The 142223-nt window shown below is 42.4% G+C and overlaps 10 protein-coding genes across 17 annotated transcripts in view; 4 read left to right on the top strand and 6 right to left on the bottom strand.

The window, feature by feature from the left end:
- LOC147320295 (histone H4-like) overlaps positions 1-69 on the bottom strand; it is a 550-nt gene extending 481 nt beyond the window's left edge. The window contains exon 1 of the mRNA XM_086308188.1: positions 1-69. This exon is cut by the window's left edge and continues 481 nt beyond it. Coding sequence (XP_086164314.1) covers positions 1-69 — 69 coding nt within the window.
- A 1958-nt stretch (positions 70-2027) lies between these two features.
- Positions 2028-2603, bottom strand: LOC147320294 (histone H2B 1/2). The gene has a single exon (XM_086308191.1). It carries the CDS (start codon positions 2580-2582, stop codon positions 2208-2210), a length of 375 nt encoding a protein of 124 aa, XP_086164317.1. The 5' UTR covers positions 2583-2603; the 3' UTR covers positions 2028-2207.
- A 689-nt stretch (positions 2604-3292) lies between these two features.
- Positions 3293-4044, bottom strand: LOC147320293 (histone H4). The gene has a single exon (XM_086308197.1). The coding sequence runs from the start codon at positions 3967-3969 to the stop codon at positions 3658-3660; it is 312 nt and encodes a 103-aa protein (XP_086164323.1). The 5' UTR covers positions 3970-4044; the 3' UTR covers positions 3293-3657.
- A 10765-nt stretch (positions 4045-14809) lies between these two features.
- LOC147320292 (homeobox protein CDX-1-like) lies at positions 14810-24732 on the top strand. Of its 2 annotated transcripts, XM_086308165.1 has the most exons (4): positions 14810-15394; positions 19790-19900; positions 20439-20587; positions 21493-24732. In XM_086308165.1, exons 1-4 carry the CDS (start codon positions 14926-14928, stop codon positions 21736-21738), a joined length of 975 nt encoding a protein of 324 aa, XP_086164291.1. In that variant the 5' UTR covers positions 14810-14925; the 3' UTR covers positions 21739-24732. The 2 variants fall into 2 exon arrangements, with proteins under 2 accessions (XP_086164291.1, XP_086164292.1); XM_086308166.1 differs by lacking the exon at positions 19790-19900.
- Positions 24733-42385: 17653 nt separating this feature from the next.
- taf9 (TAF9 RNA polymerase II, TATA box binding protein (TBP)-associated factor) lies at positions 42386-45745 on the top strand. The gene is made up of 7 exons (XM_086308168.1): positions 42386-42493; positions 43131-43212; positions 43363-43499; positions 43685-43819; positions 43897-43978; positions 44071-44184; positions 44420-45745. The coding sequence occupies exons 1-7, from the start codon at positions 42458-42460 to the stop codon at positions 44575-44577; spliced, it is 744 nt and encodes a 247-aa protein (XP_086164294.1). The 5' UTR covers positions 42386-42457; the 3' UTR covers positions 44578-45745.
- A 2815-nt stretch (positions 45746-48560) lies between these two features.
- LOC147320290 (arrestin red cell) lies at positions 48561-70970 on the bottom strand. Of its 4 annotated transcripts, none has more exons than XM_086308159.1 (17): positions 70595-70970; positions 61391-61421; positions 60334-60394; positions 60145-60189; positions 59138-59235; positions 58952-59050; positions 57871-57930; positions 55605-55672; positions 55100-55235; positions 54944-55028; positions 54786-54858; positions 54438-54575; positions 54271-54354; positions 53460-53483; positions 53152-53228; positions 52987-53041; positions 48561-52484 (listed from the first exon to the last, which is right to left on the bottom strand). In XM_086308159.1, the coding sequence occupies exons 1-17, from the start codon at positions 70615-70617 to the stop codon at positions 52394-52396; spliced, it is 1248 nt and encodes a 415-aa protein (XP_086164285.1). In that variant the 5' UTR covers positions 70618-70970; the 3' UTR covers positions 48561-52393. The 4 variants fall into 4 exon arrangements, with proteins under 4 accessions (XP_086164285.1, XP_086164286.1, XP_086164287.1 ...); XM_086308160.1 differs by having other exon boundaries at positions 48561-52481; positions 70595-70965; XM_086308161.1 differs by lacking the exon at positions 53460-53483 and having other exon boundaries at positions 70595-70963.
- Positions 70971-71220: 250 nt separating this feature from the next.
- ap4m1 (adaptor related protein complex 4 subunit mu 1) lies at positions 71221-91724 on the bottom strand. Of its 4 annotated transcripts, none has more exons than XM_086308156.1 (16): positions 91409-91724; positions 90851-90912; positions 90553-90638; positions 90024-90130; positions 89804-89900; positions 88526-88636; positions 87216-87293; positions 86628-86690; positions 86351-86417; positions 85327-85380; positions 82620-82726; positions 82186-82277; positions 78772-78816; positions 78210-78260; positions 76311-76428; positions 71221-75223 (listed from the first exon to the last, which is right to left on the bottom strand). In XM_086308156.1, exons 2-16 carry the CDS (start codon positions 90906-90908, stop codon positions 75032-75034), a joined length of 1326 nt encoding a protein of 441 aa, XP_086164282.1. In that variant the 5' UTR covers positions 90909-90912; positions 91409-91724; the 3' UTR covers positions 71221-75031. The 4 variants fall into 4 exon arrangements, 3 of the variants coding, with proteins under 3 accessions (XP_086164282.1, XP_086164283.1, XP_086164281.1); XM_086308157.1 differs by having other exon boundaries at positions 90851-90909; XM_086308155.1 differs by lacking the exons at positions 78772-78816; positions 91409-91724.
- A 54-nt stretch (positions 91725-91778) lies between these two features.
- rbmx2 (RNA binding motif protein X-linked 2) lies at positions 91779-96557 on the top strand. The gene is made up of 6 exons (XM_086308167.1): positions 91779-92031; positions 92865-92980; positions 93993-94044; positions 94117-94246; positions 95561-95744; positions 95832-96557. Exons 1-6 carry the CDS (start codon positions 92027-92029, stop codon positions 96239-96241), a joined length of 897 nt encoding a protein of 298 aa, XP_086164293.1. The 5' UTR covers positions 91779-92026; the 3' UTR covers positions 96242-96557.
- Positions 96558-99732: 3175 nt separating this feature from the next.
- On the bottom strand, positions 99733-125698 carry siah2l (seven in absentia homolog 2 (Drosophila)-like). Its single transcript, XM_086308163.1, has 3 exons — positions 125110-125698; positions 103586-103765; positions 99733-102995 (listed from the first exon to the last, which is right to left on the bottom strand). The coding sequence occupies exons 1-3, from the start codon at positions 125554-125556 to the stop codon at positions 102624-102626; spliced, it is 999 nt and encodes a 332-aa protein (XP_086164289.1). The 5' UTR covers positions 125557-125698; the 3' UTR covers positions 99733-102623.
- A 5538-nt stretch (positions 125699-131236) lies between these two features.
- LOC147320286 (neuronal acetylcholine receptor subunit alpha-10-like) overlaps positions 131237-142223 on the top strand; it is a 25447-nt gene continuing 14460 nt past the window's right edge. Inside the window, exon 1 of the mRNA XM_086308154.1 lies at positions 131237-131375. Within this exon, the coding sequence (XP_086164280.1) occupies positions 131318-131375 (58 nt within the window). The 5' untranslated portion in view covers positions 131237-131317. The remainder of the gene's footprint in view (positions 131376-142223) is intronic.

The following is a 142223-nucleotide window of genomic DNA, read 5'->3' as shown; positions in this document are numbered from 1 at the left end:
ATCTCTGAGTGGCGGACGTAATAGAAGACAGCTGCCTTTTTTTTCTTTTTTTGGTGAATCAAATTTCATGAGCCCCGTCCACCTTCCTGCCCCAGTGTGGACCTGAACCGATTTCAGCTTTATTTGTTTTTAATAAGATTTAATATAGTGATTAACTCATTAGTCTAACACATGATTCGAGGTCGGACACAAATCCCTGACAGGGTTCCATCAAAGATGATATCCAGTCTAAACACCTGGCCTAAATCAAATGTGGAGACCAGTGAACTATCAACACATCTATCATAAAGACTCACACCAAAGCCTCCTCATGATGTCTGAGCAAAGTCTGTTTTGTTTTCAAACAACTAGCATTTTTCATTTTATTTTGTTCTTGAAGCACTTACTGCAAATGAAAATGCATCTTTAAAACTCGTACAATATTCCTGCTGTCTTTACTGCTTTAAAACCCAAAATGTAAGTAGATATAAATATAAACAGATACACTGAAAAAATTCGCAGTACACATTCTTGCAATGTCATTCATTTACAATAACAGAAACAGAGAACATTAACTTTTTGTCAAAATGGCAGGCACTGCAGCTTCCACATTCTATGGCAATCAGGGAGGTTACGTGATAACTGTTTTCAGAGATTGTTTCTCTTAAAGATGAAATTGTTTCTTCCACATTACAATCTTCAATTTGGTTTATTAAGATGTCATAGATGTACAATAAGTTTAACCCTTTCACAATAAAACTTATTCATTGTCCTTTGTGGTGGACAGCAGGACTTAAAACCTCCATTTTTAATACTTCAAAAAGCTGAGGGCTGAAAGAGCTAGAAAGGATTTGATTCAAGTTTGTGGAAGGAGGGTTAGACTTTGAGCTTTTGGGAGATGAGGTGGAGCAGATCCAGGCATTGCAGCAGGAAGGTGACATGTTTGAGGACGAGTAAATCAGTAAACCAGCTTTCAAGGAGCCGGATTAGGGACGAAGTAACAACACCCACAATCCACTATGGATTAGAAGTAATGTGAAAGCTCGATCTTTTACACTGGGGGATTTGGTTTCTCTTGCACAGCTGAAATACATCTGCTCAATCTACACAGGCTTTCCATGATCTCAGCAGACTGATGTATATTTGCTAGAAGTGCACTAAACCACATTACTTTGCTCTATCTCAATCCAATTTCAACCCTTTTGAATCTGGGTTGAAATTATTTTTTACATGAAACAAAATCAGCTGCTCAGTTGATCTCATTATAGCCAATGAAATAACTCATGACAGATTCTTCAAGATTCATCATGTTAACAAATGAGCTCGTCTCTTGTCAGAGTGCAAGAAAGCTTCAGTCTGCTGAGACCTGTGTAGATGAGCAGATTATTCCTTTCCCAGGTCGAGTTTACACATTACTTTTTACACATAATGGGCGTAGTGAATGCTGCCATTTTGGCCCTACCTATGCTCAAAAGCAGACATGTCCTTTGACCTTCCTTATCTTCCGTACGGCTCTCTTCATCCATGAATCCAGCTTTAGGTGATTATTGGGCAGAATGCAGTTTTATCAAAAAGCTTGTCTTTTAAAAAGTAATTTGTTAAAACAGTGTTTTAATGTAATATTTTTTTCAGAAATTCCTAATCAGAATATGTTATTAACCCCAAAGGAAATTATGTGGTTACAGTTCCTTCTCGGGAGAACAAGAGGAATATTATGACATGGAATACTTACAACAAAATTAACAGAAATGGGCAAAACTGTCGTAGAAAGTTGGGTTTTTTTTGTTTTTGTTTTTTTTTAATGATGGCTTTGTCTTAGAATTATGGAGTATTTTCTAAAAATTCCACATAGAATATAGTAGTTTCCAACAGTGTCATATGAAAACATGTAAATGAAAGCAGCCGGTGAGAATTTTAACATTCACTCCAGTGGAGAGCCCCAAGAGCCTTGGGGAACAGTCTAAAGAAAAAACGGTGTTGACTGCTGTGGTGAGCTAGCATCATCATACCCTGCGTTCTGCAGGGTATGATGATGCTAGCTCACCACATCTGTCATTCGTAGATTCAAGACTGCATCAGTGTAGCATTTAATTATGAGGCAAACAGTGTGTAAGATTTGTCATCATCATCATCATACAACTACAATGGAAAATCTCAGGACATGTGCTCCTCGGCAGAGGTGAGTGGCTCTGAAAAGAGCCGTTGGGTGGATGCAGCAGAGCTGCAGTTTACTTGGAGCTGGTGTACTTGGTCACGGCCTTTGTGCCCTCGGACACGGCGTGCTTGGCCAGCTCACCGGGCAGCAGGAGGCGCACGGCGGTCTGGATCTCCCTGGAGGTGATGGTGGAGCGCTTGTTGTAGTGAGCCAGGCGGGAGGCCTCAGAGGCGATGCGCTCGAAGATGTCGTTGACGAACGAGTTCATGATGCTCATGGCCTTGGAGGAGATGCCGGTGTCGGGGTGCACCTGCTTCAGCACCTTGTACACGTAGATGGCGTAGCTCTCCTTCCTGGTCTTTCTCTTCTTCTTGCCGCCCTTGCCGGCGGTTTTAGTCACGGCTTTCTTGGAGCCCTTCTTGGGCGCGGACTTTGCGGGTTCAGGCATTTTCCTTCGTCGCTACTTCACAGCAGAGAATGTGCCCGTCAGCGCAGAGCGACTCTCTTTTATTTCCGCTGTATGCAAATAAGGCTGTGCAGATCCCCGCCTGTCATTGGTCGAGCTGTTGCTCCCTTTCTTTGGTGGGTAAATTGCTACTGCGCAGTCTCACAATGGAAAAAAAACATGACCTTCAGCTTTCATTCACTGGACTATATTTAACATTCACAACGCGACACGTCGGGATTGTGGCATTAGTTAAAGAAAGTAGATTGAAATGCGCACGTTAAAGTGAAACTTATGAGATATTTGGAAGAAATAAGAATTTAAAGAATCTGTGCTTCTACAGTTAGTGATGCCTCATATCATAGATGATTGTTCTCAGAAATGTATTGATGTTCTTCTTGATATCAAACTGAAAACATCATGTAATATTTCTTATTGGAGCAACCAAACTAGACATTTTTTTTTTAAATCACATGCATCGTTTTTACTATTGAAGGACTTTATAGTCCTAGCATATAAACAGGTTTTTACTTAAACATGCATTACATAATTCAACATAAATGTAAATCCTGTATTTGACAATAGTTATTCCAGTGATTGCTCTATGTAATATTTACTTAATTGTGTATTCAGCCATAATGTCTGTTAATGTGAACACATCACTATTGCCACTTCGCTTCGCCAAGTTTGTTCCACTCCAGTGTTTTGGCAAATAAAATTGAGACCATGTTACCCCTGAAATGGAAAACCTGTCCAGGATGAACGCTGCCTCACAACCAGGAATAACCTCCAGAGTCGGACACTATTAAAGAACAGTGTAGTTACCTTATTCACCTACTCAGATTTCATATTATAGCTCTGAACACCAATTAAAACAAGAGCTCTTATTTAATAGAGCCATGCGTTATCGTAACATAAAGCCTTCCACCATCTAAAATGTATGTCAGCATATATGTCCAGAGCAAAAGAACATAAACCCATATAATCAAAGGTTACAACATCTACAACCAAAGCTCTTAAAGGGAGGTGTGTGGCTCTTAAAAGAGCCGTTGAGTTCTTTCAGTTGGTGTGAATGGGTTTAACCGCCGAAGCCGTACAGAGTGCGGCCCTGTCTCTTCAGAGCGTACACCACGTCCATGGCGGTCACGGTCTTCCTCTTGGCGTGCTCGGTGTAAGTGACGGCGTCACGGATCACGTTCTCCAGGAACACCTTCAGCACACCGCGAGTCTCCTCGTAGATCAGACCCGAGATACGCTTCACTCCGCCACGACGAGCAAGACGGCGGATGGCGGGTTTGGTGATTCCCTGGATGTTATCGCGGAGAACTTTACGGTGACGCTTGGCGCCTCCCTTTCCGAGTCCTTTGCCTCCCTTGCCCCTTCCACTCATGGTTATAGTTTCTTTGACCGAACAAAGTTGAACAGTGCTTGCTTGCTTGGCAGAGGCTGTTTATTTGTGTCCCATCTCCGGACGTAACAGAGAAAAAAGGGCGAATTTTAACAAGGCCCCGCCCATGTTTTTCAAATTGCAACCGTCTTTACGGAGAGACGTAAAACCGTTCACTGACGTCACACTTTCAGGGACAGATAGTAACAGTAATGTGAATAGTTGATTTTTGTATTATATGATTTATTTATTACATTTTATATGGAGTGAATAAATAAAAGTATATTTACGGTGGCCTCTAGAGACAAAGCACGTACAAACACAACGGAGGTGCTCCACGATGCTTGGGGGCAGTGTTGAGCTTTTGTTACCTCGTGGCTACACAAGCCAAGAAGTACCAACGACCAGATTTGGTGTGTGGTAGTAACAGGTAAATGAACATTTTTTTTAAAAGTTTTGAATATATATGAGTGCTTGTGTATAAATACACAAACAATACACACATGCTTTCAATTGTGTAATTTAAGTGATCTAGGTAGCACTGTTTGGAAGTTCAGTTAACACTAGAAATGTTTTTTGGAGTTTGTACGTGCTTTGTCTCGAGGGGCCACCACATATATTTATATATAAACATATAAATAAAACCACTTTTTTTTACATTAGTAATTCCTTTTGTGCATAATTTTATATTATTGTTAATAATAAATTAATTAAAGCAACAAAACAACCTGAAGAGGGAGCCGAAAGAGCCGGTTCTCCAAAGAGAGCCGGAAATCCCATCACTACTGGTCTCCCCAACATGGGAAAATGTTTTAAAATATATGGAGGGATGGGTGAAATTTAAATTACCTAGCTCACCGAGATTGTGCCTATTGGGGGACAGAGGTGAGGTGTCACAGTTACAAAGCAGGCTTCAGAGCAGGGGCGATTCTAGGATCAGAGCTTTAGGGGTGCTGAGCACCCAGAGAGCTGCCCAGCCAGGCAAGATAAACTTTACACGTCACGATAAGACGTCTTCCCCGTCTCTGTCAGTCCCTGCGTCCTTAAATGTTGTCCCGAGTTGTCTCTGAATGTCTCCTCGGTGCATTTAAACCCCTGCTCCTCCCTGTCCTCACCGTCTGTTGTCTTCGTCTCTGTTATCAGTCATCATAATTTTACCATCTCTGTGCAAGTCTGCAAATTTCTTTATTAAATCATAAGATTCTTAAATTCATCAAGTCTCTCTGTGCCTGGGTCCTCGTCACAAAACATGACATCAAAGTCAAAGTCAAAGTCAACTTTATTTGTCAATTCTGCCACATGTACAGGACATACAGAGAATAGAAATTTCGTTACTCTCAAACCCTAGATGAAATAGCAATGAACATTTAAATATAAGAGAGTGATTAAAAAATGCAAATAAAATAATTAAAAAGTAAAAATTTAAATAAATACAATACAAATTAACAAGAAAGCTATACAATATACAATATTCAGGTAAGGGTAAATGACATTAAGTGTAAACCAGGCAGAGTAGTGCAAGTAGGCAAATAGTGCAAATGGAGATTTAGTAATGTACAGTAAGAGATAGTGTAACAACAAAGTCTTATGAGGTAGTGGCAGTCCAATGCTCCACAAAGTGACTGGTAACTGGTGCAGGCCAGTGAGTGAGTCAGAGTGTGTGTGTGTGTGTGTGTGTGTGTGTGTGTGTGTGTGTGTGTGTGACAGAGTTCAGTGAGACCATGGAGGAGAAGAGGGGAGAGGGGGCAGAATCGGGAGGGAGTTAAGCTTCCTGACAGCCTGATGGATGAAGCTGTCCTTCAGTCTGCTGGTCCTGGCCTGGAGACTCCGCAGTCTCCTCCCTGACGGCAGCAGCTTGAAGAAGCTTTGCATTGGGTGCGTGACATCACTGTTTTGTACATTTTAACACAATTTAATCCCACATTTGTGAAAGAAAAGCAAAACACTTTTTTTAAAGTCTGTAACAAAACCATCAAATCTGATCAAGGTTATTTAAATGCTGCAAAAGAAGAATGGATTGGAATAAAAATAAAAATACATATCCTAACCTTCATTACTGGGAGAATAATGAATGATGCTCACAGTGAGTGAAAAGTAAACTGAGAGCATTTTTTGGACAGAGATTCACTTTTAATGTGTGTGTGTAATATAATACAGATACATAAAAACACTCCCGAAACAGAAGAAATTATTACAAAATATTAATAAAAACTATAAAACTGGAGGCAACAGCCTGTGGTAGAATGTATACCATGCATGAAAAAATCTCAAATTCAAATTTTATTTGTCACGTACACAGTCATACACAGTACGATATGTAGTGAAATGCTTGGACAACTGCTCGTGACCTAAAGAAAACAAAAAAGGAAAAGGCTATGAATAAGATAGGAAATAAATATGAAAAATTAAAAAGGGTAAATTTAACTAGGAAGGAATAAAATATAAATTAAGGTTAAAAATGAAATAACTGTACAACAAAATACACAATATAGAACTATATAAGAATGTATGAAGAAATCTAAATATAAATAAATATATACACAATAACAGCAGCGTGATTTAAGTAATGAAGTGAAAACAATGTCCAGAATGTCCAGTGTGTGTGTAAGAACCATATGTGTGGGTCAGTACTGTGTGGTGGTGTGATTGAGAGACCGTATCGCCTGCGGGAAGAAGCTCCTCCTCAGTCTCTCTGTGTTGGTCTTCAGGGAGCGGAATCGCTTTCCTGACCTCAGCAGAGAGAACAGTCTGTTGTTGGGATGGCTGAGGTCCTTCACGATCTTCCTGGCCTTGGTCCAGCACCGCCTGCTGTAGATTGAGTGCAGGTCAGGGAGCTCGGAGCGGATGGTGCGCTCAGCTGACCGCACAACCCTCTGTAGAGCTCGTCTGTCCTGCATGGTGCTGTTCCCGAACCAGGTTAAGATGTTTCCCGCCAGGATGCTCTCTATGGTGCACGAGTAAAAGTTCCTGAGCACCTTGGCGGGCAGTTGGAAGTCTCTCAAGCGTCTGAGGTGGTAGAGACGCTGTCGGGCCTTTTTCACCACGGTGTTGATGTGACAGGACCATGACAGGTCCTGCGTGATGTGAACTCCGAGGTATTTGAAGCTGTCCACTCTCTCCACTGGGCACTCGTTGATGACGGGGGTCTGGTAGTTCCTCTCCTGCTTAGTGCTGAAGTCCACTATCAGCTCCTTTGTCTTACTGACGTTTAGAAGGAGGTTGTTCCTCTGGCACCAGTTCTCCAGATTCCTAATCTCCTTCAGGTAGGCCGTCTCGTTGTTATCAGAGATCAGGCCCACCACGACGGTGTCGTCAGCAAACTTGATGATGGTGGTGGATCTTTTATGACTTTCATGCTTTCATAGTGGTGCTTGGGAGAGCTTGACCTTTTATCAGGTGGTCCACACTGTAACAAGTGTGAGAATCACTGATAAGTGTGTGTGTGCTTTTGGAAAACATTTAAAGCTGCAGTACAGAATCTTTGAAACAAGCTTAAAACATTTGTAGAAACAGAGCATCTGCTTCTCTTTACAGCTTTACAGAGGTTTCAGTAAAGCTGTGGCTGAACCACATAAAAATATATCATTAATTTTACTCTCCCCGATCAATGATAATGTTATGTTGGGATGTTGTTAAAGAGGGTCAAAATGTTTCAGCCCAGTTTGTTTAGCAGATTCTGTTTAGCAGCTTTAATACAGGGAGGACACAACTTCCAGACTGTGAGTAAAATCAGGTTTTCCTCTTTGTCAGGTTAACAGTTTCTGCCTGTCACTGCTCCCTGTCTGTTAGCTTACCTGCTTCTTCCTCACCTCGTACTTTCTCCTCACGTTCCCTCTTTCCTCTCTCCCTCTTTGGACTGACAATCATACACAAATAGATTCAATTAGATGAAAAATTACATTAATATGAAAAAATACTATTAAGATCACTAATAAAAAGTCCTCTCAGTGTACTTTCAACCAAAAGGCAAATAACCAAACCACACGAACATCTAATAAAAGATAAACATTGAAACACTGATCCAACATTATTCCTGATTGATGGATCATTTGATTTTACACTTTTACCTGACGTGGCTCCTTTTTTGAAAAAACTTCCTCATATCCATTATGAACCTGGCTGTCTCTGTACACACACACACACACACACACACACACACACACACACACACACACACACACACACACACACACACACACACCAGGTCAGTTAGCATCCATTTCTAACAGGACGGTGGTAACAACAGCAGCTACGGACAATTATAAGTCTTAGATTTTAAACAGGCTGTAAACATTTCAATGGGAGCAACAGGACGGTCAGATGTGGCTGATTTTACAGAGCAGGACGGATTGTAGGGCAGCAAACATCGTCAGAAAACACGTTTTCAACACTGCAGGTTACCTGGTGTAATGTTTTTCCTACCAACTATATAAAGAGTAACTGAAGGTTAAATGCAGCCAACATGCCCTGTTTTAAGCCAGACACTTCCACCTCTGCTCCGCTGCGTCTCAGCCACCATCGCTCTGGCAGACAGAGCGCTAGAGCCAGAGCAGGGGGGAGCTGGAACAAACCACTTTGGGAGGGGGATTTCTATACTTTTGTTGTTAAAATGTTACGTCTCAAACAAGTAAAGTACTGTATGCTTTTTATATTTTTAGTAGTGTGTCACACAAACAGCAAATATTGTCAAAAAAAGTAAGAAATCTGTGGGGGTGCTTTGATTCACTTTGGGCTAAAATCGCCCCTGCTTCAGAGTGTTAAACACCGGGCTTGTGACGTGTGTTTGTCTTATTTTAACACTTTGGAAAGCGCCTCGGACTCCAACCCTAACATGTGGAAGGAGAAAATGCTGGGAAGACTGAGCAGCAAGACAGACTCTAACAGAACAATGTGACAGTTTTATGAGTCTACAGCATGATGACAATGTGAGATACAGTCTGAATTGAGAGGGTCTTGTGTGTACAACACTTTATTTATAATGCCCCCCGTTTTCCTCGTCTTTCTTCCTCACTCAGTCTGGTTTGTGTTGTTATGCTTGTTTAAATGTTAAAAAAAAACTTTAATTACAAAAAAGGCCATCCATTCTCCTCCACCCGCTGCTATATTCTGGATTTAATACCCAAAACCTTTATTTCGATTATTTCTTACATTACAGACTTTTGATATAAACATTCTGTGTTCTTACAGATAAATCTGCCAGCATTAAAATCACCTCCAGCTGCAACATTAAAGCAATAACCTCATTATCCAGTAACACTGTGGATATAGCCGGCCAGTCAGGAGGAAGTGGGCTTTAAACAGGCAGAGCTAGAACCACATTCTAGCTCATTTTAAGGCATTTTAGAAGCAATTTGTTTTAATAAGACATAAACCTGACGGGAAGCAGCAGCTACTTTTAGGCCGTGGGTGGGGTTCAGCCCGACCTTCATCTGCATTTCTTTCTTCCATGCAAACTGTGTCAAGGTGAGCAACAACAGCCAGCGAGGCAATAAAAGTCTTTGCTGTTTACAACCACCATCATCAAACTTTCCATAAAGTGGAGTTTTATGGCTGTTTGCTGGTTAATGGTTTACCTGGAGACAGGTGACAGTGGGAAACAGAAAGAAAATGGAAGAGAGTTCACACATACATCTTATCTTCTCGCTTGTTTCTTTCTGTAATTCTTCTTTGTTGTCTCTCATTTTGTTTTTGTCTTTAGAAGAACATAAAGCTCGTGGAGATCGTGATGATTTTTAAACTCGTCCCTCAGTTTGTTTGTTTGCTGTGTTTTTACATTATTAAAGTTTCCATCTTTGCTCAGAAAAAAGCTCTTTGACCTCACAGAGGCTTTGACCTAAAGAAAGATCACCTTCGAGTCTGGATGTGCTCATTCTGTGAGAGGTCATTAACCAACCTGTCCGTCCTGAGATTAGTCTGCAGTTTTACAGCTGTACAATAGGAGTGAAATCATACGTGGGAGATTAATACCAACCTACGAAAGGAAAACTATTATAGACACAGGATGAAGCGCTGAGGGTCACAGTTTCTTCTTATTTTAGGTACATTCAATTAAATATAAAATATTGTTGTTTGTTGCTGTTCTATATTTTTATCTTATTCATTACTACACACTGCCTCAATTAATTTGATAAAACTGGCTATAATATTACAAACACCAGTGTTTATTGCTGGTAGCTGCTTTTACAACAAACATTAGCATCGTCAGAAATGTTTGAAAATGTGCAACATGCTAATAATTCATAAGATTTTTTTATTATTCCTCTTTTTTCGAGAAAGTAAAATTTTACCCAAAGTTCTGTAAATGTGTTTATGTCATATTCCATTTAATTAATCAGGTGATTTACTGACCTTTGCTTTATGTTTATGTTCATCATTCACTGTCAGCATCTTAGCATGAAAAGGCCCCGATAATAAGTATCACAAATTAGGGAATGTTTATATTTAGATAATGAGATTTGTCTGCCTTCTATTTTACATACACATATATATATATATACACACACACATACATATATACACACACACACATATATATATATATATACACATATATACACACACACACACACACACATATATATATATATATATATATATATATATATATATGAGAGAGAGAAAACAAATATTCATGTTCTAAATACAGAAGCAGTTTAATCAGAAGCTCCTCACATGACACGATATCGATATAAGAACTATCAAACACTTGAAAACATGAATGCTGGTGTGAATTATTGTGGCTTTTATGTGATTTTTACTGCAGCAGACTAAACTAAATACTCATCAGTGTAAAACAATAAATCTCCCATAAATCCATAAAGACGCAGATAATTCCTCTTCAGGAGGGCAGCGGAGGGGCGATCGGAGGACAGGGAGGAGGGCGGCTTCTGCTGCAGGGTTGCTGGTTTAAATCCCTGCTGCACAGTTCTGATGAGCAAGGCAGGGACCAAAATCTGTTTATTTGCAGATTTGTTTAAAATGTTTAAAAGAGGTTTGAAATCAAATTTAAATAATTAAAAGGTTTGAAGAGTAATAAAAGTTCCTGATTAATACTTAAATAGATATTTACATTTTAAATCGGTAGCATATTTATATGTAAATTGTTAATAATGACAAATGCAGTTCTCTGGAAAAGGAAAAGCATTGGAGATCATAAATGATAACAAAAAATAGTAAAATGTTTAACTTTAGTTGTATTTTTCATTCAAAGTAATCTTTTCAGAGCACATTTGTACTTTTTTAGCACCCCACATGATGCTTACATAGATTTCTTTTTACATGAAACATGTCTAAGTATGTTTTCGTTCAAATGTCACACACCTTTACATACGTTTCTAGAAAATCCTCAAAATAATATTAAAAATTAATCCAGAATTCTGTTTTCTGTTCTGTAAACATCTGGATTTGGTTCACAAGACAAACAGCAGGTGGCGCTGATTCTCAGCCCAATGAAGAATAAGAAACAGAGACAGATGTGTAGCTCAAATAATAAAAATTGTGATGAAAACATCAGATTTCTGTTCACAGCTGACTGTATGCTGGTGCTAGGTGTTGGTGTAAACGGGGCCTGTCAGCTGATCAGGCCGCTCTGATCAGTTCAGCTGCTAAAAAAGTGGAGCTGCTGTTCAGCGCAGGACAGCGGGGATCTGAGCCTCATGGTGAGGTGTTCAATTATCAGCATTAATAATGGATATAAATAACTGACTTTTCCTTCTTCTTCCTTTTTTATTTTTATTTTTTTTTTACATGTAATGCCCTCACTGGATGGCCTCAGTGTTTTCTTACTGTGTTTTTTCCCTCACTCTGCTTCTTTTGATTGTCCCTGCCGGGTCAAATGCACCTGGTCACATGATCCCTGGAGTCTTTACACTTTCATAATGAGTTCATGCAATCCTCTCAAGGAATATATTAAATACAAGACACAGAAGATTTTAGAAGTTTCTAAAATATATATTTGACTTCCCAACAATCAAAACATGAATTCATAAATGATGAAAATTTAGAGTAAAACTGATCATGTGGATGGTAAAACACATCGACCGTGGGACGCCATCACATCAACACAGCCCAATTCTCGGAATTATTGAATCTGAAACATGCAGAGTTTAGGAAGCTCCTGGGAGGGGGGGGGCTAAACCGGCACCAGCAATGTGTACCTAATAAAGAGGCCTGACGAGTTTTTGGACTCACGCTGTCATTTCATGTCAGGTTGATTATAATAAGTAAAGCAAATAACTCTCAGACTCGGGAGGATTATTCAGGACATGCTAATAACTCGTAATAGTACAAAAGTATCTACACAGTGTTTACGTTTATCTCTCAGAGTGTCTGTGGGTTCATGCAGCTCTTCTTTTTTTTTTTTCTTACATGTCATGACAACTTCTATTTTTAATAATGGCCTTACATTAATTTTATTGTTATTTCTTTTAAAACAACAGATTCTAATATAATTCCAAAGAAAAGTTTTTCTTAGTATAATTTTATTTTTATGGAATAATTAAGCATCATTTTGTATGAAATAACTGTTTTATAAAGTGACAAAGTAACTATTCAGACTCTCACTCAAAGTTGTAGCATCCAAATCGATCTTAAGTACCTAAAGTAAAAATACTCATCGTGCAGAATGACGTACATGGTTTTTTTTTTTATCATAGTGACTGATTCGTTAAAATGTAGATCACTTTGATGTAGCTTTCATATTAGCAGGGATACACTCGCAGTCCACCCTCTCATCCAAATATGCTCAACCTCTAACTCCAAAAATCAAACATGGCAGCATCGAAAACAGCAACGCTGACGCCTCAAAATGTGACAGCGAGTGCTGTCACCGTGGCTACGCCCCTCTCTTTCTTTTGTATACAGGCTACAATAATTCAATAAACACATAAATCTATTTGATCAAACATCGTAACCGTCTCCAGGGTAAAATGAGCGAAGAGTTTCTCCTCCTCTCCTACACTGCAGCTCCACAAATCATCCAAACTTTAATGTTATAAGATATTTAAACCCACTGAAGCCTCGCATTAGCTTCTGTCAGCGTGCTGTGAAACGGTCGAGCCCTCTTTTTACTTTCAGATCAGGAAGGAGACTAAGCTGCTGCTGACCTCCACTCGACCTTCCTCCTTCCTTTGTCCTGGATGTGTCCTTTATCGACCCCGTTTTCCTCCACAGCTGCATTTTTTTTTTTATACATTTAAGATTCTTGTTTCTATTTTTTTATTCTCTGTTTGAGATTAAATGGAGTAAAATATATTTAATCTGCTTTTATATTATTTATATTTATAAAACCATGTTAAATTAAACTAAATTGAAAAAACAAAATGAAAAAATACTTGATTTTAATATGAAACGGTTTCTTACAAAATTTGACAGATTGGGATTCATTTTATTTTAACTTTATTTGTACTTTGAAGTAAAAAGTAACGTTTTTAAAAAACAGTAAAAAGTTTTTTAATCTTTTCCACATTTCATTTCATATTTTACATGAACTGCAACAGATAATTTCTTAAGTTCAAAGGTATAATATTAATATGAGTAATTCATTAAAATATACGGTAGATGAAAACATCTAAAAACACAAATTTGAGAATAATAAATAAATAAATAAATAAAACAAAGGAAAAATGTGTTTGACCTGTAAATATTAGTTATTTTATTTTTCGTCCAGTTATCCTCTTTTTAAACACAGTTTTATTTTAGTTATTATATTTGAATCATGCTGCACAAATAAACACTATATGAACTTTGACAGAGAAAAAAATTATTAACCTAAAGCGAAAAGCTGCTTCTGTTCATCTGCCTGTGAAATACTCAGATTTGAATCATTTATTAGAAATCATTAAATCTGGAGACTAAAATGAGGGAAATGTGTCTCACTGACAGGCATCAGAGGAACATGATCAATATTAACCTCCTAACAGATCAGCTGATTACTCAAGATAAATAGTTTAACCCTTTAAATACTTTGATGAACACAGATGATGTTTTATTTACACTCTCTTCATACGGATTAAACAAAATAGGAATCCAAAATTGAAATGCTTCGTTCATGATCTTTATACGTTTTGTCCACATGAAGAAAAAGTTTCCCCTTAAATGTAGAATTCATCAAGAAATGGATCATTTTTACAAAAACGTTTAAAGCCTGATGATTTACAAAGTCTTTTGTTTGTTAAACCTTTAATGAGTTTATTTATTTGATATTTAATATGTTTAGATTGTAATTGCATGCATTTTAATTATAAACACTTTGATATCAGATTTTTTTTCTCAGTTCGAGTTCACATTTTAAGATTTCTTCCATTTAAATTTCAGCTTTTTGAAAAAGAAATTCAAGCTCGCTAAATAAACGTGTCTGAAGAAAAGATCATATTGAAAGTGTGATGATTAAAAAATGATGGATGGCTCGGTCTGCCGTCTCTCTGAGGACATATTAGCTGTTTTCTATCATTTTGTCGGATGGTCTCCGTCCCTTTGATGGAGGCCTTTGAAGTCCAGCAGCGGACTGTCATGCAAATGGAGGCCGATAGAGAGGAGCCTGGGACGGGAGGAGGCGGAGGTGAGTGTGGGAAAAACCTGCTGTGGAGTCTCAGTTTTTATCAGGGTTTAATTCAGAAAGAGGTTTTAGTTTTAAAATAACGAGGATGATGTGAGGAGGAAGAGCAGGAGTGGGTGGAAGTGAAGAGAGGAAGAAGAGCGCGAGAGGAAGAGAGGCAGCGTGTAAGGGTGGTGAGGAGAGGTGAGGGAGGGAGATAAGAGCAATAAAAGTGAACATGTGACTGCTGCAGTTTTTAACGGGCAGCTGATGGAGACGGCACAGAGAGAGAGAGAGAGCGCGAGCAGGTGGAGGTGTGGACAGGTAGACACGCGCGCACTCAGAGATTGAAGTTTACCTGCAGACCAGGTGAGAGAGGCAGGCTGGATCCGCAGTATGCTGAGGGAGTCCCCTCACCTGGAAAGATGTACGTGAGCTACCTGCAGCTGGACAAGGACCCCGCCATGTACCCGCACCAGAACCCGGTCACGCGCCACCCGGGCCTGAGTCTCAGCCCGCAGAACTTCTCGGTGCCCGCCCCCCCGCAGTACCCGGACTTCGCCTCCTACCACCACCACCACCACGGCATCGGCAACGAGCAACACCCGGCCCAGCAAGCCCCGCCGGCGGCCGGTGGCTGGAGCCCGGCATACCCGCCTCCTCCGCCCGCGCGGGACGACTGGTCCTCGCATCCCTACGCGCCTCCCGCGGCCTCCTCCGTGACCGGTGCGGTGGGCACCACCCTCGGATTCGGGCCCACGGAGTTCCCCGGCCAGCCGCCTGCGCTGATCCCCGCCTCCCTGAACGCCTCCGCGGGGCCACTGTCCCCCGGCTCCCCGCGGAGGAGGACCCCGTACGAGTGGATCCGCACCTCCGCGCCGCCCAGCAACCCCAGTAAGACCCCCACACCTGTTCCCTCTTAATGCCGCTGATGTACCTGCTAACGAACACCCCAACAATAGCCAGGTTTTTACCTTTAACCCGCTCATGGTTTCGCCTTTAACCGCTTACTCGTCACTTTTCAGCTGCTTGTGGTTTATTTTATTCCTGAAGCAAACCGAGCTCCAACAGTCTGTTTGACATTTTAATATGAGGCTGATATGAGACGCAGTGATACTCAAATGTCTGCACATGTGTACTCAGGTTGGAGATAGCGGCCGCCCGGCACGAAACACGCTTATAATCGATTGATCGGCCTGAGATGAAGTTTGGTTAACGACAAACGAGCCCCTCCTTTTGACTCTTTAAAGTTCAGCAGCAATGATCCTGATAATGGTTTCTTTTCCTTATGACGAGATGATTTTCCTTTCATACATATTCTAAATAAGCTGCATGTAGCCACTCGTGCTCACAGTAAAAAATGATTTAAACGTTATTAATCCGCATAATTGACGTTTGTAAGGCTTAAATTTTATATTTACTTAAATTCCGTTTTCCCCTTTTACTTATGCAGATTTATTCCTGAATAATTTCCCAGATCGTTTTTTATTTTATTATCTGGATGTAATCGTCGTCACTTTGGAACTTAATTTAATTAATTTAAATTTGAACCTCATCACTGACGCTCTATTTATGTATTTATTTTAAACCGCTGTCATTATTTTAATGATTTGGTTTCCTTCAGACTTTCAGATTAAAAGCTCCATATATCACCATGTCACGCAGCTTCACCTCAGTTCGGCTTAATTTGATTTCCTGCCGCTATTTTATTTTAAATTTCTTGCCCAATATTTCCATTCGTCCCATTCAGAGTATTTTTGAAACCTTTTCTTCACGTTTCACTTCTTTGCACCGATTTTGACTGGTACTCGATGTTTATTCGTCGTGGAGGTTTGAACCTGCAGAATGAGTTGGTGCAGCTGTCAGGACATGACGGCTGAAGCGTTCCCACCGGGTCCCGGCCTGTCTCCGGATCAAACGTGTGAAGCCGGTTTGAAGCCTTGTAATGTAAATGCGCCCCGCTGGTCGTGACTCCGGGCAGGCTGAGCTCGGCCTTTGTCCTCCGCTTGTCCCTGGGCGGAGAAAACAAGAGCCGACAAGATAGTTCCCACTTTGAAGTGGGAAGTGTGAATTTGGCTCAGGCTCCGCGGTTTCTGCAGCTCTTACATGTCACAAAACATCTTATCAGCTCTAAAGAAATGATTGTTAAATAACTTCAGCCTTGCTTCATAATGCGTTTTTTAGTGATAATAATTAAAAGCAATAAAATCAGTGAATCAAACTGAACAGCAGGATTGACTGGTGCACGGGAGGAGTTTCCTTTTCTTTTTTTAATCTTACTTCCTAATATAAAATAATACAGGGTCAGTAAGATCTGCCTGAGTGTTTGGGATACACCCTGTGTTTCACACACCTGCTAAAAACTACCTTCAGCTTTATTTCCCTGAAATGACCTGAAGTTGCATTTGTGATGGACATGAAAAAGGATTTGTTAGAAACCTGCAGAGATGAGAGGTCAGTAAGAGGTTAACCACCGTCCATTTTAAGCAGGGGTGTATCCAGGAATTTTACAGCAGGGTGGCACAGAACGGGGGAGGCGGGGGCCACAGGTGATTAAAATGTTTAATAAAAAATGCATGAATCTGGTGTAGAAAACGTTCTGTAGGGAGCCCGATTCCCTATTTCATATACATGAAAAGTGGCACTGCAACAGACTTTAAACATCATTTATTACTTTATATTGGATAATTGTTTTGCAGCCTTTTAAAAACTCTTTATCGTAAAGGGTCCTGTTAATATAGAGGTTTAGAGACATCACAAAGAAAAGCCTGAACACAGCTCTCTGATTTTGATAGATTCTGGTAAAAAAAATTAATAATTATAGTCTCTATTATCTTTTAACTTAAATATGTGTTTTTCATTTTACATATAAATGAGAAATAAATAAGTAATGTTAGAGGATAAAGCATCTTTCTTTGGGGAGCTAGAGCCGGACTATCAGGTGTTTCTGAACATGAAGCCAACTCAAAGGTAACAGTCGGCCTCTGTCGACCTGCCGCCACCGCAGGAAGTCTGCAGCTGTGCAGGTCGGTAAAGAAAAATTTAGGCGAGTGAGAGTTGCAGCTGTTGGCAAGTAACTTTGGGCTTTTTTCAAAAGCTAAAAAAAGCCCAAAGAACAGTAGTTTGATGCAGATGATGCTGTTTTCAGATGTATTTAAAGCTAAAATCATCAGTGAGACTAACATCTGATTAACCGCCATCCTGCAAGAGTCAACATTTTTGTCAGTAAGAACATCCCAAAACTGGAGGTGCACATGACATACAGGAGAAACCACTAAAAATGACCTCACGCTTCGACTCTGCCAGTGACAGAGAGGGGATAACAAACAGTCAGGTGAATCTTACATTCCTCCGCTAGATCTCATTTCATTCTCTGAGTATATGAACTACTTTCCTCAGGTACTGGTTAAGTTAATTTCATCTTCTACTCTATTGTGGATGTGAATATTTAGTTTTGTACTCTTATTATTATAATTTACTGCTTCTGTTTTTATTGGGTGAGACTTGGGGAGCTGTTTTATTCCCGTACTCTTTGTATTTTCATGTTTTACGGCTGCGTGCGGCGCTTAAACGCAAGACTCTTCTGTATGCATGTTGACTTTTATGACAATAAAATAGTGGTTTACATCCACGGAGTCTCGACGGGTGTTTGGAGTGAAATCTGAGCTGTATTCAGCTGTAGTTTTATAGTAAACTGCTACATGGGAAAACACGCATTAGAGCATTTAACGATGAGGTCATCATTTGCAGGAATTTACTGTTAATAATAAGATGTAAGAATACAGTAAAGAGCTGCACATTTACTCCTGGTAATCAGCTGTAACTCTGCAATAGAAGCTGTAAAATAAAATGCAGTACTTTTCTCTTATTGGCTGTAAGTTTAGAGTGAATGTTTAGTGTTTGTGTGGATTGTCCTTCAAAAACAGACCTGGACTCGTTTGCTTTTTCCAACATTTCCATATTGTTTAGAGTCATATCAGTTTCCCTGTTGTAGATACAACGTCTCATAACTGTGAGTTAACATCCACAAGAAGCACACATGGAATCAGAACCAGGTTTCGTTAAAGCAGAAATTAGGAAATGAGCAAAAAGTCCTTATTTTTCTTGTATTTGCTCATCAGTTTTAGCTGTCGGTGCCTCTGAAAGCCCATCTTTGGCTCAGTCTGTGCCGTGAGTAAACCTCTCTGTCTTTTTGATTTACGCTCCTTCATTAGCGTCTCCGCTCTCTCGGCTCTTTATCAGCTGAAGGAGAATCAAACTGTTGGTTTTTACTTTCCAACAAATGAAGCAGAAACTCTAAAGTTCAGACAGATGTTCCCTCTCAAACTAAAATGTTTGAGTTTTAATTCGCCCCGGTGAGCGATTAGAGCACAGACGGGGGTGGCACGCTGCTTATTGAGCTGTTGTGTGTTTAGTGTTAATATTGAATCAGAGCGTGTTAAAGAGCCATGAAGGCCTTTTTAATTAACTTTAACACAACCGTCTTGCTGTTATGTGCACACATACATTCACATAGAAATGGAAAATCGCAAAGAGACAAATTCTAATCTGTCTTTGGCATGACTTTCAGTCTCTGGTTTAATCTTCAGGAGGTTTGGGGGCTTTTGTTTTTCACCCTCCGTCAGGGCCCATTCTCTCAAAATCCATCAATGAAAATGTTTGATTTGTTTTTCTTTGTTTTTCTTTCCCCCTCCACCACAGTTCCTAGATATGAATACATCATTTTTCATAACAGACAGCACGACCTTAAGATTTATGTATTTCTTGACAGTTAAAGTAACAAAGTAACAAATGTAGGTAACAGAGTATATTTGTGTTGACTAAAAGGAACCAGGCTTTACTGCCTAAACACGACTGATTACATTTCACTGTGCTTTTCTCACAGCAGGTGTCACGAGGTGTTCGAGGTCGACATACAAAACTCAAACCTTTGATCTTTTTGTCCTGATTCTGAGACACATCAACAACTATTGTGTTGTGTAATCTTTTTACATAAGAGTGAATCATTTCAGGGGTTTTTTCTTTTTCTTTTTTGAAAATAATAACATAAATAATGCATTGCATAATATGAAGTGTTTGCAAATAAATAAGCTAACTGTGTGAGTTATTCATGGGATCCATTGACTTATTGGTTAAAAGCACTCTTTAAGCTCTTGGGTGTTTTGGGAGTCCACTTGCATTGTGGGTAATGTAGGCACCTGAGTTAAGGTGGGGGAACAGTGTAGTATACAACCAATTTTCAAAGTTTAATATTTAACTGAATGTTTGAACAGCTCGTTTCATTTTCAGCGTTCACAGTAACACACGAACTCCGGGACCATAAAGGAATAAAAGCAGATAGGGCTCTGTTTTATGCAAATGCAGCCGAGGCGGGGAGTCAATTTGAATGCAGGAGTCATGGTAAGAACACGCAGCTCCATCAGGGTTACAGCAGTTTGTCTCACAGGTTTATAGCACATAATATAAAATGCTTCCACTACATACGCTTCATTCACACTTTTACACACTAATAGATGGTGTGATTTTTGTGTAGCTGAAGCAGATGATTAAACATGGAGGTGTGAGATGTCCTGTGTGCACTGAAGCCATATAAATTATGACTTCAGTGCACACTGCTTATGTAGAGGAATAGCCTCTAACAGAGTAATATGCTTTTATGGGACTTGGAGTAGTTGTAATGTGATTACTTGACAAGTAAATATATGTTGTAGCTTGGCTAATTGTAGCTAAATTATTCATCTTTCTGCTAAAACTGCTTCAGAAATTCAGCTGACATTGCACAAATCCAGCATGAGCTGAGTGATGCAGCGAGAAAAGTTAAACTGACGTGAGCCCCCTTTAACTTTGCAGTGATTACCTGCAGGGGGCGCATCCTGCAGAAGAGACTTCAGCTTTTCATATAAAAAGTTTTAAAAAATGTTTTGTTTCTGTTTTACAGATGGAAAGACACGAACTAAAGACAAATACCGAGTGGTTTACACCGACCACCAGCGGCTCGAGCTCGAGAAGGAGTTTCACTACAGCAAATACATCACCATCAGAAGGAAGGCGGAGCTTGCCACGGCACTCAGTCTGTCAGAGAGACAGGTACACAAAAGCTAAATGTTTTGTCCTGTTACTGAGAAAGACCACTGAAATATTTGATTGTCCTTTTAAACTAACACGATGATTTTTTGCACTGACATTATGTCAAAATATAGATTTTGTCAAGTATGAAGAAAACAATTGAGATTCTCCTTTGTTTTAACTGCACAACTTAAAGGTGAAGTCAATAAACCCTCGCATTTATCTCGGCACTGGGAGGATACTGGGTAGGAGGGGATTTATTAATGCACTTCTTCATTTCTTGACACTAAGGCAAACACAAGTAAGGTGTCACATCTGGATCTTTAGCCTGTAAATAATGCTTATTGTTCAGAACTGATATACACAAAACCGACTGTATCATCTGCATACATTCGGTGATTAATTAGTCAGACTGGATCCAATTTAAAAAGGAAAAAACTGCAGTTTTCAAAAGCAGTATGGATGTAGAGACACTCAGAGAGGCTTCTGACCATTGGGCAGGTTTTTTTGGGTGGGGGGTGTTTTGTTTTTTTTTTAATTCTGGCATCTCCTGTAGCTTAGACGTTAGACGAGTTCCTTTAACCCTGGAGAACCCATGGGGTCAAATTTGACCCCATGGGTTCTCCAGGGTTAAGCAAAAAGAACGAAGCCTTTAACACTGTTAAAGTCCTCAATTGCGATGCTCGTAGAGTGTCTGCAATCAGAGAACAAAGACTGAAGAACTGTTTGTTTTTTCCCAAACGTAATCTTAGGTTTCAGAGCTCAGACTGCTGTCACTAATTATAAGTTAGATCTCAAATTAGTTCAAATTCTTACTGATCGTGCAGAAACAATAATATGTTACTGAAAAAAACGTGCAGTAGTTGGAAGTGTTTGAATAATTCATGTTAATCTGTAAACAATGTCCGACCTTTTTTCTATCCCAGGTAAAGATTTGGTTTCAGAACCGGCGAGCAAAGGAGCGCAAGATCAACAAGAAGAAACTCCAACAGCCGGCTTCCTCAACCACTACGCCAACCCCTCCCACTGGCAGTAACGGCAGCGGCGGAGGAGGTGGAGGCAATGGCCTCCATGCAAACGGGAGCAGCAACGTCGCGATGGTGACAAGTAGCAGTGGGAGCAACGGGCTGGTGTCTCCTTCTCTAGCTCTGAACATCAAAGAGGAGTACTGAGGACGATGTTTTATTGGACACTGACTTCGGGATGTGGACTAAAAATCCTGAACTACAGACTGAGACATTCATCCTGCACATTGCTGTTTGCCTTCTTAAAGCTAAAGTTCACTGAAAATCAGAGAAATCTCAATGAGACATTTTGCTAACAACTTCCAGTCCATCAAATAATTCCCTGTTGTGATTGGATCTGAACAAAAAGGAATCTCTGCAGGTGATTTCCATCTGTCGAAGGATTGGTCAGTCATTAAAGGACAACCATTCGATGTCCAAGACTAACTTTGTGGTGGGTGGAGCTCTGTATTTGGGGAAAAACACATTTTTCACCTGTGACAGATGCTGTTGAGCTCATCACTGCAAATTGATATTTATAAAACAAGTTTTTTCAAACTCTTTAAACAAAAGCCCGAGTAAAATAACAGAGGTACTAAATATAATGCTGACTTTGTGTGCATTGTCTTCTCACACAGAATAGTCTCTCTCCTTTTTCTTTCTTTCTTTTTGTGAAATATTCGTGAGTATAGTGTTTTAAATATTTCATTTAGCTCTATGAAGAGCTGCAGCAGGAAGATACAGGATACAAACTGTACCGTCAGTGTGGAAAACAGTCGTTTTTTAACACTAAATATACTTTAAAGAGGGTATTTTCAAATTATATTAAGTTTGTAGAAGTTTGTTTTCAATTTAATATTGTTTCAATGTTGTTAGAGTGAAATCTTCTTATTTGATCCAAACACTAAACTATAAATGTTATGAGTGTAGCATGAACTAACAAGGTGTGGAAACAGCTGGTGTTCCTCACAGCGACAGCCCCGATGTTACTGATCATAAAACTGTCTCGGATTTCGTGCTAATTTAAATATGACAACTTTTTTGTGTGAGCTTAAAACCCTCGAGCCAGAGCTGCTGCTGAACTCGGCTTGTGAATTCAAAAACTATCTTTTTTCAAAAACTATGTTTTTGAATGCATGAATATGGCACCATGATTGCTTAAAAGGAAGTGCTCCTTTAGTTTGAGTCCATTTTTAGTGTCACCCAGTTTAATGCTGCATTTAATTGAAGCTGGAAATTGGGAATTTTCAAACACAGTGGACAAAGTCCAGATATTGAGCTCAGGGAAGTTCACGACTCACAACATGTAGAACTCAACGTGGACAACTGTAGAAAACTATTAGCTTAAGTGTTTGCATGTCTTTCTGCAGCTTTCTTCATGGTGATTTTTAGGGACCATCTACTTTCAGCCTGTTCAATTAATTTAAAGCTGGAAATTAAGTAGTTATAGAAAAGTTTTTACAAGCTGCTTGAGTAGAATCAAATGTGTTTACTTTGGACTCCAAATTCTGAGACACTTGTAGTCTTGCAGAGTTTCATATTCAGTCAGTTATACCAAGAAGTAACCATTTATTTAAATTTGCCATCCATCAATATTTCAGGAGATTTAGATGTGACACACAGGATGAAATTCTGATTTTGAGAGCAGATTCTGGATTTTCGGATGTTTCTTTTTAACATGTTAGTGGAATAACTCGTCCTGAGACATTTCTATGTCCACGTGCTTCTTAAAAAAATCAAATATTTTTTTATATTTTGAACTGATTTTTCAACCAGGAAAGTTTTGTCTTTATTTAAGACTTGAGCTTTGTACATGAGAAGGTTAAATGAGACTTCCGTAGGCATTGGTGCCCACTTCAACAGAAACCTTTGTTTCATGGGGTTTGGTTCTTAGCCTCACATCAGCTCAGATGTCATCAAACTGACCCTGATTCACTTTTTTTGCATCATGTGATCAGCTCATGTTTTACTACTCAAAACAAATCTAGCATTCATAAGTCTCTTCAGGGTCTTTGCACTGTTGTTTCACTGAAGCCTTGGATTCCTTACTCTTTACTAAATTAAGTGTGTTTTTCTTTTTAAGATATAAGAAAGTCACTGAAGTGATGCCACCCAATGTTCTAAATAGATCCTGTAATTTGTTTGTTTTTTGGTTGGGTGTGTTTTGTCTCGTTAAAGTGGATTATGTTCATTTCCAGCTCCATGTTTTATTCTCGAGCTCTGTTAGAGCTTTTCTTCATTAAGGGCTCATAACAATGATTCCCGATTGGCCTTGGTGCAGTGCCCTCCAACTTTAAAGCACACTTTCTTCTGATTGGTAGCCTGCTGACGGTGTCCATGTTTAACATGAACATCTACCACTGCAGATGAAATGGGTCCACTTTAAACTTGTACCCCAAAGTCTCTGGAAGCAAACAGAAGCATGAACTGATTGCTTTTCTTGTTGTTTTACTGGCTGGTGGCCCAAAGGGTTAAAGCAACATGTTTGTAATGTGAAACGGGTCCAGCAGATCACCTGTTAGCATATTAAAGGCCCAGTGTCTTCAGTTCACTCAGGATCTTCTTCAGGTGACAGAGATTTAGTCAGCCAGGTTACAGTAATGCTGATTGTAATGGATAAAGCTGTGAAAGTAGCAATCCTGGTTTCTGTGTATGGTAGTTAAACCTGATTTTCCTGGTCACTGCAGCACCTGGAGCTGGTTTCCAGCACTGAGTGGGTTATTTTTCTCTTTTTTAATGAAATTGTTCACTTTAGAATGATACGTGACAAAAACAAAAACTTTTAAGTCCTCACATTTCAGAAGTTGCAAGGATTTTACTTGACTTTAGACTATTAAACTGAGACACTGTGAGAAAAAGCTGTTTTTCGGTCGACTTCAACAGACAAAATACTAACATGATATCAGAACAGGAAGCTACATCCCTCCAGAATTAGGCCCAGATGGGACTACTTTCACTAATCTGGTTACTTTAGTGCTTGTAAACCTATTTAGTGGCACATGGATGAGTGAAGCAGTGGTATGAGTGAGTAAAATCAGTCAAATCTTTTTTGTTGTTCTGCTCTACATACAGTGAATGTCTTGTAAATGTTTATGATCTCACCTGTCAGACTTTATCACATGTATATTTTCAAATGTAATTTTTATTAAAAAGGAAAAGCTTTATCATAAGAGGTTGATGATCTCTTTTTTTCATTCACATAATTAGAAAAGCAGCATAATGTTAAAGAAATGTATTTTCCAGACTAAACAGAACGCCCGAGTGTTACAGTGGAGTTTGTCCTCGAGGCAGTGCTTCTTGGCAGAACTGCTGTCGTTTTTTTCCTGGATGTTGACTGGGAGGAAGGGCTGCTTTAAAGCTGAAGTCAAAGAGCAAAAGTCTTGTGCAGTCAACACCACTGATAAATAACTGGGTGTAACATGATGGGCTGCAGCTGATCACAAGAAAGTAATTTCACTTCTTTTAAACCTCACTGGTACACATCCACGCTACAGCAGTGTTTCGCCTGTGGTTTTAGTTTGTTGTTAGGTTGCTGTGATGTGGTCATAAGACATCAATATTATGAAAATAAAATCATGTAATGCTCTTCATAGGTGTTAGAAGTTTTGAAATGCACACGTGGGTCTTCTTAGCTCATTCGTAGGTTGTTACTATGCAATGCGATGATTATGTAATATCTGATATGAATAACAACCTTCAGGGGCTGAAGATCTACCTGTGTGCTAAGTTTGGTTGCTTAACTCCTGAATGTGTAGAAGTGTTTGAAGGCAACAATCAAACAAACATGTATTACAGTAAGGCTGTACCGAAAAAGACTGCAGGGTGCTTCTAGATTTATTCGGGTCTTTCAGTTCAGTTAATCAATATTAAATATTTACAACGGGACACCCTCTCTCGATGGCACCTGCAACTACAACAGATGTGAATATGAAAAATACCACAAGAAAAATATTATTTTTATAATATTTTTATAAAATAATATTTTTCACCTGCATAGAGCCTCTTTCTGACCTAAATCCCACCCAATCTAAGTGTGCGTATTAAATAAAGCAGGCCCAATGACGGAGCCCTGAGGAATTCCACATGTTGTGAAATCTAGCTTTTAAGTATTTTAGGTTCCTTGACTCTAAGGAAAGTTTGTGTAATTGTATTGTCCAGTACCAAGATCCAAACTAGAGAACAAAATCAAATTACAGGCTCCCCCTATAAAACAGAAACTGGGAGGTCTTGAGTATGTTAAAAGAACCTCCAACATGTTTGATTTCCTTCAGTTTAAAAGGATTTAAATTGCAGGTTGAGCACCAACAAAAATAAAGGAAGCTGACTCGGATAAGCAGCATTTAAAACAATTTATCACAACATTAAATAATAATTAGAGCTGATGAGTAAACATCGTCCTTGCAGACTTTGGATGAATGTTGGTGAGGCGACATTATTGAAAATCTTCCATGTGTTGATGTTCACAACCAACCTGGACACCGGGGCTTCGTTCTTCCACAATGTACAGCTTTAGTTTTGGTATCCAGCTTTTGCATTCTTATTACTGTGGAAAGGAAAACTGGATGAGGTATACTTTTCGGTTCAGAAGGACGTCCACACAATGGTCAGAGTGCACCCACTCCATCCAAATCCCTTTGTGCTTTAGGTTATCATTGTAGTTTAATAACCATCTTTCAGGGTCAAGTGGTAAACTCGGGTCTCAAAGCCAACATAGTTGCGTGCACACACACACACACGTATTTGCTAACTGATCCAGCAGTTGAGGTGTGGTGTCCAAAGGGCAGAGAGGAACACTAGGCAAACAGAGCACAGTATCCTGCTATCTGCTGTGTGTGTGTTTGTGCGTCCATACTTGGACCTTTGTCCTTCTCAGATCATTTTGCCTTCAACAACGTTCCTATCTTAGCTCTGATAGAGACTATCAGCAGTGTGTGTGTGTGTGTGTGTGTGTGTGTGTGTGTGTGTGTGTGGTGATAATGGTGACAGGTAAAGAGCTATCTTGAACTTGAGGCCACGAGTAGATGATGTTTTACACAGAATTTCATAAGTTCAGTATCCTGGGAGATTTACTAGAGCAATACTGATTGTAAGACTGTAACAAATCTGTTAGATGTCATATGTTGAACAATATAAATATGTAAAATGAAGAATGTATTAAAATAATATAGATACATGTTGTAACATCATGATACATTGATATAGAAGATTTAATATCCAAAGAGTTACGTTGTGACATGATGATGCTCACCCAAACCTTGTCCTCTTATACCAGCGTCGTTGTTTTCTGCTGTGGTTCCCTGTTTTCTAGACTTTAAGCATTTTATGGTGGCTTCTTTCAACAGCTTGATCAACAATCAGCAGCATAATAAATGCAGAATATGCACTAACTAAATGAACACAGCAACAAATACTAATTGTCAGCAAATGTGAGGTGAAGTCAGTCATGAGGTCACTATTCAGGGCTAAGTTGAACTTTCAAATGTGCAAATACATATATAGTAGTAGGAATTGTACAAAATATTTGTATATGCCAAACAGACGCTGGCACTGACAATGTCGCAAAGCTTCATTACGATTGTCTAGGAGGAGATAGGGAGCATACAAACATACATAATAACTTCTTCCCATAAAGATGTTATGAATGGAGCGACCAAAGCTGCTTTTTGTAGTGGGCTTTAAATATGTTTATTTCTGCTGTGAGGTTTGTGCGACTGTCACACTCACCAAACAAAGTGATGTTAAGTGTTCACTTCCACAGTTAATCAAGATTATTAAGTCACTGAGAGGAATTCTAAGTGGTCTAGCTGGCATCTTTGCTTGAAAAATCAACTTGAATTGCAACGTAAAGCATAAATCACAACAATGTCAACAGGAATATTAATTATGATAATCATTTTGTATTTTTCCATTGGTGTAAGAAGGTATTATAATGAGTGTAACATCAACATTTGTTTTGTGCTAATGTGCAAAAATACAGAGGCAAACAGTTTTTTTTAATCAATGTTAAAATGATTAATAACAGCAGATTTAAGGAAATGCAGATTTTGCCATCTTGCACTGAGCAAAAACACTGGATAACTTTAGTCAGCCTGACGGCATATTTTATCTTTTCTCCAATCAGCATCTCAAAATTGTTATTATGACTCTAAAAAGAATTGAAAGTCTAAGTAATGGCATGCAAAGCAATAAAGGCCAGTCATTCTGCAATGTAATAAAAATATACCTTATTACAGAGTAGTGAGCATGCCAACAGCAGTTCTTCTGAAGAAGACAGTTAAGTTTATCAGGGAAGAAATCAACAGCAAGTTCACTTATAATTCAGGAGAGATAACAGACAGTCCCAGCTCCACTTAGTTCACTCATGATAAACTGCAGTACGAAAAAATGATACGAAATGCTGCAGCCAGACTCCTAGTGCACTCTAGCAAACAATCTCATATTCAAGACATACATTGTATTATATAAAAAAAGAACAGCCCAAGTTTTATCAATCTCCTTAAAAAGTACAGTCGTTGTTGGCCCTTTTTCACTGTAGCAGTAAAATGTGGCTCAAAGCACAGAGCCTTATTGAGAACTACCCACAAATACTTAGAACTATCCACCAGTTCAATGTTTGCACCATTTACTACTGATAGTGCACGATGGGGGGAGGGGGGGATCCAGGATGGGGTCCTTAGTTTTCAGGGTGTTAATCTTTAAAAATGACTGATCACACCAGTGAAATGCCTGTTAGCCTGTGTACTGCGACACTCATTAGTGTACAAAATATATAATATGGGAGAGAGACAACATCCCTGTGGTGAACCAGTAGAAGAATTCAGCTGAAAACAGCCGTTGACTCTCACACACTGAGATCTGAGAAGATTAAAATCAAGTTTAAATGGGTTAAGAAGCTTATCAGCTAAAGATGTGGCTGGATAGTATTATGATACAGGGAATTTAATAACGTGATCTTGAATGCCACTACAAGGCCTGTATGCAAATTGCAGTGGATCAATAAGCTTTTCTGCCCGCTGCAGAATGATGATCTCTTCAAAGGACTTTAGTAGAGATTTTAAACAACACGCCTAAAATCATTCAGTCATAGTTAATTAATGAAATGTCAATTCTGATTTTACTGTCTAGCTGCCAAATCTATGTAAAATTACCCTAAATTACCTTCAAATAAGTGTTTTATTACCAGATTTTTAGAACTCGGGGTCTATCCTGTTGTTAGTGTTATGTTAGTCCATGCATCAATAGTGGGAGACCAACAGTAACACAGGTAGTCGAAAATAAAACATTTCCTTAAAATTTAGCAGACTTATATCCTGGTCATTTGCAAAGAGAAATAGACCAAAGACAACAATAGATAATCATCTGATTATCTGATTTGTCATTGCACAACAGAGGGCAGTCACTTTACTTTGTTATAATGGATATAAATAAGATGTCACAATAACATAAATAAAAAGAACCCGAGTTAATGTCTTACTGTTTTACAGTATTGGAATGAGAGTACATAGGACTGTGCCCACACATGACATGATTCACTGTGACACAGCCAACAAAAACATACAATGTCAATAATAAGTCGATGTAAGTGTGGACACCCACTACACTTTAGGTTTTACTCTTTTAACAGGCAGCTTTCACCTTCGGATGACAAAGGTAGCGGTAAATGTTAAATCACACAAAGCTATGTTGTTTCTGCCATGACAGGAATCTGACATAATAAAGACTTTTCAGAACTACAGTATCTTGTAACCACAGCCACAGAGGGTGTAGAAACGATGGATGTAGCCACCCTGATTATGTACACTCATTTGCAGCATCCAACTCTGAAGCCTCAACTAGAGCAACTGACACCATGGTGGGTTTTCAGAGCCAGAGGTGACCACATCTGGATGACAGAGTGGAGTGTTATTATCAGCTGATGCTGGCCGGCTTGGTTATCAAGCTGCATCCATAGACTGTATGCTAGCATCACACAGATCCATGCTAATTAGTGTTCAGTAACATCTAAATTAAAATCCTAAAATTTCAGCCAGCAGCAGCCACCTGTGTCATACACCTTTCAGTTAAAGAGGCCACGCCCCTAATAACGCAAACTTTAATCCTTAGTACAATTAAATTTTATTTATACAGCACCAAATCACAACAACAGTCGCCTCAAGGTAAGGTATTGTAAGGTAGACCCTACAATAATATATACAGAGAAAACCCAACAATCAAATGACCCCCTATGAGCAGCACTTTGGCGACAGCGGGAAGGAAAAACTCCCTTTTAACAGGAAGAAACCTCCAGCAGAACCAGGCTCAGGGAGGGGCGGGGCCATCTGCTGTGATTGGTTGTGGTGAGAGAAGGAAGACAGAGACAGAGATTAATAACAAGTATGATTCAATGCAGAGAGGTCTATTAACACATAGTGAGTGAGAAAGGTGACTGAAGAAGAAATACTCATTGCATCATGGGAATCCCCATGATGCAATGAGTACTGCATTGAGAATTTAAACAATGCAGTAAAAATGAACCCTTGAAAGAGGAAACCGCAGAGACCAGAGCTGCTTTTTGAAGGCGGCTGTAAAGATGCAATATATATATAATGTATAATGAGGTACAAACTGAATGATATGTAACAGCACCAGTTTGATGAAATGTGAATCCAAGCAAACCTAAGCGCTGCGTGGCAGCTCGTTTGTGTTGTGACTGTCTCTGCACTGAAAACACCTTTGTATTTGAACAGGAAAGGGGTAAATGCAACACAAACTTTCATAATTGCATGTTTTACAGGCTAATAAAAGTGATCAGATGAAAGATAAACTCAGAGGTGAATGAGCAGGCCGGCTGTATACAACAATCACACAACGATTCAAAGCTTTCTAAATCTACGGTGAAAAGATTCATCCGTGTTTACAAGTGTTTTTCTTCTGTAAAGGAAGAAAGTGAGTGGATCCGTGTTGTTAATAGCAACAGCTGTGGCGGTGTCTCATTTTTAGGTAAACAGAGGGTAATGAGAGCAGAGCTGCTCGGCCGCTGCCTCTTCACTGCCATAAAGTTTATTAGGGTGTGGACGCCATAAAAATGGCTTCACCACAGAGACACAGAAATGTTTGTTGAGGACGCACGATGAGCTCTGATATCAGTGGAGGATTCACCGCCAGAGTCTGGACATGTGGAGATGCAGACATCCAAACTGTGCCTGAAGCCTGATGAGGGCCACGTCCACTGTTTCAGCTTTAAGGGATAATAAAGATGGAAATGGGCAAATGTAAAGCAGACGTGCAGTCATGTGACTGGATCTGCTCAAAGTGAAAGAAAATAAGACAGTGGGAGGAAGAGTTAGTTCTGCTGGAGGTTTCTTCCTGTTAAAAGGGAGTTTTTCCTTCCCACTGTCACCAAAGTGCTGCTCATAGGGGGTCATATATATAGGGTCTACTTTACAAGTGTTCTGATTCTGAATAAAAAGCACATTGAGGCGCCTTTAGTGCTGTATAAATAAAACTCAGTTAAATTTAAAATGTAATTTTACTCCACATGTTGAGAACTGTCAGCTGGGAAATGTTCCAGTGTGAAGCTCGGGATCAGGACTAACCCACAGCGGCGTGCAGGAACACTTCTTCGCCCGAGCCTGCTGGTCTGTTTTTGGCAGTTTCAATCTTCCTTCTCCATCTTGCCTGTGATAGAAGGTGTTTATGTTAGCCTAACCACGCCGTTTTCACATCGCAGTGTGGACAGCAGAAACGGAGGCTTTCGAAAATGATGACACCTTTTAGTCATATGATCCAGTCATGTGACCAATTCAACTAAGATGGCGGACAGCATTGTACAGCAGTTCTTTTGTTTGTGCTCAGTTTTGACAACCCTATTAAAGATTAAAGATCAATATCAGTTTGTACAAGCTCCAGATAAAACCCGGTGCTTTTCCTCGACATTTTGCCGCGACGCTCCAAAGAGCTGGAAAGTAAATAAACGGCAGACAGAAGTGACGCAGGTCGAATCGTCTTACGTTTCATCCATGTGCAGCACAGGAACAGCATTTTCAGTGCGGATGAAAACGACTGAAAACGAGAGTGTGGACGCGGAGCATTTCTTGACTCCTGCTCAGACTAAACTTCTTTAAATAACAAAAACTAATAATAATAAAAACTGTTTGTGGCTCATATTAAAGGGTGAAAAATGCCCCTCTGTAGGCTTGTGGAAGCTGGCCAATCAGAAGAAAGCAGCTATGTTAGCTTGTTTGAGACAAGAACCAGCAGAAGATTCATTATTATTATTCTTAGCTGCACATCATGCAAAGGTAGGCGAGCCGAAGACTAAAATGACTGAGCTGAGAACGCAGCTCCACCACATGATTTTCTACCTAAAGAGTGTGAAACTATTCACTGGGGAGGAGTGTTTTTATGACGGAGGCCTGGTGGCCGACTGCTGTTTGTGAGCTCTTTTAATGAGGAACGACATCCTCGTCTGTTATCACTGAGGTCAAATGTTCACCTGGCAGCGAGTCAGAGGACTTGAAAGGCCGAGGCTGCGGACGACAGCGAGGCCTGAACTTACGTAACTTTTTTTTTCTCTCGTTTTCATTTGTTTCCAAACGAGCTTTCAGCTCTGTGGCAACACGCTATCAGCTCTGTTCTGCGCTTCCTGGTGACGGTTGGTGTGTTTGAGAAGAGACGCCTCCGATCACCAGTGACAACGTCATGATCTGAGCGGGGTGGCGGCCATTTCAGGACACGTTTTATCTCTTCTAAACAAAATGGCTGCCAGAGAGACCGCACAGTGCTGACCTTGAACAAATCCGTCAGGCGGGAGGCCGACGGCGACTTCGCACTGAAAGTCTTCAAGCGAGGCTTAACGCTGATGAAACGACTCGATGATGGCGAATTTAAACATTTGCAGCAAGTGAAAGATGTTTACTGCATCGTTCTGTCAGCAGAGGCAACAAAAGACAACAAAACAAGCAAATAACTCTCAGCCTCTCGCCAGCGTCTATAATCCTTCAGGGAGTCATCTCTCACAGCAGCTCATCCAGACTTATACAGCCGCGTGTTTATGGGCCATTTTACCATAAACTTTCATTTACAATATACTTACTGCCCCTAATACGCCCCTGTATTGGCCGCATTGATTGTGGATAAACAGTGGAGTCGTAAAGGAGCAGTGCAGGAACGGTAGTGCGCTGTAAAGGTAAGATAATACTGAAGACATGATGGGGACTACCGGTATTCCCCCGAAGCAGCTCCGTGAAACGCATCCGATGATATTCTCAACACGGAGTGTGTGTGTGTGTGTGTGTGTGTGTGTGTGTGTGCGTGCGTGTGTGTGCGTGTGTGTGTGCATGTGTGTGTGTGCATGTGTGTGTGTGTGCGTGTGTGTGTGTGCGTGTGTGTGTGCGTGTGTGTGTGTGTGTGCGTGTGTGTGCGTGTGTGTGCGTGTGTGCATGTGCGTGTGTGTGTGTGCGTGTGTGCGTGTGTGTGTGTGCGTGTGTGTGTGCGCGTGTGTGTGTGCGTGTGTGCGTGTGTGTGTGTGCGTGTGTGTGTGCGTGTGTGCGTGCGTGTGTGTGTGCGTGTGTGCGTGTGTGTGTGTGCGTGTGTGCGTGTGTGTGTGCGTGTGTGCGTGTGTGTGTGTGCGTGTGTGTGTGTGTGCGTGTGTGTGTGTGTGTTTTCACTACATTACTTTTACACATGTTTGTACAGAAACATTAACAAAAACATAAAATCACATGATAATTCAGTCTCATCTACTGAGTGTAAGACCAAAAAAACAAAATGTATGAAGAATAACTGAGAAAATGTTCCCAGTTTAATCCGTCAGCAAATAAATTTACAAAAAACATGAAGAAATGAAGATTATAGGATTAATGTAAGGGCAAATACAATTTTAAAAACTGAATAAATATACGTGAAAATTCAGGAAAACACACAAAGAATAACATAAAACAACACTTAAAAATAAAATTGATCACAAATACAAAATAGAAAAACAGAGAAAATAAATATGTTGGTTTCAAGACAAAAAAAAAATCAAAAAAAAAAATTCAATAATAATTTCTGACCCAATTTTAAAATTCAGGAAAAAACACAAATATTTAATAGAGAAAAATAAACGTCAAACTCAAAAAGGAATTTGAAATACAAACATAAAGTAAACAGCAGATTCATAGTTACACTTAGATTCACATAAAGACATACACATATATCTGCTACACATTCAATATTATTACAGAACAAACTCTTAAACTCGCTAAAAAAAGAAACAGTGGCAGATTGTTATAGTTTATATCGTTTCATTTACTGTCTGTGTTTCTGTCTTCAGGTGAAACGAGCGGTTTTATGAACAGTGATTGGAGTCTATCAGTCAGACACATTGTTGTCTCCAATTATAGCTCATCATACAGTAAACGAGCGCAGCCCCATTAGCCTACATCAGATAGACGATGCTTAAGTGTGTCCCCTTATCTGCTCAACAATTTCATTTAAGTGAAGTTTATAATATTGTTGTGTCTACATGATTCACAGCCATTTATTAGGATTTTACTGCCTTTAATGTGAGAGTCATATACACTGCAGCAGCGTGCCGGCACTGTTTTTTATAGGAGACCACAAATTATTGCTGTATAAAGTTATAAAAAATTATAGTTTATGATTTAAGACTAAACTACTACAAAACTTATAAAATAAACCTCAAAAGTCAAACAGTGAGGAGGAATATGTAGAGCAGTGTGGTCTACTCTAAGCACAATAAAGGCAATAACAGAATTACAGCAAAAATCATTTTATGTTGGAAAAAACAACATAAAAACCACAAACACTGATTCTGTGCTGCTCTGAGTCACAGACACAAACACACACCTGCGTATAAAAGATATTCCAAGAATGTATCGCAGCTGATAAACACAGAATAAAGTCGACAGTTTTTATATTTGGTTTATTTATTATTGCATGTGTGAAGATTTTTAAATGTTTCATGTCTCAGCAGCAGCTCAGAGACCAACATGGCGTCCACGTGTTTATATTTAAATGCGACGTGTGAATCGTTGACGACTGAAGCTCTCGCTCTCATTCAGAGTTCGTCTGGTGTCGGATCTGATGTTTGGGCGAAAATGTTATGTTCTCATAACTGCAGTTTTCATATTTGAGTCTTTGAAACTAACTGCTGCTCATACTTCCCATCATGCACTTCTTCCTTATTTACTTACTGTTAGCTGCTGTGGGAAAAAGGAAGAAGCTCCTGTCAGAAGGACAATGCACTGTATTCAGGCCTGAAGTCATAAATATCGAACGTAAAGCAGTCAATAAATAACACGACAACCAAAACCAAGGTCATACAGTCAGGCTCCAGCACGGCGCTTATTTGACTGTTACAGGTATCAGCCGATTAGGCCACAGGTAGGCTGAGCCTGGCATCAACTTCTCATGCTGTGTTTGGCTTATCATCTCTGAGTTTCCATTAAAATAATGGCAGCTGCAGCTGTCTGAGCACCTAGCTGTGACTAACCATGTAGATGTCTGGTTTGTATGTTTTTTGTTCTCATGAGCAGGAAGTATACAATGATATATGATTACAGTTTAAACATATATTTGATATTTCACACTTTTTGAACGTCGGTTATTGTAAATATATATATATTATATATGTATCACATGAAATGTTTACAGTGTTTCAGATTCTTCAGCAGTGTTGTTGTGTCATATTGTATCCTGTTATACTGTAACAGTGTCACAGATAAAATGGGGTAAAATAAATATGTTAGAGAGTATTCAGTGTTAGCATAGCGTGTTATATTATAAACTGTTGTGTTGTATTAAAATGCTGCATATCCAGTGTTCAATGTAACACCTTACAAATGTGTTACATTATATCTTTTATCACATCATAACACGTCTCAAGGCAGTTCTTCCTCTCCAGCCTCTCCAAGTGATGCTCATAGGAAACTGATTGTTGGTGTTCTTGCTAATGTTGTATGTGTAATATACAACATGGCTATATGAAAGAGCTAAACGGCTGTGTCTCACATTAGCAGCAAAAGCAAAGATGGACCACAATGAAAAGCACCAACTCGTAATGATAATGATGATAATTACTGTAATAGAACCACACACACACTTTACACGTTAACCCTTTTCTCTGCTGTACTGACTCTCTGAACTCTTTGAGCACCTCTCACCTGCTTTTACCTGCAGTTTATAGATCTTAGTTTAACTGCAGGTTAGCGTGAGTCCCACCCGCCTCACCTTTCCCCCTCATTAACCTTCGTCCCCTCGATAGTGTCGGAGGTTTCAACACAGCTTTGTAGAACCTTGTTCCCGTCCAAGTTCATGTTTGGTAACAGCTGAAGAAACACAGAGTCTTCTTCTTTGTCTCGTTCATTTTATTCTGAAAACTCAAACACATAATTTGACCCACTTTTTAAACATTCAGACAAAAATTTAAAAAAGGAAATATTTCATTCATTTTTAAAGCACAAATGTTAAACGCTTCCTCCAGCTTCTCTAAAGTCAGGATTCGATGGTTTTCATTGTCTAATCTGTTGTTTGAACATCTGAGCAGCAGGACCTGTACCAGTGTCCTTACATCACACAGGCAAACGCATTAACTGAGACTCATACTGGAAGTTTTCATGTTCTCTCAGGTAAAAAAAAAATCGAATAATTAGTTTTTAGATTTCATTTTGACTTTTACATTTTTTTCTCTGCACACTTGAGAATGTAAACTTTGTTACTGTCAGCAGTTTATCTCATAATTAGTTTCTCATGATTTTGACTTTTTGTAGCATAATCGAAATTTTGTCGGACTCATTTTTTAGCTCATAATCTTTAAAGACTTTGTCATACATCCAGTTTTTACCATTAACTGTAATTATCACAATTACAGTGAGTCTTTTTTGAGGCTGGCTGACTTGTGCTGCCAAGGTTTCATCCTACCAAACCATGACCTGTATTTACCCTGAAACCATTTATATGCTAACACTTTGAGCTTTAATAACAGAGACCAAACATTAGCATCAAAACCTGTGAGTTAAATAATGATGAATTATTTTGCTTTCCCTTCTCTAAGAGTTTCAGCTCTGTGTTTCTTCCTCTTCGGCCTCCAGGCTGTTAAACACAGTCAATAGTTAACCAGCAAAAAAAGTAAAAGGAAGTCATGGGGCGTTTGGAGTTCATCGCTCCTTGTATAATTTTATATGACACTCGTGTTCGGATTATATCCTCAATCATCTTAATGTTTTATATGTACGGGGAGCTGCAATCACAGAGATCATCACATTGTGTTGTTGCTCTGCCTGCAGGTTTCAGTTTTCTGTGAATCATTTCTTTGAGTGTTTGCAGAGCTCATGCTTCCCAGACTTTACTCCTGCACAGACTTTACACTCACATCAGCAAAAAGAGAAAGACAGACGAGCAAACAGAAAAGCACACTTTGAATACCACAGCATCATTCTCAGTTATCTTTTAACAAGCACAAAGTTTGATTCAGTTTAGATTTTGAGCCTGAAACCAAAGTGCAGTACCTTTGACAGGCCACTAGATGCTGGCCAAAGCATCCCTCCCTGTGCCATCATTTACAAAAGTATCATCATGTTTTATTCAGTAACATTTGAAACTAGTGCGTGATGCAATAACCTCATCAGGGAGGTGTTTTCTGGGATGATCGTTCATCTGATGAGTGGGGTCGTTTTCTCACAGACTTCTATACAATCAGAGTTGGTTTGCCCCCTGCTGGTCGTTAGATAGAATGCATGTTTTAGGCATTTCCACACTGGCTTCACTTTCTGGGCCCAGGTGATGTTTGGACCGAATAATATCCTGCCCTCAGTTTTCTTTGTTCCGCATTTGACCTTCACTGTCAGCATTGTTTTTGACCCAGGTAGCGGGGTCATGATATCTGCAGTTACACATGTTCATGAGCTTTAGGACACAGCTGGCTCACACTGCATTTACTGGTGCATTCATTTATCCATAGCTGCCAACAATATCTCTCTAACCAGTAACTAAAAGACAATGTAGGTGCAGGAGTCCAGCATTTAGTCCTGACCTCGATCAATGACGAGCCGCCTAAGTGGTGTGGAAATGTGGCGACTGAAGTTCAAGAACAAACACGCTCGTTTGCTCCATCAAAGCGGCCCATCCCACAGCTCGACTTCGCCAATTAGTTGATTTATGTGTGTTTTCATATTTGATTAGCTCACTGAGGCCCTCCCTGCATGAGGTTCGATCTGACTTACCCCGGAGGGACAAACACCTGTCGACCTCACTCTGACAGGTGTTTGTAATTAATAACGTGTAACTGGGGTCTCTGCTGTCCTCTTAATCAGGTCATATGAGAGCGGGCTGATGAAAGAGTGACAAGAGTCACTGTTTGCTTTGTAATCGTCTCTACGGTTTCTTTAACAGCACTATTAACCCGTGTCCTACTGCACACCCAGCCTCGGCTCACCTGGGGGGAGGTTAAAGGTCATGACCCTGGGATGACCGAGAAGGACTCACACCTCTGAGCTGCTGCCTGCTGAAAATGCAAATTCTGCTAAAGCATGCTAACGGCCCGCTCTTCCTGCCCCTCACCCCCTCCACCACTATTTACCCAGACTGCACCTGTGACTGAGCGCGACTTTTAACACCAGGACAAGTCGATGAGCAGTTTTAAGAAGGTTACTTTTAAAATGTATTCCACTACAGATTACAGATTACATGCCCCAAAATGTAACGTATTCCGAATACTTTGGATTACTTAATATATTATCATGCTTTTTACAACTACATGAATGTCCCATTGCTGTGTGATTTATTACTATTACTGAAGGCTACTCTCCACACCAACACCAACCAGATGTTTAAATCTTAATATAAATGGGTAACAGTAGGTGGACATTAGGTAAGGCTGCACTTTTTGCAGTGATTAGATGAAACTTTATTAATCCCTCGGGTGGGTTCCTCCGGGAAATTCAGTTTCCAGTAGCAAAGCACCGTAAGAAGTTCCATGTTACAGATACATTAAGGGGAATGAGAGTAAGGATATAAGCATAAATACACCATATATACACATATATAGATACAGAATATACAATATGGATAAATAGGATTGAGTGAGTATATTGCACAGTGATTATTGCACAGTCGAATATAAGAAAAAAAAAGACAAAACAAAAAACAAATATTGCACAGTGTAGAAAAGCACCTACAACTCAGTTGTTCCCCCCTCCCTTGTCCCCCTGTCTCCCCTCCCTCTCCCCTCCAGTGAGGAGTTAAACAGTCTGATGGCGTGTGGGACAAAGGAGTTTTTAAGTCTGTTGGTTTTTGACTTTGAGATCTCGTATAGAAAACTATTCCTCGCGTATATAAAACAGGTCCGCGGCTCCGAACCGTAGTAAAGGGACCTCTGGCTGATACGTCGGGTTCGTGTTGGCTTGTAGCTGAAAACTAGCTTTACTTTGTTGTCTGGGTCAAGTTTGCTAGTGAGAGACAGAGAGAGGCGTTGAAAGGCTGCTGCAACGGAGCTTATTGTTTCAGAGGAAAACACGAACACAGCGTACAGTCGAGTCTTAACAGCTTACTTACAGCTGGGCTCGTCAGTGGTTATTATTATATTTACATGCTTCATACATGCTATGCCTGTAACACTCTGCCTGTTGCCTTCATATTAAATCTTTTTTTGAATAACACTTTTTAAAAATGTTTCTTCACGTCATTGTGCAGCCGCAAGTAGAGGTGACATGAGCCGCGAGATTGAGACACAGACATTAAAGCCTCTTAATGCGTGTTTGGGTTTCCACCGGCGTGGAATCACCAAAAATAGAGACGGCATAGCCGAACATATGAAACAGGAAAGACCGCCTTTATTTCAACAAAGTAACTGTATTCTGATTACCACCTTTTTAAACGGTAACTGAATACAGTTACTCATATTTTGTATTTTAAACACATGTTACTCCCCAACACTGCAGAAGCGAGCTGGAGGAAGAAGGGAAGCAGGCGACAAACAAACTGCAAAATATGCTACAAGTCAAAGAAACGCCTGCAGCCTCAGGCTCACGCAGCAAGGTGTTCCTAATGTTTTGCCCATACTATCATGATTATATTAATTGAACTGACAAAAAATGTTCAGTAACATAACTTATATTTTTATATATTATAATGAGAGCAGGTTCGAGGGATTTATACACTCAGTGTGGTAACTGCTACGTTACAAACAAAGGTCAAAGGTCACTGTAAAACATGCTCATTACTGATTTTTTTCTGTGAGAGCTGTTTTAGTTCTTTGTGGTTCAACACTGTAACAGCACTCGGGCAGACGGTGGTGTTTCAGCGATGCTCAGCTGTTCAGCATTTCACACTTAACACGGAGAAAACAGTGTGAAAGCACTTTGAGTACTCAGAGTAAAAGCTCGTCGTGTAAGTACACCTCCAGTTACCTGTGGAAAGCTGTCATGCTAAAGACAGCCAGAGACTCGTTCATTCGTCAGTGAGATGAAACTAAAATAATGTCTGCGGCAGGATTTCCGCCTCGCTGTTGAAGTTTTTCTGCAGATATGAGCGCCCTCGTTTACAAGCCTTAGAGACTGTAAAGGTTAATCATTTAAACACACACACACACACTGTCATGCACACAGAGCAGCGTACAGTCGGCGAGGTGTGGCGGTTCTCATGGCTTTATGGCGAGAATGTGTGTCATAAACGCTGCGGGTAAATACAGGAATGCTGTCTGCGGCGAGCTGATGAATGGTTATTTGAGAAAAGCGTGTTTGATGATGAGCTCAGCTGTGGGAAGAACACAGCATCACTCTGTTTATCAAAATCTGACTCCATATCAAAGCTTTATTCTCTAATGGCTCCTGGGTGAAGTCCATGACCCAGACCTCTGTGGATGGTGTCGGCGGTGTTTTGGCTCCACGCTGGGACTCTTATCTGCAGAGCTGACGTAGGAGGAGTCGGATGTTCATCCATCCTTGCTGATATCAAGCGATTATCCTCAAGTCTATATTTCAGAGTCCTCTTCGATGTGGGAGGCCACAGATCTACAGTCCTTTACACCTGTATAATTTGAAATGTCCAGGAGGCGGCGACTCTTCTGGTCATAAATGCTTCAGTAAACACTCTCATGATGCGTTCATGGTTCCGTCAGCAGTTGGAGATATCACTGAATACAACTTCAAGCTATTTATGTAAACTTTGGTCTCATTGGAGTAAAAAATGGCCGTAAGATGATTGGGGACCCCAAAAGTGGAGGTCTGGTTGCCTTTGATCGCTGCTCCAATGGTGTCGGAATATCCTGGGAAATAATAAAAGATCCTGATTATCATAGATATATCTGGGTTATCAGGCAGCAGATAAAGCTGTGATTTAATGTTTATCTGTGACTTAATTTGGTGCGTGTTGAGTCGAGTGTTAAAGCTCAATAAATGTTATTTTATTGTACACGTATGTAAACAGAGTCTTACTTCTTGCTCAGCAAACACAGTGTGATGGTGAAATGTGACGAATTCCAAAGTCTCATCAGAGCGTTGGTCATGCAGTGGCTCGCTTCATCTTCTTACCGCGAGGCCTTCAGGCTGTAACGTCCGCTTCCCTCTCGTGGCGGCGTTATTCCCATCCTTGTGTTTGGATCAAGTATTTAGGAACACCTGGAAACCTGCAGAGACTCCTCTTTAGTCTCAGAGGTGAGTGACAGTGAACGTTTTTTATCACCTCTCAGAAAACACTTCTTCTTATCTCGTCATCAAGTTTTTCTTCTTATTTCCAAGTCACTGTGCCACAGTTATTATTATTATTATTATTATTATTATTATTATTCGTGTTATTTGTCACTAAAATTAACCTGCAAATGAAAAAGAAGCAGAAGTTTGTGTTTGTGAGATTCAATAAAAAATAGTTTATAGTTTTCAGTTTAATTTAATTTCATTCAGCAGATTTTTCCTAAAAGAGTGTCATAGAAATATTCAACCATTTAAAAAGTTTTAAGTGTTAATTTTCTGATTAATTTTTTGTTTGTCAAGCAGCCAAAAATAAAAGAAAAATGCAGACTGATTGTTTCAGAGATTCTTCTTGTTTTAATTTCAGTGAATTACATTTTTAGATGTTTTCCACATGTTTGGTTTAGTTTGATAACTTTGGTTTGTAGCTTATTTTTCACGCAGGCTTTAGAGTTCAATATGTCTTCCTGTGGCGCCCCCTGCAGGTACTGTGTAGTTATAACCTCAAAGATACTCAAAAGTTTAAACCAGGGGTGCCCAATCCCGGTCCTCGAGAGCTACCGTCCTGCAGCTTTTAGATGCATCCTTGTTCCCACACACCTGAATCAAATGAATGGCTTGTTATCAGGCCTTTGCCAAACATGATGGCATGCTGAAGAGGTAATCAAACCATTTGATTCAGCTGTGTTGGAGTAGGGATGCATCTAAAAGCTGCAGGATAGTAGCTCTCGAGGACCGGGATTGGGCAGCCCTGGTTTAAACCATGAATATTTAGAGGTAGAACTTTGTCATATTTAAAAGACATAAAGTAGAAAAAACATCAGTTTAAATCAATGATAAACTTATCTCGTGATGTAAGCAAAATGATTAAAACGGGAATAAGAGACAAATCAAAAACCTAGATTTGCTCAACTTTAATGACTTACTTTTATTGTACTTTGAAGTTTATTAAAACGTGTTATTATGTGTTTCGTATTACTTATCTTGTTTTGTTAATTAAATTTGTCTACATAATACGAGACATCAGGTGTTAGTTGTAAAAGAAATTAATAAAATCTTGATTTTTCTGATTTATAAATTTGAGGTTTATTTTGAAAGCTTTTAACTCGGAGCAGTTGCAGTTCCTGTGTTTTCTTTCATTTCCGGATTCGGTCAATGGCTCAGCTGTGAACGGAAACAGTAGAAGAAGAGGAAGCAAAGGCGCAGCGAGGGAAGTTAAAATGTCTGCTCCGAAAACAATCCCGAAAGATGCTCAGGTCAGAAACGAGTTTTTTCATTTATATTGTACAGTTTGAGTCGAGCTTTTTGCTTTGCTCGATAATCTTTAATGCATCCGCGTTGCTCGTTAGCTAGACTGGCCTGTCTTAGCTAGCGACACTGCAACTCAAAGCAATAGCGGCTAACATGCTAGCCTAGCTGCGAGCCTGTCGGTGTTTTGGTGCAAATTTGGTTCACATTGGGGAGTTTCTTCTCCCGTTTATTGTCTGATGGTGAACTTTGTTGCTGGATTTGTGTTGATTAATTGGTGACCCTTTGCAGTTGTGCAACATGATAGCCTGCTTAGCTTAGCAACGTTGCCGTTCAAAACAATAGCAGCCGCACTCTAGCCTAGCCTTTAGTCGCGAGCTGTTGGTGCTTTGGTGAAGCCGTTTGTCACCCTATGGTGTGTTTGTAAATACCCTGGTTTGGTGCACCCTGCGAGACAAGGCCGGACGCTGTACCTCGCTCCAGCACCACGTTTCCGGGATAATTTATTTATCCAGCTTCTTTTATCCTGACAGTTTTCCAGAGAGTAAAAATGGGAGATGCAGTAAAAATCTGCGGGAAAAGTAAAATTGAGAGCATGTTTGAGTTTGTTGCACTGAGATTTTAAGTTATTCGTTTCCTCTGTAGGTGATGATCCAGATCCTGAAGGACATGGGAATCACAGAGTATGAGCCCAGAGTCATCAACCAGATGCTGGAGTTCACCTACAGTAAGTTATTTCTGTTTCAGAGCCAATGGGAACAATGCTCTGATATCCCGACTGAATATTTCTGACACTCTCGGACAAAGAAGGATTATTCTGAACTGCGAATCATGCAGGAGCTGTTCTGAACAACTCAGTTGTTGTTTGTGTCCACAGGATACGTGACCACCATCATCGAAGATGCCAAAACCTACGCCTCACACGCCAACAAGTCCAACGTGGACGCCGACGACATCAGACTGGCCATCCAGTGCCGCATGGATCAGTCGTTCACCTCACCTCCGCCACGAGATGTAAGTCTTCACAGATGGGCGTAACGTTCGCTTCTTGATTCGTTCGTCAGGGGTCTAGAATGTCAGTGAGGAAAATGGAGACTGCAGATTCTATTCTGATCATTAAGACCGTCACTCTACAGGAACCAGCTGACTGTAGCGACAGGGCTGATCTGATAGCTGCTTCACCCTCTCTGTGTTTCCAGTTCCTGTTGGAGGTTGCCAGGCAGAAGAACCAGACCCCCCTCCCTCTCATCAAGCCCTACACCGGCCCCCGGCTGCCCCCAGACCGCTACTGTCTGACCGCCCCCAACTACAGACTGAAGTCCATACAGAAGAAGGTGAGACACAACCTCTCGTGGTCATCCTCAGCTTTCACGTTGTCTTTGTTTGTGGTTACCAACAGTTTATTTTCCAGGTGTCGTCGTCTGCCAACAGGATATCGGTGCCTCGCCTCAGTGTCGGCGCCGTCACCAGCAGGCCGACCACGCCCACGCTCGGTGAGTTTCAGCTTTATCATTATGTGATTTATAAATCCAAGTATTAAAGTACGATTCTGGATGCTGAAAGCGTAGCGCCATTTCCTCCTCAGGGACGCCGTCTGTGCAGTCGGTCACCACTAAAGTCGGGACTCCAGTGTCTTTGACGGGTCAGAGGTTCACTGTGCAGATCCCGCCGCCCTCTCAGACGACCACCACCAAACCCAGTAAGAACAGAGCCGTTTTATTTTTTGCTTCATGCTTTGATGGAACAAGAGTCAGACGTATGAATACCTGTGAAAAACACTTTAATGTGGAAGAAACTGTTAAAAAGTTCTCCACCAACTCCTGAACACACGGACAAAAATCTGTCCAGAGAAACATTTTAATGGCCAAACAGAATCATGTTTAAATGAACAGTTTACTTCTATAAAAACCTTGATGCTCGCTCTGTCCCCATAGCAACGCCATCCACACCCGCTGTCTCCAACGTCCTCATCAACCCATCTCTGATTGGCTCCAAGAACATCCTCATTACGACCAACATGGTGTCACAGAACTCCGGCGGAGAGTCGCTGAAGAGGAAGCATGAAGACGACGACGACTACGACGCTTTATGACGCTGAATGCGATGCCGCCATTGCCACTTTTGTACTGACCTATAAAAAATAATCTCAGTAGAGACTGTAGGAGGCTCCTGACAGTTTGTTTGAGAGGAACACGACGCCTGCTCACAGCGGGACTGAAGCTGGACGGTGGGTTCAAAGCTGCAGGGCGAAGGAAAAGTGAAGTGATTCTCAATAAAATGAATAAAAGATGTGATCACGTCTGTTTGTTGGAACCCAAAATTTACATTTAGAACAAGAAGAGTTTTTAACTTATATATCTGAAGGTTTCACTTTTGAGTCCTGTAGTGAAAAATGTTCACTTCTGAAAAAAAAATCCCTAAAACATTTAAGTCAAACATTTGTGGGTTTTTTTTTTTTTTTTTTTTTATGAAATTGATGAAAACCAATAATTCCACTAATATCCAACAGTGAGTCACTCCTCATAGATTCACATGTTAAAACTTTACAGCAGAAATAATTATGTTTACAGACGTATACACAAACTGATAATTTGATCCTGAACAACTGTACATCAAAGTGGTGATACTCTTTTTTTTTTTTTTTTTTTTTTAAATATAATACATTTCTTTATATTGTGGTGTAAGTACTTTTTGGTAACGGCATCTGGATGTTTGACAGTATCAGATTAAGAAGGATGGAGGGATCCTTCACTGTGACACAGACACAGTTTTGTGGTTTAATGAGAAACTGCATGTTAAAATAGACTGCATACAATTATATAGTTCTGAAAATGGTTACTTTAGTCAGAAAACATGAGTACACATGTTTAAAAAGCCTTTAAAGGCTCGACCTGAACTATTTTACTCCCCCCTTGATTTATAAAAATGTAATAAAGAGACCACATTGGGGGGGTTTGTGTTTTCTTACTGGTGTGGAGTTCCACAGGGCTCTATCATGGGCCCTCTACTTTTTGTTCAAACATTGTAGTTGTGACTTTCGTTGTGTTGCTTTAGTTTTTATTGGGTCCTGGATGATATGTTTTAAGATGTATACGGGGGAAATGCAGTAATTCAGTTTGCCATGGACTATTCTGCTTTAATGTATTCTGATGAAAATATGTTTTATCAGGGAAAAAAATGATCTTCACCCAGTTCAAGTCACCTTTAGCATAATTTAGCCTTGGAAGAGACACTGAACATTAAAATAATTGAGACTTCTCTCCTGTCAGACCTTATATGCTGGTTTATTTTTTTTTTTCTTTAAGAGCATGAACGTAAAGTGCAGATTTTCACATGGAAACTTTAGCGCTCGGCTGGATTTTGTTTTTCATGTCGGGGTATTTTAAATGCATTTATCTGACCAGTAATATTGCTGATGTGGTATCAGACTAGTTTGGATGTTACTGAGCACCAGGGATGGGAATAACGGCGTTACTTTTTTCAGTAACGAGTAACTAACTAATTACTATTTCTATCGTTACAACGGCGTTACCGTCATGTTACTATTTTTCAACAAACAGACGGTTGAAGCTGTCTTCAGCTTACCGCATCTTATATCAGTTGCACGGAAGTAGCTGTCCATGGCTGTATCCCAATTCAGGGTCTGCAGCCTTAACAGTCCACAAGGGCCGCGTACTTAAAGACCGCTAAGGCCGGAAGTGCGAGGCTTGTGAAATGGGGCGGTCTAGCAACCATGATACTAACAGCTGGAAACGTGTCATACAGCTTTGTTTGACAGAGATGAAGGAGAAAATCTTGTGTTCATTTGTTTGTTTCTACATGAGCTTTGATCATTCTCTGATTAAGCTCAGCTATTGAACGGCGTATATTTTAAAGTAAAGGCTTTAAAACCAAGTTAGTACAAACGTCACTAATGTCACATGACTTTGCCGACATGTGGCCAACAGTAATGTTTTAATGTTCTTCGTTATTAAACATTTGCACATAAATAAGTGACATAATATTCAGTACTTAAAGTTCACTCTTCGGCTGCCCCTCATCCGCCTTTTTTTTCGGCAAAATTATCCACACGCACCGCCGCGCTATGCATTCTGGGATATGTTGGGCCACTAAGTCTACACCACCACATCCTTAAAATTCAGGGAAATGAAGGACGCATGTGAGGGCCGCATTTCGAGCAGCCTTCGAATTGGGACAGCCTTCGGCGCGCCGCTGTGACATAATCGGCCTTAAAATGCGGCCTTTAAGGCTGCAGACCCTGAATTGAGATACAGCCTTCAAGACATGTTGAGGAGGCCATTTAGCCATTTCAATCAGCTGTGTTGGATCAAGGACACATCCAAAACCTGCAGGACATTGGCCTTCGAGGCCTGGAGTTCGAGACCTGTGTATTAGAGCATAAGAACAAACTTAAACCTCCCATTATCCTTATTGTATTGTATTTAGTTAGCACAAGTTGGGAATGTTTTATTTAAACATCATTTATTTGGACTTTATACAGCCTATGTAAGTAGGCCGGGCGCTACAACTTCAAGCAGGTGTGCGCGCTCCCGCGGGCGGCAATCACGATCACTTTCTGGCACAACACCTGGAGCTCAGGGAGTCATGATAAACAATATATACGCGTGTTTTTCCTCAATAGTTTCATGTTTACTGTCTAAGGACAGCGCAGCGAGCACGCTCTGCTTATGAGCAAGAAATAAAAAAACAAAACATAAAACAGCCCGTTTGTGTTGGTGGAAAAATGTAACATGTCATGTCGACCAATCAAAAAATGATTTGGCAACATGACGTTTGGTTGTTTAGGAAGAGAGAGAGCGAGTTTTGAGATGTGAGAGATTTGTGACGTTTAGCGTGTTTGCAGTGTGTAGTTAATGTGTTGTGTTGTGTAGTTAGTGTGTAGTGTTGTGGATAGTTTTGTGTTGTGTGTCAGAACATTGAGGCGACTGCTGTCTCCAGGTAGAAACAGGAGTGTCACACCTGCTGCTGTCAGACCTGCAGGTATCAGGCTGTGATGTTTCCTTTATAGTGGACAGAAATGTTTGGAGTGGCACAAATAATTTGTGGCATCTTATTGAAGAACAGCTGATTGTTCTGTAAATAGAAATAAATATAAAAATATAAATTGTGTAAATAGTTTGAAAAGATTATTTTTTAAAAAAAAGGGTCAAAGGTAAATGGCTGCAAATAACTTTTTTGTTTGCAAAACTTGTGCGTATGATTTTACACATGGAGACACAAATATAAACTGACAATTTATATTTGCATTTAAAGTTATGAAATATGATCAATAAACATGTTTGTGGTTGTTACAGTAAAAAATATCACTTTCTACCCAGATTTTATGTTTTTTGTCTGATTTTAGATCAATTGTGTTAATACAGTCTGTCAAAATGAAAACAACTGTAAATTCAGACACGTGAGGCTGTGCTGAAAAGAACGAGACCAAACAAGGCAAATAAATAGTTTTTAAGGGAAAATGTGGAGGAAACATCAGATTATATCCTGGACCCCAGAGGGTCAAACATTTTTTTTAAGTAACGCAATAGTTAGTTTTCAAGTAATTAATTACTTTTAGAATCTTGTAAATCATTCACTAACAGTTACTAGTTACTACTTCAAAAAAGTAACTATAATTAATTACTTTTTCAAAGTAACTTGCCCAACACTGCTGAGCATGCGCCTTGAGGCGACTGTTGGCTGGATTAGTTTCCCCGGTCTGAATGTTCGCTTAAATGGCCCTCGAGATAAAACCAGTGTTCGGTCTTCATAAACCCATCATGGTTTTTTCTTCACAGTAAAGCCTGATGCTGACCAAGTGTTTTTTGTAGTTCCTGTCATCTCTACAGAAAAAAATAATAAATTCACATTTTAACCCAAGAATGTCATAAATTGTTCCAAACACACTTCCGAGAATGTAACTGCAGCCTGTTTTGTTGTCTTGCTCCACTTTATTTCGTCGAAATCAGAAATGTGACTACCGGGTGTCTATTCAGAGATATAAATGTGATTGTTTGCCAACAAATAGTTCACAGCTTCATCGTCGGAGATTAAAAAAGCGAAGCAGAGCCTGGGTGTCTGTTAGTTCTTTTTACCTTTAATAAAAAGAAAACTAAAATAAAAATCTCAACATAAAAAATACATGGCGAAACAATAGACTCTTAAATGATTATGAGAATAATCATGGTCGCAATGATGATACAGTAGAATAATAAGAAGTCACCATAATAATAATAATAATAATCAGAAGCATAATAATCATAGATCTATCTGTTCTGGTGTCCGTCCCACCAGCAGAAATCACTTCCTGTTTTATAGACATTATGGTAAGCATCGCACAGGGCCGGGGCGTGGCACTTGTCAAAATATTTTCACACTTAGCAAAGTTACCCCACATATGCACGACAAAATAAGGACAGAATCACAGCTCGTACGATTCACAGCACTGCTTGGAAACAAAATTTCAAACAAAGGAATTCAAATCATGCTCCGAGTCGGCTTCTTCATCTACGTCTTGTTTTAGGGTCGCAGCTGTAACGTTTGACTGAGCTAAGGAAGGAGGGAGGGTGGGAAGGAGGGAAATTTGGCAGTTTTAAAATTGAACAAAACAAAGTTCAAGTTGTGAAACCCCGACAAACAATTTTAGGGAAAAATAAATGTTAACATTCTTCTTCGTTTTCTGAAATAAAACGTCTGCAGTTCTGCGGGGTTTTCGTCCAATGAAAGTGCAGTGCTCGTGTTCATCTGAAATGTTGATCTGTACGGGGATTTGGGGCCAAAAATCATTAACAAAATAACATTAATAATAACGATAATAAAGCCTAGAATAAAAGCAACAGATTTGGAAAGCTGGCGTCTAAAACCTGAAGTCCTTCACATCGTGTCCGAGTTTGGATGGAGGAAAGAAAAGAGATCATTTAAATGGTTTGATGGTCTTGAGAGGGTAAGGCGGGATGTTGGTGAGGTGGATTTAGAACGGAAACACTGGTGCTGATTGGTTCATTTTGGCTGTCATGTTTCTCATGGCACCCTAAAGTTACTTCCTGTAAGTAAATGTGCTTTAAAAACTGTTTAAAAGCTTCCAAAATGAGCTAAGTTTCAAAAGAACGTGAAGAAGAGCAGCATGGCTGCACTTTTGACCACAAGATGAAGCAGAGAGTCAATGTGCAGCTACTTTTAAGCTGCTCCCTGTCCGACCCACCAGCAGAAATCACTTCCTGTTTTGTAGACATTATGGCAAGCATCACACAGACCGGGTACTCGCCAAAACACCTAAATCCAAACTCTGGACCAGATTTGAAATCGAGGTCCAGCAAAGACTCACAGCACTATCGTGGTACTACACAGCACAGCCTTTAGTTTCAGTTCATTTGTCTTCAACACGACTGCCTAGTGGTCTTTTCATGCATGTTTGTTTTGATGCTTTGGTTCATTTTGGACTATTTTAAACAATTTCAGCTTCTCAAGTTTAAACATTTCCTTTGGCATCAACCTTTAAAAAATAGTTTTATGGTTTCATTTTTAGATCATTATGTTTTGTTTCTAAGAGAAAAAAAAAAAGGTCACATACCGAGAATCAATACTGCTCATTACCAGCTCTGCATTTTTATCCTTGGTCTCTACGAGAATCTAGCAAAGCAGCTTTGCGTGATTCAAAGCTCTAAATAATCCTTATCTTGTACTGAGCTCTCACTTCCACTTTAAGACAACTTTCTTCTGATTGGCTGCCTCTGGTCAGAACATGAGATGGTTTCTGTGTCCTGAGATGATCATAATAGGGACATCTGCTCTGTGTGACATCATACAGACTGTGAGTAGGAAAAACAAAAAAACTGAGCATTTGGCTGCAGGATTACGGGTCATTGACCAATTGGCTATCAGAAACTTCAACCATGTTTAATACGAACATTCACAGGAAATAAGTCAAATTTGAACAGGTCAACATTAAAGTGAGTAAGTCTGTTCATTGTCATCAGCATCTTTCAATGTGTCAAACAAAACAATAGTGGGATTTAAGTAATCTGTGTTTGATGGTCTAGAAATAACTGTGAAACTGCCAAATCCCGGACAAACCCCCAAATATTGTATCATCACAGTACAAACTAAACAACAGTAAAGGCCACAGAAATATTTGTTACCAGATTGGAAATAATTCCAGAAAAGAAAATGGTGACAACATTAATTTAAAATGTATCTTTGCAATCTACACAATAAAATAAAGAGAAGCTCTCAAGGATTAGAAATTATAAGAATATGTGGTTGTTTTATTTTATTAAAAAGTTAATATTAATTTTAAAGTTATATTTACTAAGCAAAATATTTAATGGTTTATCCCCTGAAACTAAAATGTAAGACCTGAACTTAATTAGAGAAAAATAACACCACGCAGTGTTTCTAAACTGACACATCCCAGGTTTGCCCAAACGTTTTAAACCAACAATTTTTCTTTTTAAAAAAGCTGAGTTCTTGTCAGTCACCAAGGTTCAAAGATCATCGTGTTGGCAACAGTGAAACATTAAAGGCACAGCACAGCTTCCTGTGATGACTTAACTCTGAGGTGAAGCTTCATACTAACTTCATCTGAATGCTTGTTCAAAGTGAGTTTGGACCAGTGAGTGAAGACAACAAACCAAACAACGAGCACCAGAGTTTCCCTTCAATGAGCTGACAATGGCGAGTTAAACCGGCCGCACTGAGTCTCAGACCGTTTCTATTTTAACAAGCAACAAGAGAAACAGACTTTAGCATCAGTTTTGTTGACTTTAACTGTAAATCTGGAAGTGAAATAAACAGAAACAGATCAAAGAAAGGTAAAAAACCTATCCAGTGACTCGACCTCCAAATCCAGTCCAAAGGAAAAAAAAAAAAAAAAAAAAGATTCCAGTGTGACTAAACTCGAGTGTTCTTTAGTTCCATCAGAGAAAATTTATATCCTGGGTTGTTTTAGTTAAGAGTCGTGACTCTCAGTGATCAGGCCTCCTGTACCATCTCAAATTTATATGCTTTGTTTTTAGCTTCAATTTGTTCGCTGTCACATTGTTGCAATTACACGTCTTCATTCTCTTAACCAACAACAGTATTCAGACAAGTACCAGCTTACTGTTGAGCTTTAACAGGATTAAACCAAAATAAAGAGTTAAATTAGCTCCACTTACGGAGAGGGTGGATAAAGTTTTGGTTGTCGTCTTTTCATGTAATTTCTTAAAAAGCAGGATTGCAAAATGATCTCTGGGATCTGAATGAAGTGTCCGCACTGGAATGTTTTTTTTTAATAATTAAAAAAAGCCGACAGAACATGGCGAACGTTTCTGAACATGGACGACAGTTGGAGCAGGAGGAGAGCGGATGCTGGTGAAATCGAACTTCAGTCGCTTGTAAGACTTCTCTGAGTGTGTGTGTTTGTGTGCACATGTATTTCCTCTCGCTGCAGCCACCGCGAGAAAAACTATCTACAGGATTTACTCGAAGGAAAGCGGCGATCACCACCGAACAATTTTTTTTCCAAATATATATTCTGCTTGTACAGGACGGTGATCGTCGGGAAACATTCAAAAACAAAGCGGACGAACGCTGCTGATTCTTTAGCTTCCTGCTTTCTATCTCAAAGCCCCGCCCACGACAAGCAGCAGAGGTTCCCATCCACAGTGCCAACATCTGTCCTGCAGCTGCTTAACATTTAGAATTTCTAGCAAAAAAGAGAAACAAGAGACAACAGATGGAGAAGACGGCGGAAAAATGGCGGAGGTGGCATGACGAATGGCTGAAGCAAGAGAGGAAGAACACCACCAAGCCCCTCCGAGGCCTCCGACCAAATATACCCTCATCCATCCCTGGGGAATGTGAACAGTGTGTGAGTGTGTGTGTGTGTTGTGGTTTTGAAGCGAGCATATGAAGGGGTTGGCGAGCTCCTAGCAGTCCTCGTCCTTGTCGTCCACAACACCTTTGAGCCGGAGGCGGGCGAAGTCCTCAAAGACGAAGTCGTCGTCCTGCGAGATGCTGCTTGAAGGATGAAAAGGACGAGTTTTATTGTGAAAGGTTCCATACAGCCCTGTTTGAATCCAGCACCAACAGCACGTCACATGTGTGAACTGAGCATCTGTGAAGTTTTCCACCTCACGCCGGGTTTGTGAATCTGCCGCTGCTGCAAACGGCTGCAGATGTTTCTGCTGTCATTTCCTGAAACAGACGGTAGCTCCTAACCCTTCAGCATTAATGATGCGCTCACAGATTCAAGATCCACTCGTCACGTCTCGCAGCTCTCACAGGAGAAACCGTTCACGTCCATGGATTCATTTTACAGACGTTTTTTGTTTCCTTAGGATTTTTAAACTTTCGGGTATTGAACACCGACAGCTGCTCCTTGTAAGGGTCAGTCAGTTCCACGTTATGGCGTGCTGTAGTTCACACATGCTCAGTTTAATCAGTGACGTTATGTTAGTGCTGGTTGCCATGGTTTCTGTTTGTATGTAAAATAAAACTCAGCAGAAGTCTGGAAACTCACTTTGTTTCAAACTCTATCAAATTGGTGTCGATGGGCGGGTCAGTTTCTGGCACAGCTGAAACACACACACAAGCATGTCACGCTGCCGTTTCCATGGAAACTGATGCTCAGTGCCATGGTGAATCCGCATACGAGGATTCACCATACGAGGCTGCAGAGACTCACCTGACTGCGGGCGGGACGCCGGCGGCTCCGGAGGTTTAGGATGCATTAAGATGAAGGGCAGCTCCACCGACACGTCCCTGGAAAATAGGAAGCACAGCGTCATTGCAGCAAACCCCGCCTCCTTCCTTTTTCCAACAGGTTAAAAATGTCCTGATAAATCTGCCCGTTAAAGCCCCACAGCTGATAATTAACTCACTTCAGAGCAAACTGACTACTGAGTGACAACAACCACCTAGAAACCCATGTTAACATTAAACACCAGGCTGTGGTTCCCCCACATGAACACTGAGGCTTTCAGTCCCATTTACCTCTCCAATAAGCCTCGCAGCAGCCTGCAGGGAGGGGGGAGGGCACACAGAAGAGGAGGGGGGAGAGGGGGACGGGGCGGAGCCACACAAAACGCCAAAAAACACAGAGAAGGGAGGTGAAATGAAAAGCAGGAGGCGACAGGTTCACAAAAACCTACAGTGGAAGCAAACACAGTGAGGAGCAACGACAGCAACGAGCCAACAGGGTGGAGCAGGAAGCAGGAAGTGGAGGCCGAGCTGCACCTGCAGCTCTTTCTGAATAAAACACCCGAAAAATGAGAAAATCGTCTTTAAACCAACTGTGAAAAAAAAAATGAAGAGCTGCTCAATTTAGCACCACCTCCAGCCGCCCTCAGTAAATATCACAAGTCATGTGACTTTAAAGTCCAATGGCGAGACAGACGGTAGATAAAGGACTACGGTCCTAGACAGATGCTGAGGACTCATTAAACTCTCACAGGCTTTTATTGTGAAAGGATGACTTTGTAAAGCCTCCCTCAGCTGACTGGAGTCTGAGCTCAAGCTCTGGCCGTGTTTAAGCTTCAAACTGATTCACGTGGTTTTTGTACGTCTTTAAGTCAAATATGATCCCGAGACTCGCTTCACACGTGTGGCGTTTCCATGTAAACGTGGACAAACGCCAGACCGTTGCGTAGGAAACGTTCAGGTGCAGCTCGGCCTCAGGCGTTTCACTGAGTGACGTCTGGAAGATAAAAACACCTCCAAACTTCACTGATGACAGCTACAGGAAACAGTGAGCTGGAGAGGACAGGAAGTGATGTCAGCAGAGTGTGTGTGTGTGTTGCTGTACCCTCCACGGGACACCACCAGCTTGACTTTGACTCTGTAGGACACCAGGATCCCCAGGACCTCCTTGTTGGTGACGTCCTTCACACTGAAACACACACGGAGCACTGTGGTCACATGACCATGCAAACACACACCTGTGTGTTACACCTGTGTGTGTTTGTGTTTTACATGGTGGATGAGGCCAGGTTGGTGTCTTCATGTTTGAGCTTCCCGTCCAGAGCGAGTCCTCTCTTCTCTCTGTTCTTGTCCAGTGTCGGGGTCAGAGTGTACACCTTGCAGAAGGTGGAGCTGGACGACACCTGGTCGCTGTGGAGACCAGACGCTGCTGTCAGGCAAACCGTTCAGGTAAACCCCGCCCCTCCACCAATCTCATTAAACAGGTGTGAACATCAATGACCTTTTGTCACTGGTTTTAAACCAGCTCAGATTGGTTAGCCTGGTTAACTCTATCACATTTTCATTCATTAACATTGGTTTAAACCAGTTACACCAGCATGCAGGGACAGGGACACTTACTCTGCCTCCAGCTGAGCCACGGGACATTTATACTGGGCAGTGCTGAACAGGCAGATGTCTGCGTACTGACGCACTGCGGAAGACAAACAGAGGAGGTGTGACTGTGATAACAGGACGGCGTGCAGAGAAGCGCAGAAAAAGAGTTGAGAGATGCGTACCGGAGATCTTCACCCTCTTGACGGTCTTGGTGGAGTTGTTGGTGACGTGGACGTTGACGCTGATGGGCTCGCCGTGATAATACAGCTACACACAGAACACCATTATTAGCATAAAAACAAAGGACTGGTTTGTGGGTATCGGGGCTGTTTGCGCACCTCTTTGTCCAGAGATGCCTCCAGGTGCAGGGACCTGTCGGACATCAGGAAGCTGCGGGTGGTCTCCACCATCGGCTGAGGACCAGGCTTCTCCGGAGCGTACTGAACCTTCCTGATCACCAGACGCACCGAGTTCCTGCACACAGCACAGGCTTCAGCACGGTGATTCCTCTAGCGTTCACTGGAGGCTGGCTCACAGTATGACACACAGAAGAGCCTCTCTTGTCCTAAAGTAAACACTGAGTCTGACATTTTACTGCCTCTGGTAGATTACTGTACTGTGAGTCTACAAAATAAAAGCCCCGCACAGAGCCTGCTGGGGTACAGGCTGGCTTTGGACTGCAATGAAACACAGCAAAAGCTTTAAAGTGGACCTTTTATTTCCTGTTCCACTGGTGGGTGTTCATGTTTACACGACCAAAGTTAATCCCCACTCAGTTATTTCTACTCTGGGTTTGAACTCCACGCAGCTCCTGAGTGAAGCTTCCCGCAGGTCTGAACTCACCTCTTGTGAATCTTCTCTTCCATTGACTTGGCACAGAAAGCTCTGATCTCAAAGTCAACACCACAGGCCTGCAGGAAGAGGAGAGAGGACAGCTCAGCGCCACCGTGTTTATAAAAACGCCTCAACTGTGCTGACGCGCTGCGAGCGCAGCCCTGCTTTTTCCCGTTTTATAAACACACCGTCTCTCTCTCTCTCTCCGCTATGAGCGACGCTGGAACAGCTTCAGCTAAAAATCAACGGCGTGTTTATCGGCCTGTCTGAGGCGGTCGTTACGGTAAATCGTAGCCTGTCAGCGACGCTCCTCACAGATAACCGACTCATCTGACTCCCCGTTTAAAACCAAACATGTCAACGCTGGAAGAAGCTCCTGAACGTCAGGCTGTTAATCAGGAATAAAATAGGTTTCAGGAGCCAAAATGTGTGAGAAAGAAAAGGTCTGCACGTCTTCAGGCCTGAAGGACACGCTGCACATCAGAATGCTGCATTTGCAGAAAGAAAAAAGGCAGTGATGGGAACTGTTCCCTCACTGACAGGAAACAAGTTGTTTAGTTGACCGAGCGCTCAGATCCACTGCTCCGCTGTTTCAGGGCCTGATCGGGGAAACATCAGCCGACGCAGAAAATCAACAACTAAAAGCCAGGAAGTCTGCAGACGCACGCAAACTCGGCGACGCTTCAGAGTCGAACACGCAGCTGCAGGACAGAGGAGGGTTTGAACATTCATCTTTGTACAAGCTGAAGTAACCTGAGCGGAGGAGAGCTCAGCCTCACACCTGTCTCACATTCAGGTTCTTAATCTCACGACAGTAAAAGGCTGCATCATCATCTCGTGCTGCAGGTGGCTCCACCTGTCAGCTGCAAAGGTTATGCTGCTGTTATAATAATAAGACACATTATCATCATTATCATTATTATTATTATGGATGTGTGCAACTGGTGGACCAATCACCGCTGTTGTCACTAGTTGTTTAATCTAACTGTTAAAAGTTTCATTGATCCCTGGTGCTGGTAAATTATTGTGTCCTAAATGTTATGCAGTCATCTGCCACCAGATGGCGCTTCATGAATCCTTTCATGTTAGCTTTTGTGAACTCTATTAGAATGAGAGGACAAATCCCAGCAGCAGAAATGAGCTTTCTCCAGAAGGTGGACGGGCTGTGAGTGGAGCTGCTACTCTTGCACATCAACAGCAGCCAGCTAAGGCTGTCGCCTGGGTCACGTGTTCCCACTGGGCATGTCCTACTGGGAGGAGGCTCGGCGTAGACCTGGGCACGCTGGCCTGGAACACCTCGACGTTTCCTCGGATAAGCTGGAGGAAGTGGAGGGAGGAAGGTCTGGGCTTTCCCACTTCAAAAGAAGTAGAAGAAGCAGAAGAAGAAAAAAAATGTCGGGACGATTTATGATTTTGATAAATGCCGAACAGCGTGGACCACTCAATGCACTGTTCTCCCTCAGCTGTGACTTAAAATCTGAGTGTTTTAGTTTCAGACTAGTTGGTTAGTCTGATTGTTTTTTCCTCGTTTTGGAAATAAGAATTGAGTTGCCAGGTTTTATAATTCAGTTTAAATTCCATCAAGTCTTTAAAGGAACCTGATCTAATAAACCAGACTGTGGGGTTTAAATCTGACTGCTGTTAAACGTCTTTAAAATCTATTTAAACCTCCTCTGAACGTGACGTTGGACATCCACCCGTCTGCTGACCTGCTGTGGAGGAACCAGATGGGTGCAGCAGTTACTGGTTGTGCCGATGTAGCGTACTGGGACGTGCGTGGCTCTGCTCCGACCCTGTGGGCGTGAGCATTGTCCTGCTGAAACAGCTGCAGGGTGGGGCGCTGAATGCAACGTGAACAGGGCGGAGACCCTCCGTCAGACTTCCACAGGGAACAATCAGATCAGAGATGGTGCTCCAGCTCTGAGATCATTTACTGGACCTGAAAACTTCTCGTCCTTCAGTTTCAGACTGAACTCATCGTTAAAGCACCGAGTTAACGATCAGAAGCAGGAGGCGGTGCTTTCAGCTGCTCCCTGAACTCGCAGCGGTCGCCACAGCGGATGAATGGCACAGATTTTCCACCGGATGCCCTTCCTGACGTAACCCTCACATTTACTATGTGACCCCCTGAGGCCGGCCTGTAAATCCCCTCGGGCAGGCGGGTTTGGGTGGACCCAGACAGAGATTTATATTTCAAACTGAGGCGTGACGTTTGGGAACAGCTAATTTACGACATCCGTGCTCTGCCGTTTCACAGCTGGGGGGGTTCGGTTACCTTGCCGGTGTCCTCGGGTCCGGGCTGTAGAGTGACTGAACAGGGGAGATTCTGAGGAATCTGGAAAACAAGAAGAAGAACGAGAACGTCAGAATCACAGTTTGTTCATTCGTTGTTTCCACACCACAAACTCAGAGCCCGTTTTTATGAAGCTTCCCACAGAGCGCCGACCTTTAAACTCCCAGCAGCCCTGGCTCAGCTCGACTCTCGTAAAGAATCCGAGGCTCCCATAAAGCTCAGATATTTTCTCAGACGTGCTTTATCGAGTAAAATAATCTGTGCACATTAAGAGTAAACGCCACAGTTTGAGAGCTGCAGGACGTCCTCCCTCATAAATGCCCTGCTGAGGAGGTGTGATGACCCCTTTCAACCAAAAAGTTCCAGGAAGGTAAAAAAGTGCAATTAAATTTCCACCGTATGTGAAGGAGGAGGAAGCCAGAACAAATGAGTGTAATGAGCGACTTCCTGAGTTCCTCAAAGGGTTCTTGATCTTACAGGGAACTGCGCTCCGATGGAAACGCCCTTCAGTGTGTCACTTCTAGTCTAACAGGAAGTCAAAGTCTTCCTCATTTGCATCTCCTTGTTTATTTCAGGAAGCTGGCGATCAGCAAACATCACGAGACACGTCTGACGCTCGTCCTGATATTGACGCCGGGCTGAAGCAGCCCGAGGAAAGAGCCGACAGACGAGGTCAGCGGGCTATAAATGATCTGCTTTTTCAGGCCACAGCAGACGGCGTTCAGACACTAATGGATGCTGGGTAAACACAGGCTAATGAACTGATGGCAAAGATCAATATGCTCATCTTTAAATGTTTACATCGAGGCCCTGAGCTCCCACCTGGTTAAACAGCTCCGTTCTTCTTCTTACATATTTTATACATCTTGCACACGTGCGGTGCAGAAAGGTTCGATAGTGCGCCGTGCAGCTGCAGTTCCTCTAATCACCAGCAGGGGCTCCAGCAGTGAGTCAGTGCCCACAGACTCACATGGAGCGCATTTCACTTCAAACACCATATAAAGACGTGGCGTCTTCACCACGAGCTCCACACACGGAGCCCTGAGGAGGAGCAGTGACTCACGGTGAAGTAGAAGGGGTGTGCGTGCTGGCCGAGCTTCTTCAGCAGCCTCTCCTGCAGCCGGCTGTTGGGTTTCCGCTCCTCGGGCACCGGAGGGAAGGCCTGACGCCGAGAGAGAGACGACAGTGAGAACGTCCGACCTTTAAAAGTACTCAACTGTCTGCTCAGGCGCAGGCTGATGAAGCTCACCTGGAAGGTGGAGATGTACAGATCCTTCCGGAAGGATAGACCGAGCACGTCCAGGTCCTCGCGTCCATATCGAAACGCACAGGTCAGCGTGACGAAGACTGTGGGGAGGAAGAAGAGGCTGTTTGCAGTTTAAATGAGTCATTCATTAAAATCAGGTTTAATTCAACAATAAAACATTAAAACTGTTAAAAATCATCGACACAGCAAAACAGCGTCGTTACAGAAGAGGTGAAGTGGACCTTTGCTGCTCTGCATGAGCCACACTTCAAAATAACCTTACAGCTCATGCCGAACATGACAGAGATGAAGCTCCTCCCCCTTTGAGGCATCATGCTTTTGATTGGCTGCCCTTTGCAACTGAACAACAGGACTTCTGACATCTCACTGTGACATCACGCAGGTCCACGAGTGTAAGAGACTGTGATAAACTGGTTGTTTATAGCTCACAGCGATTATCTGCACAGCACAAACTGCCAGCAGTGGAAAAGCAGACGCAGGATAAGAGCTGAGCTGCGTTCTGGGTTTTGTTGGGTGATGTTTGTGTAGCAACATTAAAAACAACGTCCAGGCAAACAGTAATTTACCTGTTTTTCCAACTATTGACACACAGTCAGAGGTCCAGAAACTGCTTATTATGTAAACAAAGGTCATTCTGCCTGTTTTGTATTCAACGTTTCTGAAACAGTTGTTTAACAGTAAACAGACAAAAATGAGACGTTTGTGTCCTTAATAAATGAACGTGCTGAGAAATAAACAGGAAGTCGTTAATCAAAGGCTTCAGCTCTGCACAGAAAGGTCAGCAGGAAGTTGATGAAACAACACGAGCGCAAGGCTTTTACTCTCGTTTATTTACACACGGCAACAAGTCAAAGTCGCTGCACAGTTGGCTTCAGCACACTCTGCCACATGATTGGCTGATGAGACATTTGCTTTATAGACTTAACGTTTAGATCTTGCAGTGAAGTCTCAGTGTGTTCCTGTACATGTGTGCAGGTGTTCTCGCCTACCTTTCCTGTCCTTCAGGTACTCTGGGTCGACCAGGATCACGCCATCTGTTGGCAGGAAGGAAGACAAACAGTCACGAAGGTCACCGGTTTACCTGATCAGGATCTCTGACTCCTGTAAATACAGGACTGCACCACAGCAGCCGTGCTCCCTAAAAACTCCAAAACAAACACAAACGAGTCCAGACTCACCGACTGGGTCCACGTGGTCCAGGTGGTCCACAAAGTCTCGCTTTCCCAAGTAAACCGTCAACTGCACAGACCAATCACAGGATTAGTTTATTTAATCCAGATGTGTGATCACAACAGCTCAGTGAAAACTGGATAAATCCTACTGGAATAACTTTGACCTCTTCCTGGTCCCCACACAAAGCTCACCAGCTCTGTGCACACGTTTGCAGACGATGTGCTGTTAATAACTTATTTACAAACTGCTGCTCTCTGTATTGTTTCCAAGTACAACAATGGAAGGTTTTTGGTTTGGAGTACAAAGGCGGTCACTGGCTACAGCATCCAACCTTCCAGAGAGCTGCTGCAGGACGTTGTAAAAACACCTCACACAGGTGGAGACCAGTGTCAGGTTAACTTCCAGGTTATTTCTCGACCAACCTGGAAGTTAGCGACCCCTAAGCCAGAAGTCCGGGAGAAGGGACGCTCTCTAATCGAAGTCCTAAAAGAACAGAATCTGCTAACAGCATGCAGCGTGTGAGCTCATGTTAAACTTCCCCATCGACAGGAAGTTTAAAAAAGAAAAATGTAACTATATCAAAGGAGTAAAGCAGGATCTGCCCGAGTGTTTAACCACACTGAACCACAACCTTCTGACAGGGAGTGAATTTAGAGGCAACAGTAAAGGAACGACTGCATAACACTGAATATTAATCTTTATCTCGACTCTCTTCTTAACAAATGTTTAAACTAAAACTGGATGAACTGGTCACACTGGTGACGTCCCAGTTTACTACCTGACTTCACTGTGGAGCTGCTCTGCCTGCTTCATCTTTGTCACATAATGAGTGCTTTGCGTCGCTCCCTTTGGCAGCTCGTTTTTCTGCCCTTACGTCTGTATATCTGCTTTTAATCGCCCTGATTCTATGATTGTGGTTTTTACTCTGGTGTTTGAGTGAAATGCTGCGATCTGAAGGGTCAGTATGAACAAAGCTTCATGTTTTAGGTGGCAGAGGGAGAAGAGTGCTTTCTACTGCTTCCTCACAGTGTCAGATGTTGCAGAACAAACTCGTGGACTCACCTTACAGTTGGGGCTCGACTTCTTGAAAACTCTGAGAGGTTTGGGAAGAGGAGACAGAGAGGAGGAAAGAAAGAGAAGGTTAGCTCGTTTTTTCTGGCTGAACCCTGTCGCTAAACGAAGAGCGCTGCGGTCGATTCAAACAGGTTTTCAGACCCGCTGCAGCTCATCGAGAGCGTGTGGGTGAGACAATTCTGTGAAAAATAACCCGAGGAAGTGTGGCAGCTTCCTGCTGTGTCGAAATAAACAGTGGCCTTGTTTGAAACCGATGGTTGGGGGTGGGGGGGAAGTGGTTTTGATGAAAAACAGTGTACATGACCTAGGGTTATTATGGGATGTCACCGCACTGCTTTAAGAGGGAAACAGGTGGATGTTAACCAACACGATCACTTAAACTACTCGAGTCCAAGTCTGCGCGATGCCACTGAAACTTTTACAAACCTTTGAACCACCAGAAACACGCCGCAGGATCTCAACAATCATTACAAGAACAGCTGAACACACCGACACCAGGACTGAGTCTAGACCTGAGCCGCAGCTGAAAGAGTGAGGCTTTAGCGTGGCTGCAGTTTCACTGCCAAAACACAAGGTGGCAGCGGACTGCCCATTTCCTAACTGATATTAAAAAGTGGTGGAAGAGAGAAGAGAAGCATCGAAGAAAAACTAATCTCCCAAAACCGGTCCCAGGCGCAGCTTGGACCCACGATCTTGATGTCAATAAACCAAAGTAAACTTCGGCCCCTCTTCGATCAGCGCCGCCCCGGATCACTTGCAGTCCAGCACTACTGGGTGTGTCTGGTTGTCGTCACAGCTTTGCCGGGTTTCAAAGATGGCGGTTTTGATTTTGGTGAACCTGATGCTCACTGAGTGATGCTACTTGCCAGGCATGCAGTCTGATGACATCACATTTTACCACCTGCTCAGATCGCTAAAAAAGTAGCTGGTACTACGACCTAATGGAAAACCCTGAAAGGTGTGGCGAACCGCGGCTTTTCTGACAATAACCTGCAGAGAGAGCACAGATGGACTAAACCTTCAGTTTGTGACCGCGGTCTTCGTTCTGCTCTGCAAACACAAACCGCAGCAGGACCAAAGTTTAACCTCGGACAATGACGGAAGTGCCAAAAGCATCCTGCTCACAGTGATGAAGCTCCACCCACTCTGGTGTCCTCCCACAGTGCAAACCAGAAATGCCACATCCCGTGTGTTACGCTGCTTTTCACGCTGCTGAATTTTATCAGTCAGCTGGAAAAGGACGCCGCTGCAGTTCCTTTAATGTCCACTTGAGGCTTCAGAACTCAGTCAAGGTCTTAAAATCTCTAACTTTTCATTTTCTTCATCATAACAACTGCAGCTAAATGTTTTTAGAACTCATCAATTTGAACTGCATCCAGTTTGGAAATTAGGGGCGTGGCCTCTGTGGCTGACAGCAGATGGCCGTTTGGAGTCTTTTCAGTCAAGTGATGTGATGAAAAACCACCACAGGTGCCAACACACCTTGAAAAGCTGAACTCATTTTAAGGCCTGAAAACCAAACATGCCCACAGTTCAGCAGCTGTGTGAGGAAGCACCGAGGCTCTCAGCATCTGTATGAAGCCGTCACTTCCTCCAGGCCCTCGCCGCCTCAGACATCATCCTCTGCCAGGACGAGGCGCTGCTGTCCTGCTTCACAGTAGCTCCTGCTTCCTGTCACAGCCGCTGATGCTTTCCACACTCGGGTTAAATTTAGATCACTTCAAAGCATGAATTAAAACTGATTTACAGGTTTCTGCGGCTCCGATTTTTGGCGCTCGAGGCTTATTTACGACTGTGGTGTTTTTTAATCTGCAGCTTTGAATCCAGAAAGAACAAAAACACGTCGTAATGAGCTGCAGATATGAACCGCACGCACAGCTCAGCTCCACGCCTCTTCAGGCCACGCCGTTCCAGATCTGCTTCCCAATTAGGGCCGATAACAGCAATCGTTTTCTTTATCGATTACCCTCAAACACCACAGCAGAGGATGGTCACAGCTTCTCGAAGCCAGAGGCGACTGATGTCAGACTAATAATCCAGAAACTGTTTTATTTAACAGAGTTGAAGAAAGCGTTTAAAATGTTACCATATATGAATAAATTAGAGTCACTGTGGTCATTTTGCTCATTCATGCACAGAAAGTTACCCCAGGTCAGAGACATCAGCTGTTTCTGCTTTTATTTTCACTTACTGACATTTTACAAGAGCGAGATTCACTAATTGAGACTGTTTACTAATCGTAGTAACTAACCTGGTATTTACACAAACCTGCTGAAAACAAAGCTCGACTGCTCAGAACAAAACGCTCCAAGTGACTTTTTAGGCCAGAATCAACTAATTATTCTACACTTCAAACAGGAAACAGGTGGAACCAAGGCAGGCGCCGCGGTGCAGCGGTTCACACGTCCACCTGTGTCGGCACCTCTGCACATCCAGCCCAAAGAAATCTCATTTAATTTTCAGGAACGATGACTCGACGAGACGCAAACGCTGCAAAGGAGGAAGGGGGCAGACATGGCAGGGTGTGAGGACTATAATGGGCCTGCGTCCGCTCACGTGTTTCCTGCTCCCGTTGGTGAATGTTGGTGGCCACAGTCCCCAATAATGAGGTCAGTGTGTAGAAGTGGTCCCAGGAAAGCACAACAAAAAAAGACTCAAGTGTGTGTTTGTTGCTGCTGCACACACGACTGTTTAAAGACACGGATGGTGTTTGGACTGCTGACGAGTCTAAATTGTCACTTCTGCCCATATTCGTCTGCTGCTTCTTACTAATAAAGTTATTTGGTTCAGTGAGGCTTCAGATATGAAATAAATGAATACATTTTGTTTCCTTTCAGGAGCATTTTTGTGACTTCACCGTCAGAAAACAAACTAAAAGCAGGAGGAACAAGCTGGAGCTAAGTGGGTCACCCTCCATCCCAATTATCTGAGAGCACGTTTTCCAAACTTTGTGCCAATACCAGTTATCAGCACCTTGCAGAGAGGCCCACAGGGCTGCCAGATCACACCACAATGATGGCAGCAGCCTGCCAGCGCCTCTCAAACCATTACAAATCACAGCAGCACGGCTGGAGCTCATCGACTTATTTTAGCTGCTGCTAATTTCAGCTCGCTGCCTTTACCTTTAATTCCACCTTAAACTCTGAGTTTGTGTGTCAGCTGAACCACACAGTGGACCTCTGGGACCACGGCTCCTTTTAGCGTCATGGCCGCTCATTGCTCGCCCATCAGCTGGTTACTGCGGGCTGCTGTAAGAATTGGATAACTTGTAAGACCCTGCATCATTCTTTCTTCTAATTGGTCAGCTTCTGGAAGCCTGCTGAGGAGCAGACGGTGGGCTTGTGGTTGGAGTGTGTTATGGACCAGTATTTTAACTCTGAGCTCTGCAGGCAGAGAAACTAGGAGGAGAAACTCGCTCGAGTCCTCGCAGGATGAAGTCGTAAACGTCCCTGTGAGCTGCTAACCTTAACGAACAGCAGGCCTGCTTTGTTCTCGACTCCAACGTTAAATCTGAGGTGATGAAGGGCCCTGCTGCGCAGATATAAACACGCCTCGTCCTGAAATGCTTCCTGGACTGACGAAGTTACAGCGACAGTGTTTGTGTCCAGGCTGAGCAGAAACACTCGTCCATCATGGAGTCCAGCTGTAGTGCTTCAGCTGAGCGTCGCTGCAGCTCCTGCGATTCATTCAGCGATCGCTGCATTTTTATTCTGTGGTCTTTATAATTTAGGCACCTTCATATTATTTTTATTATTTTTGCAGTCAGTGGGTAGAAATGGTTACATTCTGGAGGACATGTTGGTTTCATGTTAAACTGCTGGTTCTTATTGTGGCTGAACGAGGTAAAGGGAACCTCTGTGGCTCGTTTCCACGTTTTTATTCTGGGACTGCACCAGAGCAGTTTTACATGAGTCACAGTTCAGAAATAATCCTTCCTCTTTACTCTGAGCCTGCTGCAGTCCCTTTAGTTCACCCTCCAACAAGCTTTCATCTGACTGGTTAACTTCTGGAAGTCAGCTGAGGGGCAAACAACCCCCTTCATCCTGGCTCCAAGCATAAACAGATGCTTTGGACAGTGGGTGGGGCTTCTGTGCTTCTCTGTGACTTCATACAGATCCCAGAGTAGAAAAAAAAACAAGCGGTGTTTAGCGTGCTGCAGACACCGAGCTCATGTTTAATATGAACAGGAAATTTAAAAACAGCTCACTTTTGGTGTGATTAATAAACCAGGAGGATGACGCACTAATGAGTAGGTTAAAATGAATACACGCAGATGTTTCAGCAAAGCTTCAAACCCATGAGTGAGACTTAGTGTGGCCCCAAAACTCAAATATTCTCATTTGTATTTGTGTCAGAAACAGAGAGAAGCAGCAGCGGATGATACGACCACGTGAGGCTGAAGCTGGCGTCGAGGGAAAGAGATCCCGTAAACAGGAGAGCGTCGCAGCGAGCGCTTCCACCTGCAGGGGGGAGGTCTGCAGGGACGGCGCTCGCTCAGACAAACAGCTGACGTGAAGCTTCATGTCTGAACATGAACTGTTGCCATGTGACAACGGGATCGTGTTACCCAGCTGCTGGTGTTAAAAACATTTCAGATGATTTGAAGAGTCTGAGTGCAGATTTTCTCTTCTTAATTGTTTGTAACCAGAGAACACTCGGAGCTTCAGCTGCTGAAACGGGAGAGCGATGGGCTTAGAACGGCTCCATGCACCAATCTGAGAGCTGGGAGTCTGCAGCCATAAACCCTACATCTTCATCTGATGATCTGCAGCATGGTGCAGCATCATGCTGGAGAAGGCTCAGCATCACCAGAGAGCTCCTGGGAGGGGAAAGGACTGCAAACCAAAATTGAGCAGCTTTAAAAAGCTCCAAACGACACAAATTCAAATTCATGCTCCATGAATGACTGTTTTTTAAATCACGAGCGTGACCACAGCCGCTGCAGTACCTGTACAAGCAGGTGGAGGACAGGAAGCAGGTCGGACCGCAACACGAGGAAACCAGGTTTCCTCTCGGTCACAGTTCAGTGAGCGGCGGCGTCTCGTGCTGTTTATTAGCCAAACACTCAGAGCGGCAGGAGCGTGATGCTCGCTGCGTTTCACACTCTGACAAAATTTCCTCATGTTTGCCGGACGCCACCGTCGCTGCACTTCCTCTGCAGCGCCTGCCGCCCACAGACACTCGCGTTTCAGGGCCGCCTGCCTTCACATGCATGCCAGCCTCAGTTACACCTTCCTCTGGATTTACACCCAACAAACACAGTTTAGTGGCAGCAGAAATAATCCCAGGAACAAAGCGCACGAGCAGGCTCTTATTGTGGCAGTTCAGCCCGCCCTTCCTGTCAGGCCGATGCCTTCAGCTGAGTCTGTAACGATGAAGCTGCAGATAAGCAGGACTGGTCTGACCACCGGAGCAACGAAACAGGGTGAAAGTTAAATTTTAAACTCTGCAGCTGAGCGAGGAACCAGGAAGTTATTCTGCAAGACTCAAACTAGACGTTCATCTCCAGGCTGTTTTCTTCCTCTTTCAAACTGCTGATTCAGATTAAATGACTAAACTGTGGGCGGTTTTGCAACTGTTTTCATTAGTAATCAGCCAATTAGTCGAACAACTGCTCCTAGAAAAACTAAAATTAGTGCAGAATGAGGGGAGAAAAGTGATGAAAGGGAGGGATTTCTGCGGCTGGTATTAAACTACAGACCTGTAACTGAGCTTCAGACACAAACGCCAACACAACAAACCGTCTGTGTCATTTTCTGAGAGTCAGATTTGACGTTTTTGTCAAAAACTATTCAACAATAAAGTGAATATCTGAGCTTTGTGTTGAGGATTATTTTCCTTTAAATGTCCTGATCCAGCATCAGTTGCTCCTGTTACACCAGCAGGAAAAAGTACTGCAGTATCTGCTGTTTCCATCCCCTCAGCGCTCAATCAGCTCTGCAGCTAACAGTTATTTTTATCACCAAATTCACGTTTATGTGACATAAGAATCATTTTATTGTTTATAAAATGAATTAAAAATGTATAATTTGGACACTTTATGGAGCCACTAAGGCCTGAAACAGTCACAGCTTATTTTTCTTCATTGCTTCTAAAAAAAACACAAAACTTCTATTCTGATTAATCTGAAATCGATCAGCGTCGCTCCAATGTTGGAGCTTCAGGCCGCAGGAAGTCCCTCAAAATGAATAAATAAATATTGCAATTATGTCTCCCATTAAATATTTACGCCTGGAGAACGAAGCGGAGCTTTAAAAAGCCACATGGGATGTAAGCATTAAAGCTATTCTTCATTTCCTGATATTTCTGATCAGCTTTTATCATTGGCAGGTCAAAAATGGACTTTTTGCGGCTTTTTGGTCCTTTTTAACATTTACCCTGAAAAAACCCGACGTTAGAAACATTCGTGTATTTAGCGGCGCTCTGAACGAACCAACTTTGAGGTCACATGTTAAAGCTTCATACAGGCCATCGAGTCGGACTCTTCCTCTGCCTTTGAGCACAGTCTGACGCCCTGAGTAAGAAACCTGCGGTCGTGTATATATTAGTTGGTTTTGAATTCGATTTCTGGGCGTGTGAACATCTCCAGCCGATGTACGACATTTCACACCTGGTCGGTGTTTCGTACGTTTGTACAAATTAAAAGCAGGATGAAGAACAGGAAGTGCATCACTGTTTGTTTCCAGCTAAAAATAACACAACCAGTTTTGTTTTTTTTCAAAAAGAAATGATTTGCTTGCATTTGCATGCAGAGCAAATACACACTGCTACTTTCATCTGTGTCTGCAGCATGAAGAGGGTCAGGCCTGGGTCAGCCATTTTTGATAGTAATAAAAACAACAACCAGACATGAATAATAATAATTAGACGTTTGAGCTGTGACAATAATTCCAGACATCTAAACTTCACGTTGAGCACAAAAACAGCTGCAGCTTTGAGAGCACGCCAACCTGTTTACACGAAAAATGTGGCAACAAGGGACAAAGTCAGCACCAGACTCCTCTTACAAAACCAGCGACTCTTACATGAAAACAGGGTCGAGTTTATGCAACGCACCATTTCCGATATGACTAAATACATTAGGAACAGCAAAGTCATGCAGCAGCAAGAACTAAGCAGCTGAGCGAGCTGTAAACAAGCAGCTCACGTGTTTTGTGACATAAAATTGCTGTTTTTGTGAATGAGTCTGGTAAAGCGTGACGGCTTCACGTCCTTGACACAGGTGTTGAAGATGATCTCAATACAACAGCCAATTAAAACGGATTCTTTTAGCTGTGCAACACCTGACACGGTAAACAACTGGAAGCAAAGCGTGAAATAACAGTTTTCCTGAGCCGTGGCCTCTGAAGGAGAGGCCTTTTTGTCTTTAATGTAACACACAGACAAAATATCAGGATGTGATTGGTTCTAGCTGGGCTCGTCGCTACACCTCGCAGCCACACTTACTAATCTAGTCGTACAAGACTCGAGGAGAGAAGCTTCACAGCTGTCAGTACAAAAGGTGAAAGGTCAAAGAGAAAAACTTTCCACTGCTGGCTGGTGTTTTGCAAACAGGCAAAGTGCCACAGAACCACTCGACATGCAGCTTCGATGTATAATCTGTTAACAGCAGCTCGAGCGTGAATGTCAGTGAGAGCCATTTCTTCAACAGCTATGACGTTGGTCTTTCCTCCTGCCCGTTTCCTCTCCTCCCAGTTTTCCACCTGCTTCCTAACAGGAAGTAACTGGCAGGAAAGAAAGTTAAGTTGCAAGTGGAATGGGCTGGGCTGACTCGCCCCCCCCCAGTTAGAGGAAAATCCATCAAAAACAGCGGCGATGATCAGCATTTTATAGCAAAAAGCTGCTACACATGAGGAAACGGATCGTGTGCATGAAAGCTGTACATCCAACAAACCTTGACCTCACAGAGGAGAAACAGGCAGGATGTGGATGTAAACAGCCTGAAGCAGTCAGCACTTTAATGTCATTTTCAGCAGCTTACATGTGCTGGAGTAAAGGAAAGAGCTGAACCTGACTTTAAAGGCCCTGTATTCCTGCCACATTACAACAGGACGGGGTCTGATGAGCTGCACAAAAACATAACAGTTATTCCTCATCATTAGTCTTATTTTTGTGTGTTGGATTAATGCAGTTAAGCCCTCTGGGTCTCTTCTGTTAATCGGAATCTGCAGAAGAAGAAATAAAGGCGAAAACACGGGAAGGAACGCTGATCCACAGCAGTGCTAACCCAATTAACTGGGGGTGTAAACACACAAGGGAAGGGGGGCATCCTGAGCTTTATAGAAACCACAATCACTTTGTGTCGTTGTGCTGTGCCTACACACCGAGTAGATCGACCCGAAACAGGAACCAGAACTCACAAATGTCCGAAAACGAAACCTCCACCCTCTTTAAAACACATTTACAGCTAACTGGCATGAACCTGCGGTACCAGAAACCCGAAATAAGCCCGTGATGGAGGTAAGCGAACCTAAATAGCCCACCAATACGCTCCTCCGTACCAAATTCCATTCAAAAACACTTCATTTTAACATTTCGCCCCTGGTTAACGAGAATAAACAACACTCTAATATTTCACGTTTCATAAAAGCTGACTGTAAACATTGGAACTGAATCGAACAAGAACAAGCTCCATAATTTAAACAAATCTCGAGTTAAAATGCTGTTTTGCAGGTTACATGTCGATACCGCCCACTAAGGTTTCAGCGGTCTTTTACTGGACAAACACCGTGGGAATTCCTCTCTAAAACACCCAAATGTGGTGTAGAATTACACGAATATGGTGCCGATTTTTTTCCTTTGTGCTAGATTAAGCGGTGGGCATTAACAGTTGATCATTTTTGGTGTGCTTTTCAGTCAAACGGAAACGTTAGCGGGATGTTGAAAATTGACAGATTTCTGAGCGGACGCTGGAACGCCGTCCCTTCCACCACAGCCGCGGATAGCTAACCCCACCCTGCTGTGCTAACTTCGCCTCCTGCAAACGAGGTCATCGCTCTGAGAGCTCCGGACCAGAACCAGAGGGCTCGCTCGCTGGTCTCGGCCCGGGTCTAGCTAATTAAGCGGGTAAATCTCTGATGCTCGAGCTGAGAGGAGAAACTCCTCCGCCTGGGCCACTAGCACGACTGCTAGCGAAGTGCGTGAGAACCGACGCTAACCCGCAGCTAGCCGTTTATAGCCTAGCCGTCCTACCTGGTGCCCGCCTTGTCCCCCATCTCCTCTGCAGGCGGACGGCAGGAAGATCCCAACAAAATGAGGCCGGACTCGTAGGTGTCTTGACTTTAAAACGGAGGCTTTTCTTCAGGCTGTTCCCCTCACATCGGCGCACAGAGAACTAGTTAGTATGGTAATTTGATTTAGCGCCGCCTCGGCTCTCCACTGGCTTCCGCAAAGGCAGCAGCTCCCCCTCCCCTCTGCGTGTTTGTGCGCGCTCTGCTGTCTCTGTGAGGACCCGCTGCGAAATGAAACAGCAGCGGGCTAATCCAGCTGCTTTACAGGCTGACCGAGGGTTTACTGCTACTTCAAGGTCCATTCATAGTTTGGCATAAATGATTCCTAAACTGCGGTGCAGCGCAGACATGCTGCTACCACCGGCCAGTCAATGGTAAACAGAGCAGGAGATGATTCACATTAAACAGCCTGACATGTTTAAGGTTCACCGCAATCCAGGGCCGTATTACCCACAAGGCTTCAGGTTTCCCGGATCCTCAGGAGCCCCCAGGAGTCCTCCACATTATGAAGCGATACAGAAATCAGGGAGTTGCTGATCTTTACTGTAGCTGATGTTTTTTCCCAATAACACACCAGGAAACACAGTATGACAAAAGTACCAAACAGATGTAATTTTTTTATTTAAAAAGATACAAAACAAGTAGCGGAGCCCAAAAACTCCGAATGACTTTTTCCCATAGACGTCTACATGATCACCAACCACATGGTTTTAACTTGTCCGTCATTTGAGACGTGATGTCCTTACAGACTGGTCTGCAACCGTTTGGCAACCGCTGGTCGGTCGTGAGCGAAAAGTGTATTCCCCAACTCATCAGCGATTGCTTTGGTTGCTAGCAAGTTGCTGCAATCATCCGTGTGTCTGCAAAGCTGTGAAAAAAGCAACACAAATAGAAATGTCGAAGATTCACCTTCAAAGTGGAATTTGTGCCTTCTGACACATATCGGCGTGGTTCTGAGCCATCACTTGTACTTTGAAGGCGACCCTTCTCTGATTTGCATCGCACTATTTCAGGTTTCACCGTCACCACATCAGTAATTAGCAAAGCGTTTGCCCACAATTGGCATCTTCCATGCAAACTACAGGCAACCGAAGCAACCACAAAGACGTTTTTGTCGCAGCGTGCTCCTTGCAACCGATTTCACCAGGCATACGCTAACAACCTCCAGGAACCGTCACCAACTACTGAGGGAATACATACTTTGCCCTAATGTGTATCACCTCCAATATTGCAGACCACTCTGGAGGAATGCAGACTGACATCATGTGACAAGCCTCTAGGAGACTGGAGGTCTTTTTATGCAACCACAGTCATCGCCATCTATTGGTCTTCAGGTAGAACACGGGTTTAAGACACGTGCTTCATTTTTCCAACCTGTTCTGCTGGGCTTCACCTCAGCTTATCCGAGTGCCTGACCAATAAACTACACGGTTTCAGGCTTTAATCTGTAAATCACAATTTTGGGCTATTGTCTTCAAATTTGGACTTATTAAAACAACATTTCTTGAGTTACCGAGTGTCAGGCTAACCCTAGTTTTGAGTTATTAGATTGAAATTTAAATGTAGTGTTAAAGACGAGCTTCCATATTTCCTCCATAGATGTTAATGTTCTTCTGAGCCGCTGTAGGAACAGTGTTTGCGCTGTAAAAGGACATGCAGGCGTTTGCCCTGTGACATCATTGCAGGACATTTGCAAGTTAAGCCTGCAGCTTGTGCAGTTAAAGATTAGATGTTGTCACCTCGTTCCAGACTTAACACGCATTTCACAACTTCAAACTATTTTGTAACTAATTTCTGATATTATCAGCTGCAGAACACCGAGCATCAACTGGGATGTTTCATCATTTAAGTTTCTAACCACGAATGCAGGCGTACAATAAAGCAACAACTTATTTCTTACGACGCAGGAATTTGTTCATGTGTCACTTTTAGAACATTTAATCCCAAAATAAATTAAAAAATGGTCTCGATGAGGTCATCCAGGTAAGTCACCTGGATGAATGAAAAATAGATTTTGCTGTTGATCCTGTTTAATTTCTTGACATATCAAACACATACCCACTGTTAGCTTGTTGTAAAGAGCAGATAGCTCCGTAGGAAACATGGTGTTTATACCATATTTCTATTAATCTTATTAACACACTGATATCAGTTAAAGTTTGATGCTTAAGGCTGCGTACTTTCACTCCAGGCTTAGTCTGTTGGTTTATTGGCTTCGGTGCATTTTAGGAAACTTTCATTCATCTGATGAACTCTCTGCTCTCAGACTAAAGGCGATGTCACAGCAAGAGCAATGGGAAAACCCCACTCCCTTCTTCTGGGAAAGCATAATAAAATTATAGTTATTTGAACTAATTGCATTACTTCAGAAATTCTGTCCTTAGATACACCAACAAAATTTCCATTTTATTGAAAGTTCTTATTAATTACCAAGGGAATAACAGCACGCCACTCATATCTGGAGGTTTGTTACATTTGACACTGAACAGGCGGCGCGCTCGAGAGGAGTGGAGTCACAGGTCACGCATCAAGCATCGCCAAACACTCACTCGGTTTTCGAGGGCTTCATAATCCACTTAACACTAATTGGATTGGAATGGCACTCCATGTGGCGGACCCTCCACGTGAACACGAGATGGTAGCTCAAAGGTAGCTCTTGTGCTGCCTACATGTGCTAACAACATCTGCTTTCAACGGTCTCTCCTTCCAGTTTCTGCACAACATGAGGTTTGGATCAGAACGTTCTTCATTGGACTTTAAGGACTAACACGTTTATTTGAAGCTAGACAGACACTTTACTCGATTCATCTAGAGCTAACAGTTGGTTCTTTGTGAACAGAAATATTTTATCCTGAATAAGCCCCAAAAGTTGGTTTTCTAACAGTGAAACCAGAAGTGCCTTAAACTGTATTCTTTTCATGGGGTGGCTGTAGCTCAGGTGGCAGAGCAGGTCAGCCACTAATCAGAAGGTCGGTGGTTCGATCCCAGGCTGCCTCCTGGCTGCATGCCAAATATCCTTGGGCTAACCCCATGTTTGCCTACTGGTGGTGGTCAGAGGGCCCGGTGGCGCCTGTGTCCGGCAGCCTCGCCTCTGTCAGTGCGCCCCAGGGCAGCTGTGGCTACAATGTAGCTGCCATCACCAGTGTGTGAATGTGTGGATGACTGAATGTAGTGTAAAGCTTTGGGGTCCTATGGACTAGATAAGCGCTATACAAATGCAGGCCATTTACCATTTACCATTTTTAATGGCCACCAGGGGGCCAACGACTTCTCGTCCTGTGGACCGTTATCTAACCTAGTGGGCCGTGACGGTACTGCAGGTGTCATAGAAATTCAGTTTTAATTTACTTACAAACTACAATTACATATTTATATTAATTTATGTGAACTTGAAATGCAGGAGAAGTTTGTGTCCTAGTGACAGATGGGTCACGTTAGCCTTAACACTTTGCATATAAACTGCTAATGGGTAACATTAGCCAACAGACTGATTTTGAATAAAATTGTCATGTAAATGCTTCACTCTCTCACACTTTGATCAGAGTGGAGGTTTGAGATCGGGATTTTCTGGTTTTGCAGCACTCCTGACTTTGGGAATCGCTGCTTTGGAGAAAAAGCTTTAACAGCTTTCTTTACGAAGTCATTGACTTCTGCAGAGTAAGACCGGTGACCTACGCAGAGGCTTCGTCACATGTGCCAAGCTGGTTTCGCCCTCAACCCCCACTGATGGTAATGACCCATACCAGCGACTGTCAGGATCAACTCCAAACAGGTTAAATACCTAGGACTCTCCTGTTTTAGAACTGAAGGAGCTCCTTGGATGAGACGTGGCATGTCTTTACAAACATAAAGAAGTCACGCTGCCTTCTTTTTCCCAAACTTTAGGACTAGCAAAGACAAACAATGTCAGATTAAACCAGTTAGCTCCTGAACATCAGCATGAACAGCAGGTGAAGGAATTCACTAGTTTAAACTTTAGTTTGAACTTGAGCAAAAAGAACACAAGAACTAATAACAGGGATTGTTTATAAAGGCCTGAATGGAAATGTAACAGCTGGCTCTTCACTTCCAGGATGCCTACATCCTCATCATCAGCGCCACCATCCATCCACCCTGAGGAAACAAAGAGCTACACAGTGTCCTAAAGCTCAATTTTAATTTCAACTTTATGTCATGCCTAGAAGGTTAAATGCAAGGAGGACGAAGAGAAGTGGAACTGGTCACCGAGCAGAAATGATTCAACTGAATCAGCACATAGCTCCGATTCTGCACAAACCACCAAACACAGAGTCACAAAAGGATGAAACAGCGAGAATCACATTTGCGTTATTGATGTCACGTGTCTCGTCTCCAGTCCTGTGATCAGTCAGTAAGATCATCGCTGAGGTAATCCAAATGTTCAGATCCGGATCGTGTAGGAGTCCGAGTGGGTGACGTATCGGACCCAACGCTGCGAGGGGCCAGGCTGGATGGGCGACAGGCGCAGGAAGCGGATCTGCAGCCCCGTGGCAGTGATCTTCGGCAGCTCGAAGCTCAGACCCACCGGACCGACCTCCAACATAGAGGCCGAGCTGAGGCTGGGGACCTCCAGCTGAAAACAGGGGGGGCAGAGGTGAGGGGTGGGGGTGCTCGTTAGTTAATAATTTATATGTTCATGTGATAACTTGTTATCTTTCACACAAACTATAGGCAGCCGAGGCTTTCAGTATCACCTCACACCTGTCTGGAGATTCGCACAAACATTCGCAAACCTCTCGGTAAATTCATTTTTGTCCCTAGCAACCGGTGGTTGCCGGGCGGTCACTACCAGCCTTTAGGCCCGTGTGAGCAGGCGTTTAGCCAGCGTGACGGAAGTAAAGCTAAACGTTTCCTCTATTAATATTTCTGTTTTCTTGGAACTTTTTAATCACATTGATGGTAATGAATCAGATTAGCGTGTTTTCACGGGACTGTGCAGTCATGTGAAAACACGCCATACTTGTTCAGGCTTTTTCCAATTGGACTGTGTTTCCTTCAATCAAAGCACAAATCTAAAACCTGAACCGTCTCTTAGGATTAGACACATCACTGCACCATCCTCCATCTTGATTTCAGTGATCACATGACCACTTTGCCTGTTGTTTGGAGGCAGGTGCCACTGAGGGAGGAGGTCCTTTCCTAAATCTCTGACCGATCAGCACGCTGTAACAGAGGGCGTGAAGCACGAAGAATAACGTGTAACTGGAACTCCCGATCGTTTTTGTCACTGCTGTGATGGCGGCCATGTTTGCGCTTCGTTTTTGTGAAGCTGCAGGAAGCGGTTGAGTGTCGCCCGTCTGTAACTACATTTATGTGTTTGAAAGTTTCATTTTGGCCTGCATCACAAGAGTTTGTGTATTTGATTGTTAGTATGAACAAATTTCCAGACATGTGGTCACCACACACGGGGCGATCGTGGTTCAAGAGTTGAGTTCGCCTTGCAATCGGAAGGTTGCCGGTTCGAGCCCCGGCTCCGACAGTCTCGGTCGTTGTGTCCTTGGGCAAGACACCACTCCACCCTACTGGTGGTGGTCAGAGGGCCCGGTGGCGCCAGTGTCCGGCAGCCTCGCCTCTGTCCGGGCGCCCCAGGGCAGCTCTGGCTACAATGTAGCTGCCATCAGCAGTGTGTGTGACGCGCTACACAAATACAGGCCATTTACCTTGAACAGCGCTGAGAGCTGTGTCCCTCCAGCGAAGCGAGCGATCTGCCAGACGACGGCTCGGCTCTGCGGCTTCAGCTCGGCGCTCTGATCCGGGCTGCTCAGCTCCTGCGACAAACTGAGCAAACAAACAAACGTGAGCGGCTTCATTCACACCTGACAACCTGCTGCAAACCACCCCCGCCAGAGGTCAGAGGTCACCTGGCTGCTGTTACAGACATAATCTCAGTGTGCGGCGGCGAGGCGGAGAAGCTTTCAGACATGATTTGATTGGTAATCCTGACGGCAGCTTTCAGCTGATGTAACCGTCATTTTCCACAATGCTGCTCCGTCCATAACTGAACTCTGTGGTCGTTAAACTGACCTCAGCTCTCCAGTCACGGCGAGCGTAACGTCCAACAGGAAGGACGCAACGTTCATCAATCACTCGCAGCTGTCGGCAGCAGTTTGTAAAGCAAGGCCTCAGATGAGACTTCATTCTGATTCAAGCAGCTCAAAGCCGTCTGGAGACCAAAATACTAATTTTGCTCTACAAGGGCCTGATATCCACTGACGAGGACGTTATGCTGCCACTCTTCTATCAAAATTTAAAACGAATGTCCTCATACGTGGATCTCATTTTCATCAAAAACAAAAGTCAGGTAATTCTTTGTTTTTACATTCATCGGGTCCCAATCAGGCCAAAGAGCAAAGAGAGATTAAAAATGCCGTGAAAGAGTTCGTGTCTTAGGAGGTTAAAGCTTTAAACTTCTGAAACATTTTTCTTAAAACTTTGTGATGAAAACTTCATCGCTGCGAGTTTGCCACATCAACACAAGCTGTACAGAAACCACCTCAGCTCACGCCTGCTGCTGGAAGATTTACGGCTGGATGGAGCGAGAAACCACGACCCCTCTGCCCCGCGGCCTGAATGCTGCCAGACTCTTCTGTGTGGAGCTTGTGGTTATTCTATGGTTCAGTGCAAGTCGGGCTCCACGGTGCTGGGCACTGAGCACCAGAGGACGTCGAGCCCTCGGGCCACCCTCTTCTGATTGTTTGCTCAGAGATCAAGGTTCTTTATTTGTCACATGCATAGTTATACTTGTATAACTATGCATGTGACAAATAAAGAACCTTGATCTCTGAGCATCAGCGACCTGCTGGGATGTGTGCCGCTCTGACACAAAGCAGCAGATGCCGGCCCTGCTGATGGTTAAGGACCTGAGCCTGTGCTGGGAGACACAGCAAAGAGCTGGACTACCTGTGCACCCTCCACAGGGTCCAGGTATCACCTCCTGCTAGCAGCAGTGACACTGAGACTAGCCAAATGCAAAGTGTCCTGTCACAGCGTTCCTGTTTAGGGTTTGTCTCGTTGTTGGCCCTCTGAACCTGACTTACGATCAGTATCCCTGATGTTTCATTGACATGACGGCACAGTGATTAAAAAGCGGCCCTGTAATCCTTCTGATCAGAGGATTACAGGGATCTGATCATGTGATCTGCACTGAGTTTGACAGGCTTTTAAGTAAATTGATGTCTTTATGATTTTACTGGTTTGGACTTCACATGACGTGAGAACCTAAACCAACACCATCCCTGCTGCCTGTACGTCACCTGTGACTGTGCAGCAGGACTGTGTCTCGAGGCCCTCCACACATCGCTGACTTTGATTTCCATGACTTTCCTTAACAAATAAGAACCGCCCCTCCTACTTTGCTAATGTTGTTTTCTATTTAAAACACTTCTAAGAAGAGCCGCGATTTCTTCACAGGCTCGAGGAACTCTCGTCTGGCCTTAAGCTTCCTGTTCGGGCAGAACAACAACAACTGAGTCACATTCAAATCGACGCGCCGGCGCTGCGTTTACATACAGACTGATTTCCATGAGAAGCAGCAGCTGGTTTGAATGGCAGCGCCTCACCTCACGGAGCCTTTGGGGACGGGGATGGTGGCACACACGTTGATGGCGGCGCTGCAAAACAAAACAATGACGTCATCATCATCTGTCATTATCACCCGAGTGCTGCACTGACGCCTCAGCTCGGTCCTCGCTTTGCTTACAGTGATCGTAAAAAAGCTGTTAGAGCTTTTTCTCCAAAGCAGTGATTCAGTCAAAGTAGCATTATTCTGCTCGGTTCCCTCCTCAGATCACAATAATCCTTCTTTATCTTAAACAGCTGAGAAGAAAGGAAGGAGACTCCCATATCCTCAAACTCTAAAAAGACTGGATCCTACACTTCCCATCATGCCTCTGGATTGTGTGAGCCCCTGCTGACTGCTTCCCCAGATTGAACTCTCCTTTTTAATTTGGTGCGCTGGCCCTTTAAAGCGGCGTCTGGCCGACAGCAGCTGGTGTCGTTTCCAACACGGACGCCGTGAATCATTCAAACACACCTGCTGCACCTGCAGACGGCCTCAAGCAAACATGTCTGCTGCTTCCACCTGAAGCGCTTTCTGTGCAAATATGTGGGATGCAAACAGACCTCTTTGGTGGTAGATCGCAGCGAAGCTTCATGTACATCAGCAGCCTGCAGAGAGGAGAAACTCGTTCACACAGAACGTCCCAGAGTTAATAAAACCAGCTACAACAAAACCATGATGGTGCCGAGTAAAGCTGTGAGCTCCTGTGTGATGTTAGTGAACAAGCTGATCTCCCCAAGGTCAAAACTAAAGAAATAAAATAAACAGAGAAGTTTTAGTCACCGAAAACTGAAACACAAAGCCTGCCAGTAAACTGTGATGTGACTTTACTGCAGAAGGTTTTCTTGTACGCTGATAAAATGAAAGAGACACAGAGACAGGCTGGCAGGTCAGCAGGTTAACTTTAGGTTAACGAGCTTTAATAATCAGTTTATTCTATGCTTCAGTTTTAAGTTCAGTTACAATTTAAATACACGTTCCTGAGCTACGGAGCTAGAGTCCTATACTGCAGTTCCTCTAATGTCCACTAGAGGCTACAGCGGTGAGTGGGTCCCCACACCAGAAACACACATGTTTACAGCCTGAAACACAAACTCTTCATTCTCTGCTCATCATTTCACACCTGTATTTTATAACTCATGTGTTTAAACTGCATTAAGGGTTAAAGTTTCCATCAGGGGCGCGTCGGTGCTTTTGGAGCATTTCTATAATAATCCTGCTGTCGGGTTGTTGGACCAACGGACCTTTCAGGAAATCTGAGCTCCAGGTCTGGTGAAATTCTGGGATGTTAATTGGACATTTTTTAGCATCAGTTTGCAGATGGGATGCTGCAAACTGAAGTTAGGCAGCTTTAGCTGATATGATCAACAATCATTTGCATATTATTGATCATGAAACTGAGCTCACGGCATCATTGTTCATCAGTGGAGTTATTTCACTCATCATGCAAATGTGGAGTTTATAAGGTTGGAAAGCTGCAGTCAGCTGAGACTGAAGAGTCACCAGGATGATGATGATGAACAGAATCCACTCTCTGGGATTCAATGATGGCTCAGTATTCCCCCTCTTATCCAAATACAGTCACATGGTTACGGTGTGACAGTCAGCACTGCACAGCCCTGTTGGGTAAATCTGCTGTCAGCCTGATGATGGACTGAGTTTTGTGCTCACAGCTCTCACACTGAGGCTGCAGTTGTTACTATAAAGCAGGGGCCGGCAACCCTGGGTTAACTGATGGCACAACCATAGCTGGACTGGCCCGATGGTAACAGTATAAACAATGAGAGGTGGTGGATTGGTCAGGATCTGGTCAACATGTAAAAATAAGTCAGTTGTTTGGTGGTGGCATCACGGAGCTTCCACAGAGGCCAGCAGGTGGATGAGAGGAAGGGGAGGCAGGAGCAGAGACCTGAAGCGGCCACTGGTCCGAGTGTCAGGTGAACTGAACTTCAGGTAAGAAGTTATGACCTGCTGTCTCTGGGTCAGATATAAACTAAGTTTACATGGAGTTTATTTTCGTTATGCTGACTTTTTACAGTCAGTTGCAATAACTCGTACTGCTACTAGCTAGCATGACAGAGTTTCTATACAGGTGGGTGGTGCTATGATGTTACTGATAGTGAACTTTATTTTATTCCTAAGGTCAGTTAGTAGAGTTTCCAACCGTCCCGTAAAAAGACAGAATCGTCTCGTATTCAGAGAAAATATTACACGTTTCGTGTTGAGGTGGAAAGGAACCGTTTGTGCCGGACTTCAGCTCGAATGGAAAAAGACACAAAGCTGGAGTTACTCTGTCTTTGCTGCACAGCTGCCTCTCCTCTCACTCTCTCTTCTGATCAGCTGATCGGCTTTTCTCTCTGCGCCACAAACAGGAAACCAGCTGATGTCGCGCTAAACAACAGCAGCACGTTTGATCAGCTGTTGTTAGAATTTATTTAATATTAATTTCTAGTATCAGCTGATGTTTGCTGGAGCCACAGCTGTAAAGCTGCTGGTCATGATGTCGGTTTGGATATGTGGTGAGAGGGAAACATGAAACCAGGAGATGTCCTTACTGGATCATCAGAGCTGTGATGGAGAAACAGGTTTACCTTTAGGTGACATGAATGAGTTGAAGTTATGAACTGTTTCTGAGAGACAAATAACACCAGGATCCTTGTCTGTGCAGGGGCGGGTCTAGCAAAGTGTTGCCAGGGGGGCAGGTAGGGCATTAACAGGGAGAGGGGGGCACAAAGACATACTTTCTTATTCTCATTTAAAATGTCTCGCTTTTAACAAATAATTATCTGAATCTTACAACCAAAGTTTTTATCTGACGTAAAATGTATAGAAATCATACATATACCAACAAGACTGTGCATCACTGTCACCACAGCGTTGGCTTTCATTCAAAGCTTTCACCTGCTGGACGTCACTACCTGACAGGTTTACCTGTCTTCAGAACATTGCAGAGGCCTTACTGACAGTGTTTGGCTCGACATGTCTGTGTGAGCAGGTTTTCTCTCACATGAGTCCTCAGGCAGCCTCTGAATGCTGGACACTCTGAGACCAGAGATCACAGTAACATGTGTGTCTCTGTATCAACAAACATATTGGCCCAGTTTACTTTTCTTATCACTGTTGTGAGGAGGCCATAAACAGCATTTGTATTTTCTGTTGTTCAGTTCATTTGCTGTTATGGATAAAAAGTCTTTTTTTGTTTCAAAGTAGCTGATAACTATTCGCTGACAGCTGCCAACATCTGAACAAATATAATTCTGTAAAGTTGATCTATATAGTGTGTAACTGTTAATATAGAGCGTTATTAAATTTATTGATAATGCAGTCATATGGCACACTGACCTCTGAGGAAACTTTAGATGGCACTCATCATCAGAAAGGTTGCCGACCTGCTATAAAGGATGAAGCTGGCGGCCGCAGCCACAGGAATAGAAGGCGAGCTGCACTAAAGCAGCAGGAAACGATGGAAGAAAGCCTGTTAACAGGGTGTAGGCTGAAAACTGCTGGAGCAGCCTGCTTCCTGTTTTCCAGCACGTTTTTCCCTTTATGGCTGATAAATGTCAGTTTGAGCTCAGGGAAGCCTGGAGTGAACAAACGGGTGAAGAATCAGGCGAATATACCTGAAAGGGGGCGCCGGAGCTCACCCTTTCACAGATCAAACCTCACCTGCCTGCAGGAGGTGAAACACCTGCTCAGACTGTCTGCCCTCTGCTGGCACAACTGTGCAACAACAACCCTCACCCTGCAACCAGCTGCTGAGTGAGCGATGTGTCCGTCACTCAGCATTCACCTGTTTCATGTTGGCATAGTATTCGTTTAACTTACAGGTTTTATGAGAATCGTTTAAGGAGGCCACGCCACATTTTAACTGGGGAGTCTGAGGAGACAGTGCACCGCTGGAGCCTCTGCTGGACGTTAGAGGAACTGCAGGTTTCTGAACCTCATGTAGTTTGTGTCGATGTGTCTGAAGGTCCTACCTTCCTCCGTTGTCTCTCTCGATGGTGGGGAAGAGTCGGAAAGGAAGCGCAGACGGCAGGTCGTCGCTGAGCTGGTACTGCATCACAGTTTGCTGCAAGAGGAGGAGATGAAGAGCATGAGGAGCAGTCGAGAAACAAACTGCACACGCTCAGAGTTCAGTCTGATTTGATGATGTGAGTGAAACGTTTCAGTGTGTTACAGAAACCAGAGCGCGCTGCTGACGTAACCCTGAAACTACAACAGGTGAGTGCTCAGGCAGCGCCTTCATGCTGACTCTGATGGTGCTGAGGAGCAAGCTCTCTTCCTGCAGGCAAAGCTGTCGCTTCCTGTTAAAAGGGAGTTTTTCCTTCCCACTGTCGCCAAAGTGCTTGTTCATAGGGGTTCATATGATTGTTGGGTTTCTCTGTATGTAATACTGGAGGATTAGGATCACCTCTCCCTGGCTGGGACACAGTCGGAGGATCCGATGGCTGTCAAACTCGTCCAGCCGCACCGCCTGGTGAAAGCTGCACTCGTCGACCCGAACGGCGGCTCCGTAACCTGAACAGGAACAAACACGGCAGGTCACACACACCCTTCATTTTAACCTGCACATCCTCTCGCCTTAGTGATGGGAGTCCATCCAGATGTGGACCCAACATCATGACCCACAAAAAAACTGGGTCATGATGTTGTCTGAAAAACATCACCGACTAATCTGAATCCAGACTTTTCAGGATTCGGGGACTCCCAGAGTCTCCCGACTTCCTGCTCAGATCCGCTCCAACATTTTCAGTCATAACCATAAACTGACGCCAGCCGCAGTCCGGACTCTTTAACCAGCCCCGCTCAGTACGTGCCGACTTTCAAACCTTTAAATCCACCGTGAAGCTAATAAGCAAATAAATACCAAAATAAAGACACATGCATCTGTGAAAAGCAACGACACAAACAGCAGCAGGAAATGAAGCCGTGCTGTTTTTAATAACACCGACAGGATGAAGCACGTTTAACGCTGCTCTGTGTTTATGAGGACGGACATCGTGCACGGCTCACTTTGTCTTTCTACTCACACTTCACTTTGATTTGATCGCTGAACAAAAACACGGCTGCAACATTTCAGCATGAAAGGTGTATTACAGTTCGTGTGAATCAGGTCAGAAACACAAATAACTATGGAAGTCTGACCCGGGTGCTGATAATCACTGATCACACCACTGAGTGTGATCACCTCCGTAAGGTCAGTTTGCTGGTCTGCAGCATTAGACCGTCCTGTCAGGACTTCACCCCGAGCTCAGAGCGTGTAATGCTCAGAGAAACTGCTCAGGCCTCAGTTAGCATGCTAACAGTCAACGATCACGACAGATTGTAAGGGCTGTAGGAGAAAGCCTCTTCTCTGTAAAAAGAACACAGCGCCATAGATTAGATGAACTCTGCATACCAGAGTGTTCGAGTCACCTGTGAGGCCATCAGTCCCACAGATAAAGCTTGGACCAAACTGGGTCGTCAACAGGACAATGATCCCAAGTACAGCAGCAAATCTCCAACAGAACAGCTGAAAAATAAACCAATCAAGCTGCAATGGTCCAGTCAAAGTCCAGACCTGAGAGAGCTTTGCATGAACGAACAACTAGAATACAGAGTGGACCAAAACCGCCCCACAGTGATGTGAGAGCCTGATACAGTCACACAGAAAACCGTCACTGCAAAGTAATGCTGCTTAAGGAGGTTATAGTTGCTGCTGACTCAGTTCTTACAGAACTGCAAACAATAGTGAAAAACTTTGAAAGCAAATTACTTGTCACTTAGAAGTGTGGCAGCACTGCTCTTCTTCATGGGCAGCACTGTTGGCGCACAGCACGAAGGTCCTGAGTTCAATTCCACCATCATGCTGGGGTCTTTCTGTGTAGTTTGAATGAATGTGGGAGTGAATGTGAGCGACCCTGAGAAGCGGATGGCTGCTCTTCTTCATATCTAAGTAATATCAGTTAAATCCTGTTTCTGTGCAGACGACACGGTTGTCTGTTGTTTATCCCCTTCACTGGTACAAACTCACATCCCTGCAGTCCATCTTTGTCTGGTTCTTTCTTCTTCGCAGGTTAGAATAGTTTTAATGTCAAATCTGTAGGCCGGGCTTATAGCAGCCTTTCTTCTGCCTGTTCACTACTGAACACAGATCGTGGACTTCATATGTGCTGCATCCTGACCAACTGTACAACAGTCTGGTACGGGAACTGCTCTGCGTTGCAGAGGGTCATGAAAACTGCCCAGCGCATCGCCGGAGCACCACTTCCTGCCATAAAGGACATCTACAGGAAGCGGTGTCTGAAAAGGGCTGTGAAAATCATCAAAGATCCCAGTCACCCATCACATGGACTCTTCACCCTCCTGCCCTCTGGGAGGCGCTACAGGAGCCTCCGGACTAAGACCACCAGGTACCGGAACAGCTTCTTCCTCACAGCTGTCAGACTCCTGAACTCTGCCTCCTGACATCTGACCCACGTTAAACTCATGGACTGAACATACACACACCCACAATGGACAACTGTACCCTCAAACACACAATAATAACATGGACTGAACCACCACTCACAACCACTAGCACTTTATATAGCCTCTGTAGAAACTATCTACACCCTCACTTATCTTAACTGCACTACTGTATAGCTCTGTGTAAATAATCATTCTGTACATACGATAATCTTTAACCCTACAACTGTTTACAACTTGCATAGTTCCCATTTCTGTATAGCTGTATATCTCAGATTCCTGTAAAGTTATTTATTTCATATTCTGTATAATTTTTCATATTTATATCCTGTTCATATCCTGTACATAGCTTGTACTCACTACAGCCTGTACATACTTATAGTTATAGAATATTCACAACATACTTCATACCGTGTACATTATAACATACCATAATAGACCCATTTCTGTAATATACTTACATATCTATATTATTGCTAATATATATTGTAATCTATCTATATCACTAAAGCACTTCTGGATGGATGCAAACTGCATTTCGTTGCCCTGTACCTGTGCATGTGCAATGACAATAAAGTTGAATTCTATTCTATTCTATTTACTCTGTGATGACAACATAACATAAATACAATAAACTAATGAAAGGCTGCGATGTGATTGTGCGTTTTTACCTCTGAGCTGAGACTTGCCGATGCTGAACTCTTCGTTCAGTCCGATTCGCATCTCTGTTAAAGAGACGGCACAGACACACCAAACTGAGACGAGAAGATGACATCGCTTCAGATTTTAGAGACAAAGAAACAAATCACAAGTATTAACGTATAAGACGTTTATTTTGATATTGTAATGCACATTTTTGTTGTACTGGTTCACTCGGTGCTGCTGGATTAGTTTAATTCAGATATGAGGAGAGCTAAACAAGGAAATAAACGAAAACTTCTCTTTAGAGGATACTGGGGGGGAGTCGAACTTCTGTGTAGGGAGCGAACAGCAGCATTCATGAAGCAGATGGTTCCTGACTGGGTCGCGGTTCTGCTGGACGAGAACATGAACCTGGACTGTTCACGTTCAGGTTAAGTTAGCAGTGTTGTCGTTGCTGTCATGCTGTGATGTCTTTACTGCTGCTGAGTGTGACGATTAGCTGCGACTGAGGAAACCTGACCTGTGCTCAAAGTTCAACGTTTACCTTTATTGGCTCATTATGACGCGTTTGTTCACATTATAATAATAATAAACACAACAACAAAAAGTGCATCAACACCAGTCAGAATAAACGAGACGCAGCCTTTTCTCATTGGACTGGCTGCTGCGTGCGCCACCTATGACATCATCAACCTTAATGACAGCTGTGTTTGATTGGCTGTGCGTTTCTCTGTTTGATGGGAAGTTGCTGGTACGACTTCACATCTCAGCAAAACTGAAGACTGATTGTTTCCTCTCGTTTAAACGAATAAAATCGGTCGCCAGGAACTGAGTCGACGGCGAGCATCAACTGACTTTAAATCCTCCAACTCACTGGAGGACATACGATGCTTCATCTTTTCTTTACCACTGCTGATCCTTGGAAATCCAGTTTCAGTGCATCCACTCAGACACATCTGACAACGGATGTGTCTGAGTGGACGGGACCAGCTGACTGAACCCTCCATAGACACCACCTGGTGGCTCGCTGAACCTCTTTTTGAGCTGTCTCACCTGAGCAGCTCGGCATGTAGCACTTCACTCTGATCTCGCCCTCCACATCTGCCTTCATCAGAAGTCCCTGCAGCACAAACCCAACAGCTCTGCACAAAGTTCTCTGTTTTGGTTGATTCACCTCAGAAATCTTTTGTAATTAAATGTTTTTGACACTAACACATTTCTCAGAGTATTCAGTCTTATTTGTTGCGAGTCTGAAACTGCACCACAAACACTTTTGGCCATTTTTAAGCTTTTCGGGTGTGACTGTTCTTCTCACGCTGATGTTACTCACGTTGGAGCCGATGACGACCGTCATCCTCTCAATCACGTCCACAAATATCTCGCTCTTCCCTCCCTGGAAAACACACACAGACCAGATGATCAGAAGCCAGGACATGAAAAGTTCTGTTTTTTTCCAGGAAGTTTTCAGTCCAGCTGGGACCAGACTATTTACTGAAATCTGACAGTCAGTTTCAAACCTCCAAACCTGCTTGTAAAACGGAGCAAATCCGTTCCCATAAAAACGGACCTAACTGAACTTTTACTAACTCATATCTCGGTGAACGACGACTGCCTCACCCTCGGCTTTAGGCGTTCTGAATGTTGATTTAACCTTCGTCTTAAACTAATCAGCTCATCTTCTTGGAAAAATGAAAGAATATCAACATTTTTACACCAGAAACAAAAACATGTATATGAATATAGATCGCCTTCATTTTTTGAGGCTTGTTTATCTAAAAGATAAAAGCCCACTCCAGGGCAACGAGCCCACAGATCATCCACAGACTTGAAACGAGAGCAGCTTGTTCTTCACTCGTCTGTCAGGCTGTCGGCGTCCTCTCGCTCAGGTGTTCCCCTCCCACAGGTGTGCGGGTTTTACCTGCTCTCTGCTGGACTGGATTGGTCTGGTGGCTGCAGAGCTTGGAGCCACTTTGCTTTGCTGCGTCTCTGCTCCAAACTGCAACGACAGCAAACAAAGAAAAACAAGGTAAACAACGCGGTGAATGCAGACTGTCAGCTGACTGCAGAATGAACACTAAAAATAAAAATCCATTAAAGCTCCACGAAGGCTCTGAGGTCTTTGTTCCAGCACAGTTAGCTCTCAAAGGCAAAAACAGACAAGTGTTTCCCCTAAAACAGTAAACTTTACAGCGGGCCTGTCTGCCAGCTGCTTTGCAACCCGCCTCCACCCCAAATACCCTCAGTTTCTCCTGGTGTCTGATCATCGCTGCTGCCACTGCTCAGTAAATCTTGGTGATGTGATGCTCCTGCTCTCAAATAAACTCTCTTTTCTAAAATAAAGGTGAAGACGATAAATCAAACTTGCCTTCTTGAGGCAGACGAGCACAACCTTACTAACTCACAGAGCTGCTAACAGTCAAACAGACTGAAGACAAGACATAATTAACTTTTACAGCCCAGTTTGACCAGCCAAACATTTCTCCTGGGACTCTTTACTGTCGGCACAGACGCGTTCCCTGGATGTTTAACAAAAACCAGACACAGGGGCTGATGGGAAACCAGGAGTGCTCAGAAACATAAAACAACAAGAAAAACTTGTATTCAGCAGCAGAGCTAATAAGAGTCGTGCACTGAGGAGGTCAAACCCGTCTTCCCGTAACGTCCAGCCCTGGGTGCACGGACTTAAGGTCACAGATTTGAGGAGGAGCCCAGCGCTGACAGAGTAATCCGTCCTTAAAGCCTCAAAATTTGGAGGAAGAAAACAAAACAGGCAGTTGTGTCGAGACATTATGGAACCAAGAAGACCGACCTTAAAAACATGGCTCAGATTATTTTCTTCGGCAGGTTAGACGACTCTAACATCGTCTGCAGTTCAGCCAGAGCCTCATTAAGACCAGACAGCTGGAGGAAATTACATCCATCCGTGTGTCTAAGGACAGATTTACAAAGCACGAACGGACCTCGGCTCACATATTTGTTTTCTGCTGCCTTAGAAAAAAAGCCCAAAGCCTCTGACTGTGAAGCAAACGTCCTGAACACCTGATTCAGCCGAAACTCCTGTTTTTAATCCTGTTGCTATGACAGTTCTTATTCCTCTGGGCCAAATCACCTTGAATGATCTGAAAACAAAAATGTGACTTTGATGCCTCCTGAGGACAGATGGCTGCAGTTCCCCTCGAAGCTAATGTCAAGAAAACAAAGCAAGCAAGCGAGGCGGTGCTACCGTACCAGGCCGACATTGCTGAGGTCAAACAGGCTGAACGGCCTGGAGGTGACGGCTTCGGTCTGGATGAAGTTCTTCAGGACGTCAGAGGAAGTCGTCTGGATGTAACCGTAGTCCTGACAGACAGAAGGAGAGGACGGTTTTTACACGAGCAGAGGTTCATCAAACGAAAATGTGACTAAAGCTGCGTTCACACTGCAGGCGAAAGCGCATCAAAGCCGATTTTTTGACCCTCTGCGACCATCTATCCGACCATGGTGTGACAGTGTGAACGACACAAATCCGATATTTTCAAATCCGATCTGGGTCACTTTCGTATGTGGTGCTGAATCGATACATATCTGTTTCAGAAAGCGACTGCTGTTTGACGGTCACGTCGCATTAAATCCGTCTTTTACGTCACTGACACAAGACAGACGCCAATTATCAGCGCCGGAGAAGACATCGCGAACGCTTCCTGTTCATCCAGTGTAGATGTCAGTGAAACTGTTGGGAAGACAACGTGAACATTTTATTTGTACTGTATAATCTGCAGCTATCCTTTGAAGCAGCGCTCCTCTAAAACAGCAACAAGGATCATTATTAGGTTATTCACATTATTATGTAAATAACAAAATAACTTAAAGCAAAAACTGGGAAACGTGAAGCCCGAACTCTTTATATTAAGGCCATCAGTCACACATGCTGTTGCTCTGGGTCTAAACTGAGTGCGTTGTGTGTGACGTCTTCTTTTGCGCATGCGGCGCTTTGAGCGTTCACACTAGAGCGCGTTGGCTGTCGCATTTTATTTGTAGTGTGAACGAGGAGACAAAAAAATCTGAATTGAGCAGAGTGAGCGTAGCCTAAATGCTTGTTTCCCTCTAAGAGAGATGGAGCAGGAGGTGCTAAATCTGCACTACAGAAGAGGAAAACATGCTGCTCCACCCACAGCTCATGTTTTTACCTCTTCGCTGTAAACCTGAGCGATAACGAGCTCCACACTGCTTCCACACCAACGGGAAAACTTTCATATAAGTTTGTCTGATGTGAAAAACGACTTTGGATAATTGGAAGAAAATTCATGGGAAATTAATGAGATCATGAACTCATCAGTGAAGCATTAACAGAGGTCACAGAAAAAGTGCGATACGTTCATTTTCACAAAGACTTCTTCACAATCAGACCAGAGTCTTCCCCAGGTGGATATCTGTAAGAGTGCAGGTTTGAGGCTACGTCCTTCTTTACATATATTAAAACTTTACAGCACCACCTGTAGCCAAAAGGGTGGCAGCACGGAGACTCACCACGATCTCGTCCAGCAGCTCGTAGATGAGGGCGAAGTTCATCTGCACCGACTTCTCTGATAGGCTGCCGCAGTAATCTTTAACCAGAGCTGCTAACCTGCAACAAAGAGCATGCTCAGGCAGCTCAGGAGCTGTAACACCATCAGGTGCAGAGCCTCAAACTGTCTGAGGTCACAGCCATCCTCAAACACAAGCAGTCAGCTTACGGATGACCTCATACCTGTTGAGAAACTCGGTAATGGTGAACGGCGAGGAGCCCGCCGTGGTCGTGGCGACCCAGTACAGTCCTCCCTGCCTGATGTGGACGAAGTAAATATCCTTATGATTCTGCAGGAAAACAAAAGATGTTTAACCAGACATGAGGAGAAAATAACTGGCATTATAATCAAACATAATGACTCCTTCTTCTGAAATCTGAGAACAAGCTGCTCATTGTTGGTTTAAATGTTTTTAATTATGAGCTGACTGGACAAAGTCCGGACAGAGAGCAGATGTTGCTGCATTGCAACAGCTTTTGCAGCTGGAACGCTGACCACGTCATGGAAACACATAAAATGAACCAAAACAGACACCAGAACATCATGTGGAGTCCGAGTCACTCACACGGACCAATAATCTAACTGCTGTCAGGTTAACTGTTCTAACAAACCCTTCAAAAGGTCTGAGCTCCACTTTGTGTGTTTGGATGGTCCTGAGCATTAATCAGCAGGTATGCGTGTCTCAATAAAAAGAAGCCATAATTTATTTACCATGACGACCGGAGGCTGGTCTCCGGTCAGCGCCGTGACCTTCTCGTAGAAAATACTGACAATGTCGTTACCAGCTCCTCCACGGACTGGTGGGTCAGGTCAAGGTTGATGTTTACACACAAAATAAATAAAGCACATTTTCAGATTCAGAATTGTCCCCATACAGCCGACAGTATGGAGGTCCGGCACTGCCGAAATATATTTACAATTCAAGTTTACTTAATGGGGGACTAATACAGTTATTCATACAGCTTTCATTTGTCCTGAGCTGTTTCCAGCTGTGGGAACAGAAGGATACAGTCTTTATAAATGAGATGGTCCCCCTTCGAGGACAAGATGAAGACCTGAGAGATCATCCTGCTGAGAGACACACAGGAGAAATGAGAAAATAATAATCGTCTTTATTTACTTATATGAATTAATTATGTTGCAAACAAAAAGTGACAGAACTCGGTAACTAAATAAAAACACTGAAAAGGAGATAAAATCAAGTACAATCAGGAAAAAGTTGTTTGTTTTTTAAAGAGGAGACTTTAAGTACCTGAGGCCACGATTTGATTTCCTCAGGCAGATCGAAGCCTCAGAGCTCCTCATGCAAACACCCAGGTGACAATAAAATATTTCGTCCTTAATCAGCTCTAATGATTCTTATGCCGAATTTGATTTTAGAACCAAAATAATCCGAGAAACCCTTAAATGTGATTTTAATGCGTGCATGTGCTAGAAGAAGTGAAAGAATATTTTAAAATGACGGAAACTGTAAGCGACCTCAGTCTAAAGCCATTAGCATGCGGAAATTAGCTTTTCACGCTCATTTTGTAAAGCTAAGGTTAATAGCAGTTACTGATTTACTCACCCACAGATGGCCTCCGGGGAAACAGATGTAAAAATAAATAAATAAATAAAAAAGTAAAAAGGTTTCTTTTAACCCTTTTTTTTTATCCCTAGGAAGCCATGACTGGCAAGGAAAGCTAATTTACTGATCGTAACTGGGAATTCGAGTGAGCTAACCCAGCATTTATTAACTCAAAACGGCAAAAATAAGATGTTAAAAGGTGAAATTAAAATTTAAAAAAAGTTCGTTTGTAAGCTAGATCCCGGCTATCCGGGTAGTTGACACACACACACCACAAGAGCATCTCAGTTGACAGGTTAGTGTTTACAAACCGCGTCATCACCTCGCAATTAGCGCACAGCGCCGCCAGCAGTGCGGGAGGATAATTTAAGTTAAAATATTTAGAAATGTAACCCCATAAATAGCCTTTATAGCTACATCGTCTTTCTATCAATATCAATTAGTGTCACTCACACTAATGACAGTTTAGACATTTAGCCGTGTAAATGTAGCTCGTTTTAAAGACATCCTAACAGCAGGGGGCAGCACTAGCAGAGGCGGAAATTCAAACGGAAGTTGTTTCTGCCTGAGATTAGCCATTTTCAGCACAGCGTTGATGTACAAACCGTATAGTCGATCATGAAGTAAGTAATTATTTTCTTATTAAGCGTTTAATTTAAGTTTTTTTTATCGTTTACTGATCAATAACAACTATTCGGTAATGATTATAGCCATTCGAAAATGACTATTCGCTACCAAAAGCGCCAGCATGAAGATTGTTTGAGTACTTCATGTACAATCTCGTCTCCCAGAATCCATTCAGAAAACCTGAGATTTTATGTTTATTTTCCACCAACTTTTCCCCATAAAATAATCAGACACACTTTCTGCGGTTATTATACAATTACAGGAGCCTTATTTCAATTCGGCATTCAGTAAAATAGCATAAAATGAAGCTTGGACCAGAGTTTGAAGAGGTGATCATCGCCTCCTGTTTTGGCGATAGGCGATTTTCTTTACCGTTGCGGGATGTGTGTTAGCTCACTAAAATAAAAACGAATCAGAGCTTCACAGAGCACAAACACCCGTGTTGCGTTCCTGTCAGTGTGTTCACGGGGCTTTAAATCAGTCATAATCTGAATGGAGTTTGGTCTGTAGAAACAGACGTCATTGCGCTCCACATATCTGGAATCAGTGGTCTTAAAATCAGTTGTTTGTGCCTTATGTTTAGGTTTAAATTACATTTCTTTTATATTTTACTGTTTATGGCTTATGTCTTTTTATATTTTTGCCTTTTTATTATAAACTCATATGATTAAGCTCATGTTTCTTCTCCAAATCCTCAAATTTAGCCTTGCAGAAATAAAACTTAAACGCTGGGTTGTACGAGATGAAAGCAGATGACTGTCACATATTAATTACAGATTATGAACCAGGATTCTGAAAAGGAAACACTTTGTTTTCTCTCTGTTTTCAGTCCTCTAACGAAGGTAAAGCTGATAAACGAGCTGAACGAGCGTGAAGCCAGCCTCGGGGTCAACGAGTCCGTTTCCTGGCACAGCGAGTACAAAGACAGCGCCTGGGTCTTTGTTGGTGAGACTGCGTGACAAACTGAATAATCCACAGATGAGCAGATAATGAAAATAATCATTAGTTTAAAGTTGAGGGGAAAATGTAAACTGGGAGGAAGTAAAGGCTTTTCTTTAGAAGCCACATCCTCACATGACTGAATCATTCACCATCCTTTGCCTCTTGGCTGACAGGTGGTCACCAGTCTGCCAAGGTCCTTGGTCAGTCAGGGATGTCCTGTGCTCCCATTGGTTGTCATTTCTGCTTCAAAGTTTCTGTCTCTGCAGCACAAACTTTTTGACTCTTCCTGATCGGCTTAAGCTCCACGTGTCATGTATTAGTGAGCTTAAGAGGTTTTTCATAGACCGATATTTCATATGTTCCAGATAAATGATCGACGGGTATCAAAAAATGGTCCCTATGGACCAATCAGATCTCTGGAAAATGACTTCACTCAATCTGGAAGATCCATGAGACATCTCAGATCGTGTAGTCTGTGTGGAAAATTCCCACTTAAAATCGAATACAAAAACCCTCAGACCGCCTTAAAATCTGTACTCTGAGTGATTCCAGCGATGGTGAAGCTGCTGTTCAGAGATCTGATTGGTCAGGTGATGGTGAGTTCCTACCAGCTGACCTATAATCTTGAACATCACGTGCTCTGGAGCAGGTTAGCTGTGCGTCATAAGCATAAGTTACTGAGGTGGTAATAATGAACCACTTTTGTAACACCAAAGTGAAGCTAGTTTAAAAACCACAAATGCTGTTTCATAGTCACACCTCTGGAGAAGGGGTTTGATGAAGACTTGGCTTTTTGGAAATATTCCTTTTACATGAAACACTCTGAACCATTACCAACCATGGTATCTTCAGCTTTAATAAAGGTGTTTATACTGGAAACAGCAGTGTTGTTTTGTGTGCATCTGCTGGATGTTTTGTGTTGTTGCAGTGTTTATGTTGCTGACATTAGTGATGAAGTAATGAAAGGTTTTTGGAGAATGAATAAGCAGCGTTTTGGATGTTGTGTTTTCTGCAGGAGGGTTTCCATACGAGCTGACTGAAGGAGACCTGATCTGTGTCTTCTCTCAGTAAGTACCTCATCATTTCTTAACTACACTACTCACAGATGGGGAGCACCAAGATTCACTTTGTCCTGTCAGGTATGGAGAGATCGTCAACATCAACCTCGTGCGTGACAAGAAGACCGGAAAGTCCAAAGGTTTCTGTTTTATCTGCTATGAGGACCAGAGGAGCACCGTGTTGGCTGTCGACAACTTCAACAGCATTAAGGTGAAAGGACACACTCTGCTGCGCTGCTCTGAATCTCGTCTGACTCGTAGCTTGCAGTTTGTTCCTGTTGACACAGAGGTCAGTCATGGAGGTCCACAGAGTCCTGTGTGTCTAATGATACTGTTTGTGTTACACAGGAAAACACTACATCTGCTTTCACTGATATGCAGATGATACCCAGCTGTATTTATCCAGCCACCAGATGACACAAATAAAGTTAAACTACAGTTTAATGATTTAAGAAATGCTGGAGTCATTGTTGACCAGGACGTGTCCTTCAGCGCACATATTAAACAAATATGTAAGACTGCTTTCTTCCATTTGTGCAACATCTCTAAAGTTAGAAACATCCTGTCTCAGAGTGACGCTGAAAAACTAGTTCATGCATTTATTACTTCCAGGCTGGACGACTGTAATTCATTATTATCAGGACGTCCTAGAAACCCGCTGCAAAGCCTGACCTTGTAGCACCATAATCACCCTGTTAGAGCACTTCGCTCTCACACTGACAGAACGACTTTAGATCCTGAAGGTTTTTCGAGGGTATCGGGCACGCGGGGCCTTTTTGTGCTTCATCCCTTTTACTCACTTTACTAGAGTTTTACAGGGAACAGCTGCAGAGATGATGATCCAGGTTTCTTAAGAAATTGTAAAATTTCGGATGTAAAGTTGTGTCATCAGCGTGGTCTGTCCGAACTATGATGAGGAGCAGGTGAACACTAATGTTGTTTTAATGGCCCTGAAGGAGTCGTGGCTACACGATAAGCCACCTGACTCATGTAGATTTAAACGTTCATGTCCTCGAGCTTGTTGTGAGCCGACATCTATCCCACATGGTCACATGACCCAGAATGCAGTTCTTTTTTTCATTTTTTTCCAGCAAATTATCAGAAAACGGAAACATCCAGAGGGTTCGAGCTCCTGTGTTGACAGAAAACCTTTTTCCTGGGAGTGTTTTTACTTTGATTTTTCTATTAAAAGAAGCCAGATCATGATGTCAGACTAGAGAAACAATCATGAACCTCATTTTCCTACATGGATGTGAGGCAGCAGATGACAGACTTATTTAAATACTCATATGAAGGCAGTTAGTAAAGGCCAGTCTCAGCCCTGGCTCAGAGACTGAACGATGAATTTTAATTCCTGTTAATGTTGTTGTCAAGTGTGAGTCTGCAAATATTCAACGTGTGAAGCTGAAGTTAATGTACGTAAACTATCAGCTGTTTGTGACGCGGTGGCTGGTTGTTCGATTGACTTCAGGACTTTAAAGGTTCCAGTGAGAGTTGATCTCTGACTGTTGGTTTGTGCTGTCAGATCAAAGGTCGCACGATTCGCGTTGACCACGTCAAAGACTACCGACCCCCCAAAGACGGCGAGGACATCGACGACGTGACCAAGCATCTGAGGGAGGAGGGCTGCGCTCCCAAAGTCGGCGAGTCTTCCCCCTCCTCTGAGGATGACGAGCAGTACGCCGTACCTGTGAAGAAGCCCAAGAAAGGTGATGTCACATCCTGTCGTGTGAAACCCGCCTGACACAAGATGAGGTGGATTTTTATTTATCTTCATTCTGCGCTCTCTGTTTCAGACAAGAAAGAGAAGAAGAAAAAGAAGAAGGAGAAGAAGAAGGACAGGAAGAGCAGAGCCTCTTCTTCATCACCACCTCCTGTTTCAGTCAGAGTCAAAGAGGAGAAAGAGGACGCCGGGTACGACAAATACAACCAGAGAGGGCCGCCGCCAAAGCCAGGAGGACAACCGAATGGACAGACAGCGAGACACAACGAGAGACTGAGAGGGGAGGAAGAGGAGGAGAGGAGGAGGAGAGACGCAGATCGGCAGAGAGAGGAAGAAAAGAAGAGGGGTCACGAGAGGGAGAATGACAGAAGCAGAGATAATGATAGAAGACGAGAGACGGAAAGAGAAAGAAGAAGAGACGCAGATCGGGACAGAGATGACAGGCGAAGGGAGAGAGACAGAGACGATGACAGGAGGAGGTAGAAGAAGAACATGGGAGACAGACATGTTTAAATCCAAGCTGAAATCAACACAGATGAATATGTTTTAGTCCATTCTTAGATATTCATTTGATATTTCGTTCATGTCAGCCTTTTATGCATTATTCCTAAATGAAAATACTTCTGGCTCCTGTGTGAGCTCTGAAACATTCAGCCCAGCACTGGTGTCACTGCTGGCTCATCGCACCACAGCGAGTCTGAAGTTCAGCTTCTGTTTAAACTTTACGTGAAAAGCTTGAAGTCCACACGTCTGTCTGACAAAACGTTGATGTTTGTTTTACAATAAATCAATATTTCTAGTTTTGGCATGAACTCATTTTAAGCCCGTCCTGGTGACATCACGATGATGCCTCAGTTTGTTTACATTTGGAAAGAGTCGCATAAATGAAAAAGACTTCTGTGATTTTGTGCTTTGCTCAGAAAAATAATTTCAATGGCAGATTTAAACATTTGTGTAAATGCGGAAAATAACATCAACAGTACATTTAATCTATTAGATCGATTAGTTTATTGATGCAGCACCAACAGTCACCTCAAAGCACATATTTTAATGTAGAGATACTACAGTAATGAGGTCTACTCTGGAGCCTGTTCTGGCATTTGTGCCATAGAAACTGAACATCATTTAATAATAATCCCTGAAGCCCTCATTTATTTCTTAATAACATTAAAATCTACAATAATGGATTCCACAGCAGTGGGTAACATACGTCATCACAGCAGACGACTTTCTGAAAGTGCTGTCACTAAGTTAAAGGATTTCTTGTAGCTGTGTACCACCACAGCTCAGAGCAGCTACCTGAACTCGCAAAGAGATTGATCATGTTAATAATTTTACACCTTCTGTGCAAGGACTCTGGATACTGGGTCCTCTGAAAACAAATGCCTCAGATCACAAGTACGTGAGTCCCTGGTAGAACTTGCTCTTCAACAAAACGGGCCTCTGTAAAGCTCAAATATCTTGATGTTCTTTTCATCAGTGATTGATGAAAAGAACATCAGGTTCGTCTCCAGGCTGACAAAAATGCTGTTGAGCCAACTATTCCTTTAACATAAACTAGTAAAATAACATTTTAACCATTAGAGAAAATACCAAATCCAATGCCACTGATATTACAATACTTTCATAACAGTTGATCTTTCTGAGTTAACTTCAATAATTACTTCCTCCAAACCATCAATGTGTCTTTTAGACCCCATTCCTACAAAACTGCTCAAAGAAGTCCTGCCATTAATTAATGCTTCGATCTTAAATATGATCAACCTATCTCTAATGATCGGCTATGTACCACAGGCCTTCAAGCTGGCTGTAGTTAAACCTTTACTCAAAAAGCATCTCTAGACCCAGCAGTCTTAGCTAATTACAGGCCAATCTCCAACCTTCCTTTATATCAAACATCCTTGAAAGAGTAGTTGTCAAACAGCTAACAGATCATCTGCAGAGGTTTATTTGAAGAGTTTCAGTCAGGTTTCAGAGCTCATCACAGCACAGAAACAGCTTTAGTGAAGGTTACAAATGATCTTCTTATGGCCTCTGACAGTGGACTCATCTCTGTGCTTGTCCTGCTAGACCTCAGTGCAGCGTTCGATACTGTCGACCATAATATCCTATTAGAGTGATTAGAACATGCTGTAGGTATTACAGGTACTGCGCTGCAGTGGTTTGTATCATATCTATCTAATAGACTCCAGTTTGTGCATGTAAATGGAGAGTCCTCTTCACACACTGAGGTTAATTATGGAGTTCCACAGGGTTCAGTGCTAGGACCAATTCTCTTTACATTATACATGCTTCCCTTAGGCAGCATCATTAGAAGACATAGCATACATTTACACTGCTATGCCGATGACACCCAGCTCTATCTGTCCATGAAGCCAGATAACACACACCAATGAGTTAAACTGCAGGAATGTCTTAAAGACATAAAGACCTGGATGGCCGCTAACTTTCTGCTTCTTAATTCAGATCAAACTGAGGTTATTGTACTCGGCCCTGAAAAGCTTAGAAATATGGTATCTAAGCAGATTCTTACTCTGGATGGCATTACCTTGGCCTCCAGTAACACTGTGAGGAACCTTGGAGTCATTTTTGACCAGGACATGTCCTTCAACGCACATATTAAACAAATATGTAAGACTGCTTTCTTCCATTTGTGCAACATCTCTAAAGTTAGAAATATCCTGTCTCAGAGTGACGCTGAAAAACTAGTTCATGCATTTATTACTTCCAGGCTGGACGACTGTGATTCATGGGGATTCAGTTTTCAGGCCCCTCTTCTGTGGAACCAGCTTCCAGTTTGGATTCAGGAGACAGACACTATCTCTACTTTCAAGATTAGGCTTCAAACTTTCCTTTTTGCTAAAGCATATAGTTAGGGCTGGACCAGGTGACCCTGAATCCTCCCTTAGTTATGCTGCAATAGACGTAGGCTGCCGGGGATTCCCATGATGCACTGAGTTTTTCCTTTCCAGTCACCTTTCTCGCTCACTGTGTTAATAGATCTCTCTGCATTGAATCATCCATCCGTACTTGGAAGGATGGATGATAACATGACTTAAACTTTTTATTAATCTCTGGCTGTTTGTCCTGTCGTCCTCCCCTCGCCCCCAGCAGATGGCCCCGCCCCTCCCTGAGCCTGGTTCTGCTGGAGATTCCTGTTAAAAGGGAGTTTTTCTTTCCCACTGTTGCCAAGTGTTTGCTAATATCAGGGTCGTCTGATTTTGGGGGTTTTCTCCTTATTATTGTAGACTCCTCACCTTACAATACAAAGCACCTTGAAGAAACTGCTGCTGTAAGCTAAACTGAGTTAAGGTGCCTGTTGAAGACTCCGTCAGATTCTAATAAGCTCAGCTGTCAGTTGAGCTTCAGTCCTCAGAATTGTTGCCATGACAACATCTCCACTTCCTGTCACTCTGGAGCAAATAAATTTGTGAAATTTGGATTGTGACCCAGTCCTTCCAAATTCAAGATCGTATCTTTTATCAAAATAGTTTTTGAACTGCGAGTTTTTGCACAAAAGTTTCTTTTTCTGTTACTGTGTCATAAATATGGTCACAGGATGGATTCAGAGAGAACTTGAACCTGCTCCTGAGGGAACGTCCTCAAACTACAGTGTCTTTCTGGCACTTAGCAGGTACCTAAAAAAAATTAAAAAAATAAAACAAAAAAAAGCCTAAACTTTGAGCAAAAGCAGCAAAAAATGTGAAAAAGATGAAAACAACTTTAATATTTAGTGTCCTGGTATTTTCTTAAAGACTAAATCGTGTCTCTAGCTGAAAGTACACAGCATCAGCCTAAGTTCAAAGTGAAGCCAGTTTAATACGTACACCACCCTCTTTTCCAAATATGGTAAAAAATTTGATGCTCATTTTTTTACTGATGGTTTCGAACTGAAATGTTAAAATATTTTGGTGTACTCCAAACGATGAGGAGAAGTTCAGTTTATTAATGGAAGGAGGAATAGCAACATGAAGGTCAGCGTAAACAAACCTGTTTATTACAGAAACATCACAAACTGAGCTTTACAACAGAAACATCACCGTGAGCGTAGAAAACGTACTCTGGAAATCTCAAACAGCAGCACAAATACGTGTGAAAACAAAGAGTGGGAGGAATAAATCTTTAGAAAATAGACTGTCCCTTTAGCTTCATTTACAATATCTCAAAATATTTCATGGAAAGTCGGCGTGAAAGTGATTATTGTTGAGTGTGTCTGTGGACACGAGCGTCCCGGGTTGTGGACCTCCCTGTGCGTCCTCATGCTTCATTTCCAAGGCTGTTAAAACTGAGTCTGATTCTTTGTTGGCATTCAGAGGCTGGAAAACCCTCATTCAAATATGAACACATGATGGAGGCTCAAGACTTTTGCACTGTGTGTGTGTGTGTGTGTGTGTGTGTGTGTGTGTGTGTGTGTGTGTGTGTGTGTGTGTGTGTGTGTGTGTCTCAGCATTTTTCTTATGGTGCCATAAAACTTCTTTGCTATGTGGAAGTAAACGTGCTTTCATCCGAAGAGTAAAAAGGTTTCTTCGTCACTCCAACACTGGGAGAATGTTTCCTGCTCTCATTGTTTGTGATCAAAGATTCACATCAAACTGCAGCGAGCACTTTGAACTTTGAAAAATCACAAAATGATCCGCAAACGGAAAAACGGGACCCTGAAACCGGGACACTCGTGTCGAGGTAACCACACCTGGAGACAAAGAGACAGCAGTGTTTGCTCTGTGTTTCTACTGTGTGCACATACAGCAGTCATATTAGAATAAGCCTTTTTCCTGCCCACTCTGGAAATGTGGGATGTGACAAGTTTTATGACAAATAAGCTCAAATTTGCAGTTTTCTGTTCACGACCCACCAGTCAAGCATAACACACCACAGAAACACGATAATCATCGAGCAGGTACGAAGGAGCCGGGTGTGTTTTTCTACAAGCACAGAAATCTAATGACTACAGCTCAAAAGCAGAAGTCAGCCAATCAGAATAAGACGTAACTCTGAATCATACAAAGCTACTCTCTAAAGAAAATCCAGAGCTGGATGAGACACTTGGATGAATGATGGGAAGAAATCGGCTTATTTTGGACTTTTCTTCATCTTCATGAACACAGAGGAAACGCCGCTGAGCTCGGAGGGCTTTGCGGTTCAGTTACAGACATGTCTGTGGTCAGAGGTATCTTTCTGGTCAGTTGCTATGACGGTTTCACGAGAAGGAATTTAGTTTTTAAAACCCACATTTCCACATAAATACACGAGTTTGTGTCGGTCGTGTCTCTGTGGCGTTGAGCAGACGAGCAGCTCTCCGTTCTTCTGAACACATCGTTGCGTTTTTCTGTTTCCCAGAAGCAGCACATCAGCACCAAGGCCCCTTTAGAAAGCGGGTGAATGGGAGGAGGTGGTTAGCGGTAGAAAAGTAAGGCGCTGGCGGCTAAACGGACTGCAGGAGGAGGGACGGGAGGATTATTCCTCCATTTTACTGCTTTTATCAGAGATTAAAGAAAGTCTGAGGATTAACTGAGCACAGCTCAGGTCAAAGGCCGACCTCCAGTCAGAGACCCGCCATCAGTCACCATCTGCAGCTGCAGGGATCTGAACCGGCAACCTCTCAGTCAGAATGTTGGTGTTCACATTACTCTGCTTTACCTGAACTGCTGGCAGCCTTCTTCCACCAGCTGACTCCAGGTCTGTGGAGCTTTTTCACAGTATTTGTTTTTTATGAACACAGACGGATTAACCTGCAGATCATTTTCTATACGTGCATATTAAAAACACAGCTGACAGCCCGACCCACGGCCCTTTCTTTACTGAGTTTATCAAAAAGGTTTAAAAAACTGTGAGGAAACAGCCAATGAGAATGAGAATGACAGTTTTTAATTTACTGACACGTGACAAAGAAAACTAACGACTCAGACAAACATTTTCCTCGGATTAAAAGTGTCTAATTCCTCATTTTGCTTTAAATTCCAGTCTTAAAATGACATTTATCCTCTTTCATACTAAAACGTTACAGCAGAAATAAACATGTTCACATGCCTCACCTCTATGGACATGTAGATAGTTTTCACCAACTCCTTCAGTGCACAGAGATTATTGAAATAAGTCAAATTCACCTTGAATAATATTTCCTGAATATTTTTGGTCTGTTGGCAACAAGGTTAGACTCATTTTCCGCTCTGTCCTATAATCACTGGATGATTTCTTTGTTATATGTGATACTAAAGCAAATATCTTTACATTCTCCACTTCCTTTCAACAAAAAAGCCAAAACAATAAATAATCTGCACATTAACCAATAAAGAAGCCACGGCTGAACTCTGCATGTTCAGAATCTCTCTGTAAACAGCTAATCAGACGTGAACGTTATCAGAGCGTTTCCTGAACCATTAACTGTGAATGTCGTAACAGTCGTGGTGTATTTGGCCTCTGCTGGTGAAGAACGTAAACTCAGTCTGATAGCACCAGAACTGCAGAGCAGAATATTGTGAACACGCCGGCCTGACAGGAAGCCGATTAACCCGACGCAGGAAGAGGGAGCCGCTTCGGCAGAGAGAAGTGTTTGTTTCCACCAATGAGGACCGAGTCCTCGGGAGTTTAATCTCTAACCAGGCCAGACGTCCTGGCTGCGGTCGAACCAGCAGATCCGACCGTTCCTCCATCGAGGAGTGTTGGAGGCTCGAGGTGACGCCCTCGTTTCCAGACAGGTAACCAAAGGACATTCTGCCCCACGTCCATCGTTAGCTGACCACAGAGGTCAAAGGGCTGCTGCTGACTGTTTGAGCCGACTCCTCGAACAACTCCAACTGAGGCTGTCAGCAGGTGCACTCTGCACCTCCTTAACTCCTCCCTCGGCAGGAGGCTCCCCTCGGCTCCGTCAGCACATGGAGATGGTGACGTTGATCCCCAGGTTACCATTGTCAGCGAACAGATGGGCGATGGAGGTGTCGAAGACCAGGCAGTCACTGTTCATGATGGCGGCGGCCACGCCATCGTGGATGGAGCGCGGCGTGGCCTCCCAGGTGAGCCGGCGCCGGTTGCCGTTTAGCTCCAGGCGATAAGCGAAGTTTTCGGCCTGCTTACGGGTGCCGATGAGCAGCACGACAGCAAAGAACTGCTGGTGACCTTCATACTTCTCCTGCTTCTCCAGCACCAGCATGAAGTGGTGGCTGAAACATGACTGCATCATCACCCAGTCGACGGCGCCCGGCAGATTGATGTCCGTCGCCAGGAAAACGATGTCCTCCCCCTGCAGCACGGAAACAAGTACCGATTAGGAAGAACTCAACGTTTTCACACTTCACACCTGAAATCATGAGGAAAACAAGCTGAAGAACCAAGAAGTGCTGTGGTGTCAGAGACGTGAGCAGAAAAGGTGAAACGTTCACTTACACGAACGTCACACAGTTAAGAACACTTGTGATCCCGTTTCTACACAGTGCCGTGTTTCTCTGTTTCGCTGCTGAGGATTCCTTAATAATTTACATTGTTTGTCTCAGCAGCTTGTAGACCTGATGTGTAGGATGTCCTGAAATCTCTCCTAGCTGCGTTCCAACTACATCCTGCATGTTCAGTTGGTGAGTAGTTAAATCTGCTGGTTACTTCAAACGGCGCTTTTGTTTGATTCAGAGGTTCCACTGATACTGAATGCAGGGCCTTACACTGGTTAACGGTTGGAACGCTGACATGACAGCTCGACATTCATTGTGGATGCATTGTGTTAAAGCCCCAAAGTGCAGAAACAGTCAGAAGGACAGGCTGCAAACAAAGATGGTTCCCACTTTGCCCGTGTTTCTACCCCATACTGTGTGTCTGTAGAATCAAAGTTTGGATCTTGACCTGCAGCGTGGTGATGGACTTGTGAGCGTGCATGAGGTGAGGCATGACGGCCTCCAGTGAGCCATGCCACTTGCAGGTGGCTCCTGGGCACGGGCAGGTGTACGGCCTGAACTCGCACACCTCCTCGTGATCGGGCTTCTCGCTGTGGTGAAGAGACAGCGGGCAGCCGGCTGACGAATACTGCAGGGAGGACACACAACACAGTTAGAGGCACGCTCGACCTGAAACATCAGCTGCTGAAGGAAAGTCGCATCTCACATGAATATTACATCAAGGAAATTGACCCTTTTCTCTCACCGACAATCTACTTGAACTAATGTGGAAGTGCTTTAAACTTGCATTCTTTTCAATGTTGTAACATGACGGGGAAAATGACCCTTGGCCATGACCGGTGTTACCGCTTTGATGAGTTCATGGACTCACTCAGATCATACTTAATAAAAGTCCATTAAGAGTCAAAGACTGGTTATGCTCACTGGCTAACGTACAGTTTTTCTGCCATCGTATGGTTTCTTGTTGAGATCCGGCCCTCGCCATCCAGGTTCAGCGTAAACACTCATCTTGAGGAAGTAACAACATTTATACTTTCTACAGTTAAAACTACGCTGTGTGCTTAAAACAGAATAAACACAGAAAAGTTGTAATATTTTTAGTCATTGTTAGTTTGGTTCGTTTTAAAAACTAAACTGAAACATTATTATGTTAGTCCAGGTCCAACACAAACCACTTTTCATTTCAACGGTTCATTGATGCTTCTGTACTGATGTTTTGCCATTTCCACATTTTTCCTCCTGATAAATGTCTGAACTGTTGCCTCGGCTCAGAGGACATTAAATGAGGAGTAATTTAAATTTTCTGGATGAATTAAGAAGCTGGGATATAAAGACAGCCGATGGCTGCTGCCTTTATGCAGACAGGAGTGCGTTACTGTAATGGCTGCAGCTGTCTCCTTCATTTTCTGAAACGCTGAAGGTCACAGCGGTGAGACTCTCCCTCCCTCATCCCGTTTCATCTCCAACAACAGACTGACTACAGACAGACGGAGCTTATAGCGGGGCATGAAGGGGGGGGAGTGATGAGGAAGGCAGTAAATGAGGTATGAAAACAGCGAGGCGGTGAGGAGCTCAGGGAGACGGGAAGGCTCTCGGGGGAAGCGGACGATGTCGTTAGCGATGCTGTTTGAACATCGCCCCCTGGTTTCGGCGTGCTGGGAGAGCATCCATAAACATGAGGGGAGACACATCCAGACAAGAACGGCGTGTTCAGAAGATGACTGCTGATTGGGTGGTTTGACACCGGAACACCACACAGTACACGCTCTGCACCCAGCTGTCACAGCACATCATCGAGATATGGATCCATTATTTATACATCAAATATATGCAGGAGAGTAGCTTTGAACAGAAAACAGGATCCCAGATGCAGAACGGACATCTGTGCCATGTCTCTGATGTTCAATGTCATATCTTTCCCAGTCTTACTAACGCGGTGCTGGAATGGGGCAGACATGTGCCCCGAAGATTTTTAAACTTCAGGAAGCACGTCTCAGGTCTCATTGGCCACTTTGTTCAGCTAAAGCATGATCTCATTTTAAGATTCTTCAAACTTAGAAGAACTATGGAAAAAGGTCTCAAAGTCTTGGAGATAGTCCACTCTTCTTAAGCTCAACTTCTACATCGGTGTAGCCTACACAAGGTTCAACTGTGGCACTTACATTACATTCATACTATACATTAGTCAGTTCAAACTGATCCATTCTGCCGATCAAGGTGAAAAATGGTGACAGAAGCAGCTGGAAATGTGAGGAAATAATCACAGTAATTGTGGGCTGTGCCAACATGACATTAGCTGTACTAAGAGTGCAAGTCAGGTTATGGAGTAAGCTCTGCGTAAGGGTTTCAGGATATGGTAAATGGCCTGTATTTATATAGCGCTTTACACATCCAGTCATCCACCCATTCACACACACAGTCACACACTGGTGATGGCAGCTACATTGTAGCCACAGCCACCCTGGGGCGCACTGACAGAGGCGAGGCTGCCGGACACTGGCGCCACCGGGCCCTCTGACCACCACCAGTAGGCAACGGGTGAAGTGTCTTGCCCGAGGACACAACGACCGAGACTGTCCAAGCCGGGGCTCGAACCGGCAGCCTTCTGATTACAAGGCGAACTCCCAACTCTTGAGCCACGATCGCCACCAGGATACTCCGTAGACTCAACACAAAAGTACAAAGTAAAGTATGACTGAGTGTTTCTCTAGGACTTAAGAACCATCAGTACGTTCACACCAAACACAAAGTTTTTCTTGAACTTTATGTTCTGCTCCTCCTCTTCCCATCAGCTGGGCAATTTTTCTGTGTCCATCATGAATGAATATGTTCACACAAGCAAGAACTGGTCTGTTTTTCAGGGACTTTGGTTTTTAGCAGAGATGGCACGATACCACTTTTTCATGTCCGATACCGATATGAATCTGATATAGTGTGTTTTTAATATCTTGCTGCATTTTGTATAAGTTCATACTCAAGTTTTAAAAAACAAAACATTAAAGCTATTCTGTTATACCTGTATGTAAAAAAAAAAAAAACTTTGGGTGTAAGATTCAGATAATTATTTATTAAAAGCTCGACATGACAGAATAAGAAAGAAAAGTATGTCTTTGTGCCCCCCTTTCCCTGTTCATGCCCTATCGGCCCCCCTGGCTAAACTTTGCTAGATCCGCCCCTGCACAGTTACATCAGCAGTAGAAAAAGATCCTCGAGTAGAAAGTAATATTAAATAAATTCTAACAACAGCTGATCAAGCTTAAACGTGCAGCTGTTGTTCAGCCGCTGGTTTCCTCTTTCTGGTGCAAAGTGGGCCAAAAACAAAGAAGAGAGACGGACTCGCGACAGAAAAGCCGATCAGCTGATCGTTAAGCAGTTTCATGATTGAAGTAGCAGCAAGAAGAGGCAGTCGCTCCATATATCGCTTGTTAAGCTTAACGCTGGAATGCTTTACAAACACTCAGAGATGAACTTACACACTTGCTTTACTTCTCTGGGATCACTTCCTCGGAGATGAAATGCTGGTTTGGTAGCGACGCTCCGAATGCTCAACCAGGTCCCGCATGCCACAGCCGCTCTATCACGTGACCACACTGCTCCGACGTGCTACGGTTATGAGCCGAGTTACGCCATGTCACAAGTTTTGTGAGGTGCTTTGATGATATTTAATGGATCGGATTACATTTTTTATTTTTCTCCGATATCCGATCCAGTAATTTAGGTCAGTATCGGACCGATACGTGATATCGGATTGGTCCGTCTCTAGTTTTTAGTAGAGATGGACCGATCCGATATTACGTATCGGTATCGGTCCGATACTGACCTAAATTACTGGATCGGATATCGGAGAAAAATAAAAAATGTAATCCGATCCATTAAATATCATCAAAGCACCTCACAAAACTTGTGACATGGCGTAACTCGGCTCATAACCGTAGCACGTCGGAGCAGTGTGGTCACGTGATAGAGCGGCTGTGGCATGCGGGACCTGGTTGAGCATTCGGAGCGTCGCTACCAAACCAGCATTTCATCTCCGAGGAAGTGATCCCAGAGAAGTAAAGCAAGTGTGTAAGTCCATCTCTGAATGTTTGTAAAGCATTCCTGCGTTAAGCTTAACAAGCGATATATGGAGCGACTGCCTCTCCGGCTGCTACTTCAATCGTGAAACTGCTTAACGATCAGCTGATCGGCTTTTCTGTCGCGAGTCCGTCTCTCTTCTTTATTTTTGGCCCACTTTGCACCAGAAAGAGGAAACCAGCGGCTGAACAACAGCAGCACGTTTATGCTTGATCAGCTGTTGTTAGAATGTATTTATTATTACTTTCTACTCCAGGATCTTTTTCTACGTAGCTGATGTAACTGTGCAGGGGCGGATCTAGCAAAGTTTAGCCAGGGGGGCCGATACGGCATGAACAGGGAAAAGGGGGCACAAAGACACACTTTTCTTTCTTATTCTCATTTAAAATGTCTAGCTTTTAATAAATAATTATCTGACACCCAAAGTTTTAATTTGATGTAAAAGGAATAGAAGTCCATTACTGTATATAGTAACTATTAAGTCTAATATATATACCCTAGTAAGCTATAGTACTTTTTCCTTTGGGAAGGTACCATCTGTGCAGTCTGCAATTTTGTTGAAGAAAGATGTTGAATCTATTTAATATTTCTTGAAAAATTATTGATTTCTGTGCATTTTTTTTTCACACTGCATCAAATTAAGGTTGATTACGTTGATTAAGCATCATGAGGTGGAGCGTGAGGGGTGGTTCCCTATTTTTTATTTATTTATTTTTGTTGTTGCTGGGAGTTGGAACCCTATTACTTAGGTTGCTTAATATTTACGCTAAGTACTCTTTAAAATACCAGAATAGGGAGGATGGTGTAGGTCTAAGTTTATTAGATTGATCAGTATTGCTGAACTATGAAATATTTTTTTTGTATACAGGTATAACAGAATAGCTTTAGTGTAGTTGTTGTTTTAAACTTGAGTATGAACTTGCAGACTTGCAAATTGCAGCAAGATATTTAAAAAACAGTTTTGTTGATTAAAAAACACTATATCGAATTCATATCGGTATCGGCAGATATCCAAATTTATGATATCGGTATCGGTATCGGACATAAAAAAGTGGTATCGTGCCATCTCTAGTTTTTAGTTCCTTCCTCAGTCTCTAGACTTCATTTAGACTCCTGCAGCAAATCTAAATCCAACTCGCGCATTAACCACAAAACCCTTTTAACTCCCACACAGCAACGTTTCACGCCATCCAAGTTGCCGTGGTATGTGTCGGCCTAATGTGTAGTCAGATGCACATCAGGTTATGTAAAAGGTTTTAGGTTAGGGTTAAACTGGGGTTCTGGTTATGGTGTAAGCCATAAACCCGACGCAGAAGTACAATTCAAGTTTAGGAGTAACTGATATTTAGTGTCGGAGTTCCATCCATCCTTTTTTTCCCGCTTATCTGGGGCCAGGTCACCGGGGCAGCGGTCCAAGCAGGGAAGCCTCCTCCAGCGAGTCCTGGCTCTGCCTGACAGTCGATTTAGAAATTAGCTAATTTTTCTAACAGTCGTTAAAACTCTTGTTAAGTTATGAGTCACGCACAGCTCAGAGCTGGAGGTCAAGGAGGAATGCAGAGCAACCGGTGAATTAACAGCTTCACGTTCACGCTTTGCTACATTGGGAATGAGGTGGGTTGAGTTTGGCGTGGGGAGTTTCAAGCTTGTTTTGGATCTCTGGTCCTCGAGTGGAGCAGGTCTGCTGTGGCTGAGAGAGCTGAGAAAATGAAACGGACCAAACTCACAGTTCTGATCATGTTGTCCTCAGTGTCAGTGACACGCCAAACACCAGCATTCCCACTGATTCAATGCAACTGGTGTAAATGCAAAAGAAAAAAAAGCTTCTGAAGCTTTGCTGTTCTTGAAGGATGGGGAGCAGGTCGTTACCCTCAGGACGCTCAGAGAACTCTTTGGTGATAAAGTGGAACATATTTAGCCTCCTGAGCTTCAGCCGCTACAGTCTCCACCCAACGAAACATTCTCACGCCAAACAAGACGCTGTGATTTCTGCTAATGTGTGCTTATAATACAGTGAGGATAAAATGTCTGACAGCAGATCTGCCTTTGTTGAAGCTCATTATTGAGGCATTCTGGCCAGTGTAGTAATCATTTAAGCTGTAAAGCATCACTCTGCTGCCTAAACACAATAAACAAACCTCAAACACGCTCTGTTAATAAAATAGGATATAACCGGTTTTGGCTAAGCCTGAAGAACTGCTGTCAAAGACTGAGCGTTATCTCAGTCGGCAGCACGATAAGTAGATTAACGTCTGGAAGGCGACTGCTGGAGAGGGTCTGGCTGTCAGGATGGATAAGGAGCACACCTACACATCTGCAGGAGGAGAAAACAGGATGATCATCCATTTATTCACTAATGTATAACACGAACCACTTCCTGTTTGTGTTAACACAGATCTGGTGAAACACTTGTCTACTACAACAGGCAGCACAACCTGCTGCGAGGTCAGGAGACAGCATCAGACTCATGACCAGGAGTCCAGTTCAAGCCTGTGAGGACTAGAGCTCCTCTTTCCAGTAACCGATGACTAACCAGCAAACTGACAGTTTCACTCAGTTTCTCAACTAAGTCCAGGCTTTAAACAAAAGCTCTCAATGAAATGAGACTTTTCAGACAAATTCAACCAGATCTGGCTCGTTAGCTTCCTTCAGACTCCCATTTCTGAGAGACAATCTGCGTAACGTAGTTTGAATTTTCCCCCCAACTGAAGGTTATACTGAAGCCTCCTATGGATGTTTCTGGGGTATCCAGGTTACCTGGATCTAAACTGAGAGCAGATGATAAATTAACCAGTGATAAACTTAAATATGCTATGATGGGTTGACCAGTTGGCGAAGAATACGCCGACTAGCCACTTCCTGTGGGTAACACTATTACAGCATCCCATTTGTTCATAGAGCTTTTAGTAACTTGAGAGTTTGGGTGTATGGATGTCATCTCAATGCAACCCCACCAAAGAGACAGTTCAACTCTAGAGACAATCGATAACCAAGGGACACAAAATAGCCTCGACAGCATTAATGATCAGAATAATGTAGCAGGCATGAAGCCACTGCAGGCGAAGTCCTCGATCGCTGCTCAGCAGGAGCTTTACTCAGTGATTAAATATTTACGATCTGCGGGTCAAAACACAGCAGCGGCTTCCTGGAAAGGGCAGCAGACACAAAGGCCACATTAACCGACTTCTATTCATTAAAGCAAACTGCTGGTTCAGATGTAACAAGCGCAGCTCTCTGAATTATTAACTTGTAAGCTAATTTATAAACTTACATGAGTTGTTCTTCATTTGTCCTGGGTTTAGATTATTTATTTGGAATGATTACTTAGTTGAAATTGTGATTTATTAACTACAACCTATAAAAAATAAAATAAAAATTGTAATATGAATATTCATCTGTTGTCCAAAACCCAGAAAACATGTCCACCACCTTCTGAAGCCAAAACGCAGATATCAGCAGAACTAGGGCTGCTCGATTATGGCAAAAATGATAATCACGTTTATTTTCACTGAAATTGAGATCTCGATTATTTGACGATATTTATTTAACAATAACAATGTGTTGGATAATGACTTTAAAGATTGTCAAAAAATAATATAAAATAGTGTGCAAATACTGATAACAGTGCAAATGTTTGCAATATAAAAAATAAATGAAAAATGAGTTCTGACTCCGCGAGCCCATAATGTTTCCACACCACTGAAGTTTTTTTTACCTCTCTTTTCAACCAACAGCAGTCACTCTCCTCTCCAAATAACTTCTGCTTAGCTTTCCGAACTCCCTCGGGTCCTCTTAATCAGCGGTCCCCAACCCCCGGGCCTCGGACCGGTACCGGTCCGAGAGTCGTTTGGTATGAGAGAGTTGAGGCTCAAGTGTGAAATGTATAGTTTTCAGGGTTTTTATCGGTTTTCAGCGTTATTTTGTTATTGTTTTTATCGTTTACTCGGTTTTCCTGGGTCTTTTCACGTGTGTTATGAATAAATCTTCTCTTTTTTTGGTACCGGTACTAGTTTTATTTTGTTGTATTTATCCGCGACACCTTAAAGGCCGGTCTGTGAAAATATTGCTGGGCATAAACCGGCCCGTGGCGCAAAAAAGGTTGGAGACCGCTGCTCTTAATTGTTGTGACACGTGTTCGAAATGCAGAGAGGTGCGCTTGATTTGCCACACGGAGCAGCGCGAGAGTAAACCACGAGGGAGGGGCTAATAATCGGCTCAGTCATTTTTAATGATCGTTGAAAGCCCAGATCGTAATCGTGATTAAAATTCGATTAATTGAGCAGCCCTAAGCAGAACTAAAAAGAACGACCTGATTTCCATGATCAATTTTCAGGACTCGATTTAGAACAGGTCAGAACATTTTGTCACTTTGTGCCAAACACACAGCAGGCAGGAATCCTCTTATCCAGATTGCTTTAGCAGAGGATTTAGAACAAAACCTGTGCAGCGTCTCATCAGGACTCCGACGGCACAACCTGCTGTCAGGAAACACCTCGCAGTCCTGACCAACACAGGCTGAACATCTCTGCATTAGTCTGCTGTGAATCTGATGAATCAACATCTGTCATGTACAGGAAAACCAAAACTGTAGAGTAAACTGTTGAATTTAAAAGCATGACAGTACTGAGAGTTACGGGCAAACCAAATGTATGCAGGGTTTTCTCACAGAGGAAGCATGGATGATGAAAAACCTGTTGGTCGAAGCACAAACCCCGTGGAACACCACGGACAACTTGTGTGTGAAGCAGATAAATAGATGTGATTCAAACCAGCACATTTCCTTTAAAGCCAACATGTGCTCAGGTAGCTGCGGTGAAAAGCTGCACTGTAAATATAAGTGTCTCATTATGTTCGATGAATTTCATCTTTGAGGTCTTAAAGTATTTTTTTTTTATTTGCTGAGTCATGTTTTGATTATGAGTCAGCCATAAAAGAGAAAACCAGCTCTGTGCAGCCGAGGTATCAAACTCCACCCTCGACCATCAAGGCTGGTTTTTAGGGTAGCTAAATCTTCACATCCATTAACCTCATTTCATCATCGATCTCAGTCAAACTTACTGGACCCATTTGTTCCTAATAAAAACCCGACTGCAGAGGAGGGAGGTTTCTTTACCCCCAACTCGTTTAGCAGCACGTCTCGCTCAGCCTCTCTGATCCTTTCAGCCTGATTGGTATTGATCGTGCTGGGCTCAGCTGAGTGCTTTCCTGGCTGTGCTGCTGCTTCAGCCGGCGCAGATCTGATGAATCTGTTCTGTTGGGATTGGTGAGACGATGAAGGGCGCTGTGGTTCAGGATAATGGTTTTGGTATTCCTGCCGGCTGTTCACCACCTGCCTGAGGATGCTGTTTGTGATTACAGACACATATGTGCACAGTGAACGGCATCTGAATACGAGCTGGGACTCTGGTTCGCTTAACCAACTCTGGATTTGTCATTTGCCTCACAAAGGTGGCTTTTGTCTCTCCATTTCAACAAAGCCTATTTTTAGACCCCTTTATTCTTTTTTATTTTTAGTCATCTCTTCAAGGAGCCTGACAAGCTTATCAAACTCTGCACATATCTTAGAAGTTATGAAAATGTGTATACCTCAGTGATTATCTCTATGAGAGATGCAGCCACATCCTAAGACATTGATAAAGCCTCCTAAAGCAGTCATGCTCAAACATTGTAAACCCACAGCACACCTGCAGTCAAGAAGAGACCCTTTCACCTTATTATTAGACTAAGACATACGCCATAGCACCTTTGCTCTACCGACACTTCTCACAGCCGCAACTTTGCAGTAAGCTAAAGCACATCAACTAACCTCCATTGCCTTATCAGATACTTTCAGACAGTCTTCCTGCCTCTGGTTGAAAGAAGTGTTTCTTTAGTTCACTTGCGGTTTAGATTTAGTCGAATGAAGCAGTTGGTCTGTAGGCCGATGTAACCGCCAGTACGCTGCAGAATCAGATGATGCTCGTGGTCTTTTCAAGACCTTGTGAGGAAAAAACGATGCGACTGGTATGGTATTAGCTCTGACATGAAAAGGTGCACCTCTGCAGATGCGTTAATTGCCAAAGACATATTCAACTGATGTTGCAGCGAGGCCCCAGTCCTTTGGATGAACACCAGCTTCACCCTTTGCATTGCAGCTGGTATTTCCCGCTTATACTCTGCGACCATGATCAGTGAAGCAACACATGAACTGGACCTCACAGTTCAAGGCGGAAAGACGCAAGACTGCAACAAAAAGGACGACCAACGCTACAGGATCCAACCACCGAGCGAGGAAATTCATGCAGACGCAGCTCAGCGATACCAGCGAGAACTGTTGCAATCCGGCTTCACGTGCAGCACAACTTTACAGTAAGCTTTTAAAAAGCTCTGGTGTACACGACAGTCCATAAGCTCAGTGTTGGTTCATTCCCTACTTTGTTTAGTGTAACAAACGCTCGCTCAGAGGACATTGTTCAGATTTTGTCTCTAGTATAGTCAGATGTTTACGACGTGAAAGACACATGGACACGCATCACTGCAACTTGTAGATCGAGCTTCTCTTTCAGCCATCTTGCCTCAAACTGAACTACGTGAGGTGCGTTTGATTCATAACAAGACTCAACAAACGTTTCAAGGAAGTGTAAAGTTTTTGTGCTCTTTAAAACATGACACATGTTACATTATGTTATGGAGTTCCACAGGGTTCAGTGCTAGGACCAATTCTGTTTACATTATACATGCTTCCCTTAGGCAGCATCATTAGAAGACATAGCATACATTTACACTGCTATGCAGATGACACCCAGCTCTATCTGTCCATGAAGCCAGATAACACACACCAATGAGTTAGACTGCAGGAATGTCTTAAAGACATAAAGACCTGGATGGCCGCTAACTTTCTGCTTCTTAATTCAGATCAAACTGAGGTTATTGTACTCGGCCCTGAAAAGCTTAGAAATATGGTATCTAAGCAGATTCTTACTCTGGATGGCATTACCTTGGCCTCCAGTAACACTGTGAGGAACCTTGGAGTCATTTTTGACCAGGACATGTCCTTCAACGCACATATTAAACAAATATGTAAGACTGCTTTCTTCCATTTGTGCAACATCTCTAAAGTTAGAAATATCCTGTCTCAGAGTGACGCTGAAAAACTAGTTCATGCATTTATTACTTCCAGGCTGGACGACTGTAATTCATTATTATCAGGAAGTCCTAAAAACTCCCTGAAAAGCCTTCAGCTAATCCAAAATGCTGCAGCAAGAGTCCTGACAGGGACTAGAAAGAGAGCAGATTTCTCCTGTTTTGGCTTCCTGTTAAATCCAGAATTCAAAATCCTGCTCCTCACATACAAGGTCTTAAATAATCAGGCCCCATCTTATCTTAATGACCTTGTAGTACCATATCACCCTATTAGAGCACTTCGCTCTCGCTCTGCAGGCCTACTTGTTGTTCCTAGAGTATTTAAAAGTAGAATGGGAGGGAGAGCCTTCAGTTTTCAGGCCCCTCTTCTGTGGAACCAGCTTCCAGTTTGGATTCAGGAGACAGACACTATCTCTACTTTCAAGATTAGGCTTCAAACTTTCCTTTTTGCTAAAGCATATAGTTAGGGCTGGACCAGGTGACCCTGAATCCTCCCTTAGTTATGCTGCAATAGACGTAGGCTGCCGGGGGATTCCCATGATGCATTGAGTTTTTCTTTTCCAGTCACCTTTCTCACTCACTATATATTAACAGACCTCTCTGTATTGAATCATATCTGTTATTAACCTCTGTCTCTCTTCCACAGCATGTCTTTATCCTGTCTTCCTTCTCTCACCCCAACCAATCACAGCAGATGGCCCCGCCCCTCCCTGAGCCTGGTTATGTCGGAGGTTTCTTCCTGTTTAAAGGGAGATTTTCCTTCCCACTGTCGCCAAAGTGCTGCTCATAGGGGGTCATATGATTGTTGAGTTTTTCTCTGTATCTATTATTGTGCGATCTACTGTACGATATGAAGCGCCTTGAGGCGACCGCTGTTGTGATTTGGCGCTGTATAAATAAAATTGAATTGAATTATGTCTGGGCATCCATAAACAAAATGTGATGATGTGTTTTAAAATTAAAATAAACTGAAAATCTGTCTTGACGCAGCCGTACGTTAAAGCTCGCCAGCATCATTCAGGACTCACCTGACTGCCCGGCAGGGGTTTGGTGCGTCCGACAGGTCGACGGGCTCTGTCCCTGACCTCTGACCCATGCTGCTGCTGCTGTACGGTGTTAGCAGTCAGCCCTGCAGCACTAGCTGAACCAACCCCATGGCGGTGATGCCAGCCCAGAAGGCAGCGCCAGTGAGCCAACTCTCTGAGCAGAGGTAGGCAGGAGGCTGGGCACAGCATCGGCACAGGCTAGAGCTGCAACAATTTTACTGATTAGTCGACTCTAGTAACTGTTTTTGATCTTTTCAGCTCATATTTCCAGGTTTCTTTGGTCTTCTGTGAAAGACAAGTGAGTATTTTCTGGTTCTGTTGGGTGGACAAAACAAGACATTTGAACTCATCACTATGGACAATGACGAAAGCTGACTCCTGCTGAAGCCGACAGCTCACCAGCATAAAAGTCTCTCACTCTTTTAAACACTACAAGTCAGAATCAAAACTTTAGTTAAAGTTTTTCTGCACATGCTCCATGTGTGCAATTCCTTTCTTTGAAATTTGTCCTGGAAACTCAGAGGCTCCAACTCTAAATTTAACTTTGATTTCTCAAGTCTTTTGTCCCTTTGGGCTCACCATACTGAACCAGACAAAACAAGCAGCAGCTGTTCAGACAGACTGCAGAGCCACGTGGAGATCATATAGCAGAGTGATCAGAAGTTCACAGGAGGACAGAGACCGGACGAGCGTCTGACCATGTTTGGTTTCTGTTTAACTCACCAAGTCAGACGATTGGCCTCAGTCTGCTTTAGTGTGAGCTCTCAGATTTACTGCAGAGTCTTGAAAACAAACACAATGAGTTTGGTTTGAATACATGCTTACAGTACAGGAGCACCTTTATAGTCACACCAAGTATCCAAAACCATAGTAAAGCTATTAATCAGTACATTTTCTAACAGAATGGTGCGTTTAGAAAAAAAAAAAAAAAGACCTCTTCTGTTTTCATGATCAACTTCAAAGGACCATGAAATAAAACCAAGCTGATGGGTTCAAACATCTTGCTTATTCTTCTCAGTAAAAGATTTCAAAGTATGAAACAAAGAACACACATTAATTATCAACAACGTTGATAAATGAAACAACCTCATGTTAGTTGGATTAAATAATGGGGACATTTTTTTTATACAAATATTTTTCTAATTGTCCACAAATCTCATGTTCAGACTCAAACCCTCACCTGTGACTGTAAAGTGTGCTTCAGCATCCTTTGGTTTGGGAGGCTGCTTCCATGGTTTTGTTCTCACTGTGAGGAATCTGTGTGGAAACCGGCGCCTGAGCAGCGTTAGCCTTCACCGCACGCACCATGTGAGTTTATAGAGCCATATTGCTATTTAAAATAAAAATCTGAGTGATTTTCAGTGATGATGGCTGTTTTTGTTGTGATTTATCAAAGAACAAAAAGAAATGACATGGTCTGTGAATATAAGGCCAGATACACATCAGCCACTGCCAGCAGTAAATTAGCAAAAATCACAGCGACAGGCCGGCTATAGCGATGCTGCTGATCTCGATAGACTATAGAAATAAACACATACAAAGAGCCTGCTGCAGAAACACTTTAGGTCTTTATTGCTAACTGCATTAAGTTTCCTGACAGGTGGACGATGAGACAGGTGCTAGCTGCTGCTAGGCTTCACCTCAGCTAACTGCAGAATCCTTGGACTGGATCTCTGTGCTGTGTGAGTCTATTTGAGCATTTTTAATGCAATGATCCAATAACAGGCCCGTGTGAGGCTAATTCTACTAGATATGGTAGCAAGTAACAATAGTTATATTGTTACTTGCTACAGTTATTTGATATTATATTTTGCACTATCCTACTGTATACTTGTATTCTATTGTACATATTGTATATCTTATTCCTCTGCTGCATTGAGCATGTGTATGACAAAAGAATTTCCCTCGGGATAAATAAAGTTCTTCTTATCTTAAATTCTACAGTATCTGAGCATTAATTAGCAGGTATCCTGTGTCTGTGAGGCACCATTACAGCCAGGCTAGCTAACGTTAGTTGCTAACGTAACACCCTGTTGTCCAAATACAGTCCAACATGGCAGCAGCCAAAACACCAACACCGAGACCAACAAACCAACACTCTTTCTTTTTATATTAGAGTCAGTTAGGCACCGTTTTCATTTACTGAAAACTCTTCATACACTTTTAAATTTATAACTTTTTTAATGTTTTTGTGGTGAAATCGTAGCACACTGTGACTCAAAACACAGGTTTAGTGTTTAGTTTGAGAGGGTATGAACAGGAGCTTTGTTGGCAGAAAGAATAAAATGTTTTATATTATTTTAAATTATTAAATAAAAGAACTTGTAAATATTTTAAAATAAAAATGTTTGCTGTCCAACGTCACACGTCAGCTACCCCCCAATTTGTTTAAGCAGCGCCACCCTGTGGTTCAGTGTGAATGTTTATTCTAATTGTTAATTAATCTGCCAATTATTTTCACGTTTCATCGTCTGGGTTTAAACTGCCCAAAGACACTCAGTGATTTTACAGCATTTTTGAATGAAGCGTTTTCTTTGCTGCAGTGATTAACACATTCACTGTGCACGCCAGTTTGAGACCCGGACACAAATACAAGATCCGGGTCACGAGAGTACTCCGAGTGCTGGTCCCAAGTCCGGATCAAGTGGAGGAAGATCCAAACCAAAACATGTGGGGGCCATTTAAGAAACACCGGAGCAGCCAAAAGAGACTTACGTGCTCGCCGTTTTCCATCTAATGTAGATGAAATTGATTCAGTTTAGTTTTATTTATGTTTTATTTATTATTATATGCCGATTCACACTAACAGCCACCTCAGTGTAACGCTTAATTCAACTGTTTTTGCTGTAAATTTGTTTTTTTAAATCTGTGAAAACACCGAGCCTCCGAGTCAAACCACAAATGCTGTACAAACAACATAAAACAGTGAAACGTCTCTAACATGGGAGGAAGTAGAAATAGAAATATTTTTCATTGGCTTTTTTTGGCTTGAAGAGCAACAAGCAGTAACACAATCGACAATCAAATACTCATTGTTGCTGCTTCACTGTACACATTTATTATCATTTTAATTAATGAGGAAATTAACTGGCAGATTAATCAATCAGACCCACAGCTGCACCACCAACATGAATCAGGTAATCATTACTTTGACAAACAAAAACATTTTCATACGTTGTTCTGATCAACAGCATTCGTCTCCAGTTCAGGCGGTAAAACATCAACATCGGTTCAAACCAACCTGATGACTCAAATCAATCGATAATCGATCGGTAAACGTACCAGAACCTGTCGGATCAAACAGACGCAGCCGTAATGCAGCTGAACCTCGCTCGCCCGCTCTCTCTCTCCTGCTGCAGCAGCAGAAAAGAAAACACGGGCAGCTGTTTTCTTCTTCTGTGGTGACGAAAAAACAAAACACGCAGGGCCTAAACACACGCACACACTGAGTGTGAGCTGTGTGGCGTCCGTCTGACTGACCGGCGGTGAATAACACCGACACACACTCGATCACTGTTTCTGGTTTTTAGTGAATGTCTCTCGGAGCTCTCCCTCTCACTGTCTGAGCAGCAGAAAAACGTGCGTCCTCCAACCGACACTGAGACACTGCAGCGTGTGCGCGCACACAACACACGCGCACACACACACAGTGGGGGCGGGGAAACATGAGAGAGAGAGAGAATAAGAGGGGAGTATCGCTTAACCGAGTGCCATCCTCCTCCTCCAAGCATCTGTCAGCACTGCTCTGCATGCACAGTGTGTGTGTGTGTGTGTGTGTGTGTGTGTGTGTGTGTGTGTGTGTGTGTGTGTGTGAGAGACCAAACACAGGACCTCTGTCTTCACTCTTTTGTTTTGTTGTGAATATAGAAATAAAATAATTTCTATTCAATTTTATTTCTTTTGCAACATATTGGTAAAAAGGGTAAATGGCCTGTATTTGTATAGCGCTTTACACATGCAGTCATCCACCCATTCACACACTGGTGACAGTGTGTGACCAATACAACAACAATTTCCTCAAGGTGCTTTATACTGTGAGGTAAAGACCTTACAGTAATACAAAGAAAGTAGAGATAGTGTCTGTCTCCTGAATCCAAACTGGAAGCTGGTTCCACAGAAGAGGGGCCTGAAAACTGAATCCCCATGAATCACAGTCGTCCAGCCTGGAAGTAATAAATGCATGAACTAGTTTTTCAGCGTCACTCTGAGACAGGATATTTCTAACTTTAGAGATGTTGCGCAAATGGAAGAAAGCAGTCTTACATATTTGTTTAATATGTGCGTTGAAGGACATGTCCTGGTCAAAAATGACTCCAAGGTTCCTCACAGTGTTACTGGAGGCCAAGGTAATGCCATCCAGAGTAAGAATCTGATTAGATATCATATTTCTAAGCTTTTCAGGGCCGAGTACAATAACCTCAGTTTGATCTGAATTAAGAAGCAGAAAGTTAGCGGCCATCCAGGTCTTTATGTCTTTAAGACATTCCTGCAGTTTAACTCATTGGTGTGTGTTATCTGGCTTCATGGACAGATAGAGCTGGGTGTCATCTGCATAGCAGTGTAAATGTATAATGTAAACAGACTTGGTCCTAGCAAAAATCCACGACACTTCAGGCAAAACCTGACTGATTTTATTATTTGATGTGCCTGAAGTCTGTTCCTGGTGTCTGCCTCCTCACTGACAGCTCTTTAAAACAAATTCAATGCAAAATGCTGTTTGCTGGATTCACATCCACAAAGAAAACCACTACAAAGCGCTGATTCACTCCTGACATCTGTAATCATTCTGAATACAAAGCCTTCTCAGATTTGTTCATCTTGCACCACTGTCAGATCAACTGTAGAAGCTTTAAAAACATGAAAATTAAAGCTTTTTTCCAAAAGTCTATAAAAATGTCCATGTGCCAGTAAAACTGACCTGACAGGTTTCAGGTAGGACGGTAAAATTATTGCCAAGATTAAATAACGTCTACATCATCACACCATCTTGTTTTCAGCAGCACAAAAGCTCTGCATCAAAGCGCAGAGCAAACGTCAGAGTGCTGATATACTGGCTCACACTAAACGTAAAGCCTCAAAGACACACAGTAAAGATTGATGTTTATGCCTCAGTTTAGATTGTGTATTTATCTTGTTGTATTTCAAGGAGTTACACAGAACTTCCTCCTGTTTGTCCAACGACTGAATGTTGCCAAATACGTTCTTCACACACAACCACCTCCTGGAGAAATCAGGAGCTTACCTCCTACCAGTCACCAGTAAAAATGAGGGAAATATATTTAATGGCAGCTGGCATCCTTGTACACGCAGTGCTGCCATCTTCTGTCACAGTCCGTTATTACACTCTTAAATCCTGCTACTTATTCCTGCGTCTTTTGTGATCTTACAAAGCTTCAAACGACGCGTCGACTATTAAATCAGTCGTCGACGATTTTGATAGTCGACGTAATCGTGGCAGCCCTATTTGAAAACCATGGCACACAGTATATCAGCAGAAATGTGCATGACTAGCTTGACAGTTGATCCTTGCTGCTCTCTGCAGTTGCTTAAATACAATAAAGTTCCTACTCATCAAACCAGTGTTTTAGTATTTTGTAATAAAGCTACTGTGTTAGTGTACAGTGTTAATACTGGGACTGATCGATCTGCTTGTGTACTCACAAGCGCGGCGCAAATTTTGGGTTCTTCGCTCTAGTTAGCGTTGACGCAGCGCATGCCACATCCGATTTGTAAAGACAACTTACTGCTAAAGAGAGACAGACGGCAAAGTGGGCAGTACATCCTCAGTTTAACATTAACTCGTTGCTGCAGCACTAAAGTGATCCCACATCTGAAAAAGCATGCGGGGCTGCTCGTGTGTTGAATTTATGGCAGTGAGGTGCAGGCCTTATCATTTGCTGCAGGAGTTCAGAATCATCGTTATTGTGGCAGTGTACATTCCTCCTGACGCTAATGCTAAGGAGGCGCTATGGGAGCTGTACGAGGCCTTCAGGGACCTGCAATCTCTCCACCCCGAGGGCTTTTTCATTATCGCTGGGGACTTCAACCAAGCAAACCAAGGACATCAAGCTCAAAGAAAGTCAGTGATCTCTTTGCCTGGTCAGGAGATTCTCAGCGAATGTGGCGGGACATCCAAACACCTCTCAACCAGACGCAGTTAACACATTCGATGCCAGGTTTGGGACTCAAAACAATGAGCCAGCATGGAAAACCAGCCCCTCGCCAGACAACCAAGTGCTGTCCCTGTCCACGGCCCGAGTGAAAGGACTCTCGCTAAAGTCAACCCACACAAAGCTGCTGGACCAGATAATATACCCGAACGTGTGCTCAGAGCCTGTGCTGACCAGCTGACCGATGTCCTAGGACAGCGGTCTCCAACCTTTTTTGCGCCACGGACCGGTTTATGCCCGACATTATTTTCACGGACCGGCCTTTAAGGTGTCGCGGATAAATACAACAAAATGAAACTAGTACCGGTACCGAAAAAAAGAAGATTTATTCATAACACACGTGAAAAGACCCAGGAAAACAGAGTAAACGATAAAAACGATAACAAAATAACGCTGAAACCGATAAAAACCCTGAAAACCAGACATTTCACACCTGAGCCTCAACTCTCGTGGCCCGGTACCAAACGACCCACGGACCGGTACCGGTCGAAGGCCCGGGGGTTGGGGACCGCTGTCCTAGCAGACGTCATCAACATGTCCCTGAGCCAAGCTGTTGTGCCACAGTGCTTTAACCCCCCCCAATCAGACCTGTGCCAAAGACAGCTACAGCCTCGGAGCTCAAATACTACTGCCCAGAAGCACTTACTCCAATCATCACAAAGTGCTTCGAGCAACTAGTCCTGAGTTACATCAAGAAGCAGCTCCCCCCCAAACTGGACCCACTACAGTTTGCATATCACGATCAATGGGTGATGCGATCTCATTGGCACTCTGCCTAGCTCTATCACACCTGGATCAACGCAACGCCCACATAAGAATGCTGTTCACTGATTTCAGCTCAGCATTCAACACCATCATCCCCCAACAGCTGATCAGCAAGCTGGACCTGCTCGGACTCAACACCTCCACCTGCAAATGGATCCTGGACATTCTCACTGATAGACAGTACAGGTTGGAAATATAAGATCCAACACCATCACACTGAGCATAGACGCCCTCCACCCCCCAGGGATGTGTGCTGAGCCCACTAATCACGCTGCTGACCCACGACTGCACCTCCAGCTCCAACACAATCCAAATGATCAAGTCTCCAGATGACACCCCAGTGGTGGGACTCATCAGGGACGATGATGATGCTGCATACAGAGAGGATGTGCAACGGCACTTTGGTGCAAGGACAATAATCTATGTCTCAATGTTGACTTTAGGAAGACCAAGGCTGTCCATCTCCAGCTCAGCATTGCTGGTGTCGCAGTAGAGAGTGAAGAGCACCAGATTCTTCAGTGTTTGCATCACAGAGGACCAGCAACACCAAATCGGTGACAAAAAGAGCTCAGCAGCGACTGCACTTCCTGAGACGACTAAGGAAGGTTTTGCCTCCCCAAACCCATCCTTAACACCTTCCACAGAGGCACCATGGAGAGCATCCTAACCAGCGGCATCACAGTCTGGTATGGAAACTGCCACAGTCTGACTGCAGAGCACATTATTGGCAGCTCTGTACCCAGACTACAGGATGTTTACACCTCATGCTGCTATTCAGAAAGCCAATAGCATCACTGTCACGACTTAGCTAACATAAACTAATGTTAGTCTGTTAGCCACAACCAGCCAACCAACCACATGACGTCACATTCTGTACGGACAGAAGATGGCACCAAACATCTTTTTAAAACTTTAAGCACTTATTTCTTAAATCCGGCTTCACAGACAGTGTAATATATGTCAGGTGTGAGAGCAGGACTTAGTGGTGTAAATCAGCCATTATATGTAGAGTTTCATGTCCTCTCTACCTCATCAAGGCTGCAGTTCTTCCTCCTACTGTAGAGAACTGCTCAGTAAATATTGGGTCCTACGTAGAATTTTCGGGCTTTTCAAAACACAAACCTCCCCTGAAAAAACCCAAAACATCTGTGACCAAATGATTTGTATGGCTGACATCTACACCAGCCTGCAGACACTTACCAAGAAGCATTAGACGAGGAAGATCATCACAACAGAAACAAAAAACATATTTTAACAGCAACAGTGAAACAAATGAGCATGAGCCTGCTGTCTGCAGGAGGTATAACGACACAACATGATTACAGGGCAGCAGGACGTGTACGAGTGGTGAGGAGATTCTCGTGGGTTGAAATCTAAATGATGACGAAACGCTCGTCGACCAGCCAAATTTTATGCATGATCTTCACTTACAGCTTCAATAAACTCAAATTAAGCTGAATTTAATGTTTTCTCCCCTAAACTCTTGGGGACATATTCTGTTGAGGTCACATGCACTGCATGAAAACACCACCAGAGGGCAGTCTGTCCTGTAACCAGCCTGCTGAGCTGAGCGAGCTGTGAAACATCTACTTTCAGTTTGTATCAAGTCTTTCTGTACTATGCAGGTTGGAAACTGTGTCCATATCAGACCTCCTCTTCCTCCTCAGGGTCAGAGTCAGGACTCAGTTTTCAGCCGCCGACACACAATTCAACTTTAATGTGCGTGTAATGGAACCAGAGCCGCCGCTCCAATCAGTCGACACGCTGCGAGGCCAAAGGTATGTGGACAGCTGCACACTTGTTGGACATGTTATTTAAAACCTGGTCACGATTCTCACTCTACAGTCACTTTGGTATGCAGGAGATTAAAACACCAGTCATCCATTTTTATCTGCAGGTTTTAGACAAACAGAGGAAACAATCAGCAGAGTGACGAGTCCTGATTAATCAGTGGACTCATCACTGCTGGCTGAACTATGTTTATTACAGTTACTGAACTAAACACAGACTCTGGACTTTCCTGGTTGTATTACTCTGACAGAGTATTAGGGCCACATAAAGAAAATAAAAATCATTGATATTTTTGAGAATAAAACCAAATGATATTGCGAATGTGTACTTTAAAATGTGTTTTAGTTCCTTTAGGACATGAACACAGTGCAGTGGGAGGCATAAGGACACTGAAAAGAAAGGAAAGACCAATCAAACAAAAGAACAAACACACAATCGTGGAAGCGTTGGCCAAATTTGTACAAAATGAAATGGCAATGAACAAATGCCAGGATATCGATGATTACACCTGCAACAAAGAGGATGGATGTTATCACAAGATATGATAGGAAGATGTTTCAAAGCAAACAAATCCTCTACAAAATAACTAATTTGACTTTTTTCTTGAGATTTTGGTTTTATTCTCAAATTGATCAATCATATTTTTTCTTAATGTCGTCCTAATACTCTTTCTATATTACATAATGAACTCTGTGACATGACTTTCCTTCACTGATTGCACGCAGTGAACTAAGCAGTGATGCTTCAACGTCCGATTATTACTACAGGCAGTGAACTCAGCACGGAAAAAAAAAAAAAAATCCCAATTTTCTGGAGTAACCTTTGACCTTTAACTCCGTTGACTGTCTGTCAGACGTTTTCCTGGAAAATCAATCGAAATTCTAGTTTGGCTCTGATGACGTCACGTGACAGGTGTGCGTGGAGGAAGTTGTGCACAAACTGAAGTGAAGAGAGTTGTGATGTAGTGTGTGAGTATCAGCTGGGCCGGTTTGTGTCTGTGGGTCTACCTTGCAGGGGAACGGCAGTGTGGAGGCCACCTTCTCCATGGCCAGGTTCCGGATGCTCGGGGTGAGCGGGCCTCGGCAGGTCGGGCAGCAGCTCAGCTTCTGACGACACTGGTTACAGACCAGGTGACCCGCCTGGCACTGCAGGATAGGCGGCAGGACGTAGTCGAAGCATACCGGGCACTCGAATAGCGCCGTGAGCTCCGAGGATTGTCCGACGAGGCCGGTAGCCGGCATGGACACGGTGGAGGAAGGGGGAGCAGACCCCGACCCGGCCACGGAGCTAACGCCGGCGGCCGCTGCGGCAACAGAGGCGCCTGCCGCTCCCCCGTGCTTCCCTCCGCCTGCTTTCCCGGCCCCGAGTCCCCCACCTCCGGCTGAAGATGGACGACTCATAGCTTCCAGCTGCGGTCCCGTTCCTGAGAGCTGCCGAACAGGCGGTACCGTCATCTACTGTTTACTACCGGACGTCCCTCGAGGCCCCCGGAGACACAACATGGCGGCTGCTAGTTTGTATCGCCTGTCGGCTCCTGCCATTGGCCGCTACGTCAAAGATTGACAAGCCGCTCGGCCAATCAGAGAGTGGAGTCGTGTTCGGCTTGAAAGCAAAAGAAAAACAAACAGCGTCGCATAAAAGAACAAATATATACAATAGAACAGGAGAGAATATTGGAAACTTATTTAATTATAAGTATTAAAAAAATGAATGAAGTGAGAATTTAATGTTTTTCTCTTCTTTGCTTTTTGTTGTTGTTTTATTCTTTTTGTAACTGAGCAAAACACTTTTTTGTGGGATTTTTTTCCCCCTAAAATGATGAATCATGATAATTAAGCACCTCAGCGTGGTCGGAAACGGCTTTTGTGTCGGTCCTAGCAGAGCTGACCTGTTGTAGCCGCGCTGGGCTGCTCCTGCTTGGTGGCCAAAGTGACAGTCTCCTGTTTGCTGCAAACTTTTGTGAGTTTCATAATCTTCTACAAAGTTAAACAACTACGGAAACAGTTGTAATAAATTAAGAATTAACAGAACTCAAGCACGAGCAGTTTCCTTCATCCCTGAAAACCCACCACCCAATATTTATGCTTCTTTTTGTAAATGAATGACTCAATTACACCAAAAAGGGTTTAATTTAGAAGTTTACGCTCCCTGCTCAAATCACCTGAAACTCGCTGATGCCCTCTGCTGGATGTTAGACTGACACGACCGCCTTCTTTGCCCTCATTATCTTCAAATCCAGCGGATGTTAATAAACGGAGACACAAAAGCTCTCAGATGAGCTTCAGATGTTCCTTCCTCTGTGTTCATGTCACAGCAGACCGTGCAGGTCACATTAGGCTCGGGACTTGTTTCATTAAAGCTGCTGCACACGTTTCAGTGTCAGCATGTTGTTTGTGGAGTGGAGCAACAAAGACAAACCAGATGTGTGGATGTGTTTGAATTTATAGAAACCAAATCTGAATTTATTCTCACTTCAATAAGCAGTGACTCCACCGAAGGTAAAACAAACAAACAAACAAACAAACAAACCCTGAAACTGTATAAAGGACGAAAGAAAGAAAAACTTTTCATATTTATTTCCCCAAATGAGCGACTTTAGAACAACAGTTGAAATCTTAGCAAACAAGATGGTGAGAAAAGTATAAAAATCAGAGAATATTTACAGCTGCTGTGCAGCAGTAGTTTTTATTTTGTTGATAGAGAAAGACGGGAATATAAATGTGAAGCTATCGATAATAGAAATCAATATTATTCTTTGTCTTTCGACTGCTCCCTTTGGGGACTGACACAGCAGATCATCCGTCTCCATCTCACCCCCGCAAAACTTCCACATTTAAAAATAGTTTTAAACTTTCCAAAGCAAAGCTGCCAAAAGAATCTGAGGAAACTAGTTTTTTATTGATTGAATCTTTATTTTGAACATGTTGAAAAACATAGAATTCAAAGAGACAAATGAACAAAGCAAAACAAAAGGAAAACGAGCAGCCACAACTCCAAATAAGGAAACTACAGTTTTCATTTTATATCCAGAACATTTTTACATTGTGTTGAAATAAAATCATAAAAATCAACCCACACATGTGCAATAAGACTGCTATATGTGAAATTCTTTTTCTGACAAAGTTGTACTTTAGTATGTTCTTACTCAGTTATAGCATTTGTATTCCATTTTATTCTATATAGTATTTTATTTTATTGCATTCCAGTGTTTTCTAATTTCTGCTACATAACTTTGCACTTTTGCTGTAAGGAAACAAATTTCCCACCTGTGGGACTAATAAAGGTCATCTAGGTCTCGCTCCCTTAAGGCCAAAACAGAGAGAATGAGGAGGAGCTTCTTCCCCCAGGCTATTCGGGCCCTGAACCAGGTGTAGGACTGGACTCTCCCACACATCACCACACATTTCCTATAATCCTATAATTTATAATCTTTATAATCTTTATAATCTCTTCTGCTATTTGCACATTCTTTACTGTAAATTCATAAGTTAATTTGTAAATTTTGTAGTAACCTGTAAATTGTAAATATTGTAAAACTTTTCTTCTGTCATTTAATGGTCGGGCATTGTACAGCTACAAGCATTTCACCCCCATGTCATACTGTGTATGGTTGTGTGTGTGTGACAAATAAAATTTGATTTATCTTATCTCTGACCTTCCCAAAGTGTGGGGCCCGCCCCCTAGAGGGGGCGCAGAGCCATTGCGGGGGGTCGCGGTATGAAAAGGGAAAAAAATAAAATAAAAACAACGCTTGGACACTGCCAGCACGGGGCTCCCACACAAACGCAAAGCAGGAGATGAAGCATCGCTGAACATGTTTCCAAACCAACTTCATTCTAAGACAAAGACTAGAAAATATGATGAAGCAAATCTGCCCTTTGGCTTCACCTGCACAGGTGCAGAGGGAGGTCTCCCTGCAGGATCAGTTTCCCCTGCGTCGGGAGCAGCGCTGGGCTGTTTAGATCACGGACAAACAGGATCCCACATTCTTGATCTTTAGTTCACAAACACTTGTTGTAATGACTAACTGCTCCTGACATGTTGGAGATGTTTGCTCTTTATACAGTAAAGCAGTAGCGTTTTAGATACGGGCGACACGGGCGGTTGCCCGGGGCGGCATCACGGGCATCGGCACAAAAAAAAATGCTTGTACTCATGCTGCCCCGACGTCAGCCAGCGCATACTGGGAATGGTACAGGCACCGATCGGTTTTCTATCGCCCATTTGCTGGGAGTAAGGGCGCCCTCCGTTTGCGGGGTGCGCCTGCTGTTTGCGGCGCAGGGAGGAGAGGGCGGGGCGGCGGGGGAGTCTCTGACCGGCTGGAGCAGCGTCTAATAACCAACCCGCAAAATAAAACAAAATAAAAACAAAACAACAAACACGAAAACAGCAGCCATCATGATACAGACTTATAATTTGCACCGATGTTTTTTCGAAATTCTGTACACGAGTGAGCGCGAGAGCCCTCGGTGCGCGTGCTCGCTGCCGAAGTCAAAGTAAACTTTATTGTCATCTCCGCTACAGACAGTCCAGCACATAGAGACGAGACGACGAGGCTCCAGTTACAGCAGTGCAAGGAAACAAACAAACAACAGTAAAATAGTCACAGCGTGACGCCTCTGCCTTTGTAAACAGAGGGACAGTAACTGCGTGTAAAACCTGCAGACAGTCAGATTAACAGTATTTCGTCTCTATCTGCCATTCTGTTATTCCTCTCATGTAAACAATAACGTGGCCACAGCGTGACGTGAAAAAACATACCTTTGACGTTGCGTGACGAACTCTGTATTCCTCGTCCACACATAAACGCAAAAAAGGAGTTTTAAATAATCTCCGTTTCGAAACGTCGTTTACGTGGACGAAACAGCTGCGTGTTCAAAAATACCCGTGTGTGCGGACGCAGCGTAAAAGAGTTTATTTTCTTACTACCTGTAATTTATAGCAGGTTACTTGTATTTGCTTAACTGTTCACTAAATGTTTGAGGTGTGAAATAAACCGCAATGGAGCAAAATATGGGCGCGTGTGGTTGGAGGATGTGTTTGTGCGTGCGTGCGCGCGTGGGGGCGAACATTTTTCTTGTTAAAATAAAGGGGGGGGGGGGGGGGGGTAGCAAAAAAAGTTTGGGCACCACTGTCTTATCTTATCTGAACTCTACTGACATGTAATACCAAGCTGCACCACAAGATGGTGCACTTCAGTCAGTATATGCTGAATATGGGAAAAATAAACTACATAAATAAATAAATTCACCTTTATGTCCAAATCATTATTTTCAATGTTGAGAACCCACGCAAACACGTGGAGAACATGCAAACTCCACAGAGAAAGACCCCGGCCTGATGGTCAGGACCTTCTTGCTGTGCAGCAACAGTGCTAACCACCGTGCTGCCCATTAATCCATAACATGAGGATTTATACCAGCTGTAAAGCACAGGAGGAAAATGTATAAATTCACATCTTTATTCACATTTATGAGCTTTGAGGTATTAAGGTTTTAAATTGATTTGTTGACCCTGTTTTCACTGATTTAAATGAAAACTGTAACTGATAAAAAGAAAAAAAGATCATTTCTGTGAGCTCAGGTGTGAGTTGGACTTTGGCACATCAGACTGTGTGGAGGGATACCTGAGCCTTCCATCACACTGGTCTGGTAACACCTGCTCCCAGTATCAGTGCGCATTGTTAAAGTTTGGCTCCATAACTGGTTTCTGTTGGCCGGTTCAGGCCGGCTTTGGCCCTCGGCCCACCTGAAAGGCTTTTACTTTTATTTTCCAGGAGGAGTTATAAGAATTAGCTGTCAGCAGCGTCCCAGCTCAATTAACCTTCAGATGCTTTTGAGTTCGCTCAACAAAAGCAGCTTGAGAAGACAAAAACGCTGAGCAAAGCCAGCTGGGAGATCTCTGCAGTGCTTTTTAAAACCTACTGCTGGAGTATGAAAACTGAACATGTCAGACACACTCCTGATCTGCAGCTTCTTTAGTAAAACTAAATGTGAAATGTTTCAGGTTTTAGATCAGCTGCTGTATTCAGCTGTTTTATAATGAACCCTCTTACATTTCATGAAATGAAATACAAACTACCAAAGATCAGAGCACTAACCTTTCTGGGGCTCACATGAACGATCGTCTGTGATCATTTCAGTGGAGCACAAACTGGAAGATTGTAGATGTTTCTGTAGAAACTGACATCATTGTTTTAAACTTCCACTGAGTCACTGGTAAACAAAGAGAAAACCAAACTGGACAATATGCTGCTTTTTTCCTTACTTCTGTTCCAAAGAACAGACTTTAACCTCTGACTTCATCACCACGTCTCTGTCTGCCAATTTAATTCCTGCTAATCCGCTAATCTCCTCCTGATGTCATCACATCACTTCTCAGACTTTATTTTTTCAGTCGGCTCTCCACACGAGTCACACCAAATACACATGTGGGCCAACAAAGTGGGTTTCACACGCCACACAGCAGATTTTGAGGTTCTTGAAATATTAAAGTTGTGATGAGTTTTTAAATGTAACCGCACATTTAGGACAAACTGTCAGACAAGCTGGAGATGTGATCGATGCACTGAGCTCCTCCATCCTGCTCATCCTGGACGTCGCTTCGTGTGACACTGATCGCTGGCTTGTGGATTATTGTTTGGAAGGATGGAATTTGTCATTTTGGTTGACACCATTTAGTTTTCTTTCACCTGGATGTCTGTTTTATAGTTTGAATAAAACCAAACCTCTGCCACCTTAAAATGAAAACAGTTTAAAAAATGATGTTAAAGGGAAAAAACAGCAGAGAAAGATAAATAAATGAATCAGTAAACTGCACGAGACATTCTGAGAATGTTGTTGGTTAACCCAACAATACAAAGTGTAACTGTAACATCAGTAAAAGTGCAAAATTATATTTAAGAGCTACAAATTGTTAATCTGATGTTTGAAGGTTTTGTAACATGTTAACAAAAATGTCATCATAGCACCTTAAGGAGGATTTTTAGCCAACATGGTTAGCAGGAATCAGAAGTTGTTGTGACACTGTTGAGCCCCCATACAGGGACCACCGCACTACAGCAAACACACTGACCTGCATCATCAGCCCTCTCTCCCTCTCTCTCTCTGTCTCAGTGAGGTTCCTCCTCCCTGCTCTGTGGTCGGACTCTGATGTGTGTTTGCACTGTTACTAATAGACTGTTTTTGCCGGGTCAATAACAGTTATCAGAACGAGATGAAGTTCCTCTGCAGTGGATCAATTGCGCCTCTCGTGCTTCTCCTCATCCTGCCAGGTAAAACCCCTTTTCAGCTTCACTTCAGGTATTTTTAAAGTGCAGAACCATGAACACAGTGAGTGTTTTTCTCATTATTGTTACTGATGTTGATATTTCAGGGTTTTACTGTATGTTTTCTTAAAGTGGGGAAAGTGTGAGCTTTTTTAAACAGTGTTCAGTGTTGTATGTGAACGGTGATATAGCTGAGGATTAATGATATTGATCTCTGTGCTGCTGCTGAACCTCTGAACACGCTCCATTCTCCTCCATTACAAATCGCTCCAAGTGATATTTTATTAGCGGTGAATCTGAAGATTTCTATCTATGATTAGTTCACTGTTTCATTCCCAAAGTGTCCAAAAATACTTTATATATGCCCATCATATTGGATTCAAAGAGGCACACTGAAAGTGCCCTAAAATATAAAAATAATATGATAAACAAAAGCTTTAAGTTTTGGAATATTCCTTTAAAATGACTGATATTTAAAGCCCTACACCCTGTAAGCATGACCTCCCAGGCTTTATTAATAACCATCTGTGTCTTTGTTCATTAAACAGTGAACATTTGCTTCTATGATTCGTTTCATTCTCTGAGACATCAGTGTGAGAGCAGAAGAGAAGCTCTGAGACCAAAACATTGTTTGGATTGAAAATTGGACCTTAAAATGTAAAAAATGTTTTACAAACAAAATATGAAGAAGTTTTCTGGAACTAACAGACCAGACAGACTCGTTCACACCGTGCGTCTTGTGCATGTTCTGCTTTGTGTTGTATGCTGTATATTCTGCTCAGCCTTACTAATAATGACATCAGCGTATGGGCGGTAACCCCTGTGACCCTCACGCTGCTCTGAACACTCAGCTTCACACTGCTTTCTCCTCACTGTGCTCTGTCATGTCATAAGGGCAGAATATCCTTATATGATCAGATCAGGCACACAGCTCTGGTAGTGATAATAGAAGCCCCGCCCACCTGTTATTTAAGATTCTTTTATGAGGGGCAGCCAATCAAAAGAAAGCTGGCTTAAAGCAAGGATTGCCTTAAATGGGGAGAAACTAAAACAGCTTATTTCAGACAAACCTGGGGGCCTTGCTCTCAGGCCCATATAAGATTATCATGGATTGTTTTAAACTTTGAATCATGTAAAGCTACCACGAGAATAAATTATGGAGCTGGAGCTGTGGGAGACTGCAGGTTTTTCAGGACACCACTGGTACTTTTGTATCTTTGATTGATTGAATCTTTATTTTGAACATGTTGAAAAAGTATTAAAAAAGTAGAATTAAAAGAGACAAATGAACAAAGCAAACAAAAGGAAAACGAGCAACCACAACTCCAAATAACGTCCATGTTCAAAAAGGAGCAGGAAGAAGCATAAGCTTATTTAATCCCACCCCTTTTCCACTATCTAGTATCAATAGACTACAGAAATACCTCCTCTCAATTACATTATATGTTATGTGTAATTTATTTATTTTTTTTAAATATATACACATATATGTTTCTATCTATCCATACATACGTATATGCACACATACGCACATATACACATTTTCAATAACCCCATTAACACCTCAAGGATACACAACCTACAATTATTTATATATATATATATATATATATATATATATATATACACACACACACACACACACACACACACACACACACACACACACACACACACACACACACACACACACACACATATATATATATATACCCATACCAACAAACCCGTGCATGCGCACACACATGAAAATATTAGACAAGAACACCCTATCAAATCTCTACCTTTTCCCTGTACCCTGTAAAAACCATATCCTTAAACCGCTTTTTAAACTGCGCCATGCTTGGACTTTGCTTCATATCTTTACTTAGTCTGTTCCACAGCTTCACTCCACACACAGAGATGCAAAAACTTTTTAATGTTGTACAGATACGAGGATGTTTTCAATTTAATTCCCCCCTCAAATTGTATCCCCGTTCCCTTTTAGAAAACATTTTTAGAATATTGTCAGGAAGCAGGTTATTTATTGCTTTATATATAATTTGTGCTGTGAGAAAATGAACCAGATCTGTGAATTTTAGAATTTTTGATTTTAAGGATAGTGGATTTGTATGATCTCTGTAACCAGTTTTATGGATTATCCTTATGGCCCTTTTTTGTAATATAAAGATTGATGATAGCGAACATTTGTAAGTATTGCCCCAAACCTCTGCACAGTAATTCAAATACGGTGCAATCAGGGAACAATAGAGAATGTGGAGTGATTTGTGGTCCAGAATGTGTTTTACTTTACTCAAGATTGAGACACTTCTTGAAATTTTGTTATGTATATGATTTATATGAGACTTCCAGTTTAATTTATCATCTATAATCACACCAAGAAACTTATGTTCAAGTACTCTTTCAATTTCCACACCATCTACATGAATCTGCACTTGTGCATTTCTAAGGGAATTCCCAAATAAGATAATTTTAGTTTTACTTAGATTTAGCGATAGTTTGTTCCTGTTAAACCATTTTTTAATTTTGCACATTTCTGAAGTAATTGTATCCAGCAGCTCCTTTAGTTTCCCCCAGAACAAAAAATATTTGTGTCATCTGCAAATTATACTAATTTTAATATATCAGATGCCTTACAAATATCATTTATATAAATAATAAATAATTTTGGACCCAGTACAGAGCCTTGTGGAACACCACAAGCATGATGAGGAATGGACACCCAGCTTCACAAATTGTTTCCAGTCACTTAAATAATTTTTCACCAGTGCAGTACAACCCCCCTGATCCCATACCGTTCCAGTTTATTAATTAATATGTGATGATTGATTGTGTCGAATGCTTTCTTGAGATCCAGAAATACTCCAGCTGCATACTGTTTCTGATCTATAGCATTCGTAATCTCCTCAATTGATTCGATTAATGCCAGAGATGTTGATCTTTTTGATCTGAATCCATATTGATTGTCAGAGAGTAATTTATATTTATCTAAGAATTTGTCTAATCGTTTATTAAACAGGTTTTCTAGGATTTTGGAGAATTGTGGTAGTAAAGAAACAGGCCTGTAATTTGTGAAGTGGCGTCTATCCCCGGTTTTATACAGCGGCACAACTTTAGCTATTTTCATTTTGTTTGGCACTTTTCCCGTCTGAAATGATAAGTTGCAAATATATGTTAGAGGTCCTACAATTCCTTCAATGACCTTCTTGACGATTTTCATGTCAATATCATTACAATCAGTGGATGTTTTATATTTACACATGTGTACAATGTCAATTATTTCTTTTTCCTCCACTGATGTGAGGAACATTGAGTTAGGGTTCCTATCAATCAGGTTTTCACTACAGTCTACTGATGGCAGTGACTCAGGAATTTGTTCTGCCAGTTTTGGTCCAATATTTACAAAATAATGATTAAAGCTGTTGACCTTATCAGCAGTGTTTTCCATAATATTGCCATTATCGATAAAGTATTGTGGATAACTTTGTTGTCCAGAATTATTTTTAATGATACCGTTTAAAACATCCCATATTCCTTTCATATTATGTTTATTGTTGTTCAATATTTTACTATAATACTCCTTTCTACATACACGTATAATATTGGTCAACTTATTTTTGTATTTTTTATATTTATTTTCAGCATCTTTTGTTCTTTGTTTTAGGTATTCCCTATAGAGTGTATTTTTCTTTTTACATGCATTTTGTAAACCCCTAGTGAGCCATGGTCTATCTGAATATTTGTGCTTTCTGTTGTATTTTATTGTTGGACAGTTTTTATCGTACAACTCCATGAATATTCTTAAAAATATGCCATATGCAATATCAATATCAGCTTCTTTGTACACCTTGTCCCAGTCCTGATTTAATAGATCGTTCTTAAATGCAGTCATAGTTTCTTCTGTCCTTACACGTCTGTATCTCAGTTGTTCTTCATGCTGGTTTTTCTTATAATTAGTGTCATAAACTGCAAAAACTGGTAGGTGATCACTGATGTCATTAATTAATATTCCGCTCACAATGTTGTTTTCCATATTGTTAGTGAAAATATTGTCAAGTAAGGTGGCACAATGTGGTGTAATTCTGCTGGGCCTGGTTATTTTAGGATGTAAACTCAAACTGTACATAGTGTTTAGGAATTCGTCGCTCATTTTATGCTTTTTTGGATTCAACAGGTCAATATTAAAATCACCACAGATAAACACAACTTTTTGATTTGTTTTAGAGAATATTTCCTCTATGAAGTCATTAAATACTTGAATACTAGAGCCAGGTGTTCTATATATACAGCTAATTATTACATTTTTTTCTTTTTCCTTATAAATTTCAATTGTTATACATTCTAGTAAATTATCAATTACAGTTGTCATACTTTCTACCACCTTGTAGTTTAGGTTTTTATCCACATACACAGCTACTCCCCCTCCACTCTTGTTCCTTCTATTTACAAAATTCACTTCATATCCCTCCAGTCCAAAGTCCATTCCTTTCTCCGCATTGATCCATGTTTCAGAAATGGCAATAATTCCAAATGGATTTGTCAACTCATTTAGATATTCCTTTATATTGTTGAAGTTGGCATACAGACTTCTGCTATTAAAATGGATTACTGATAATTTATTTTCCGTGTTGATGGTGTGCTTAAACTGTTCATCAGTGAAGTAGCAGCAGTTACTGCTGATGTTGTAGAAGAAATTATTTTCCGGGTCTATATCCTTTTCTAAGTCTAGAACATTATGGTCTGTGTATCGAAATGTTCTCAGTTCCAGATTATCATAAAGAGAATTCCAATGAGTCATGTTGATATTGTTGCCGGATGCAGATGAAGTTCTTTTGGACTGTGCCATGTGTTGTGTCGTGTGTCACGTCACATGTGTATTCATACCTCCAGAGTAAGTTGACCTCAGTATTTGTCCAGCTCCTCCATATTTCTGATGACCAACACTTGTTCCGGTGTTCCATTGAGTTTAATGAATACTTTGCAGTTGGTGGTCCATGTATTTTGAATTTTTCCCTGTTTCTTCAAGTAACGTGCTTTCCTGGCAATGTCCGCATTTCTTTTTATCAGATGTTCGTTCATGAAGACATCGGATCCTTTCAGTTTCCTTCCTTGTTTTAACAGTGCTGTTTTCTGTTTTCTGTTTGCAAATCTCACAATGATGGCTGGTTTGTCACTGTCATTTTTTCGGGGTAGAGGGTGGCAAGCCTCAATGTTGTTATAATCCACTTCCACACCTTTGGACCGTAGAAAGGTAACCACTTGATGCTCCGTGGAGTTGACATCTTCCTCTCCTGGCCCTCCTACATTGTCAGTGGCGACCACCCGGGCGTATGACCGGGGTTTGATGCGAAGCCCCGTGATGATAACATCGTTCATCCGGGTGTACTGCTCCAAATCCGCCACTCTGTTCAGGTACGCCAGCCGCCGATCCTTCTCGGCGTTCTGGATGCGGAGAGCCTTAACTTCCTCGACCAGGTCCAGGATGGCTTTCTGCTGCAGTTTGACAGTAGAAATCTCCTCTGTCATAAACTCCAGCGACTTCTTAATATCGTCTCCTTCCTCGGCTGACAGAACTTTTTTCGGGCCCATGCTGAGAGACGCTCTCGTAGCTTTGCCGTGACGACCGGCTAGCTAGTTGATTCTTAATCACTTATTTAGGGACTAAAACTAATCGGTTAGGTTGAGAAAAGGAAGTAGTTTGAATTAAAATGTGGGCCTTTGCTGCATTAAATATGCAAAAATGACAGATTTAGAATTTTTCAGATTAAGGATGTTCACTCACAGTGACATCACACAGAGCCAAGAGTCGAAAACGTGCCTGAAACTGAGTGTTGAGAGCTTCTAGCTCACAGGGATTATTGGACATGACCTCATTATTTAAGACTTTGGTAATGTTTATTATAAGAAATTTATATTATATCATCATGTAAATGAAAGAAATGGAGGAAAAAGTAAAACAGTTGCAATTTAATGGGATAATTAATTATAAAAATTGCGCATTAAGATGTAGAAGTACTGATGCTGCAAAGCAAAGTTAACTATGCTGTCGGTGAAGTCTGCTGACTTTGAAAAAGTCATATGATGGATTTTTTTATTTTTTATTATTAGATTAGACCATGAGCAAAGAATCCGAATACTTTATTATCTTTGAGCAAATTATGTGTTCACAGTGTCAATGTCCTGCATCTGTGCTCATGTGATTTGTGCAGTAATAATACTACACTAATATAGTAACTCATGTAAAACCTCACATTAAAGAAACCAAATGATGACTTTAAGGTCACAAAATGCATCATCAACCATTTCAATAGTACAGGTTTGTGTTTAGAGCCATCACTCTGGGCCCTTTCTCTATATATACATTCAAACAGAGACGTTGGAACGTCTTCTGAAGAAAATCCCGACGCTGTGCAGTACTGGCAGGCAGGATGTTCAGTGATAAGCATCAGTGGATGGAGGATTAAAGCTGTCTGGTGACCTGTGCACTAGTGATGTGTCGGTCGCGAACGAAACGGCTCTTAGAGCCGAATCTTTGACGTGAACGACGCGAGCTGTGGATTTTTTTTCTCTCTCTCTCTCGCACTTTTTCCCGCTTCACTCCGCACGTGAGTCTTGTGCTTTGCGCTGGGCAGAGGGGGGAGGGGCAGTAGTTAGGGAGGGAGAGAGAGAAAGAGAGGCAGGGACAACAACATTAGAAAGGTATAGTAATCATCCACAACTATTTTCGGTTGCAGATGATAAAGGATTGAGAAAGTTTATTCATGCAGGTCCATATGACAGAAAATGTGGATGTTCTTTTAGTTTTCATATTATAATTTATATTTAATTGTGTTGTGGTTTGCAGTGTTTTGTGTTGTTTCACTTTAAATTAGTTTAAAAGGAAAAAGCTGAAAATTAAAATAGTTAAAAGTTGAAATGTGAATAGTTTATTTTTGTATTATATGATTTATTTATTACATTTTATGTGGAGTGAATAAATAAAAGTATATTTACGGTGGCCCCTACAGACAAAGCACGTACAAACTTCAAATCATGTAAAAACTCCAAAACAAAAGACAACAGAAGTGCTCCACGATGCTAGGGGGCAGTGTTGAGCTTTTGTTACCTCGTGGCTACATAAGCCAGCAAGTACCAACGACCAGATTAGGTGTGTGGTAGTAACAGGTAAATGAACTTTTTTTTTTTTAATTTTTGAATATATATGAGTGCTTGTGTATAAATATACAAACAATACACACATGCTTTCAATTGTGTAATTTAAGTGATCTAGTAGCTCTGCTTTGGAAGTTCAGTTAACACAGGAAATGTGTTTTGGAGTTTGTACGTGTCTTGTCTGTAGGGACCACCACATATATTTATATATAAACATATAAATAAAACCACTTTTTTTTACATTAGTAATTCTTTTTGTGCATAATTGTATATTATTGTTAATAATAAATCAATAAAGCAACAAAACAACCTGAAGAGCCGGTTCTCTAAAGAGAGCCGGAAATCCCATCACTACTGTGCAGTACTCTGACTCTCACCCTATCACATCTGGGATAGGTCCCTGCAACCCTGGTAAAGATAGGATGGAGTGGAAGTTAATTTAAAACCATTAACATTTTATGGTAACCAGACTCTAGACTTTTTTGAACACTAAAAAAAACCCTCTTTAAATGAACTTAAAATAATCATGGGAAAGATTTCCACATTAATAAATGGCTTTCTATTCCGATTAAGCATTTTTGTTGCACTAATGTAATTTGCATGGGTTGGATCAAGGCCAGAGTGTGTAAAATCTAATTATATTTCTGTAATACAAGTATAAAAATTGCTAATTTTCAGCTTAGTAGAGGCTGCAGGCAAGGCTGTAGTTTATCTTCCTATCTTTTCAACTTAGTAATCGAACCTTTAGCTATGGCTCTTAGGGAGGACAATCAGGTTGCCAGAATCTCTAGGGGTGGGACAATGCACAAAGTATAATTGTGTGCAGATGACTTATTGCTGTATAAATCTAATCCAACTGCATCAGTCGCTAAACTGCTCAAGGTATTAGATCACTTTGGACGCATATCTGGATACAAATGTAACTAATCGAAAAGCCCACTGTTCCCTATTAATAACATAGAGCAAGATCTCTCTGCCTTCCCCTTTAAATTAGAAAAAGAAACGTTTAAATATTCGGGAATAAATATAACCCGCACAATGATGGAGGTGCGGATTCATAATTTTGACACTTACCAAAAGTACCAAAAGAGGCTGGTGGGCTAGGGTTGCCACTACTGGGCGGCTAATATCACCAAATTATTGCACTGGAAATATGTTTATGAGAACAGCGAGGGTGAGGCTTGGGTAAAAATGGAACTGATGTCTAATCCACTTCCCCTCCTAACCTCATCCGTAGCTCGAAATCAAAAACAGAAAATAACAAATCCAGTTGTAGGAACATCTGTTAGAATATGGCTTCAATTCAGAAGGTGCTTCTGTTTGCAACAGGTTAGTAATTTTTTCATTGTTGCTTTTAACCCTTTTATTGCCATCCGTTTCAGAGAAAGCATTCCAAATTTGGCACAATAATGGTTTGAAGTTTTTTTTACAATTTACTTTCAGGAGAAACTTTTAACACCTTTGATGTTCTGATGAGATATTACAATATACCAACCTCACATATGTTTAGATATCTGCAAATACGAAGTTTAGCAAAAACATCGTTTCCTTCATTCCCCTACCTACCTCCTAAAAATCAAGTGGATACCATTTTGGAAATGGATCCTTTTGGCAAAAGGCGATTCTCCGTCATATACAAACTGATACAGAGCTTAAGGCCTGTTACTTGGGAAAAAACTAAAAATAATTGAGAAAAAGACGTTGGGGTGGATTGATCTGATGATGAGTGGAGATCTTGCTTGAATCGTATACATACCTCCTCCCTTTGCATTCGCCGTGGTTTCATTCAGTTTAAAATTCTTCATCGTCTTCAATATACAAGAGAGAGGCTTTCAAAGTTTTTCCCAGAAGCCGATCCTGCCTGTCCCAGGTGTGGACATAATCCAGCAAATGAGGGTCACATGATGTGGTCTTGTCCGAACCTGGATAATTACTGGGGAAATATATTCAAAGTATTATCTCAGTGTGCAAAATTTAGTGCTTCATTTCCTCATTGGCATTTTTGGAGTTATGCCACCTCAATATGAAATTAGTAAATCTCAGGAAAATGCCATAGCGTTTGCTACGTTGCTTGCCTGTAGACTCATTCTATTCCACTGGAAGTCTGATAAGGCTCCTTCATACATACAGTGGTTAAAGGAGGAGCTTTTCTTTTTGCCACTGGAGTTCTCTCATCACAACAAAAATTCTCTGCGACTTGGAACCCATTTATTGACTATATAAAAACGTATTTTCCAGATGTGTGACGTACATTTTTTGTTTGTTTTGTTCTGTTTCTCTTTACATGAGCCTCGGGTGGGGAGGGAGGGGGGTTTCTTTCTTTCTTTTTTTTATGTATAATCGCAACGTTTTCATTTTGTATTGAGACCATGATTTGTGTAAAGCGATTAAATTTAAAATAAATCTAATAAATAAATAAATAGTGGATTAAGACATAATGTACAGGATATATTTGCTTAAATTGCCAATAATAATATAAAACATTAACTTTGAATAGCTGGAAAATGTTCTTGTGCAGTCATGTAAAACTTATGCTACAGCACGGGCTTTTGACAGTTTTTCGACTTTTTTTTAATTCAAGCTGTATCCCTTTGTCAAATCCGCGTGTCTGTGTTATGTTTCCTGTTTTACTTTGAAAGTCCGCGTCTCATGTTAATGGGTCTGGTTTTGCTTCCTTTGTGTCGTCAGCCCTGATTTGTCCCAGCTGTGTTTCCCTCCTGTCTCTCGTTCCCTGATTGCTCCCCCTGTGTGTTCTCTTTGGTCTGTGTCGCGATCGCCCTTATCTACCCTCATTCGTGCTGTGTTCTGCCTGCCTGCGTTTATTCTTTGTATTTTGGAAGTTTGTTTACTTTGAGTTCAGCATTAAAGCTGTTTTTGTTTTTTTTTTAAGTTCACGTCTGTCTGCACTTTGGGTCCTGTTCCTGCCTGCACACAGCCGTCACATAACAAATCTGAGCTTCTTCATCATTTCTTTTTCATCATGAGAGGTGTTAATTTGTCTGCATGCTGTAACAGGTCTCATGATCGCAATATGCTTCCTTCACAGCAATAATTGCTTGTGGAAGTTTGTGGTAGGTCTCTGTTGTAACATGAAAACCAAGCTGGAGAATGTCCAGATAAGAGCAAAAAAATCCCCCCAAAAACAAAAACTCGTTTTTTTGCCAAAAACCTGTTTTTGTGACTCAGAGTGTATTGACAGAATCAAATGTCAGCAAAGGTAAACATTTGCACTGAAACGTCTGTATTGAACCAGTTGTCGAAGTCATTAAAGAAGTAACAACAAAAAACCCTAAAAAAAAAAAAATTGCCCTGATGACGGCAGTCAGGGAGGTTTCCTCTGGAGACCATGAATGATGATTAGATAGATTTAGATATTTTAGTTTTTATCAGTCACTCACTAAGACCAGTCTTTGATTTCAGGTGGGGCAGTTTGGTGTTCTGATCCATCTGCAGAACTTCCACTGGCTGAAGGATTTGTTTGTTAAATCAGGCTGTTTTTAAGGAGACTTTGTTGCAGTGTTTTGCGCCTTGTTTTTTTTTTATTTGTCTTAAATTATTGTCTTTAAAAAACTTCAAAAATCACTTCAACCTACTGATTTTACATTTTCCAAAAATGAAGCACTGCCTAGCTAACACAGATGTTAGTGTGATGATTTCGTTTAGCTTTGGTAGTGTTGATCAGAATCGGATCACTGATGGGGG

The sequence above is a fragment of the Aulonocara sp. 'chitande type north' Nkhata Bay genome, linkage group LG10, assembly GCF_057382095.1.
Source record: "Aulonocara sp. 'chitande type north' Nkhata Bay isolate Kocher_YH1m ecotype deep benthic linkage group LG10, A_spYH_male_GT1.1, whole genome shotgun sequence".
Lineage (NCBI taxonomy): Eukaryota > Metazoa > Chordata > Actinopteri > Cichliformes > Cichlidae > Aulonocara > Aulonocara sp. 'chitande type north' Nkhata Bay.
The sequence above is the reverse complement of the archived record's forward strand: the minus strand, read 5'-3'. Positions and strand labels throughout refer to the sequence as shown.

What these genes read in the sequence shown, in the direction of transcription:
- LOC147320294 (XM_086308191.1), bottom strand. Translation starts at nt 2,582, where the DNA reads ATGCCTGAACCCGCAAAGTCCGCGCCCAAGAAGGGCTCCAAGAAAGCC.
- LOC147320293 (XM_086308197.1), bottom strand. Translation starts at nt 3,969, where the DNA reads ATGAGTGGAAGGGGCAAGGGAGGCAAAGGACTCGGAAAGGGAGGCGCC.
- LOC147320292 (XM_086308165.1), top strand. Translation starts at nt 14,926, where the DNA reads ATGTACGTGAGCTACCTGCAGCTGGACAAGGACCCCGCCATGTACCCG. An exon ending in ATTTGAATGCAGGAGTCATG is followed by an intron (nt 19,901 to 20,438) that starts GTAAGAACACGC and finishes TCTGTTTTACAG; the next exon opens with ATGGAAAGACACGAACTAAA. An exon ending in TCAGTCTGTCAGAGAGACAG is followed by an intron (nt 20,588 to 21,492) that starts GTACACAAAAGC and finishes TTTCTATCCCAG; the next exon opens with GTAAAGATTTGGTTTCAGAA.
- taf9 (XM_086308168.1), top strand. Translation starts at nt 42,458, where the DNA reads ATGTCTGCTCCGAAAACAATCCCGAAAGATGCTCAG. An exon ending in CAATCCCGAAAGATGCTCAG is followed by an intron (nt 42,494 to 43,130) that starts GTCAGAAACGAG and finishes TTTCCTCTGTAG; the next exon opens with GTGATGATCCAGATCCTGAA. An exon ending in CCTCACCTCCGCCACGAGAT is followed by an intron (nt 43,500 to 43,684) that starts GTAAGTCTTCAC and finishes CTGTGTTTCCAG; the next exon opens with TTCCTGTTGGAGGTTGCCAG.
- LOC147320290 (XM_086308159.1), bottom strand. Translation starts at nt 70,617, where the DNA reads ATGGGGGACAAGGCGGGCACCAG. An exon ending in TGTACATCTCCACCTTCCAG is followed by an intron (nt 59,051 to 59,137) that starts GTGAGCTTCATC and finishes TCTCGGCGTCAG; the next exon opens with GCCTTCCCTCCGGTGCCCGA. An exon ending in CTGGTGGTGTCCCGTGGAGG is followed by an intron (nt 53,484 to 54,270) that starts GTACAGCAACAC and finishes CCCTCCCTGCAG; the next exon opens with GCTGCTGCGAGGCTTATTGG.
- ap4m1 (XM_086308156.1), bottom strand. Translation starts at nt 90,908, where the DNA reads ATGATCTCTCAGGTCTTCATCTTGTCCTCGAAGGGGGACCATCTCATT. An exon ending in GAGAGAGACAACGGAGGAAG is followed by an intron (nt 78,817 to 82,185) that starts GTAGGACCTTCA and finishes TCCTCTCTGCAG; the next exon opens with GCTGCTGATGTACATGAAGC. An exon ending in AGCTCTCAGCGCTGTTCAAG is followed by an intron (nt 75,224 to 76,310) that starts GTAAATGGCCTG and finishes CCCTGTTTTCAG; the next exon opens with CTGGAGGTCCCCAGCCTCAG.
- rbmx2 (XM_086308167.1), top strand. An exon ending in ACAACTTCAACAGCATTAAG is followed by an intron (nt 94,247 to 95,560) that starts GTGAAAGGACAC and finishes TTGTGCTGTCAG; the next exon opens with ATCAAAGGTCGCACGATTCG. An exon ending in TGTGAAGAAGCCCAAGAAAG is followed by an intron (nt 95,745 to 95,831) that starts GTGATGTCACAT and finishes TCTCTGTTTCAG; the next exon opens with ACAAGAAAGAGAAGAAGAAA.
- siah2l (XM_086308163.1), bottom strand. Translation starts at nt 125,556, where the DNA reads ATGACGGTACCGCCTGTTCGGCAGCTCTCAGGAACGGGACCGCAGCTG. An exon ending in CACTGCCGTTCCCCTGCAAG is followed by an intron (nt 103,766 to 125,109) that starts GTAGACCCACAG and finishes TCCTCCCTGCAG; the next exon opens with TATTCGTCAGCCGGCTGCCC. An exon ending in AGTCCATCACCACGCTGCAG is followed by an intron (nt 102,996 to 103,585) that starts GTCAAGATCCAA and finishes TCCGTGCTGCAG; the next exon opens with GGGGAGGACATCGTTTTCCT.